The sequence below is a fragment of the Cryptomeria japonica genome, chromosome 2, assembly GCF_030272615.1.
Source record: "Cryptomeria japonica chromosome 2, Sugi_1.0, whole genome shotgun sequence".
Lineage (NCBI taxonomy): Eukaryota > Viridiplantae > Streptophyta > Pinopsida > Cupressales > Cupressaceae > Cryptomeria > Cryptomeria japonica.
Genome location: NC_081406.1, coordinates 316928109 through 317072287, shown reverse-complemented (window position 1 = coordinate 317072287; position 144179 = coordinate 316928109). Strand labels below are relative to the sequence as shown.

General features: G+C 38.1%; 2 protein-coding genes across 2 annotated transcripts; one reads left to right on the top strand and one right to left on the bottom strand.

Annotated features, from left to right (window-relative positions):
• The first annotated feature begins 44798 nt into the window (after positions 1-44798).
• On the top strand, positions 44799-112365 carry LOC131027221 (proteasome subunit alpha type-2-B). The gene is made up of 11 exons (XM_057957228.2): positions 44799-45389; positions 45517-45593; positions 49989-50053; positions 71797-71843; positions 89836-89911; positions 110055-110122; positions 110332-110401; positions 110866-110951; positions 111492-111554; positions 111673-111738; positions 111860-112365. Exons 1-11 carry the CDS (start codon positions 45349-45351, stop codon positions 111906-111908), a joined length of 708 nt encoding a protein of 235 aa, XP_057813211.1. The 5' UTR covers positions 44799-45348; the 3' UTR covers positions 111909-112365.
• Positions 112366-131518: 19153 nt separating this feature from the next.
• Positions 131519-138299, bottom strand: LOC131860139 (uncharacterized). Its single transcript, XM_059214512.1, has 3 exons — positions 138188-138299; positions 132339-132890; positions 131519-131799 (listed from the first exon to the last, which is right to left on the bottom strand). Exons 1-3 carry the CDS (start codon positions 138297-138299, stop codon positions 131519-131521), a joined length of 945 nt encoding a protein of 314 aa, XP_059070495.1.
• Positions 138300-144179: the final 5880 nt, after the last annotated feature.

Here is a 144179-nt window from a genome sequence, read left to right as displayed (position 1 = left end):
TACACATGGGTCTAATCAAGTCTTATAAATACCAAGAATTAGTGGTAAGTGAGCCAAAGGTACAAAAAAGAAATGGGGAATCTTTATAAAAAGTAAAAGAAGAAAAATAACAAGATAAACAAATAATTTGAATCCTCTCCCTCCTAAGGGGAATTGTCTAAGAAGGAGATGTCTAAATGTGCATATTGCAAGAAATCAAGGCATGATGAACACCAACGTTATTTAAAATAAACCGATGTGTTGAAGAATCTTCTTAAGAAGAATCAAATTAATGTGCCTTCAACAATGTTAGGAAGTTCATATTATTATTCATCGTCGTCTAAGATAGAAAAACATAAGGGGCAAGCACTTGTAGTTGCAAATTCTAATTTAGATAGGTAGATACTTAATTCAGGAGCCTTACGTCATATAACTTCATCAAAGAGTATATTCTCTTCATTTGAGTCTTGTTTATCATCACATATATGTGTGTCTATGGGAAGGGATCTATTGATATAGATGTTATAACATTCAATAATGTTCTCTGTATTCATTCATTATTGTGAGGGAACACTATGACCCTCTTGTTCATTATCTACATGATCATTCCTTACAATTTAACATGATCATGAATACTTATGAACAATATTTGGAGGAGGTCTCTTTATCTTCAGAGGAGGTATCCTCATCTTTGGGTAATGTTCTCCATCTATTTCTAGGAGATATTAGATTGTCATCTTCAACAATGTGGGCTAGAATGCTTGATTGGATGGTGATAACTTTCAACATCAACATTGAGACACTTGAGAAGACTTTAGAGACATCACATTTAATCTATCTGACCTCATATTCCTCTCAGGAATGGGAACACATCTTGCATACCGTCTTCATTTTTGCTTCTTCCTAAGGGGAGGAATGTTGTTCGACAACATTAGATCATTTACTGAATAACATTAGATCATCTTTAGCATTTAGTGTCAAGCATCTACCATCATTGTAGGAGACTACAATGAGGGGGGTTGCATGATATCTCTTCTTATACTGTCTTGTGGGAGGACTTTTTCATCACATGAGGTTATGTTCATCTCATTAATCATTAAGAGCATTATGTTTTCATCTCTCTTTTCGGGAGGAGTTTTGTTCCACTAGGTTTTATCCTTCCCTCCATTTGTGAGAGATTGCATTGCATTTGTATATGGGTACTTAACATGGCCTAGTATCAAGACTTATCTTGCATCTTTTATTTGTGTACTTTCTCCCTGCGTTGTACTTAAGGAGGGTTGTTGGTGTGAAAGGGGTATTGTATCTAGCAAGTTTAACACCTAGGTCTGATTCACACATGTTACTTAAATTTACTTAGGGAATACATGGGATACTTCCTAGTTTAACGGATAGTTGTGAATTTTACACCTTAAGTGGATGATAAGTTATCATTTTATGTCTCAAGTCATAAGATTGAGACACATTTCATAATCTTATGTCATCCTATGTTTATCTCAACCTATACAACCAAGGGGTCCCCTTTGTAATCTCCATTCATGACACACGTATCATTCCATTATGTTGTATTAGTTGCATCCTTGATAGAGTAGCATTATTCTTTCATGTTGATCTCTCTTGTGCTTTCATGGAGTGCCTAGATATTGGGTGGCTATAATCTTGAGCCCATCATTCATGGTATAGATAATTCTATACCAACTCTAACAAGATTCAACATTTTATTCATTTCATTAAATTAGAGTAGAATATCACCATTATGGAACATACAGATGACTCATTTTGAAGAATGAAATAGAATATAATATAAGGATTATAATATCCATAAGGCCAAATTTTGCCTATAGTATAACTGGTCTATAAATTTTAACTTTTTGTAATATGCATATTCCACTATTATAGCTCACCAATTAATTATTTTTCTTTCTTAAGTTTCTCCTTTTAAATTAATTTCCACTATGAATCTTCATATCTTATTTAAATTTCATTATACAAGAATTCAAAATTTCAACAAGGCTATCTTAGCCAACATTAGTTGAAATTTGACTCGGGAGCATTCATAATTTCAACTAATATTACTAGGATAGAGTTCACAAAAATATTGGTTGGAATTTGACTCAAGAGTATTCAAAATTTCAACAAGGATTTTTTAGCCAATGTTAGTTGGAATTTGACCGAAGAAGTCAAGGAGTGGAACTCAATCATGAAAACCCAGTGCCTCCAAGCTTGGGTGACAATCCATTTCTTAAGGTTTGACAACCTCCTTAGGGGATCCATTATCTAGAGCCATCTAATGAGCACTAGAGGGTGGCTCAAGAAAGGGATAAGCTGGAGAATTGGTTATGGAAATTAGATTAAAGTATGAGAGGATGTTTGGATAGACTCTAAACCTTTCTCTATCCATTAGCATTTTTATTATTTGATTCATCCTCTTTCAATTTATTTGGGGTTAACTTGGAAGGATACTTAATCTATGATGGACATAACATAAATGAAACAAATTTCGTGACTAAATCAAGGCTAGCAATGTCCTTGTCAAGGTTATGGAGGGATTTCAAATTTAACTCAATTATTTCACCCTTTATATCACCTTTAAAAGGTTGAGTTGCTTTAGACCAACTTATTTAGGAAACTATTCTTTTTTTTTTGTTATAATCTAATGTTCAACCTCTTAAGAGCTAACCCTAATTTGATATATATTTGGAACCACTAGTTAATACCTAAAATTAATTTCTTTTAGTGGACAATGAATCATAATAGGATTCTCATTGAAGATAATCTTCTAGAAAGAGGGTTTCAATTCCCTATTAAGTGCCCACTATGCAATTATCATGAAGAGTTTGTTGACCATCTATTCCTCCATTGTAATTTGTCAAGGGACATTTAGGTAATTTTATTAAGTTTAAAATCCAGTGGGCTATGTTAAAGAACCTTAGGAATTTTGTAGTTTGCTAGAATAATAATGCTCCTTTTAAGGATCCATTCATTCAGGATATCTAACAAAAAACTTCTCCCATGTGTCTTGGGCAGTTTGGAAAGAGAAAATAGAATTTTTAGAGACATAGAAAAGGTTTTTATGAATTTCTTCCATGTTATTTTCTCTTTGATCATGAAAAATGTGAATGCAACCATCACACAAAAGTCCATAAAGCCCCCTTCAATGAAAGAAATAAGAATAAGCTAGAACTGGGTAATAAACAATGACCCGTGTAATATCAATTTCAAAAAGGTCCTAATCAAGAAACACACCGAGTGAAAATCTACCAAGCTAGATTGGTCAAACTTTATTTTGTTGGTTTCTCAAAAGGAAATCCTAGTTTAGATGTAGTAAGAAAATATATTTAAAAATGCAAATAAAATAATAATTGAAATCTATGCTTCTTATATAAGAATAAAAATAGGCACTGAAATAGAGGCTATTACAGCTTGGCGAGGGTCAAAAAAGCCATTTCTAATGGCATTCAATATCTTCATATTGAAGGTGAATCTAATATTTCTATTGGTTTAATTAATAATTATGTTTACTCATCATGGAAGAACAAGGGATATATATGGGAAATTAAATCAATGATAAAATCTTCAAAAAAGTTAAAGTTAACCACATCTACCAAGAGGGTAACATGGTGGTAGATAGTCTTGCGAATGAGCATCTTAAATGTAGAACACAAGATGCCACTGAGAGGGGGGGTGAATCAGTGGTTTTCAATATTTTAACCTTTTAATCCTAAATGTGTGTACCGGTTAGTTGTTTAGACACTAAGTGAATGTACCGGTGAGATAGGGGAAGACCAAAATGCAAGCACACACAAAAGGCACATCACATAACATCAGATACGAGGAAACCCCAATATGGGAAAAACCTCGGTGAGAAATGTTGCTGGAGTCTACTACTCTAATCTAGCCTCACAATAAACACTTGTATTACAACATTTAGGGCACTGAGCACCAACTCAGTGATTACAATGTCTGTAAACAATACAAAAGTAATACCCCAGTTACAAATGATTTTTGTAACCTCTGCAATTAATTCTCTCTTCTGGTTCATCTCTTCTCTTCTGGTTCAATGCTGCTCTGTTCTCTATCGGTTTCCTGCTCACACTTTCTTTCTGATTCCCCTCCTGCTCTTCTTTTGCCTTGTCGATTATCCTCTTACTCACACTATCTCTTGACTAGTTTCACTCTTCTCAATCTTGTTGCTTCTATTCTTTGTCGGTTCTCTGATCACTCTAACCCACTACTTCTTGTCACCATCGGTACTCTATTCACCTTTTCTCACTGTTGTTGCCTTCTTACCGGTTCAACCACTACCAGTTCACTTGGCTATCAACTATGAGACAATTCATCGATTACTCTATTCCTTACCGGTTAAACCCCTCTTACCGGTTCTCCTTCCAACACTCAGTCACTATGATCTTCAATGAATTCTTTGACTGGTTAACTCTCTGATGCACTCTCACACTTTGATCTTCAATATCCGACACCACAGCATCTAGCAGCATCAATCAACTTAGGTCTTTGATCTGCATATTTATACACGACCTTTCCGACCAAAATAGAATTCAATCTTCACACATCTAGGGTTTCTTCATTGACCACGAGGCATACCAAATCCAATCAGATCTTGTTCCTGGGATTGACCACCTGCAACATATCACTCAATGCACCATTTGTCTTCCTTCCAGTACATGTTTTCTATACTTAGCAACCTGAAAACTAATCATCGACCCTACATCTGTCAATCACATTAAATGATCTCGCAATCCCTTTCTCCAGATCAAATCGCAACCCGATGTCCTGCTTCGATCATTGTATCACTTAGATCTTCAGTCTGCATTGAGGTGCAAACCCCTTGCAACTTACCCATGATTTTTGCCGACTGCATTAAACACTGACTTAGTTGGCAACTACCTCACCAACGCACCAATCACCACTGCACGTTAACCACCTGGAGACCATGTGTCATCTCTGTCGACATCTACCTCTGTTCACTATGTTGATTTAGGATGAGTCACTGACCAACAATACTCTACCGGTATACACCTTATACTACCGGTCTACTTGCCTTACCGGTTATACATTGACTAGTTAACCTTCGTGCCATTTCTCTTCTCTGTTATGTCGGTTAGGTCATCATGCCTTTTCTCTGCATATGACTTGATGCCTTGTTCCTTCTAGGCTCAGCTTGTCCCTTGCATGCATACCGGTGGACATCATCTTCACAAAATTCACATCAATCAAATATAATTGAGCTCTTTGATTCACCAAACTTGATACAGTTTTAATCAAAGACTCATGCCAATGCTATGAACATATATCCAGAACTGCAACATCTAAATCCTCTCCAATCATCTGTACCGGTTGCTTGATCACTGCTTTGTTCCTGTTTACCAGTTGACAACACATCTGCTTGCATACCGGTAACATCCTTGATGACTCCATGCCATTAATCTTCATCTGCATCCTGGTAACTTCGTGTCTGCAACTGCTAGGGCATTCCTTCTCCTTCATTAGCCCAGACATCATCTCAACCTGTTTGCCAAAGAGGCAAACTCGTCACTTCTTATTCTTCCTCTTCTGTCTTGGTAGCTCATCATTCCTTCTCTTGTTGATCCGGTGCATATCTCTCTTTTCACACACCTGAGGCATCTTTATGTTTCACTTAGGTCATTCGGTATGAGCCTTCAATCACCAGCCTTTAACTTTTTCAGTCTTATCCCAGAAGGTTATGATACATTCCATGCATGTTATGAGATAAGCTAAGTATTACTACTTACCGATGGAAGTATATCCTTGTCATCAGTTGGCCAATAACTGGTGGGAACCGGTTGTCACTATATTGTGCACTATGCTTTCGGTATTGCACCAATATGACTTCCCTGTTTGAGCAGACACAACTTCAACCAGACATATAACCCGATAGACTTCCCATATGTCTTCCTTGCTATCTTGAGTAAGCACACTTTCTGTCATTCTTGTCTTCATTCGATGACAACATCTTTATCCCATGGGAGTCCTATTGTATGATATAAAACAAACATCATACCGGTTGTCTACCCTTCTTCATTTTCTCAACCTTGCTTCCTTACCGGTCACAATGCTTTTTGGTTGGCAACAAAATGCTGCCAACACATCACTCATCGGTTGACATACCATACCGGTCTCCAATACTTGCTCATCGGTCAAAATTCCACTCTTACCGGTGACATGCTATACTGATTGACATCAATGACAACACAATCCGGTTGACATCAATGACAAGTTGACAATCTCCCCCTTTGGCATTGATGTCAACACATGTAGTATTTGGTATACTACTCTCTTATCTCTCCCTCTTTGACAACAATGGCAAAGGGTATTGACAGAACTTTCTACCGATTGCTTCTCCCCCTTTGACCATTATACTCTGCATCCTCTCATCCAGAAACACTTGAGATAGAGGGCTCAGATGCCAACATGATAACAATTGCATATACCAGTCTGATACTAATATGAAGATATGGCTGTGAACTCCCCCTGAAACACAGATCTCGAGTCTTCATTGTCTATCAGGTCCTTAATTGAGACTCCAATTTGCACCTTATACTGGTAGATCTGAGCATACATGATCTACAGATGATTTTTCAACTCCATGATATCCATCAAAACTTATGACATGATCTTATATGACCACAATGCCAAACCACATCATTATCATGTCAATTATCAAACCGGTTGGCCCATAATGATGCAAGCACATGAGATCAACTACCAAACCAATACATTATCACTCGGGTCTTCTCTAATATCACCTGAGACATAATTTCCTCAATCCATGCCACCAGAGTTATTGCAATGATCCCAAAACACATTGACTTACATAATATGCAATATCGGTTAATATCCATACCGATAACATGCTATACATACTGGTTTACTATATTGGACCAACATATCCACTGAGAGCACCTTCCTCTAACCTCTATCTTCTTGATTCAAGTGATTTCGATCCCAATTTGTAGTTTGAGCCATCCATTGACACATGTGGCAGTAATCCATCTCTCATATGTAGATGTGTAGCCAAGGCACTAACTACACACACTGCCATCTCACCGTTTCATTTATACGGATAGCAACTTGTCCTTTGATTTGTCCATTTCAACTATGTGGGTGAATGATGTGATCAATATGTAACTCCCCCTAAGGTCCTGCGTCTCCTTTAAGCCTTAGGAGATATCACTTGTGCATTGAATGCACAGTGCTTGCCCATGGTCATGTTCTCTTCCTTCTTCCTCCATACCTGCTTGATCTCCCTCTTTTTCTCATTTGCAGTCTTCGGAGCAGTGTTTGTTGGCATTGTGTTGTCATTGATGTCAACCGGTATAGGAAGGCTACGGGTATAAGAGATGTATGTGCAACATTGTCATTGTTGCATACTAGTTGTGATGTCTTTGATATCACCCAGTGTTGCAGATCACTGGCAAAGTAAGGGAGAGAATTTCATTCAATATAATGACCACTAGAGTCACTGGTACACAAGCTAGTGTTTGTCTTGTGTGGATGAAATGGATAGGTTACCGGTACAGTCTATCACCAGCAAGGAAAGGGTGTCAACTGGTAAGTGTTGTGTTGACAGTGAGTAGTTTCCAACTGGCAAGCTTATGACCGGTGTACAAGCAGGGTGAGAAAGATGCTTGGATGTTGATTATGATGAAGAGGTGAAATGTTACCTAAATCACATCAACACATGAGGAGAAGGATGTACAAGTCACCGATATGCTGTGTAGATGCAGAACAATAGGACTCCCACCAGAGAAAGATGCAGTCACCATGTGAAGAGATGACTAACAATGAGTGTGCCCCACACCAGATCACATGTGCTTGTTTGAAGATATGTTGCACAAACAGGGAAGCCACATGAGTGCATTGCAGGATGCAAATGACAAGGATCCACTCCCACTGGTAAGTGGAAATTATCTCCTATTATGCAAGGTGTGCATCATAGTTCTATGAGATAAGACATAATTATTAAAGGTAGGTGTTTGAAGGCTCACATCGGATCTACCGGTGAATCACAAAGATGCCTCAAGTGCATGAAATAAAGGATATGCACTAGACCAACAGAGAAGGCATGATGAGCTACTGAGATAGGTAAAGAAGTGATGGGTTTGTCACTTTGACAAACTAGTTGAGATATGGTTTGAGATGATGATGAAGGCGACAAGGCTGAGTAGTTGTAGATAGAGAGTGCAATTGATTTGACAATTGATTCACCCCCCTCCCCCTCTCAGTTGTCTCCGAGACCTAACAGAATCGATATACATACGTAAGATGAATAAAGGGAAAGGTTTGGAAACCACTGATTCACCCCCCTCTAAGTGGTACATTGTGTCTAATGGTGTTGACTTCCTTATGTTGATTGTCCCTTGCTTTACAATATTTTGCAGTATAACCAAGAACATTGTTGTAGTATCATACTTTGTTCATGCCAAACTGCTGATTTGAGGACCTTCTATCAAACCGGTTTGATCTTCTTCTCCTGATCATGTTGTTGTGACCAGCTACCAAAACTAGTAGATTTCTTGATCTTGCAGGAACATTTCTCCTTATATGTTTCATGCAGGTCTTTGTCTCCTATACATTTTGTCATCTATTCCAAGGTGACCATAGTTACTATATCTTGCAATTTTGTTGGAAGAGAAGGTGGAAGGGTTTCCATTGATAAACTTATAAGGCACTAAGAGGGGGGGGATGAATCAATGCAAGGAAAAACAACAACACAAATCTGATCACCACTTTTATCAATTTGAAACTTAACAAGCATGTAAGGAAAATAACCAAATAAGATAACACCCAATAAACACATGAAACTCATAACATAATGTTTTTCACATGGAAACCCAAATGGGAAAAACCATGGTGGGAATTAGTACCCACAAGATCAACTATCTGCAAAATAGGGATCTGACCGGTTAAGGTCTTACAATTGCTCTGTTAGGAGCACACCCGGTTAGGAGCTATTACAATGAGGCCTATTAGGACCAATCCTGTAAGGAGCTACCTAGCTATGGGATTTAAACAACACAAGTTAATGTGTGACCCTGTTAAGGGATTTAACCTTCAAACCTATGAGGATCCTACCACACCCGGTTAGGAGTGACCTTGTGAGAGGATTTTATCTTGTTGCAACTGTTAGGGAACAACAAGTTTAACTGATCTACATATAGAACCTATGTGCCTGATTAAATCCGCTTCAGTTCTGCTTCTAACATCGACTAAACATCATTACAGAGCTTCAGCTTTCACCGCACAATCAAATTCGCACTATGGATTTCATATATGATACATCATCAGACAATATACTCCTTTATTATAAACAACTCTGCTAAGTCGGCTAAGAACCCTTGGAACAATTTCCTAGGTTCAATGTATCTAGAAAATCTTGCACATTACGCTTTACTCATGTCGACCACAAACAACTTAACTCAAAAATAAAACATTAAGTCTATCGGTTTATTGATCTAAGTAATTATGCTCTATCGGTTAACTGTTCTTCATGATTGATTGCTCAGAACATCTTAACTCGCTCATTCCATCGAATCTATCAATGCAGTTGTGGTCATAGGCTCTTGTCAATGTCATGAACATACATACCAAAATGCAACACTTAACTCTTCACCGATCTTCCATACCGGTCGCTTGAACATAGCTCTGTCATTGTTTACCATTTCACTGTTTAACTGCTTCCTCTACCGGTTAGGCTTTACCGGTTGGACTAAATGACTTAGATGACTGCCAAAACATGGTTTCCATCAATGACAACACTATACGAGTCATTAATCAACCTATTACATCAATATCATCATCATCAAGCCGACAATATCCCCCTTTGGCATTGATGGCAACACTTAGGAAATTTTTTGTCTAACTGTCACATTACAAAAATTATGACCCATGACTCAAATACATAACATGACTCCCCCTTAGAAATTACATGCTATTACAAAAAAAATTATAATAATAACCTTTTACAAAATTTTGACCTATACTACTACTCCCCCTTTGACAACAATGGCAAAGGTAAGTAAATACATTAAAAGATAAATGCAATATATATCAAAATTTGCATTACCAAAATATATAGGAGTTCAAAATATTTTACAATGTCATCTTATAAAATACATCTACAAAACTAGACTTCAAAAGTGTCCAATCATTGTGCCAAGTCTCCAAAAGTGTACCTTTTATCTCAGTATGTGTCCGGATCTGAGATGCAAGCTCTTCCATGGCATCAAGTGTGCTCATCTCAGGTGTAGCCAAAATTGCCTCTGTTTCCTTGTAGCCTCTCTGCAAAATTTGTAACTTGGGAACTATATGTGTCTGTAACTCCTATAGAGTTGCAGTTCTCTTAACCTTTTCTACCTCATATGACTTCAACTTGTGTTGTACACTTACAATATAACGGCCAAAAATTGTAGCTGAATCATTTAGAGGATCAAATGATTCTCTCATAACCTTTATTGTTTGTTGTTATGCCTTGATCTTCTTCTCTATATCATCAAGAAATTAAAAAAAATACAAATTATAGACAGTATTTTACCTTCGGTCTTTAGTGCATCTTTAATCTATTCCATATTATCACTAAGACCTACCCTATCTCTGTCAATTTCCTCTTTAGTAAAACCTTGTTCAACTACAAATTGTTCCACTTCTTTTCTCACCTTCCTTGTAATGACCAGTTTTGCTAACTCAGAATGCACCTCAATAGATTTCTCCTTATATGTTCCAAACCTTGTTGCATTTGGATCTACCGATGTAGATGGAAGATGATCAGCATAAGCAATCAAAAGATCAGCTTCTACCTCATAACCCATGGGCATCACCCATGATGTCCTAGGTTCTACTGCCTCCATCTGACAAGTGCCAGTATCAACCATGAAACGGATAGAATCTTCATACCTTTTAACAACCTATTTTGGTATCCTTTCTCTTTCATGCATCCTCTTCTGAAAAATCTTTAAAATTTCCCCAAATTACCTTTGTAAACTCATTACCGATCATCTTGATGTTGTTCTTGATTTGTAACATTGTCGGTGTACCTTCTAGCCATTGTATATCACCGATACCGGGAAAGGAGTTCTGGAAATAGGAAAATAAACCTATGATCAACTGTCCAAATTTAATTTTTTGCCTTTTATCCTTCTTGATAGATTCTAGATTTAATATCAACTGGGTTCATAGGGCTTTAGCAAGATCATAGTCTGCATTTTCTTTAATCATCTGGTAGGCAGTATGAAACGCAGCTCCGAGAATACTGTTTGTTTTGCTTGAATGATAAACCCTATATCTGATGACCATAGATACAAATTTCACCTCAGGGTCTTCAATCTCATTTATAGTCATTGCTCGGCCATCACATTTAGACTTTGTTAATCAAACTACTTCATCCTTCGGGATTGATCTTAGCACAGGAACTTCACCGGTTTCCCACAATCCGATGACGACATGAATAGCTTTCTTTGTTATCTTATGCAGTCGATCAAGACACATAAACTAATCATGTATTCTTCTCAAGACATATCTGATATGATCTTCTTCGAATTCATCAAGAAAGTTCAACTCATGGTGAAAACCCTTTGTAGACACTTAAAAATAATTATTTTAATTATTTTAAGTTCCTGACATAATTAATTTATTAATTGTGTCAATTGTTAATTCCTCCTCAATATTAATTAATTATAATTAATATTGTCACTATAGTCTGTTGATTTGTTTATTTAATAAATCAATCCCCTTTTATTCCTCTAAAAATCCTTAATATTAAATCTCCTCAAATTCCTCCTCTTAACTAGTTAATTTCAATTAATTATTTAACCTAGGCGATTCCTACAAATCATCTTTTTCCTAATCCATCATTAACCTAATGAATTCTTCTGAAAACTCCCTAAACTCACTTAGCATTATTCTTTTGTTTTTAATTCCCTCCACTCATTCTCTCTCCTAGTCAAATCCTCCTACAAATCCTATCTACCCTAATCCCATCTAATATTTCTTCTAATCCCTCTCCTGATGAGTTGCTAGTGGCTAATCATCATGATTAGCCACAAAGTCAACTCCTTGTCCCTTCCATCCAACCACTCTCCTTAAATGCTCTTTTCCTAGGTGAATGTGAGATTTTCAAAATCTCACATTCCTCTAGGCATCCCATCCTCCAAGGAATTTTTAATTCCTCCTTATTCCTCCAATCCCCATGAACATCCTTTTTGGAGAATTTTTAATTCTTCATCTCTATCCCTCAAGGAATATCTTATCCTTTGTTCTTCCCTAGGCACATTGGGAAGTCTTCCCAGTGAACCTTGAGGAGTGTGGAGACAAGAAATGCCTTAAAGGCATATCTCTTGGTCTCCACATCTCCTCTTGGGCTTTGTGTGGGCTTACAAGGAATCTTGACCCTCCATCTTGGGTCAATCCTATCCCTCCATTTCTCATCTTCTCTTCCTATAAATTAAGGACTCCATCCCCTCATTTATCATCTCCAAGTTTAGTAAATCCATGTTGCCAGTTTGTGCCCAAGAAATCATCCATTACACCCTAATCATTCCAAAATTAGCACTCATCCATACTTAGCCATTCCATCCTTTAATCCTTAATCCATCACATCCATTTGTGCACAATATTGGAGAACCAACCACATCCAAATAACTTAAAGGAGCATATCAAATGGAGCATCATCAAGGGGCGCCTTCACTTCACCAAGCTCAATCCGAGGGAGAAGGTATAAGCTTGCAAGGTATAAATATTGTGTTTATGTTTTCATGTGGTTTGTTAATGTTCCATGTTTTTAATGTGTTTGAATGCTTTGTTTGCATACCAACCACTTAAAATTAGCACTCATCCATTATACCCTTATCATGCCAAAATTAGCACTCATCTATACTTAGCCATTCCATCCTTTAATCCTTAATCCATCACATCCATTTGTGCATAATATTGGAGAGTCAACCACATCCAAATCACTTAAAGGAGCATATCAAGGGGCACCTTCACTTCACCAAGCTCAATCCGAGGGAGAAGGTATAAGCTTGCAAGGTATAAATATTGTCTTTATGTTTTCATGTGGGTTGTTAATGTTCCATGTTTTTAATGTGTTTGCATACTAACCACCTAAATCCACCTTGTTGGTTTTTATCTCCTTCATTTTGGCACGCCCGGTGGGACCCATGTCCCTGAATCTAATGTTTTTGTGAGTTTTTGTGAGTGTGCAAGTCGCAGATATCGGAACAGCATGAGTGCCTGCAAATCAGCGTGAATGACTCGGGTTCAGTACAACCGAAAGAACTTTCAATGAGTGCGCAGGTGCATCATCACGAGCGCAAGCGCATCAGCGCGAGGGTTTCAAACTTAAATTAATTTATCGCTTCCATTTGAAATTTGTTAACCCTTTTGGTCTTTTCAGTGTAGGTGCTCGCGTTTCAGTGTGTACGCTCGCGTTCAGCGTAGGAGAAACTGTATCAGCGCGGCTGTTTTCAGAATCACGCCCTCTGCAAATTTTTTATTTTTTTTGAATTTTAAAATCTAACTGCATAATTTTTGTTGCAAGTTTATGTGTTTCAGCGCAAGCATTTCGACACGAGTGCAGGCGCTTCAGCACGACTGATACAAAACAACGCGACAGTCAGGTATAAATCAACAGTCTTGTTTATATTCAGTTTCTGTAATTTGTTTTGATTTCGACCCTCTTCAGCGCGTACGCAGGCGTTTTAGCGCCTGATTACATTTCAGCGCATGCGCTGTTTCTGTAGGCCGGTAGCTACTTTTTTTTTTTTTGATGAGTGTTGCAGCTTCTTCAACTGTCCAAGACTTAAGAAATACAAAAACTACTAATCCAATTGTTTTGCAGGTTGCCTAGGAGTTTCAATCAAACATTATGTCTTTTTTTTTTAACTAGGCACCTAGATCTAATTAGGGGGTAAATAAACCATTATTTTTTGTGTTTGTGAAAAGCGTAAAGGTATCTAGATGATCAGAAATCCATACCCTCCAAGCTTTTCATGTTTGTCGCATGTCTTACCCTTAGCGGACCTGCCCTCCCGAGTTTCTCTTAGAGCCGGTGAGAGAGGAACAACCCAAGTGAGTACACCCGGACCTGGGGTTCCCAACTCACTATAATAAATAGGCCATTGAGATCAAAAGAATCAATGGTTGGGGCTATTTGAGAGTTCACTCTCACATTGGGTGCTTAGTAGGATCCTAGAGATCTCAATCATGCTTGTGTGACTACTAAGTTCTTGGTGCTTCGTTGGGCTATAGGCCTCAATTGTTCTTGTGTAACTATGAAGGGTAGTTCCTAACGGGAAGCCATATTAAACACCTTGTGCATAGTGGCCAAAAACCTTATAGTCATTGGTGCAGGAGGTCAGACCTCTGAAGCCCCCCATATTTTTACGGCCCTTATTAGAGACACAAAGTTTGCCATGAGGTTTTCATGGGAATTGATGCTTGGCTGCCCCAGAGAAGTGAGTGTCGTGGAGGGGAGCCAATGGGGTCAAGCATCTAAGTGTCCACTCTGGGTAAGCGTAGCTGAGAAACCAATTGGGATCCATTGACTATTGTCTTTTCCCACCATAGGATATGTTGCGAAGGAGCATGAGTGTCTTTTGAGTCTAACTTCTTTTGACCATTGTGTTTTCTTTACTTGACATCTCTTGCCAAGTCCATCCCCCATAACCAATCAATCCTCCCTCTTTCCAAATTCCATCTTGTCAATCAAAATTTTAATCCATATCTATCTATCCAAGAAATTCTCCAATCCACAATCCGCTTTCATCCATTCAAACAATCATCCTCCCTCAAGCAATATTTTTGTCCAAATCATTCATCTGACTTTGGGTAGCCTCCCCCTTTATTCTTCATTTTATATATCCGTTCTTCCATAATCATTCTCCCTCTAATCCAATCAAATCTCCAAAATTTCAATCAATCAAATCCATCCATATTCCTAGTCCGGTTATCCAATCCTCCATCAAGCAATCATCCAATCCTTTAATCCAATCAATTCCAATCAAGTCCTAATCTAAGGGTGAATCCAATTAAATCAAATCAATTCAATTCTAATCCAATTCAATCCAATCCAATCAATCATCCAATCAAATCAAGTCCTAATCTAAGGACCAATCCAATCAAATCAAGTCCTAATCCAAGGACTCATCCAATTCCAATCCAAATCTAATCAAATCTAATCCATCATCATTCCAAGCCAAGTCCTAATCATCATCTTCATAATCTTTCCCCTCCAAAACATATTCATCCAATTCCAATCTAATCCTTCACTCTCAACATGACTACCCAGAATTTCAAAGCTTGGTATGAGAAGATGCTCATGGAAATTCATGAACCTGCCTACCAAGGTGATCCCATAATCTCCCACTTGCCTATCATACCTTCATCCATCCCATCTCAACACATTACACCCAATCCCAATCTATACCATATCTCTTATCCTTCCTCTACCTTCGACAAGGGAAATCCGTCTTATTCCCCATCCATATCTCCATCTTATTCCCCATCCATATCTCCATCTTATTCCCCATCCATACCTCCATATTATCCCTCATCCACATACTCCTCTAGTCCAATATGTATACCTCCATCTCCCCCCCCCCCTCCCCCCGTCTACATCCCAATCCCCATCCTTCTACAATGCATTCATTACCTCTACTCCCCATCCAAACCCTTTACTCCATATTCCTCCAATCATTAATACTAATTCCCCAATCCATTATCCTAATACTCCATCCAATCCCAATCCTCCATCTAATCCCAATTCTCCATCTAATCCTAATCCTCCAAAATCCATATTGTCCATGTCCTCCAAATCCATCATCCATAATCTTATCCAAGACATGCTAGAAAAGGAGACAAAATCCTCACCTCAAAGCAAAGTGGCCAAGTCTCCTCAAGTCCTCCATCCACCCCAATCACCTCCACCTCAAAACAAATCCCAATCCTATGCACTTCATGATACCCCCATTTCCCCACCTACTCACATCAAAGCTTCCATATCCTCCTCCATCACACAATCCACACAACTCCAAACATTCCAAAAGATTGTTCCAAAGCATGCTAGCATAGAATCCTCTCCATCTCATGATGCATCCCCCTCTACTCCATCTAACGATGGCATTCCCTCCACTTCCTCTCATGATCATATGATTCCTCTATCCAACCCTCTCCCTCCATCGCACGATCCTCTTCCATCTCATGATCCAATCACCCCTCCCACTCCATCTCACGATACCCCTCCTAGTCAAGATCAAAGTATCCCTTCATCTCCATGTCACGACCCCAATCCATCTAAAGATCCTAACATTCCTTCCACATCTCATTCCCCTCTGTAGACACCTAAAATTGTCCAGTCTAATTAAATAAATATTTTATTTATTTAATTATCTAAGCCTAATTCTTCTATTAATTAAATAAATCTTTATTTATTTAATTAATTCATTTATCCTCTTCTAGCCTTATTTCTCATTTAAATAAATACATTTATTTATTTAAATTATTCTTTTCCTAAATTAAATAAATATTTTTATTTATTTAATTATCCTACTTCTTCTATTTATTAAATAAATCCTTATTTATTTAATCAATTCATTAGCTTTTTCTACACATGACACATGTCATTCATCTCTTAACTCATACACTACCTACCCCTTTCATTATTTTGGTATTTCTTTTACCTACCCTCTAATCCTAGCCCACCTCTCTTTTTACACCTCTCAATCTTATCCCTCCATTTCATATTGTGTCTTCTATTTAAGGAGATGCTTTCTTCATTGTCAAACCCTAATGACTCATGCTAATGACTTGATCAATTGACTACATTGCGATCCTACTTGCAACCACATTCCGTTCTTTGTTGAGCTCTTGTGCATATAAAATCTGAGAGCAAATATATCAAGCAAGATCAATGGAGATAGGAAGAATGGAGATCAAAACCCTATTGGACATGTGATGGTATAATCTTTGTGATTTCATTTGATTTGCATTGTCTTAGGTAATCTTCATATGTTATGGTGGATCTTTGTTGATTGTTAGGCTAGGGTTTGGTGGTTGAATTCATTTAGCCTTTCAATATTGTTATTATTGTTATCCATTTTCACCATAAACATTTTGGCACATGTATTTACAGAGCTGAAAGTGCCGCATGTATGGCCACACGAGCGGATGCCCTTACTAGCACCATTTTGTTTTAGAGGCCCAAATCCTTCTAGTTGTTGGGGCAGGAGGTCGGACCTCTGGTAGCGGCCCACACACATACGGTTCTTAGTAGAGATACAAAGTTCGCCATGGGGAGTTTTCATGGGGACTGATGCTTGGCTGACCCGAGAAGTGAGTGCCGAGGGTGGAGCCAGTGAGGTCAAGCATCTAAGTATCCGCTCTGAATAGCATAGCCTCGGGGGTAAAACCCTATGTGGGATCAACAACTATTGTCTTGGCCAGCCATAAGAATTGTGCTTGACTTATGTTAAACATTCAAAACAATCAAGACCAAACAACAAAACATTGTGTCTTTTGTGTCTTCAAGTGTATGCAAAACAATTTTACATCAAACAACACACTTTTCTTGGAGTCATTTTAGAGTCTAAACACTAGCAAACATTGAGTCCTCATCAACATTGTGTCCTCTTGTCACGAAAAACAGTCAAACAGTCAGATTTGGTCACAACAAAAACAACTTCATAGATTGGAAAAATTGCACGAAGTTTACAGAAACGCGTATGTGTCTGTTTTAACCGCGTCTGGGTCATCTAAGCGCGTCTGTGAAGGGCAAAATAGCATCTGTGTTTTTAGCAGCGTCTGTGTCGAACAGAGACACGTCTGTGTCTGGGAATCGCGTCTGTGAAGTATACAGTCGCGTCTGTGTCCAGAATTGCAAAAACCTTTACAGTCCAACAAACATAAATAGGAAAATCTCAGAATCGCGTCTGTGTTAAACAGAGTAGCGTCTGTGTCAGGAAACCGCGTCTGTGCAGTATACAGTCGCGTCTGTGTTCAAAATTGCAAGAAAATTTCAGAGTCCAACAAACAAAAGAAATCAGTTTCCGAATACTTGAGCTTCCTAGGTTGTTTCTTCAGGTTTCATCTAGCATTCAACCTGTCTCTGGGTCTCATGCAGTCCATCCTTGCTTCACATCTCATTTTACATTCATACTTGTCTAAACTTGAGTCAAAAGGTCACTTGCTTGTCCTCATCATACTTTGTCAACACACTACATACAACAACACTTTGCTAAGTGGTCCCTCATCAAGGTTTCTTACCTTTGGGTCTCATTTGGTCTTACTTAGAGTCAAGGTCAACTTACCTCATCAAGAGAAATTATCCTCTCTTTGGAAGTCACACCTACTCTACTACTTACATACTTGGTCTTACACTTTGGACATTGCAAGTACGCTTCAGACTCATTTACATTTCATACAACTCTTGGTCTTCCATACTCTTTCCATTTTTCATCTAGTCTTACACATCTTGGTCAAACACCTAGTTCATGGTTGAAACCCGTCTTCAAAAATCTAGGAGAAAAGCTAAAGAAGCTCAAGAGTCCACCAACATGAGTTCTTATGAATATGACAATGATTTATTCTTCAATCCTAAGCACACTACATTGCCTGACATGGATGTTTATAGAAACATTCCAAATGTGGAAAACGCAGACACTACAAACAACAAGGCTACACACAATGACAATGTGGACAACTTTTCAATACAATCAGCAAATATAGAAGAATCCATAATGAATCCTCATTTCAATAGATTGGTTGAAGAGATAATGAAGAGGGATAGACAATACTTCTTACACATGATGGCACAAAGTGGAGCTAAAATACCTCATGACTTTGACATGTCTCAACTTATGGAAAACCGACCCTCGCAACAAACTCACTCCAACATGGATCAAAGGAGACCCAATAGTGGAGGAAATAGAGGACCGCATATGGTACCTGAATCACCATCAGCTTTGCTTCAAAAACCAGAAATCCCACATACACATGGTCAAACATATGATACTTACCTTCGAAGACCATTATGGAAGCCTTATGCAGATAGATATGCTCAATCACATGCTCAAGCTATGGATCAATCAAAACAAGTGGACACTCAAAGGCATGCTCAAAATTTGGACACAAGGAAACCTCATGTCAAATTTTGGGGCAACACAATAGAACATGACGTGCCTATAGAATATGGTATATATGCACAAAATAGATATGGGGTTCCTCAACATGAAGCTATACCAAGTGCTCCCTATATGCCGCATCAATATAGACCTCCTCCATATGAACATGTCTATGATCAATATCATCCATACATGCAACAAGCTCCTCCTCAAATTGGTGTCTCACTCATGGGGTATGCTACAAGAAATCGATCGCCACCTAAGAATAATTTGGAGCAACAAATTAGAGATTTACAAAAGAAAATGGAGGACATGAGTACACCAAAACCAACATACACTATGAGAGACATATGTCCTTATCCATTTGATAAGAGCATTCCAATGCCTCCATTTCCGGCACACTTTGTGACGCCAAAATTTGACAAGTATAGAGGAAAAGGAGACCCCAAGGCACACATACGACAATTTTTCACAGCTTGCATAGAGGTAGCGGCAGAAGAAACATATTTGATGAGGTTATTCCCACAAAGCTTAGGCGATCAAGCTATGGAATGGTTCTCTCAATTACCTCCTGGTATTAAGTCATGGGGTGACTTAGCTGAGGCATTTATTCAACATTTCTCCTACAACATAGAGACAGACATATCAATCACTACTTTGTGCAACACCAAGCAAAAAGAGGGAGAATCTTTTGCGTCATTTTTACAAAGATGGAGAAATCTAGCCAGCAGATGCTCTTGTGAAATTCCCCAAAAACAAATGGTAGAAATGTTCACTCAAAACGTTAACAAGGATATTGGCTATGATCTAAGGAAAGCTTGTTTGTCCACCTTCAAGGATGTTATTGAAAAGGGCTTAGCAACAGAAAAGGTCCTAATTGAACAAGGAGTCATCAAGCTATTCAAGGAAAACAAAGATGACTTTAAAGGAAAAGACAAGCCAAGATTTTGGAATAAAAACAAGAACACAGTCAACGATGGCGTTGTTGATGCCAATACAGTGAGACCCAAGTTCATCTTTTCAGGATCAAGTTCTACAAACAATCAAGTGAATACTCAAACAACTTCCAGATCACGAAGGAAGTACACTCCATTGGGAGAACCACTTGAATCAGTCTTCAAAAAGCTAGTGGCAAACAAAGTGATCACAGTTCCAGATTTTCCTCCATATGAACCAAAGGTCAAACCAAATTGGTGGAATGATGATGAGTATTGTGAGTTTCATAAGAGCAAGGGTCACAAGACAGGTAATTGCCATCGACTGAAGAACATTGTGCAAGATCTCATTGATAGAGGTGACATTGAGATTGAGGGACATTCATCTAATCAAGAACATGAGATGTTTAAGGAACCATTCCCAAAGCATGACAAAGGAAAAGCCCAAGTCACAGATGATCAGGCCAACTATACTAGAGCACCTTACAACTATGACTCAACTATCAATCACATCTCAATGGATAATCATATCTCTACTATTACCATCAAGAACAAAAATCCTGAGAATCCTCCTCAGAGACCCAAGATTATCCTAAGAGGTGTTGGATCTTCTTCCGAGCCTACCTCTGAATGTCATGTTACAACTCGTCGAGGTAAGATTACTTTGCCAGGTGCTTCCACTAAAAATGCCGCTTCTTCATCAACCAAACCTGAGTATGACCTTGTAGAACAGTTAGGGAAGACACCTGCGCTCATCTCCATCCTTGAGCTTTTACGCATATCCCCCGCTCATAAAGCTATTCTTGACAAAATCTTGAGAGATACTGCTGTTCCTACTGATCTGAACGTGGACCAGTTTCAAGCCATGGTGGGATACCTTTCCGTTCCACACTCCCTTACTTTCACAGAAGCCGATGACGCCTCCATAAGTCAGCCACATAATGCACCATTACATATTGAAGCCTTCATACACAAGCATCGAATAAAGTGAGTCCTGATAGATGGAGGAGCTGGTCTAAACATTTGTACATTGAGCACCATTAAACAATTGGGATATTCCGATAAAGCTGTGAATTCAAAAAATCAAATCACCATCAAGGCATACGATGATGAAGAACGCTCATCCAAGGGCACGGTCACCTTACCTCTAAGAATTGGGCCAGTTACAAAGGATGTGGTTTGTCAGGTCCTAGATCTGGATCTCACATACAACATATTGCTAGGACGTCCTTGGATTCATGAAATGAGGGCAGTCCCGTCGACATATCATCAATGCATTAAGTTTCCTCATAATGGAGTCGAGGTAACAGTTAACGGTGATCCTAATCCGTTCATATATTGCAATAACCTGAGATCGCATATGGAGACCATCATTCCCAGTAATCGTGAAGCTGTTCCTTCTTCGGCATACATTGACCCTGAGTCATTAAAACCTTTGACATCAAAACAAGGTGAACTTAAAGGCAAATTTCAAGACAAAGGCATGGGAGAATACACTTTAAATCAGACCATGTATTTACGACAAGTCATGAGCTCTCCAAAAGAATTTGGAAGGCCACATCCTAACAAGCAAACATTCATCATGACGCTCAAATGGGATCCTACTACCTTTCAAAGATGGGGCGAACTGGAAGAGGAAGATTTATACAAAATGCTCTATAAAGACATTGAAGATGACACACATGATCAGATCAATATACCTTGTGAGAAATATGGCAAAGGCTTCAAGATTCTACAAAAATTTGGGTATGATGGAAAAAGCCCTCTTGGGTTACGCAAAGAAGGCGTCATGGAACCCCTACAACCTGAATTGACTATAAGAAGAGAACGCTCAAAGGGACTTGGTTTTCTGACTTCCAAGATCCACACAAAAAGGATAGAAGAGGCATCACAAATCAAAGTTGCCAAAGTTCAACAAGAAGATTGCTATTCCACAGATTCCAACGAATGGGAATGGGGTTCAGACAAATCCTCCAGTGACTACGAGTTCACCGAGATATTCAGAGAGCCAGATGAACCCACAGAAGAAGAGGAATTTTATAACAAATTCAGAGTTGGTCAAGAAACAACCCATGAGGAGTCTACACAGTCCTTGTCTCAAGGTTCTAGGTTGAAATCACATAGGATGAGAACACCTGTTCCGGAATGCGCTACTAGTAATGATAATTTGGACTCGCTCGTGATCGAGACTGATGAGGAGAGTGCCATCGATGACCTTGACGATTGTCTCGATATACCCGAATATAACCACATCTTCACTCTTAGCCCTGCAAACTCTGAAAACATTAAAGGCCTTCCCCTTGTTCACCACCAACTCATTGACTGGGATTATGAAGGACCAGCACAATTTGACACATTTCAGAATGACGAAGCTATTATTGACTATCTTGGCATACGAGATGATCTTCCGCCTGGGGACCACAAAGCAGGATACACCATAGAACTCAACAACATGGCATATTTTGGTGAGGGTGTCGGACCTTCCAGTCGCAAAAATGTGAAAATAAGAACAAATCAAGGGTCTTATGGCGAAAACCACACTGTGGCGCTATCTAACCCCAAAAAAGTAAAAAGAAAGGACGTATCTGAAGGTGAAAACCTCTCTGAGGCGCCCGAAGATGGAAGGCTCGACATTCTCCCAGCATCATATGAGGAAAAATCATCCATGTTGGTAGAGGAGACTATCAAAACAAACATTGGTACAGAAGAGGTTCCACACAACATATTCCTGGCTCAATCATTAACAGAGTCTGAAAGATCAAAATTCATAAGCTTCTTCAAAGAACGACAAATCAACTTTGCATGGTCATACGCTGATATGCCTGGACTGGATCCGGATTTGGTAATGCATCATTTGACAGTCCAACCGGGGGCAAAGCCAGTAAAACAGAAATTAAGGAAAATGCATCCACAAGTGGCATTACTAGTCAAAGCAGAGCTGGAGAAATTATTGGATGTCGGATTCATACGCCCAATTGATTATCCCGAATGGATCTCCAATTTAGTACCTGTCAGTAAACCAGACCGCAGCATCATAATATGTACAGATTTCAGAGACATCAACAAAGCTTGTCCAAAGGATGACTTCCCATTACCAAACATTGACTTGATTGTTGATCTCACAGCAGGTCATGAAATGCTATCATTAATGGATGGATTCTCTGGCTATAATCAGATAAGAATTGCACCCGAGGATCAACATAAAACATCATTCACTTGTCCGTGGGGAACTTTTTGTTGGAATGTCATGCCCTTTGGGCTGAAAAATGCAGGTGCTACATATCAAAGAGCAATGACTACTATTTTTCATGATCTCATGCATGTAACTGTGGAAGATTATGTTGACGATCTCTTGGTCAAATCAAAAGACAGAAATACACATTTGGACATACTTTCAGTTGCCTTTGATCGGTTGGAAAAGTACAAAGTAAGATTAAACCCTAAGAAATGTGTCTTTGGAGTAACCTCCGGGAAGCTCCTAGGATTCATCGTGTCCAAAAGAGGAATTGAAGCGGATCCAGCAAAAGTCAAAGCTATCTTGGACATGCCGCCACCCAGAAATATCAGTCAACTTCGATCCTTACAAGGGAGACTCCAGTCTATATGAAGATTCATAGCACAACTGGCGGATAAGTGCAACCCTTTTCAACACTTGCTACATAAAAACATCAAATTCAAATGGGATGATAACTGTCAATAGGCTTTCCAGACGCTCAAAGATTATCTTCTAAATCCGCCAGTCCTGATGCCACCAGTTCCAGATCAACCACTGTTATTATACATTTCAGCTACTCCAACAGCACTGGGGGCACTCTTAGCGCAACAAATTACTGACGGCAAGGAAAAAGCAGTATACTATATTAGTCGCACATTGGTGGGATATGAGCTAAACTACACACCAATCGAGCGTGCATGTCTCGCTATGGTCTTTGCTTCACAGAAATTACGACATTATATGCTCACTCGCAAGACTAAGTTGATTGCAAGAATTGATCCATTAAAGTACCTTCTCAATAAAGCAACACTTACTGGGCGACTGGCCAAATGGGTAATGATATTGAGTGAATTCGACATCAAGTATGTGAACAAAAAAGCAATAAAAGGACAAGCCATCGTAGATCAATTAGCAGATGCTCCCATGATAGATGATGTTCCTCTAAATTCAGAATTTCCAGATGAATCCATTTTAACAGTGTCACGTACAAAGCCATGGCAACTGTACTTCGATGGCTCATACACATAGCATGGGGCAGGAGCTGGTATTCTCTTTATAACTCCTCAAGGCGATTCTATACCAAAATCATACCGCTTATCATTTCCTTGCACCAATAATATAGCGGAATATGAGGCATTAACAACAGGATTACGAATTGCAGTTCAATGGAAGATCCAGGAACTTCGTGTTTTTGGAGACTCCCAACTTGTTATCCGTCAAGAAACTGATGATTACCAAACAAAAGATGAAAAATTACTGCCTTATAAACAAATGGTGGATAATTTGAAACAACACTTTACAAAGATAGACTTTGAGCAGATACTAAGAGAGCAGAATCGTGCTGTAGATGCCATGGCTACAATTGCTTCACTAATTGATCTACCTCAAAATGAGACCTGCTATGAGTTCTTGGTAGACAACCTCTTGGTTCCGTCATATGAGATCACTCCTACTGAAATGATATGCGTTGTCGGTTCCGAATTCCAGTTATATGGTTCCATATTCACATACCTACGAGACAATACTTTACCTCCTGATCTATCAAACAACCAACGCCGCACTTTCATTCGCCAATCCTCTCGATATGTCATTTTAGCTGATATCCTATACCGACGAGGTCTAGATGGCACTCTTCTTAGATGTCTAGAAAGCGACGAAGCTCAGATTGCGTTACGTGAAGTGCATGAAGGGATATGTGGTCCACATGCTAGTGGTCCTACCTTGGCCAAGAAACTCATCAGAACTGGATATTATTGGCCCAATATGGAAAAAGACTCATATCAATTTGTCAAGAAATGTAAGCAATGTCAAATTCATGGAGACCTCATACATGCGCCGGCATAAGAACTACAACCACTTGCGTCTCCTTGGCCCTTTTGTCAGTGGGGACTCGATCTCATAGGCAAGATTCACCCTCCTTCTTCCAATGGTCATAAATTCATTATCACTGCCACAGAGTATTTCACAAAATGGATTGAAGCCGTGCCTCTCACACAAGTCACTGGAAAACAAATTGCTACTTTCATCCTTAACTATATCATTTGTCGATATGGTATTCCTAAGTCCATTATTACTGATAATGGGCGTCCCTTCAAAAATCAGGATGTTCGTGAACTCTGTGACCGCTTCCATATTTCCCATCGTTTCTCCACACCATATTACCCCCAAGGTAATGGCCAAGCTAAGGCGTCTAATAAAACAATTCTTAAAATCCTCAAAAAGACAGTCGACGACGCTGGCCGTAATTGGCATATCCAACTCAATCCTGCACTTTGGGCCTACCGCACAAGTGTCCGCACACCTACAGGAGCTACACCATATTCACTTGTCTACGGCACTGAAGCCATCTTGCCTATTGAGGTCGAGTTACCCTCTTTACGGGTCTCTTTGCAAAACATCATCACTGATGAAGACTACAGGGTCTCTCGCTTACAAGAACTAGAACTGTTGGATGAACAAAGACAAATTGCTTTTAATCATCTCAAGGCTTACCAACAACGAATGAGTCGCAGCTACAATCACAAAGTCAAGCCTCGCACATTTGAGGTAGGTGACTTGGTTCTCAGAGAAAACCCCAAAAATCAGCAAGATAGAGAGAAGAAGGGCAAGTTTGAACCAAATTGGCTGGGTCCTTACATCGTTACAGCAGTCTATGGATCTGGGGCATATCAGCTCTCTACTACCGAAGGTGAACCTTTGGAGGATCCTATCAACAGCATGCACCTTCGCAAGTTCTACACATAGCTCATCGGAATATCCTAATTTCAAAAATACAAAAAAAATTATAAAACAAAAAAAATAAAATCGTTACTTGGTGAAAACCTGGCAAACAGGCGCCTTGTGACACAAAAAACATTGAAAAATTGAAAAAAGTAAAGAGAAATAATTTCGTCCAACGGTGAAAACCACTTCGGTGGTGCCCTGGGCAAGTACCATGGTGAAAACTGGGTTCCCAGCGCCATGCGTAGAGACATTGCTCCTCCCTCCTTCAGGATTCTCTTTCATCATTTCACTTTGCACACACTCACAACCAATTCATCCACAATAAACTTACCCATTCCCATCATGGCTTGTTATTGATCTACCCAAGATTGGTTAGCCGTTCATAATAAACCTCCCTGTCCATTCATAATAAATCAGATCCTATCTGTGGCTAAGGCAAATCCTATGTCTAGTAATGGGTGTGGAACTGAGAACATCACATGTTTCGAGGAGTACAGTTTCTTCCAGCTTCCTTCAAGTCTATCCGCGCACAATCCGCAATAAAGCAACATTGGCATCACAGATCCACAATAAAGTTTCGTCTTCTCCACAATAAAGTATCAGTTTCATGGATTCAGTCAGTTTCAGACGAGACACAGCAGCAACAATGGGCTTCAACAAATCAAATCTTTCAATAGACTCAGACAACATTATGGTTCAGTGCTATCTATCCTTTCTGTGAAAGTAAACATTGTGACCACAATCGAATAAGACTTATACAAGTGACAAGAGACATTAAACTTGAGGACTACAGTGGATGTTGGTGTCGAGTCTTGGTTTTCTTTTGATTTTATCTTTTGGTGACATGTCTTTTAGCTTTTCCAGGATATCTCTGACTAGAGAATCTATCTCCAGGATGTCTTTGACTAGAAAGGCGAGGATGGGGTATCGTCACCTATTTGTATTTGCTGTCTGTGGATTGTCTTTTAGTAATGCTATGGCTTGTCCAAGGATATGAGGACACTGTGAGTCTAGTGTGAACTGGGGCATTCCTTGTTTGTGACTGTCTTATCTCCATGCAAATAGGTACAATGACTTTCTGGGTCGAACATATGCCTCGATTGTCATAACCTACTTGCCATAATAAAGCTCAATGATGATAACGCACAAGAAGCTCTTTCACGTTCATATCTTATGTCTTCCATCCCCCTTTCTTAATTGACTTCCACCGTCCTTCTCGAGTCCGCATAGCCTGCTATCACACGACTAAGTATAATGACACACCAAAAACATTTGCATTTCATATAGTTACACCGGCATTACCACATATAAGCATTTCATACATACATATAAATATCACAACTGCATCACATCCTGCACACAACACCTGTTAGCACAATTTACATTTGCATTATCATATTCATCTGCATGACATACATTCACATTTGCATCATGCATACGCATATAAAACATAAAAGAACAAAAATATTGCATTATGTCATATACATATTTGCATCCATATCATAAGCATACATTCTAAGAACATCTCATCACATAGGTACACATGCATATAGTTGCTGCAAAAATGAATCATCTCTCATATATATAATAAAAAATGTCATGATACAATGATGTCAAAAAATCATATGGCTACAATCACCCGCAGGTGTCTACAATACAAAAAAAAATGGTACAAATACTGATACAAGGGAGCCCTCTATGGCTATGATGAACTCCCTCCCTCGGAGCCGCCTGGCCTCGACGGAATCTGAGCTCTAGACGGACCCGCTCCAGGATCACCCTGCCTATCTGGTGGTGGAGGAGGACCCATGATCCCACCACTCGATGCCTGTCTCCTCCGGCTCCCTCCTGTAGCCGTCGCTGTCCGCGATGGTCTATGAAAGCTCCTCGCCCGCTGATCTGCTGGCACGACACCATAATACAGGTCCCTCCAGTAGGCAATCTCCTGTCCGGCTCGCAAGACATATGCGTAGCCTGCTCCTGTGTCCTCTACCGCCTGCCTCCCTGCCCTCAGCGCTGTCTCAGCCTCAGTGTAGCGCTGAATCGCCTGATCCCTCTCCCGCTAAGTCTCCCTGAGCCGGGTCCTGAGTCGGTCCCTCTCCCTCTCCAACTCCTGGATCTCGTCTGCCTGGCCCTGGCAGATCTCCCTGAGCTCAATCAGCTCATCCTCCTCTGGATCCCCACCCTCTGCCTCTGCTTGTGGCTCTCCCTCTGCGGGTGCCTGCTCCTGTACCTGTCCCTGTACCTGTCTCGATACATGTCTAGGTCCCTGTACCTGTCTCTGTGCATGCCTAGGCACTTGCACCTGTCCCTGTACCTGTCCCTGTCTCTGTCCCTGTGCCCTAGGACCCTGTGCTGCTGGTACTTGCAGGGGCACTCCACCGCGACCCCTCACCACCTGAGCCTGTCCCTCCTGTCCACCCTCCCTCCGAGGTGCCACCCTCCTCTCCCCAACTACTCCCCTCCGCCTCCGTCGGCCTCTACCCCCATCGCCTCCACCATCATCATCATCATCTCCTCCTACCTCTCCCTCCAGTAGCTCTCCTGGATCTGTCAACCGTGGGAATGGATGCTCTGCCCAGTATGCCGAGTACTCTGCATCCATACCTGCATCCTTAATCTCCGGCCACATATCCCAAGGTAGGGGCACCATCTCTGCCAGCTGTGTAACTGTCTGATCATATGACAACAGCGGTCCAAACTGCGCTTGATCCCTGACTGTACGGGCATACATACCCGAGCCTCGTGGCATCCACTGGATTCGGCCAAACTGTCGGCCAATCCTGTCTACCAGCTGCCTCTCCAGTATATAGGGCATCCACCCAATCAAATATCTGCTCCTGAAGGTGTGAGGCAGCTCCACTGCATCATCCTCCCACTCCTCGCACCCCAGATACGGCCTCCAGATGACTGTGTCAATGTCATCTATCACTCGCCTCCAGTGCTCTAGCCTGCCAATCTGAGGCTGCGAAGTGATCATATCATACAAGTGAACAAAGCTCCGCCCATGACCTCTGCCCCTGAAATGTATCGGCCGTGTGATAGGCAGATGCTCATATGCCCAAACCTGCAGAAGTGTCACTCCACAACCCAGTCCCACTGATCCATGGTAGACGAACTGGTGAAGCTCATAATACAGATGTGCCAAGACACATGGACCCCATGCATATCTGGTGTGATGTGTAACCAATGTCTCCAGTGCTCCTCCCCAGCCCACTGCCAACCCCCGTGTCGCCCTGTCCGGACACAGGAAACCACTGATGGCTCCTCCAATCACAGCTGGCAAAGCTAACCCTGTCGCAGTCATGGTATCCCATGCCACATGCCCTGCTCTCATCTCTAGCCCGGGATCCTGGAACACTCGTCTCAAAGCCTCTCTGTCTCCATCTCGGTCATAGGGGATCAGATCTCCATCGATCGGTATGTGTAGAATCCTATAAACATCCTCGAGGGTCACTGTCATCATCGGCAAATGAAACATACATGTCTCGGAGTGCCATCTCTCGGCCAGTGCAGTCAGCAAACCCATGTTTGCCCGAAACTCAGGCACATACAGCACGTGTCTTAATCCCATCTCCTCAATGGCAGCTCTATCCTGAAACGACAACTCTGGTCGCAACCTCTGTGTGGACGGGAATCTCTCCCGTGACTCCAACATAGGCAAATACTCCTCCAGTCAAGCAAATCAATCATGTCAGTTATCGTGGCATTCACTGTTCATCACAAAATGCTACTTGCTATCTAAATGCATATGGTTATCTATTCTAGTGACACTCACTGTTCATCACAAAGTGTTGCTATTTATCCTAGTAGTGCTCCCTGTTCATCACAAAGTACTACGTGTGTGACATTCCCTGTTCATCACAAAGTGTTACTCACATTTAGCACTCCCTGTTCATCACAAAGTGCTGCTCACACTTTGGGTACTCCCTGTTCATCACAAAGTACTCTATCTTGGCGCTCCCTGTTCATCACAAAGTGCCTTGATCTATCCTAGTTTTCCTAGAGGACCTGCTTGAGTGTATCCTCTCACCAGCTTATCCAATCGACAGCATATGTTCATCACAGAACTGCCGATTTGACCTAGAAAACTAAAAACTTGCATTTTCTGACATAAACGCGCTTTAAACTCACAAACGCGCCTCTTGACTGCACAAGCGCGCTTACACAACGCAGACGCGCCTGTTTGACATAAACGTGCCTAAATTACTCACAAACGCGACTTTGGAACATAAACGCCCCTACAGGACATAAACGCGCCCGCATCAAGCACAAACGCGGTTCCAAACGTAAACGCGCCTGGAACTGACACAGACGCGCCTGGCGGACACAGACGCGCCTGACACCGACACAGACGCGGTTGCACGTTTTTGCACTTTTTTGTGCCCTATTCCTAAGCGCATTTATTGCTAAACTACCATGCATTAATGACAAAATTGAAATGCGTCAAAGTACGAGGAGGTTTGGTGGTACTTACCGACTCTCCTGCCTCTGCTGGCCTCTGAAATCGGCGAACGCGGTCGAATCTGTGTATGAAAGCCATCGCTGCTGACTGCTGCTGCTCTTTTTCTTGCTCTGCACTTTGATCGCGTGAAGGTGTAGATGACAATGAGGATGTCTTTTGCCCATGGTCTATCTTATAGCCTACCCTAGCCCTTGCCTTCATTTCCCGAGTCAGTATTCTTCATCCTGTGACTCTGTCACTTTATCCGGTCTTTCTTATCGAGAGATTGTCTGCAATCTTTCCAGACTTTTTCATCCAATCTCTCGAGGGGGCATATCATTCCCATTCTAGGGCAACTCTGTATCAGTTCATCTTATCTTCTTTGAAACAACGCGACAAGCCGCATTGTCTCAAAGAGGGGCAAAATGTAGACACCTAAAATTGTCTAGTCTAATTAAATAAATATTTTATTTATTTAATTATCTAAGCCTAATTCTTCTATTAATTAAATAAATCTTTATTTATTTAATTAATTCATTTATCCTCTTCTAGCCTTATTTCTCATTTAAATAAATACATTTATTTATTTAAATTATTCTTTTCCTAAATTAAATAAATATTTTTATTTATTTAATTATCCTACTTCTTCTATTTATTAAATAAATCCTTATTTATTTAATCAATTCATTAGCTTTTTCTACACATGACACATGTCATTCATCTCTTAACTCATACACTACCTACCCCTTTCATTATTTTGGTATTTCTTTTACCTACCCTCTAATCCTAGCCCACCTCTCTTTTTACACCTCTTAATCTTATCCCTCCATTTCATATTGTGTCTTCTATTTAAGGAGATGCTTTCTTCGTTGTCAAACCCTAATGACTCATGCTAATGACTTGATCAATTGACTACATTGCGATCCTACTTGCAACCACATTCCGTTCTTTGTTGAGCTCTTGTGCATATAAAATCTGAGAGCAAATATATCAAGCAAGATCAATGGAGATAGGAAGAATGGAGATCAAAACCCTATTGGACATGTGATGGTATAATCTTTGTGATTTCATTTGATTTGCATTGTCTTAGGTAATCTTCATATGTTATGGTGGATCTTTGTTGATTGTTAGGCTAGGGTTTGGTGGTTGAATTCATTTAGCCTTTCAATATTGTTATTATTGTTATCCATTTTCACCATAAACACCCTCAAAATAGACTCGCATCTTGTTTCTGACATAATAAGGGTCCTCAAGCTAATGCTCAAGATGTTGGTACGTCCCCTATTCCTTCTAAATTCAAAAGTCCTTCATGCAAATCAAATTTCCGCCATCCCTCATCTTCCACATCCATTTTGAGACCATATATTCCAAAACTAAATCCTCCATTCCTTCCATCCATTTTGGGTCCTTACATCCCTCCATCCACTATTCCTAAGCAAGATCAACAAAGGCACACATCATTGAATGCCTCCCAACACACTCCTTCCATCATCCCACCATCCATAAAATCCTTAAACCATTCATCCTCATGCACCCATCCCATTGCTATTGGAAGCAATTTGGATGCCAATCTAAAAATCATAAAGCTCAAAATCCACAAAAATCAAAGGATCAACATGTCCCCTCAAAATGACATGCTCAAAAGAAAAATCAAGAAGGCCACAAAGGACCCAAAAGAAAAAATCAAAAACCATGTGGATTCCCAAAGAAGCAATGCATCCCAAAGCAAAATCAAATTTGGCATCCAAAATTGTTAATCCAAAATCTCCATCCATTCACAAGTCCTCCAATCCTCCATCTAACAGTCCTCCATATTCAAAATCCATTTTGGGTCCTTATTTCCCAAAATCCACCATCCCAACTTCATCATCCCCTTCTTCTATTTTGGGTCGTCATTTTCCAAAATCCACACTCTATCCCCCATTTAATTCAAAACACTCTCCTCCACTACTCCACCACCCTTCAAGGTGTGTGCCAATGTTGATCTTCCACAAATTCTTCAAAACCCCATCCATTATCCACCATCCACTTTTCACAATCCCATTCCATTAGTCCAATCCTTTCCAAATCCTTATCTTTCATCCCCTATCCATTTCATCTCCCCAATCATTGTTACCAACATCTATGAGCATACCTCCAGTTCAAATAAATACTAAGGGGTACCATCTACGGAACTAGATTATTGAGTCCTCCCTTCCTCCTTCAAGCATCCACTATCTTCCATATCCACTCATCCTCATCCTTATCCATCTGGATTATTCTAAAAATTCTAAATAAAAAAATTAAAAAAAATCAAGAAAAAAAAATTCAAACAAAAAAATCAGAAAAAAGTAAAGAAAAATCATTTCATCCAATGGTGAAAACCACTTCTTGTGGTGCCTTGGGTAATTAACATGATGAAAACTTGGCAAACAAGCATCATTTGTAATCCGCTCATCCTCTTGCACTCTAAACCTGGGGGCAAGCTTCATCCATGCAATCGGCCCATCCATCTGCATCATATATAAGTCCATTCTTCTTTCCTATCTTTGATCTTGACTATCCTATCCATATCCTCCATCTCATATCCCTCATCCTATCAAAATGAATCCTCCATTCCTATCTTTCGTCTTGATCATATAAGAGGCAAAATAATGTATATGCATGCATGCTTTGGAGAATTCAAGCCTTGATCCTCTGCCATCCATATCCATTACACATTATCCTTCAAACTCATACATATTTATCCACCATCCTTACATCCTTAATTCCACCACCTCTAGTGTGGGGCATTGCACTCCTTTGCAGCATAGTCCTTGGGTCTCCATCACCCTACCCTTCATCCTTCATTCCTCCATTTCCTATTCATCCACCTGTCTCCTATCCAAACAATAACTCCCTCCTTCCATTCATCCATCCTCTTACCAACCCATTGGTTCTCCCTTGTCATTAGTTCCATTCAATCAAATCCTATCCACCGATCCACCCCATCCAATCCAATTTCCAGTCTAATTTCTAATCCAATCCTATCTCATCTAATCATATTCTCCACCTCTTCCAATTTAATCAGTAATCACATCCCCAATCCAATCCTATTCAATCATACATCCCCCTTTTTTTCATCCTATCTAATCATTTATCCTATCCAATCCATCAAACTGAGCTTTCCCCATCTACTTGAGCTTGCACTGACTTGTGCCTAATCCAAGCACCCATCCATACTTTGCTAATCCAATCCAAGCAACAATCCTCTCATCTGCAGATCTTGCACATCCAACTTTTCTTTTGTCATCCATCACCCTGCCCATCGGGATGCCTCCTTCCCTAGTCCGACAGTTTATCCAAATCCATGTCCTGCTCTTGGCAAGAGATGTCAGTTGGTCATGTGCATATTTTTTTGCATGCTTGAACTTTTCGCTTTGTTTTCATCTTGTATCCCAGGACTATACTTGTTCTAGACTGCCTTGATCATCCTGTATCTTGGTATGTCTTGGCTGGTGTATAATGGGGCATAGTTTTCATGGCATGGTGTGTTTGAAGGTCTTCCTTGTACGAATCGACAACCCTGCATTAGTGTTTATCAACACTTGCATAATTGTGTGCAAGGCATTCCTATTTGATTGAGCGTCAGTCCACACCTCAGATCTTCATATCATCCTGGTTCTTATAATCAGTGGTGTAGACTATCCATGGCAATATCAAATCTAGGTTTGCTCTCTATACTTGCTCAACAATAAATCCCATCCATTTATCATTTCTTTGTCTCATTTCATTCACAACACTCCAACCCATCCTAGTTCCCTCTTTCATTATCTTTATCCTTTCATCACTTATTCTTCCAATTCCTTTCGAGAGCACACCCGTGTTCTCCGAACTCGTATGTCCTCTCGAGGGGGCATACCACTGCTTCCTCATCATCCTTCCTCCTCATCATTCTTCCTCATCTCATGACTGGGGCATCATGCTACTAGTCCTTATCCTTTTCGTCCACTATGTTTTATTCTTCTTTGATATAACATTATTTCACGACACTATATCAAAGAGGGGCAAAATGTAGACATCTAAAATTAATATTTAATTAATTTAAGCCTATCAACATAATTAATTGACTTAATTGTGTTATCCTCATTCCTCTCATAATCAATTAAATCTAATTTAATTAATATTGTTACTGTTGTCCAATAATTAATTTATCAAATTAATTATTCCCTTATTCTTCCAAAGTCCCCCCAATAATTATTTCCTCTAAATCCACTCAGTTAATTAATTTTAATTAATTAACCTACTCATGTGATTCCTACAAATCACTTTTCCTAATCCCATTAGCCTAATTAATGCTTCTAGAATCTCTCATAATCATGATTATCATTATCCCTCATTTTTTAATTCCCACTCATGTCACATCAACATTGAGTCTCTCAAAGAAATTCAAATTTCTTTGAATCCCTCAATGCATCCTTATTTTGGAATTTTTAATTTTGAATTCTAAATTCAAATTTCCTTTCCCCCATTTTCTCAAGGAATTTTATATTCCTGTTAATTTTCCCAAGACACCCTTGATCCATGTCTTCTATCTCAAATCAATCTCAACCCTTCATGATCAAATCAATCTTGGCCCTCCATTGGCCTCCTCCAATCTATAAATTGGAGCCTATTCTCCTCACAAATCATCCACTTCTCATGCATTGTCATGCTGCCTATTTCTTCTCTCATCCTCTTCTAATCCAAATCCTTATCTATCTATCACAATCCAATCCAAATATTGATCCAATCTATCTTGTTGAGCAAAAGGAGAGCAATCCACATTCACTCCATCTCTCTCCAACTCTCCATTAGTCAAACTATGGAGCTAGCAAAGTTCGTGGAGGCGAGGAGGACAAGGAAGAGTTACTTGCAATAATGGGAGCTTCGTGAGTATATTCCATTTATGATGTCTTGTGTTCATGATATTCTTGTTTAATCTATCTTGATATCTCATTTAAATGTTTTTTGGTTTTATTGAATATTAATCATGCAATAACCATTTTATTGTGAGACACCCTTGTCGGTAACCCTTCATAATTGATCTTTTATAACTCATTGCTTATCACACAAAGTCCGATACTGATTAAAGATAACAATAGTTCCCAAATCTTCTAGTTTGCAATGAATATAGGATCGGACTTCTTCCACATGTAATACACCATAGGGTACGCTAGATAGGGCTCAAGGTGGATCGATTTTCGTCGACTTATGTGGATGCCTCTTGAATTCTGGTCGTGGCCTCTTAGTAACATCTACAAAGTGTGGTGTATCCATTGCAAAATATCAAACACAACCTTAGATTCTCAAATAAATACCTTTTCAACTTCTTCGTTGCTAGGGTTTCTGCACTTTCTGGTCTGAATGCACTTCACCGATTCACTTCTCCACAAATCTCTTCAATCCGCAATCAACCTTGCCAATGCAGTAATCAAAAGCTCTTCTCTGCTTTAGTCGCTCTCCAAATGCAAAGGTAACAAATGAAACTTATAAAACACTTTTTATTTACCTTTCACAAACTTCATTAAATGCTATACCCGGTTTGAACAAACCCTAAACACCGTTCAACCCTAAAACATGCAACCGGTTCTTATAACACATCCAACTTACTGGTTTCAACTCAAAATCATTACTCATCATCAAATTATATTTGAATATGTAGATTTAACTTACTGCATAGTCCTTTAGGGGGTCCGAAAATGGATTTGACAATAAGCTCCCCCTAATATTTATAACTAGCTTAGATTACCGGTGAGGGGTTCTCCACACTAGATGAAGAATTAGAATATTCTAATGGTTTCTCCTCACTTTTCTTCTATTTTGAGGCAACAAAATTTTTGTCATTCTTATCTTCATTTAGTGACAACATCTTTATCCTATGGGAGTCCTGTTGTATGACATCAAACAAACAACATACCGGTTGTTTGTCCTTCTTAATTTTCTCAACCTTGCTTTCTTATCGGTCACAATGCTTACCAGTTGGCAACAACATACTGCCAACACATCACTCACCGGTTGACATACCATACTGGTCTCCAATACTTTCTCACCAGTCAACAATCCATACTTACTGTTGACATGCTATACCAGTTGACATCAATGACAACACAACCCGGTTGACATAAATGACAACAAAATGCCAACATTAAAATCATCTCTTGGGCTATATGGACAATTGTTACTAAGTTTTCAATATTAGTCATTTCTAATATCACCAAAGATGGTTTGGATAATCATGTATAACAACTCTTTTCATGAGGTCATGTTGGGGCTCAACATGCTTGACAATCAAGCCACAATCTCGAAGATGTAGCTTAATGATTAATATATAAAGTTTTTGATAAATTATTTGCATGAGAGTCTTAAAACCAAAGGCATGTAGCTCAATGATGAAATCGAATGTGATATTTTTATCGTGCTCGTGAAGGAGATGTTCACACGATTTTTTTCAATACTTCTCCTTAGAAATCACTTGAGGCATTATGTCGAGCCCTTAATGTGGTGATTTTTTTTAAGAAGCATGTTACTTTTAATGCTACGTTTCATCTCCTTTTCACTTTGGCCCCTACCATCATTTTCTCTCTTTGCACCTGGAGTTGGCTTACCCTTTGCCTGCTTTGTCATATGACCATTTGAGGTCAAAGAGTTGGTGTAAATCCTTCTTCATGTGGGAAACTACAAAAGAATGAAAAAAAATGGGAATTGTTCACTAAAGCGAGGATTACCTCATATTTCTTTGTGATGTAAGGGCGTGATATGATTCTCACTAACCAATTTATCAAGTCTTTTAACAAGAGGAAGGTGGTAATGGGGGGTTTAAGATTCATAAATTTTGAAGAGTTAATTAGTCAAGCCATGTAGGTTAGGTGCAAAGGATATAAAGTCCCATGAATAAGCATAAGTGGAGACTCCAAATTTATTGATGCTTTCCTTGAAGATGGTGGGAAGGTTAGCGAGCATCAAAAAAATACAACAATGTGACATTGAGCCCTCCCCCCATCCTAGAATGAGGTAAGCTATCACCTTATAAAGTACTTTAGGTTAAAATGAAGAATACTGATAATTCATGTGGTTATCACTCTACACTATTATACCATTGTTGTCACAAATTTTGAATTTAAAAAAATAAACCCCTTCAAATTTTTACTCAAAATTCATAGTTTTCTTCTCTAAGATACATTTTACGAGTTTTAAAACTCATATTTGTTAATGTCAAATCATCAATGGGTGTGTTTGTCATTGTTGTCCAAGTTTTGGTTGGTTTTTGCTTTCATTTTCATATCTTTTTGTGCAATTTCGGGTTTTGAGTTCCTCACTGCAAGCAGGAGCTTTTTGATGTCATTGCAAGTAGGAACTATTTAATGTCATTGCAAGTAGGAACTTTTTGCTATCACTGCAAGTAGGAACTTTTTGATGTCATTGCAAGCAGGAACTTTTTGATGTCATTGCAAGTAGGAACTTTTTGATGTCACTGCAAGTAGGAACTTTTTGATGTCACTGCAAGTAGGAACTTTTTTCTCAAACTACAAGTTAACTTTACTTGCAATAGGGTCTTAGAAACCTGATTACAAGTTACTTGCAGTAGGGTCTTAGAAACCCAATTACAAGTTACTTGCAGTAGGGTCTTAGAAACTCAATTACAAGTTGCTTGTAGTATGGTCTTAGAAACCCGATTACAAGTTACATGCATTAGGGTCTTAGAGACCCAATTGCAAGTCTTTCTATTGCCATTATATTGCAATCGAATCTTAGAAACCTGATTACAAGCATATAACTCGATCTCCTTTTTTGCAAGTTCCCTTTACTTGCAGTTGGGGTTCAAAAACTTGATTGCAAGCCAATATTGCATGAACATTTTATATGCTTGCACTTGCAATCGAATTTCAAAACCTCGATTGCAAGTTAATACTTACCTTGCAAATCTCTCACACTTGCAATTGGGTTTCAAAACCTTGATTGCAAATTGGTGCCTTTTTTGCAAGCATGCTTACTTGCATTCAGGTCTTCAAGACCCGATTGCAAGTGTAAGTGTCATTGTTTTTCCCGAACTTGCGTTCTTCCATTTTCGCATTCCAAGTTCATTCTCATTCTCATGTCTTTCCTTTGCAAGATCAATACTTGTATTTGGGTCCTAGAGACCCGATTACAAGGAATTTCAATGCATGTAAGGACAATGAGAAAAAGCCAGTGCTGTCATATGTTGATGACATTAAATGAAAAGAGTACAATGCCATGTGCACATAGATAACATATCTTGAAGAATTAGTATTACCCCAAGCAAGAAGATGAGGTTGGAGTTCATTAGAAAAGGACATAAGAACTATCAATGATGCAAGTTGATGTTCCTGGACAAATACCTTCACTGATCTCAAATGCTTCAATTTCCAACATCTTGTAGCAACATGAAGACCTCTTAGATAGAGGATGATGTGAATAGAGTCGTGTCTCAGACACTTAGATTAGTTTCAATTATGCATTTCTAATTTGGTTTTGACAAATTACATGTAATGTCAAAAATTGTAATTGAAGTAGTCACATTACTTGTTTTTTTGTAATTGTAATTACATGTAAACAAATAACAAGTTGAAAGATAGTAGGACTATAATTTGGAATAAGTCATAGTTAGTTGTGGAATAAGTCTTGGTTAGTTGGAATTCTCCCACTTTTTTCTCTTGGGACCTCTCCTATATATATTGGAGGGTGCTCTATGTAACGATCGTCTTTTTAGCAAGCAAGAAAACTCTGCAAAAATTTACAACAATAAAAACTTTGTGTTTTATACTTGTAAATTGAACTCTCAAGCAATACAATGAAGGCATTTGAGTTTAAAACTTTATGTTGAAGCCTTGTTCATATATCCATTGTGTTCTTATGTCACAGCGATATACTTGTTTGCATGTAGTTGAGATTATTGTGAAGTTGTTGAAGAGAACTTTAATCTAATTTCTTGTAGACTTTGTGCTACAAATATTGAGGATTAAATTATCGTAGCTAAGTGTTCATAAGAGAGAGAGAGAGAGAGAGAGAGAGAGAGAGAGAGAGAGAGAGAGAGAGAGAGAGAGAGAGAGAGAGAGAGAGAGAGAGAGAGAGAGAGAGAGAGAGAGAGAGAGATTATAAGAATTTGTGCTTTTAGTTTCTCCTAGTTATAGTAGTCTAGAGGTGCATGATATCAACATACTTTGAGCTATTGTAAGTTGTAAATTGTTATCATATTAATCATTCTGGAAGGTAGATAGGACAATAGACAGGCAAAGACTTTGAGGTTCGCTTCTATATATCCGTCTTGGGGAAGTGACAAAAGACTTTGTGCTTTCATAGTTCAACTTTGCTTCCTTTCATATAAAGCATCTTTATTGTTCTTGAAATTTCTATATTTGTTCCTTTAGTTGCAGTTTCTTTTTTGAAAAGAGAAGAATATCATCTTTTCTAAAAAAAGAAAAAAGGATGTTGTCCCACCCAAGTTAGATTAATGTTTAGTTTGTAATAGTAGGAAAGGGGGAGCCTTCCCTTAAAATTAGGAGAGTTTTTAACTCACACGCTGTGGCTGAAACCATAATTTTGCATGCCTTCCTAGGCATACAAAATTTTCAACCAAAACCATTCAATACATTAGAGGCTTGTGAGTTTTTCCTCCTTGCTTCTATCTTCTCTAGATCAACACAAATTAACAATGACACCAATCCCCTTGTGCATCAAGCTCTCATTCTTTGCTTATATTAAAGTATAATATTAACATCACTCGCATGCTTCTTCCTTCAAGGGTCATTGACGTAACCCAAAACTCTATAGTGGAGCCCAATATAGCTAAAAATAAAAATAAGGATAAATAAAAAAATAAGGGTCCTCAAACCCTTGATAATTTTGAGGAGGGAAACAAAGACTTGCCCCCAACCCTTTCTCCTAATAATTCAGAACCCACAATGCTTGAGAAGCCAAAAGTTAAGTTTATTTCAAAGAGAAATCAAACTCTTTCCCCTGAGCACACTCTCTTGTCTCTAAAAGGGGACAAGGTTGACCAATATAAGAAGTCCCTTTCTAAAGATAAACTTCCCCAAAATATATTAAAAAAATGTTCGCAAAAGGGTAATTGTTCTATTGAAGTTCCTTTGTCCATAATTTGAAAGAAATTAACCATCTTGAAAGGGATAACTATTTGAAGGTCATAGGGGGTAACAAAATATCTACGAGACTTGTAAACAATGGTGTAGTTGAGGATTATAATAGGAATAAGGTGGAAGAGGAGCCTTAGATTTAGTTGAGAGTTTGGATATAGGGGCTACTAAGACCCAAAACATGGTGGAACAAATTAGCACATACTTCGAGTCTTTCCCCTAATTTAACTCCAAGAACTCGGACAATGATTTGTAGAATAATGACTTTGTACAAGATTATCCTCTTGAAGTATCTATGTTTGAGGCTAATTTTTAGGCCTTTGAGGAGGAGGAGACCTTCTAGGACAATGGTAATGAGGACTATGATGATGTTTTCGCTATCCTTGACCCCTTGCTAAAATATAGGATTTTGAAGAAGATGTTGATGCTACCAAAGACCCTAGAATTATGCCCACCATATATCATGAATTGAAATGAATTCCAATATAATTAAATCGATATTTAGAGGAAGACTAATAGGATGGAGGATTATTTTTGCAATATGGTTGATATAATAGATGACATAATGATACAATTCTCTTACTAGGTGGTGGTCCTACAAGCTAGGCTAAACGAAAGAAAAATAATGCAAGACAATTCTATAAACAAGAATAAAAAGAAAAGATCAGAATGATATGAAAGAAGATCATGAGGTTACTAACCCTTGGGAGGATAAAATGAACTCCTTATACAAGAGCTAGAAGAACCTCATTGCTTAATAGGAGGTATAATGTTTGATGTACTAGTGTCATCCTCATGTAATCTTGGGACATCTTTGTTTCATTTTCCATATTTTTATTTCAGTTGGTTGAATTGTGACTTTGATAGTTTCAATAATTGTTATTTTTAATTTCTAAATGGTGACTTTGTTCTACATTATTTAGTTGATGTTTGTTTAGTTAGTTAGTTAGTGGTTTGTTTTTTGTTACTATTTTCTTCATTTTGTAATGTAATGGTGGAAAATTAGGGTTAGGGTTAATCCTATTTAACCAATTACATTAGGGAGGAGAGGAATATAATATATCTATCCTCACAAGACCAAGATTCTTATAAGATTTCAGGCTCCTTGGATAGGGCCTTCTCCTTCTTGAATTGAATTGAATTGGATTGCTGAAGATTAGGGCAAAATAGGTAACTATTGGAGCAATCTATCATAAACAATGAGCTAAAGATGTCGTACGAAGACATCAACCTAGATTTGGGCAAAATAAGATGTCACAAATTTGTTCCCAGAAGTTCAGCTTGATTTTTTGAGACCAAGTAGTATCAATTCACCATGGTCCTCCAAATTTCTCACCGTTGAAAGATAAACTTGTCCGTCTCTGTGAATTTTGTTGATCCTCCTGAATGCAACTCTATAATTGTTTCCTGCACACAGAAAGAAGGGGGAAATTGTTGGGAATAGCGGTTTGCCTAAGTCAAACCCCGGTTTAGGAATTAACCTTGAATGAAATAATGCGGATATTGTAATAAATGCTAAATAGATATACCTAAGATCTACAATTGTTGATGATGATGCTTTGGTCTTTGAACGTAATCATAAATGTTTTATGAAATGGCACGACAAACATGAAACCCTAATCACACACACATTCTTGCATAAGATTGATGCAATTTTGCTCCACAATGGTTGAATGAGGAATATGCAGCCTTGAAGATCTCTGAAAATGTTTGATTATGAATACTTCATGACATGACTATTAGGTTGCTTGTAGATGGAGACTTAGATCTAAAATGAATTGATATAATATCTTTATATAGAGGTTTCTAGGTAAATTATCGAAAGCCAACCTCCAACAATCATGCGAAGCCACGATGATCAAATCTTATCGATGAGATATAGCCCCTACCCCATTTCAAAATAGGCCTGGATTGAGCGGGACCATGATGTTTTAGGGTGCCATGGTCTTGGTTCCACCACAATTAGGACCAAAACAATGTGGGTATCCCATGATAAGACCCACAAAATGTTGTTCATGGCCTCAAAGTTGGAGAATAAGCACAAATAGACCTAAAAAGGGGATGAGGATAGGACATGCTAAAGTAGGGGCACAAACATAAGGTGTAAATTGGACCTGTGACAATTTACGATGCTACATGTAAGATACCCTATTTTTCCATGTTTATAATATAAAAAACAAGAGCTAAAGCACTAGAAAATGAAATAGGATCATATTTTTTTCTCCTTTTCCATATATTGGAGATACCCTAACCAATAAACAAGGTCCCAAACAAAAGTTTGTATTATTTAAAATGAAGTGAACTACCATGTAAACTAGATTCAATGAAAAATGAAAGATCACATTCTTCTAACTTTTCTCAAATATTAGGGATGCCTTGGCCAAGAAACAAAGTCCCAACCAAAAAATACATGTTTTTAAAATGAAGCCCCAATCAAATTCTTTAGTGAGCTTCAAAAATAGTCAAATTTTTTTGCATATAAAATATATTATAGTCTCGTGGAATCCTTATATAAATCAAATATGTTAATACTCTTGGAGTCTTTAACAATTTTATTCCGTAAGAAAAGATAACACAAATAACAAGATTACTTACAGTGGGGTCTTATGGAGGGGCTTAAGCTTCAATTTCGTAGAGCAAGAGGTCCCATGATTTTTAATTTTTTATGTTACAACATTATTTGGAATCATTTCCTAAAAGTTAGCCAATTGTCAAACATCTAAGTTTAAATTGCCACTAAAAAATACTTTTAGAGAGAAAATGAGTTTTTTAATTTGTTTTCATCATTGCATAGAACATAGAAAACAAAACTACTCAATTCATGAGACCACCACCTTTTTTTAATTTTGAACTTGAACTTTTAAGCTAAAGTGCACTATAAAATTCATGAGACTACTGACTTTAAAATATTTTTAGAAAGCCCCCTTCCATGAGACCCACCCTTACTTTTGCTTATTGTTTTTTTTTGTATTTTTTTGTATTGAAAGAATGCAAAAGATTACATAAGAGAGACAACCAATAGATTGTCAAAGAGAAGAACATAACAACAAACCTATAGTTGTATGAGAACATGTTTACAATCACAAGACTGAGAATTACAACTATAAATAGATATAGGAGAAGCAGTTACATAATTATAAACATTAACTCTATAATATAAACAATAGAAATAAGATTTGTTGGTCCACTAGGAATGACATAAGAAGTAGTAACAAAGACAATGCTATTCTGATCGTTGAAACACCAGCAGAGAAATGTGCAAGGCCAGGAAGAATGACAACCAACTGTGACAAAAATAAGACCAAGAGGACATCATATATCTGATATACCAGCAATAACATTAGCAAGATCTGAGAAACAACAATCAATCTTCAAAAGAGGATCTTTGTCCCTATGCCACAACCACCTTCCTTTTGTTGAGTAGAAGCTTAACCTGAAATTTGATTTGTTGGATTCGGAAGTCAATCTTCAAATTCTTCTTAGCCTTTGCCTGTAGTTGAGAAAAGAGTGAAGTCAAACAATAAGAAATATTTGAGTAAAGCCCTAGAAAAGCATCTTCCTGGTGAGTATTAAGGTTATTAAAAATGGCTTTACACCTATATCTCCACATATGGGACAAAATGACATGTTTGACCCCATCACCAATAGTATTAACATGTAACCCCATACCAAGAAGGGATTCTTTATAGGTTAATTTGTGTTCAAAGATGGCTGAGTAATCATTAAAAACCAAGTTCCACTGTTTTTTAACAAATTGGCATCCCCAGAAGATATGCCTTATATTTTCTTGCCTTTGACAGAAAGGGCAATTAATAGGTTGGACCATAATACATTTTAGCCTGTTTGCATTGGCTTTCGATTTCCAAACCTGGACAAATAGTTTTGACCAATATTTTTCATTAAACTTGCATTTCCATTGAAGTTCAATTGAGAGCTTAATGGAAATTTTGGAAGTAGCTGCAAATAAACCTTCTTTAAAGGAAATAATAGAAAATGATATGCTGATAACCATAACTAGTCTTTGTAAAAATTGCGGTGGATAGGGATTCCAACGGAACCAAAGACTGCACCAAAATGAAAAATACTTTGTATTTATGACTCAAATTGAATTGACTTTTAACAACATTGCATTATAGCTAACTCATAGTGCAAAAATCCCAAAGATCTCCAATTGTATTTTCTAACTTAGTCTCACTTTTATTTATTGTTGATGATTCATTTAGATGACTCTCAACCCTATTAACCACTTGAACCTATAAATACCATTTTAAACTCCAGGTTCATCTCACTTCAATGATTTTAAGCTCTACATTCATCTTTGGCCTCCCACATTACTTTAACCCAAATTGCTGACATCCTAGACTATAAAAAACCCTTTCCTTTCCTAATTGCGACTGTACAATTGAATAGTAATTAGCATTTCTTCTAAAACGTCCAGAAAACTCACTTATAGCTCGCTGGCCAGGGTGTCTTTTTCGGCAAATAACCCTATATCTGAAATACTACGTTGTCTGAATGCTGCAGCATTAAAACTTTCTGCTGAAACACAATTACTGAAAGCCCTGTCTTCAACCGTGACACAGACTTTGAAAACCCTATAATTATTCTTGAAATCTTATTCTTGTGACACGGAAACTCTTAAGATTAGTGGTCAACATCTTTCTCTGCAATATATGAGAGAATAAAGTAACGCTTTTTCTCTCTACATCCATCGTTTCGCTTACCCAACTTCTAATTTGTGTTTTCCTGATCTCCTCGTGTCTTTTTTTTTCCTCCGCACTCGTCAACAATGGGAGACAGTCAGTATTCATTTTCCCTCACCACTTTCAGGTATTTTCTTCTAACTTTTAAGCCTGTTTTTTTCTCAACTGTACCATTTCCTCACAGTATTATTATATTTAAATTTCTTTTTAATGTATTTTTGCGCAATATTGTTGCATTTGATGTTCACAAACAGCCCATCCGGAAAGCTTGTACAGATCGAGCATGCTCTAATGGCCGTTGGCTCTGGTCAAACATCGCTGGGAATTAAAGGTCTTTTTCAATTTTTAACGAGTATTTTAGTTTATAATTTGTAACTAAAGTATAAACTTTTGTGTTATTTTTCCTCTTTGGCAAATGCTAACTGCTGAGGCTCAGGTTTATGGCATGAACTTGAAATTCAAGACAGTATGAATAGAAGGAATAATATTGTTTAGATTTTCCCTCTTTTGCAAGCAATGCTCATGCGTAACTACATAAAACAGTTTGGTTTAAAGTCGTAGAATAAGCCTTAAGCCCTAGAAAGCCAACCTTACGAGATTTTTCAAATAGTGCTCGTTATCAACCATGTAAAATTCTTTTTGAAGGTTTTTGTTTACGCGTGTAAATTTTCGAACGTGTAACGAATAATCGGGTGAGAGAAACGTAAATGCGGCCCTGTTAAACCCTACCAGGTTTTGTATACAGTTTAAATACTCATTATACAATTCTAGACGTAGGTATTATGCTTTAAAGCTCTATGGTCTAGATGTGTTGACATGTTCAAACATTATCATTTTAATTATGGATGAAAACGAATACCTTCGTTTTATTGTGGACGAAAATGATCATATGCCAGTAAATAGGAAAACGGTTAAATATAAGAAATTGTAGTAACTCCAATAAAGATAAAGTGTTTCAAGTTGGGGAATGGAGTTTGGACGGTTCTACTAGTGCTAAAGAATACGGTAAGAGTTAAGTTACATTGCAAGTGTGGGGACTAGGCTTAGAATGAATATTGATGTAGGAAGCTACTTTGTGTTCCTGCTAGTGGTACAATTTGTGCTTGTTACAAAAAGTCTATGAACTTGAGAAGAAAGAAAGGGAGAATGACTTTTATCTATATACAGGTGACTTAAGCAGGTCGATAGGACTTAAGTAGAACAAGTTACAATAAATATTTGGGGGCGCTAAATTGTAAAAGGAACTCGATAATTGAATATAAAAACTTAAAACCAAAACTGAGAAGCAATTAAATTAAAAGAGAGAAGGAACGAATTCAAATAGGAAAAATCTAAAAAAGCCAGTACATACAAAAGGCATATTGTAACATCCCCCAATTATGAACCCTGATTTTGTATTGTCTAGTTTGATTGAGGTCTTTAACACTTCATAAGGGGGACAGCCATTTATTTCCCTACCAATCCCATGATAATTTTATAGTGTCAAAACTGCCTAGCCACTTTAACAATTCCATTAGGAAGGCTAGCAGATGTCTGAAAGTGGTTAACTGATGAACAATGTCCTGAGATTGAAGATCCTCATTCAGAAGATTCATACAAGGGATCAAATTGAACAATAATTTGATGGTTGGAAACATAGTTCTTTTCCCATTATAAGTTAGGGTAATCCCTAAGTGTTTGTTATTTCCATCTCAAGTATGGCTGTCATATGATTAATGATATTAATTGTCAGAATACTGCATGTTCTCAACTTACTGACATAACACAATTACAATGATGTTGTAGCTTGAGGTTCACTATGATATCAGGCATATATCACAATCATAAAGCCTAGGTTTATTTTGGGATACCAGGTTGATATTATTGTTCTTGTCATTCAACAAGAGTAATAACAAATATTAATAATAACCTCATACCACCATTCAATGATTATGCCATCATAGATAAGAAACCTCAGGGTAACAAGAACCCCACATATATGCTGTTTTGAATCTCATTCAGACATAGTGAGATATGGTACAGTAATGTATTGCTGCATTAATTCAAATAACTTGACAGTGAGTGTTTATCATCAAACAGAGGTATGTCCCTTGCAACACAGTTGCAGGGTTGAGTCCCTTTAATCCTATTCATGGCTGTTCACTGCTTTTTAATTCCAGCCAGCTCTACCCTCAGTCCATAGATGATTCCTAGGGTAGTTAATCAACAAACCCGCATGCCTTAGACATAAAACCATGCCACTTGTCAATCTTGGTTAGCCACACACACACAGTTATATATATATATATATTGGGCTCTTAATATCTGAGAGCCACACCATAAATTTTCAACAAAACCCAAGTATGGAAAACTAAAGATTACACATCAAGATGTCACCTTTTACCAAACTAGAATAATCTCACACAAATGCCATTTCTTACAAACCAAGCATTCGATGGATATAATCTCACATTCACTCAAATTGGTGTCATAAAATAACATGAGAAGGTAAGCAAGATTTCCAACTTGTTCTAAGAACAATAGATTTGGGTTGACCAACCGTTGGATGCTTGTGGACCTAGATGTGACCTAGTTCTTTGAGCCTCACCTGATGTGACCTGCCTATGCATCCCAGCTTCGGGCAATCAGAGGAATGGTGTAGTTCACCCCTACTTTGATAATTAAAACTCCGTCTTTGCATCTGGAATGGGATTACTGACCCTTGTTTATTGTCCTTGACGAAGAGCAATAACAACATGAATTGTTCTATGACAGATAAATATATCATAATCACTTCAGTTAGACTCATTAGTGTCTCGTAGTGATGACAAAATTTTACAATCAGGTATAAACATAATGTCACTATTCAGATTTCCTGTTTTTTACACTTGCAAACAATCTTAATCACTAAAAACTGATATTAGAAACATCCCCCCTCCGTCCTTGATCAATTTTTTTTGGCTCCGATGTCCTGAAATGTCTACAAAATGCAGGGGTTATGTGGGGGGGGATGACTAGCAGTTACATTCAATATAAAAAAATCCCCAAATTAATTAAATACATTTTATTGTTCTTTTGTGGGCTTCCACACCACTCTTGGCCCTGAATAAGAGATTTTGGTTGCAACACAATAGATTTTCAAGCTCCTTTATGGTGTATGACAGTTGCATGTTGCTCGGCTGACCTTGCAAGATTTGAAAGCAGTTTTCAACCATTTCAGTTGGCATAATAGCAGGGTTTCCAAGATAAAATCAGACAAAACAAAACATGATGGATTGTGGATAATTGATATCATCAATTAATATCTAGGATTTCAAGCTCCATTTGTATCTCTTAAGGTGGTGTTTCAGTCTCAAGATGATGGTTTTGACTGAAAACAACAGTTTTTAGTGGTTTTGGCAGCCACAAATTTGCATGTTTGCAACATATAACGCAGAGATTTCAGTCTTATTCAGGTAGCCTCCTTTTCAATCTCAATACGAAGTTAGGAACTTTTTGTTGCTTGTGTCAACCACTAGAATTCTGAGACAATGAAGATAGGCTCATTGATTGCACAAGTTCTTTGCAAGCTCAGGTTAGCAGCATATTTTCTATGTTTTGGTCAATTTGTAGTTGTAACTTGCAGCCTCTGGGCATTTATTTGTACATGTAATGTATTGAGGATCTATAATGTATATGATGAATGCTTTATCGATTTTATTGTATGGATATTTGAATTTCTCTACATTTTGAAAATTTCCCTATTTTTTTAATAGCTGTCCCCAAAAATGGCCTCCAAAAATTTGTCCCTGAAATGTGTTCCCTTGTCCCCAGCTGTCCCTGTCCTAGAAACTTGGTGGAACTTTATCAAAGAGAGAATGTTCTAGGGGGAATTAATTAGTTTTTCTCTGCTATATTGATATTGCACTTGGAAAATTCTCTATCCTTGATAGTATGTTTTTCTACCTAATTGAGTGTGTATAAAATTTACATGTTACGCAATAGTTATTTGGAAGCTTTAGAAACAAATAGCTAATCTCTTAAGTTGCTTGAGCGGGAACATACTTGTAGTATTGTTTGAGACATAAATGTTTTTATTGCAATGATACATCTGTGTACCTTACACAATAAGCCTTTCACAATTGCTTAGTTCCGTTATTTATTAATATGAGTGACAATAAATGTTTGTTTTTATAATTGATTCTAAATTATGTCTTATCTGTGAACTGTTCTTTTTAACTCTGGGATTGCTAAAATAAAACCAATCATGATAAAGTCACTTGCGAAAGTTAAGCAAACCAATCCTAACCATAGAACGAGACATATTACAGTGAGACAGACATTTGAGATCTACATTCTATATAGCTTCTGGTATCATGATAGCATATAGATTTATTGTTCAAGTAAAAATGTAATCTAGCAGTATTCTAGCTAGAAGCTGGTTCATCATGGTAATTTAGTTCCTCAAACATTGGTACTCAAACATGAAACTTCCAAATCTTTCAACTCATTTTTCAATCATCTTGTATATTGCTTTTCAAATTTATTACTTCAACATTTCCCTTTTTCTGAAATTTGGTAAAAATGTGTTAAGGAGCCTGTCAATACATAGATTTCTGTGGTTGTGAATTGATTTGCACACGTATTTGGTTGGTCAATGGATGGTGGATTAGACACCTCTGACATTTAAAGAAAATTCACGATACAACTTTTATGCAAAGAAAGGCTTGATTAAATGTTAATGACAATATGTTCCTTTTTTGTGCAGCTGCAAATGGAGTTGTTATTGCAACAGAGAAGAAATTGCCTTCAATACTTGTTGATGAGTCCTCGGTAACATTCTACTTCTGATGTGATAATATTCAAAAGAGTAGGAAAGCTGAAATATCATCTTCTGCATCATGTTTATCAGAGTACAGGTTCAGAAGTGTGATAGATGCTTTAATGTGTGATATAACACTCATGAGAAGGATTGAATATTATCTATCTTAGTGTCTTTACTGTGAGTGCAGGGATGCATCTCTGTGGAACATTGATTGTGGAAAACATTAATTAATTAATTGCACTGTTTTCTAGAAAATTCCCCTATTAAGAAAAGGTTGTGGGTTTTGTTTATCTCATAGGTACCAGACTTGGACTTGGACTTGGCACCCAGACTTAGGAAAGTGAAAAACCCATGAATATAGAGAATTTTTAAGGAATTAAAAGATTTTTCTATGCATCCTTTTAATCAACATTAAAGAGTATGTTTATCCAAGTAAAGGTTCAAAATTGTGATAGCATGCTTTCATGTGTCTTTCTGAATATAACACTGATGAGAAGGATCGAATATTATCTAACTTAATGTCTTTCTTGTGAGGGCAGTGGATGCACTCTGTGGAACGTTGATTGTGGGAGACATTAATTAATTGATCTGCATCTCTCTTTTCTAGAAAATTTCCATAGTAAGAAATGGTAGTGGGTTTATTTACCTCGTAGTTACCAGACTTGGACTTGTCACCTAGATTTAGGAAATTGAAGAAAACATGAATATAGGGTTGTTTAAAGGAATTAGAAGATTTTTCTATGCGCGCTTTTAATCAACATTAAAGAGATAATTTTTATATCAATTACAAGTTACTTTGATCACATACACAAGCATACATTGAACAAATGATTAGAAAAGCGTATTTGAGCTGAAGGAGACAACATTTTTTGAACATATAAATATTCTCAAGTTTTTGGGTGTATGGAATTCATGGATTACTATATCTATGGCATCAGAAACAAAAAACACAACATGGAGTCATGAATTATGGTAGAGAGGATTTTGTATCACTTGACCCAACATCTTTAGCTTTACAGGGGGGTCCTGTGCTTGTATCTTAGACAATTTTTTGATGTTGTTGCAGCCATTGTAGAAATACCTAGGATTGGATTGACTTGGCAAATCAAAACTATAGTTGTAATTCAATTTTTGAGATTCAATCAGGAAATAAAAAATGCTGATCAATTTATAAAAGTAGGGATAAATGCTGTTTTTGGTAGTTCAAGCCAATTAAAGGGGAAAAAATGCTGCTTCTTCCTTCAATGCAGCCCAAAAACAATTTTTATTTTTTGCTTTCTAAAACTAAAGTAGGGTGTTTGGGGGTGATAGCCCCTAGCAGTCTAGGGATCACACCCTTTACACACCCCCCAGTGCGATATAGGGTGGACTTGAGTGGTGGAACCCCTACCACCAGGTCCAAATTTTCATTGAGGCCACGACTTTAATGGCACATGTCAATTTCAATAATTTTATCATTTTCAACTAAGCTTCAAGAATCCAGAGTCGAAATCATTAAAAAAAATTGAGTGTTGAGGCCATAGAGTAGTAATTAAGCCTGAACTATGTGTTTTTGGGTTTTTTTAGTTTAGAAAATTATTTTAAAAAAATGGTTATTTTTTTCCAATTTTGAGGTTTTTTTTCATGCAACCAAGTCTGACCTGGCAAGTCTAGTAAGTCTCTTGACTTCCAGTCAAGTCTGTGAGTGTTGCATGCCCTAGCTTGGCCTAGGGATTTGGCTAGTTTGCCTAGTATCTGGAGAGACTTGTAACTATGGATACCTTTGAGTGTATAGCAGCGTGAGAAAAGCCATGATTAAAGACTTAAAAATACATTGTCATAGGGCGCTTCATTCATTGGGGTTATGGTTTTCTTGATCAATGTATGGTAGTTAGTGGCTTAAGATAGCAAAGGTGAAAACAGTCATTCATTGGTGCCCAATTTGATTACATACAATCAATGTATGGTAGTGATTGAGCCTAAGAGAGCAAGTGTCAAAACAGTCATTCATTGGTGCTCAATTTCACGACATACAAATATGACTGATTAAAATGAGCTATAAAATCTCAATGGGCTCGATTTTTCTCACTGAACCAATTGTTTTTCCATGGAGGAGTTGCACAGATGGGAGAAGGTGTTTTTTTTTGAAAAGTTGAAGTGATCAGTTTCTGTCTGGTTGGAGTAGATCGTTAGGGGCTTGCATTGACAAAACTATTTGCATAAAATTATTTTAGAAAGGCACTTTAGTGGTTTAGGGCAGGATTGGAATTTGCATTTACTTTTACCGGTTAATCAAAATGTATTGACGGCTATGGTGTTCTACTGTCATTTTATGTATAGAAAGTCAACTTTGGGTTAACAAATGGTTGTTACTCAGGCATGAACACGAGCTATTGAAGTTAGCATTATCACCAACCATTAGAATTTAAGGAGGATTCTATTCTGCCTGTGCTCTCCTATTCCTTATCATACAGCACCGGCTAATTTTTTTGGTTTACTTTACACAATTCTATTCAAATCTACAGTTTACTGCATTTATATCCTTTAAGTGTTTATGGGTCATCTGAAAGTTAGACTGTAGTATATGGCCATAACCTTGAAACATGGTCTAGAGACTGTCAATTTCCAGGCCTGGTGTTGTTAAAGAGGGCATGCTGATGAGATTAGCTCTTCATTGTAACAAAGTCAACAACAGAAAAAGATTGTTCTATATGATCTCCATAATTAGGGGAGGATTGGGAACAGATCAAACACTTAACTTTGACATGATCTGCCATATGGCTGCACTCTGCTTCCCCTCTTCTTAACTGATTCAATGGTTCTCATTTTCTAGTAGCAAATGTGGGAAATCAGATGTACAATGGCTAACGTGTCTTTATTGTTTGGAAGATTCTAGTTTTCTACGAATCTTGGGGCATTTCTTGGGTGGTCTTTTAGATAGCTGGAGGTTTTTGGATGCAGTTATTTTTATTATCCCACCTAGGTAATCTCAGTTAAAAATTCCACTTTGCTGACTGACAAGGGACGTCGCAAACAATGAAATGACGTTGGAAGAATTCAGTACTTTGAATCAGAAAGATAATTGCTAATATTCTGATGTATAGATAGAGAAAAAAAATTAGTAATTGAGAGCTGCTGCTCCACATGGACATTGCTAGGGGACAAGAGTCACAATTCTCTAAAGCAGAAGTTTAATAGCATATTCAAAATATTATGCTATTATTTGAAGTTGAAAGTAATCATATATTTGTATGCTAGCAGGAAACAGATCGTATGTATCAAACTAGATTTGGATCAGAATTCCTGCACAAATGGCTGTGAGAATAAGACAGATGTCTATGGATATGTGTTGATGTGTATTTTGTACATGACCAAAACACAGAATAAAATACCCAGAGGTATCTTATCCTCTCTTGACTCCGAATGCTGAAGATGTCGCGAAAGGATCAATCGGGATGACTTCAAGGTTCTTTTTGTAGGATCTCTACGTGTGGATAAGCACCAGTGGTCGTTGTGTATGCTGTTTCTTCAAGGGGCCTTACGTACTTTCAGAGAAAGCTTGTCCGTGTTACTTTCTTTCCAAATGCAGGAACAGGATTTTCCTAACACTAACAGATTTCAAAAAAAAGTCAAAAGATAAGGGTTTCACGGAGGGAATACTTGAACTAATCCTAAGAATGACTCAATGAAGACTAGACTTGATAAGATTCTACCAATTTCAGTTTCGCCAAGAAATTACAACTCTACTGGAATTGATGCGATCTTCTAAGGGGATTCAATAACTTTCAAATCATCAAGGATATAGATAGTATCATAGAGATACATATCAATACTTCCAAGAATGATTGAATTCTTAATCAATCTCAATGTTTCCAGTTGACCACACAAGGCGTCCTCACAATCAGTAAGAAGCTAGTGGTTTGGAATGTGAATCTTATCAAAGATCAAGCACAACACTTCGTCTTTCAAACTTAAAATTTAAATGCTATTTCAACTGAGAGTGATTCAAGAAGATAAACAATCATGAAGATAGCCACAAGTATTGCAATAAAACACCATAACTTCAATATTTTATTGATCTCATAGCCAAATGGACAACAATTGTTCAAAATTCTTTCTTCACTACTCAATCTTGCTACAACAACTACTTTCTAACTTTCTTCTCTCTAAGCTCTCTCTCTTTTCTCTAACCTTTCTAACTCTTTAAAATGAAATGAGTGAGGGTATATATAGCATCCTCAAATACAATGAATGGCCCGGATCAAAAGAAGATCAACGGCTGAGATTTTGACACCTAAACCCTAATTAGGGTTTGTTACAAAAAAGTCCCCATTTAGATAAACATCACTAATCCATAGCCAATAAAGAATTGGCACAAATACCGAGGAGACATAGACCAATAGGAATTAAGTTGCCACATCATCCTATAACAACTTTTCATCTAGAATTTTGTTCCCTTTCCTATGCTCTTTCTTAGCATATTCAATGAATCTGGACACAATTCCCTCAATCTCAGCAATGGGAATCTCAGGAAGATTCTTCATTCGTTCTTCCAAGTGAAGGACTTGATCAAAAGCAGTGAGAAGAGTTGTCTCCCATCCAGGTTCAAGTTCTTTGGTCTTCTCAATCAGGAACATAGTAGTGTACATTTGATCTCGTTGCTTATCTGTGATGATGTTCTCTTTCTTGCAAAAGATGACCTTGATTCTATCCTCCAACTCTTGGATGTCCACATCTATCTCAATCTCGATCCGCCTGTCAAGAATGGTACACAACACCTCAAACACCTTATCTTGAATTGGATGAATGATGCCTTCAACTCGGCTGCATCTGGTGTTGACGTCTTCAAAAAGGACCTCCTTCATCTGGAGCAGAGCTGACCACTGTAGGAGGTTATGGGTTCCTCCATCCATTATCTTTTCTTGTGCCAGAATCCGTCTTGGTGTTTCTCTTATCACTTGTAAGACTGGGATGATAACATCTCTATTGTGAGTGAATGCAACTACAGTTATCATTAGATTATGGATAATCTCAAGGACCTGGATAGCTCGATGAACTGTCTTCATCATTCTTGTTGCAAATTCAACGGCTACCTTGTGAGATTTATCAATCCAAGAACTCATAAGTTGAACCAAGCTCTTCACCCTTTCTGCCTCACCTACTGATTCAAGAGGGAGTGCTTGTAAAGGAGATACTGCTAGATCTTGATGTCTCAAGGGCTGATTAAGATGACTAAAATAGTTCCTCCAAGCACTGACCTCCCTCTTAAGCTTCTTATTCTTTTCCATTTCTTCTTTAAGTTTGTCTTTAAGTGCTTCAAATGAATCAGTTGCTTCTTCCATCGCTTGCTCAGAGGTAAGTGGACCAAGCTCAAATGTTTCTAAGTCATACTCTTTTGCAAGAATCTCATCCTCATATTTGTCTACCACTGGTGTAGCTACCTGCACTTTCCTGGATCCTGTCTCATCTCTAATTACCTTAGACATCTTTGTGGCCTTCTTCTTCTCCATTACCTCATGAGAATTTCCTATAAGGCTTTCCAAGTCAAACACATCTTCTTCTTCTTCAACCACAACTACCCTGGTTAGCCTCTCTTTCAGCCAATCAGGAATGGCAGATCTTGTTTCCCTCACTTGTATTTCTTTAGGTAGTGGTCTATCTTCCCGGAAAGGAGATGTTGCTTCATCATCATTCTTTTCTTCATGTTGCACATTAGCACCAACTTGGGGAGATTGACTTGATGAATGCTGAGGTGTTTGTCCTTTCTCCTGTTTATCATTCTATACCATGGATTCCATAGACTCATCAATTTCATATACTACCTGCCTCTGATCTTCCCCTTGACTTGCTTCCTTTTCATGCCTAGAAGATGTGCTTGGTGGGCGATCAGGATTCGTTTTCTAGCTTCTTCTTGGATGGTTCTTTCTTCTCAGGTCCTTCTTTCCTCTTTGAGCCTTTGGAATGAGAAGTATTCTCACTCACACTTACTTCTCCTTCTTTTGGTCTTGCTTCCAAAGTGAATGTCATAGATACATTCTGCTCCTTCAACTTTTGATGCTGTACATCCACCCATCTGCAAGTGCAGGATAAAACGGGAGCCATCAAAGCTCTCAAGTCTAAAACCTCGGGCTCATTCCAATCTATCTTTACTTCTTTGTCTTCTCTCTCATAGGATGACTGGAGGTATCTACCATTATCCTGGGCTTGATCGGCTACTCTATAAACTTTGCATTTCCTGATGAAATCTAAGGGTAGCCTGGAATGCATTTTTCTTTTGACTTCTAAATCGCCTGGGACATTCATCCAAAAATCCTCCACCTGAAACTCGTGCTTGTACTTCTTGCCGACTGTCTCCTCCATATAACCATGAGGGTCAAAAATCTCTCTCGAGGCAAAGGATGTGAATGAGTATAGAGATAATTCCTTTTCTGCATCTTCCACGGCTTGAGTGTTAGGACACACTTCGACTGAATTCCCTAGTATGATGGGCACGGGAATTCCATTTCCATGCTTGTGTCTGGATGCCTTCGCATAAGCTGCCAACTGTCTAGTCACCTCAAGTAGTACTATCCTGTCTGTTGGATATCTTGGCAACATGTAGGGAGGTGAAGGACACCCATGAACTCTGATGTATGTGAATTTTTGAAACTGAATGAACCATGCACCATGCTTCTTCACAAGCTCTTGTGCATCCAGAGACAGTCGATTGTGAATCCCACCTTGCAATATCCTGGTAATGTTCATCGTGAAGGTGTCATTGACTAACTTGTAGTCACTTCTAGGCGGATGATGCAATTGAACATAAGAATCACAAACTCTTATTTCTCTGGGTCCTCTTCCAATCACTCCTCTGTGAGGTAGCCCTGCATACTCGAAACTCCTGACCAAGGCATATATAACATATGAGCTCATGTGGAATGACTTTGTGGGTCTTAGCCTTCTCAACTGTACGTCCAGACAATTGCTAATGATTCTGGCCCAATGAAGCATTCCTTTTCCTTGGACTATCACTTGTATGAAGAAGAACATCCACTTGTCGAAGAAGAAGGCTTGAGAAGCACCTGTAACTCGATTGAGCAAAGTTATCAAGTCTCTGTATTCCTTCTGGAAGTCAATCCTATGTGGTGTATTGGGAATCTTGTTCAGGCGAGGCCGACTTTTGATCAACCAATTCTTATTGATGAAGTTCAAACAAGACTCAGGATCATCTTCATAGATCGACCTTGCTCCTTCCAAGCTCTTGTAGATCATGTCTTTATGGTCCGGAAGATGAAGAGCTTCGTCTATAGCTTCTTCTGAAAGGTAGGCTAAGATGTTCCCGTCCTTGGTTACGATCGTCCTTGATTGTGAGTCATAGTGGTGGGCACACTCGATCATCAACTCATGACACTTGACTGCGGGAGGGAAACCTGCAGCGTTGATGATGCCACTCTCAATTATCCTCCTCGCAACAGGTGATGGCTTGCCAATGTAGGGGATCTCTCGAAACTTCTTCACATTGAAGTTTCCTAAGTTGGTGTCTCCGATATTATTCCACTTGGACACGATCCTAGTCTCCAATTCGTTGCTCCTCTGATCTTCCTTGATGAGAGCCTGCCGACTAGTAGATCCTCCGGCTTTGGGGGTCGTCATTTGATGCCTACACAAAAATTTAAAATTAGTCTTTAAGCATCATACCTTAAAGCATAGAATTTAAGACCTTCCAAGGGAATAATTCAAAACATTAATTTGAAAATGACATGATAAAACAAGAATTATATATTCTCAAATTAATTATGAATGAAAATTAGATTTTCAAGACTTATACTTTTAAAAGATTGCTATGAAATCAAAATAAGTCTTGAATAAGAACTTCAAACAATTTGATTCTTCATACCTCTTCTTGAATGCTTAACTATGAACCTTGGAAAATGGAAGAAAGAAGATCAGATTTTGCTGGACAAAAAATGAATTTCTGGCCTTCTTTTGGATGAACTACACCTCAATTAGCCTTCAAAAGAACTTCACCTTCACTAGCCTCCAACACATAGCGAGGAATTCGCCTCCAATCTGCTAGAATTCGCTCCTCTAGTCTGCTCCTCAAATTCGCATAAGAAGGAATGAATGAATGATTTGAATTCACCACAAAGCATCTCCCTTAAATAGGGCGCTCACCCTAATCCTCATGAGGCCGACTTAGGTATTTAGCAATAAAATGAAATAAAATCCCTTTTAAAAGGGGGCCGACTTGCTTGTAAAAGCAAAGAAATGAACTTGAGCGCTCACCTTTTATTTTTTTAAATTTTAAAATTAATTTCAAGGCCTCCAAGGTGGATTTTTTTTCATTTGTTTTAAGGCTTAGAATTAATTGATTCAATTACAAATGCCTTAATTCATGTGAATTTGATCCAACTTCCCAAATGCCTTGAATTTGGCAAATTTGGTGAAAATTTAGGAATATGGAGGTTTGATTGAGGCTTAATGAAATTTCCTTTCTCCTTAGGCTTTGAAATATTCAAAGTGATGAAGGTTTAGATTCACTTCAAGACTTGTTTGAACCCCTTATCCATGCTTGTTCTCTTGATGAAATTGAAATTTTCTCAACCTACATTTGCAAATTTCCATGTCTTTGTCTTTACAATCTTGCAATTTGCCCTAAACTTAATCAATCAAGGTTGAATGATAGGTTTTTTGATGATTTCGCCCTGGACCCTTTGGAAGGGTCAGGAGTGATTTTTCCAATTAGGTCCTGAATATCTCATTTCTTGACTCCAAAATCTCCTGGAAGGTGAGCTCATGTTTGTTTTGACCTAATCAAAGTCTTGCATTTCAAATTTTTATCCTTTTTCATGAGGAAATTAGGTGAAAATGTGAATTTCGCCCTGGACCCTTTGGAAGGGTCAGGAGCGATTTTTACATTTTAGGCCAAAATTCACCTTAGTTTGATCATTAAACTCCTCCAAGGCAATCTCCAGGGTTCATTTATCTCCATCACTGGGTTAGCTCATCAAAACTTTGAAGGAAATATTGCATTTTTGGGAATTTCGCTCTGGACCCTCTGGATGGGTCAGGAGCGAAATTCTCTCCTGAGCTCAAAATTCTTATTTTTGAAGGTCAAAAACCTCTCCAATGCATTCCAAATGGGTTCTTTCACTGAAGTCCAGGCTTAGTTTTACTTGAATTTTGGACGAAAAGGTGACTTTAGTGTTTTTCGCCCTGGACCCTTTGGAAGGGTCAGGAGCGATTTTCCTTGCTTAGGCTTACTCCTTCATCATTTTGTCTTGAATCCTCCACTCAAGGTTAGGCAATGGTCTTCTTCATTCACTCCACCCAAGCTTGGTTTGTTGTTGCAAGGCAAAATAGGGAATTTTGAGATTTTTGCCCTGGACCCTCTAGAAGGGTCAGGAGCGATTTTCTTCTTCTGACCTAGAATCATCATTTTTTGGAACAAACATCTACTCAAAGGTGGTCTCAAAGGCCTTTTCTACCTTGGTCTAGTCTTGCCTTAGCACAAACTTGAAAGGAACATGTTGGTTTTAGGATTTTCGCCTTGGACCCTCTGGAAGGGTCAGGAGCGATTTTTAGGTTTTAGGGCAATTCCTTCATCCTTTCAACTTCAAATCATTTCCAAGGCATAGAACATCATGCCTTACTCCTCTTTGAGTCCTGAAAACCAAAATCTTATCTTGAACTGCAAGGAAAATAGGAGGATTTGGAAATTTCGCCCCGGATCCTCTAGAAGGGTCAGGAGCGAATTTCCCTCTTGGCATCAAAATTTGCATTCTTAGCAATCCAATTCCACTTCAAGGCAATTCAAATGCCTTCTCACACCCATGTCTAAGCGTAGCTTTGCCCAAACTTTGGAAGAAAGGATGGTTTTGAGGATTTTCGCTCTGGACCCTTTGGAAGGGTCAGGAGCGAAAATCATGTTCTAGGCTTAATTGCTTCCTCTTGACAATCTCAATCATCTTCAAAAGGCAAAACACACTTCCTCACACCCATTTAAGCCATAAAAACTAAAAAGTTGTCTTGACCTTGCAAGAAAATAGGTGTTTTTAGGAATTTCGCTCTGGACCCTTTGGAAGGGTTAGGAGCGAAATTCACCATTTGGCTCAATTCCTTCACTTTTTGATGATTTCTTGCAACCTCAATTCACTCCCAGGGGCAATTCTTTCTATGTTTCACCTTATCCCATACTTGACTTAGCAAAATTTGATAGCAAAAAGTGATTTTGAGAAAATTCGCTCTGGACCCTTTGGAAGGGTCAGGAGCGAAATTCTCAATCTTGACCAAAATCCTTCATTTTTTCTCCTTGAAACTTCTTTGCCAAGTGGGATTTCATCTTTCATTGTGCTAGGAATAGAATTTCATGTCCAAGAAAGGCTAAAAAATGTGTTTATAAGGAATTTCGCTTTGGACCCTTTGGAAGGGTTAGGAGCGAAATTGCCTTTCCTGGCCAGGATCCTTCATTTTCATCACTTCTAAATATGCCCAAGGGTTTCAACATGTTCATTCTTCCTTTCATCATGCCTTTGACACATCAATTTAACCAAACAAGACAAGAAATACCTCCTATAGAGATTTTCGCTCTGGACCCTTTGGAAGGGTCAGGAGCGAATTTCTTAATTCAGGCTCAATTCATCATCATTTCAAGTTGATTTCACCTCTCAAGGAAAAAAGACACTACTCTTCTCTCATCCAAGCCATAAAAACCAAAACTTGACTTGATTTTGCAAGAAAAATAGGTGGTTAGAGAAATTTTCGCCCTGGATCCTCTGGAAGGGTCAGGAGCGAAATTTAGTTTTTAGGCAAAATCCTTCATTTTTCCAAGTCAAAACATCTTCAGGAGGCAAAAGCAAGTTGTTCTTGTTTCATTTATGCCAAAAACTTGACCTTCTTCACTGCATAATGAGAGCTTTTGGGAATTTCGCTCTGGGCCCTTTGGAAGGGTCAGGAGCGAAATTTCCCTCTCTGTCCAAAATTCTTCATTTACTTATGCTTCCAAATCAACCAGGATGTCCAATCTTCCTCCCCAGATACCCTGCACATCACAATTTAGCCAAAGTTAGTGAGAAATAAGCTCAAATAAGATTTTCGCTTTGGACCCTCTGGAAGGGTCAGGAGCGAAATCTCCATTCCAGGTCAAATTGCTCAGTTTTCATGTTTCAAACCACCTCATCAGGCAAAGTTAGGTCATTTTCTAAGCTAGGAACAAGATTGCAAGTCTATCCAAGGCAAGAAATAGTGTTTAGAATGAAATTCGCTCTGGACCCTTCGGAAGGGTCAGGAGCGAAAATCCTCTTTCAGGCATCATCTTGCTCTTCAAAAAACAATCAAATCCCTCTCCAGGCAAGAACATATCAATTCACCTCCAAACATGCCCTAGAAAGCATCACTTAGTAAAAAATGAGGAGAAAAAGAGGTTTACAAGGATTTTCGCCCTGGACCCTCTGGAGGGGTCAGGAGCGAATTTGATATTTTCAAACTAGATGTTACCTTGATTCGCTTCATCATCCATCAAACTTGATCAAACCAACTCCTTTTCTTCACTGGCTCTGCTCAACTGACTTAGAGAGGGAAACAAACAGGACCCTGACAAGAAAACCCTCTTTCAATCTAGACCTGACCTGAGACCTATCCTCCTTGTCCCCTGATCTAACCAACTTGACTCTCCTGAAAGGCATGCTTCACTCTGGTAAACTTGAGGTTTCAGGCAGACGGCTAACAACTCCCCAAAATAAGGCTAGACTCAGCTTGAAAGAAACCCTAAAACGAGCTTATAAGGATTAGCCCTAATCTAGCCAACCTAGGCAGACCACTCACTCACTCAAAACCCTAAAAAGCAGAGAGAAAAACAAGCAAAGAGAAAGCAAAACCTAAAGCAAAAAAAGGGGGTCCCCATTCTAATGGGGCAATGTGTGAAATGGTCACAACAATATGGTTGGATCATATTTGTCAACTATTTTTTGGGTTTAAAATTCATAGCGTTTACATGCTTTGGGTTGGTTCAAGACATTTAATAAGGAGTAAAGATGAATGATTGTGGTGACTGCACTAAGAACACATATAAATGGCTCAGCTCTTCTTCCACATTCAAGGATTTGTACCTAAGAGTTTGATGCCTTCCTAGATTTCGAAAGCCTAAGAACAAAATTTATGTTTCTAAGGCATTTTGATATTCTTTACAATTTTTATGCTTAGCAGAATTGCAACAATCTGGAGGCTATAGATTTGATTAAATGTAGCTTCTAAATTTTATCATATAATGTGATGGTGTAAGGTTGTTTTCCATTATCCTGGCACCTCCATTATCACGGTATGTTAAAAGTTAACTTGGTTGGAATTTGAACTTAATTAAAGCATTGCTAGCATTTTCATTTTCTTGACTGATTGAATATACCTTTTGCATGGTTTGAGGTTTTATTGATCATTATTTGTTCAAAGCACAGGAACCTGAAAGTTTTAAAATGCTCATCTTGGGGTATGGTGAATTGTTTCATGTGCATGCACACCTTAGGGACAAGGTGACTTATAAGAGAAATCACAAAGATGTCGCCAAATTGCATCTCTGGAAATATTTTTCTTAACATCTTGTGGCACCTAAATAGACGTCTTCTGCTACGAAGTATAGAATAAAGAGAAAAAATGAAATACAAAAAGGACGGATAAAAAGACCATAATCCATTTTTCATTCAAAGAAAGAAATCCACTGAAAATGTGGAGAGATGGCATAACATGTCTATGGAGGACAGTTGAAAGGAATGGTCTCATTTTCATTAAGTTAAATATTTGCATTCCTTATTGCTATTTATTTACTTGTTAACTGAACTAGTTGCTATATAACAAACTCGACAAAATAATCTCTTTCCAGGCCTGTAATTCATTATTCATGCTTGTTCTAGGCATTGAAGTCCTAAATGATATCAACATGGCTATGAGGTTTGTTGATCAGGAAAACCTGCTAGAATCTGATGACAAGATCAAGCAACAAATGGCAAACAAAAATGAAGATGCAACATGTGACTGTTCCATTAGACTGAGGATACAACTACAAGTCTACAAGAGAAGTACAATGATATACAATGGATGAGATGAGATTCTTATATGAGAGAAAAAATGGGTATATATAGATACACTACCAAGAGATGTGAATGTACAACCAATGTGGAATAATAGAAGATGTGGTCACACGTGTAGTACATCTCTTCCAAACAAGGAAAGCGCAAGCTACATGATGCAAGGAAAATAGAATGCGTCAACAACCCTCAGTAAGCATGGCCGAGGGAGGTAAAAATATGAAATGGGTCCCAACAAATGTTGTAGAAGCCAAAATTAAATGCACATAGAAAGACAAACCCAGAAAGACTACCAATAGATATATTTTTTTCTTTAATATTATCTTTATGCAAACACATATACTTGAATGGAAATCACCTAGTCTATTACAATTCACTGGACATGCCCAACATATAGATATGATTTTTTTTGATAATTCTAGACACTTTGCAGTGTGCAAACTAATTGCCTTGATGATCTTGGACACTCTACATGATATTATTGTTGCTTTATACCACTGATTGCTTCTTGAGGGTTTGTCCCCAAGAAATCAAGTTGCCATGATTGAAGGTTTTCATCTCCAAGCACCAAAATTGCTGTAGGCAGCGTGACTTTCCTGGAAAAGAATTGAGTTATTTGGCTGTTAATTTTCACAAGCTACTCTTCCCTCCAGTGCTGTTTTTATTCCATGTTTCCTGCAATCCTAAACCAAAGTTAATCACACCTTTGTTTGTGACAGCTAATTGGACTTTTCATTCCCTCCATCAATGTTATTAACTGGAAGCAGCTGAAAGAACTGCTAAATCCTGAAAGACTCAGTTTGTGCTGAACTAAAAGACGGATGACTCAGCCACCTTATTCCAAAGAGTAACATTAACTGAAAGGAACCATAGCACTGCCTATCTAATTGCTATTCCTAGGTTGCCAGTTCACTCAATTAGCTAGCTGCTTTATTGCCTTATTCCACTTTCCTAACTAAAAGTGCTTGCAATTCTGTCTAATTGCTAAAAGCAACTATGTCGAAAGTAACTTAGTGCTATTGATTATAAATGGGACACCTTACAAATGTGCAGTCATGTTAAGTACCCATGTACAAAATGCTCTTTCAAATGAGTAAGAAGTATAAAACTCCATGTGAGGAAAAACTCCACTTGGAAGAGAGAAAAGATGAAGGACTATGCAGCCCTTCCCAAAAGTGTAGTCTTTTGCACTGATGGTAGTTGCCCAATACTGATTGTTGAAGATGATCCATGATCATCAAAAAACATTTTTCACTTGGGAAAAATATACTCAACAAGGTATGTAGAAGATATTCTTATCCGTTTTAGGAATGTGAGGGAAGAAGACAGAAGATGAGGGTCTTCAGAATCTGCTCAAGTGTCATTATGCTAGTGCCATAAGGTATCACAATTCAGTTAGGAATCTCGGGCTTAACCAAAAAAGTGGCCTCTCAAAACCATTTGTAGATTAGATGAAGAATAGGTACCAACAATGTGGTTGAGGCCCTGTGGAAATTGTTAATGAATGGTGATGAATGTTGGTGAGAGAAATTAGGTACCGTGTAAGGGCTTGATTTAGATACACTCTCAATCAATGTAAGAGATTTGAACTAATGAAAACTCAATACTTTTGCATAAGGTGTCAATGGTGACAAAGTCAAATTTACGGACTTATGAATTACAAAATGTGCCACAATAGAAGAATGTATATGTGGAGAAAGATTAAGAGGGCTTGAATGTAACCTTGTGACATTCGAAGAAGATGAGGAGGCAACAATAGCTTTGTGATTGTCAATGAAAAGGACTCTTAAGTCCTCAATGATGTCCTTCAAATCTGCAAATAGGGACTCACGATTTTTTTTTTGAAATATTTTTATAGTACTTATCCTAGTGAGTTGTCTCTGAAAGACAAGGCTGGTCTTACTGCAAAGAACCACTAGAAGCCCTTGAAGGAGTGATGTTGAATTCTATAGAAGCAATATGTGATAATGTTGGTATCTCAGCGCATGCCATTGGACTACACTTCTCATCCCACCGTGTATTGTCCACATTGGATGCTTAGTATGATAACAATGATGAAATCTGTAGTGCTGAAGTAGTTGAGTCCTTAGCTTTAGAATGCTATCTTGAAGATAAAAAAGATGAAACCTCCAGATATGCAATAGAGTCAAGGAAGTTGGAGAATTTATTGAAGTCTATGGAGGAGGAGAAGAAGCATCAAGAAAAGTCTCTATCTCATCACAATGTTCAAGCTTTTCCCATCGAGCAAGTTGCTTAGCTATATCACAAGCATATGTTGGAGAAACATCAAGGGGTAGAAGATGGTCTATAGCAAGATCTTCTAGGAATGGAAGCTTTATTTGGATCTCCATATATTTCCCCTATTTTGGTCCAAAGGGCAAGAGGACACTCAATGTGCGAGGTGGTCGTCATGGTGTTCTTATCAACATAAGTTATAACAACCAGTCAATCCTAGGACATATTCATTGTTGTCAATCCTAGGACATATTCATTCATGTCATCCCATGTGTCCTTTTGCCAAAAAGAACTTGGTTTAGGAATGAAAGATCCCTGATGGATCCCCTTGCTGATCTGCTGTAGTTTTTAAATTAATAAACTATATCTTCCTGTGATTCCTTTGATGGTTTTAGAGAATAGACAGAAGTTGCAGAAGGTTTGTTTCTTTTTGTGTTTTTTGATAATTTTCAAACAAGTAATGAATAATGAACAGTAAACATGAAAGGAGACTGAAAATAAATAAGAAAATACAGCCAAATTCAGAATTGCTACAAGCTGTACCAGACAGATTTCTGATTTGTAAAACCAAATAATAATTCCAATGCAGATCCAAGGAACTTACATCCAACAATTATGCCAAACTGAAAGGTGAATAGTGATCATGAATCAAGAATACCTCTAAGGCTGAATACATGCATTCCTTACATTCCACGTGGGATGTACTTGCTGAAAATGGCGGCCCTAAGGCTGCAAGGATCACGCCCAAGCTGAAGAATCAATCTGCCATGCTGAAACCCTTACTCTGCACCTGAATCCACAATGAAGAATGGTGTACTCAATCTCTGTCAACAATGCACTCTGCCTAAAGAATCCAATGCCAATAACTGCTGAGGGCTACGTCCCAGACAGTCCAGATCTTGGGGTTTGCGTCCCAGATGAAGAATCGCTCACTCAGAGCTAATTCACAAAAATAAGTTTGATTGTGATAAAGATAATGAACAATTTGGTCTTCATCTCTTTATATCTCCTTTCCTTTCCAAGCCAAACCCTATCAGTGACCAATGCCGGAAAAGCTGAGCTAACTGGCAGTCCCATCCCTAAAATCTAGGGATGCTCCTAGAAACTAGGAAACACACCCAAACTCCCTGAAACTGAAACCATGACATGGTCCTGTGGAACCTCCAATATGGGAACTGCCACAACCTCCTAAAAAATAGGGAATCTCCCTAAAATCAAGGAACTGCTCCCAATGGCCCTCAAACTGTCTGAAATGCCAACTCCGGATACTGAATACCTTGCATGAGTCTCTATCCACCACTGCCAGCCTACGAGACCCCATAATAGGCTAACTCACATGTCTCTACTAGACAAACTAAAGAGGGGACATGACAAGGAACAAGTCCATAGAGATGGGGCAAGAGATGAAGCCACTTGAAATGGTTTGGGTTTCCATCTCACAAAAACTTATAGTTTTTTCTAATTCAATATGATAACAAAATGACAGACTTATGAAATACCCATGATTATCCCCTCAAATTAGCCATTTAATAGACCAATCAAAAGGTCAAACCAACGAAGGCAAATGTTAACCACAAGAGCACCTCCCAAAATCATTCAATCAAGAGATTCCTCCTAACAAAATATGATTGTGACACTTTATAATTATTGTGCTCACAATTGCCACTTTCCAAATATGCAACAATGAACTTGATTTCAGTGAATATAGACGCCTCAAGAGGTCAAACTATTGAAACTACAATTCAGGTACATAGTGGGAGAAAATTAAGGATATTATTGTGAAGCATGCAAAAAATATGCACTTAAAAAATGGCACCTAAAAAGTAGCTTGTATGAGCCCAAATGGAGCTTTGGAAGTTCCCAAAATGAGAATGAGTGAGCAGCACCTCTTAGAAATTGCAATTTCTAGAAAATTCAGACGCCAAAGTCATAAATCATTTGCACCGTTGCAAAGCTCCTGAAAAATTACCTTAAATTAAAAAATACTTGAAATTTGGAGCCAAATTGATTGAGAACGGACCTTGCAAAGAGTGCAAAAGTCAAAATTGCATTGGAAATGGGGTATAAGTTGGAGGAGGATGTTTCTGTAGTGCTGACAAAAGCACACTAGAAATTAATTAGGTTATTGCAAACCCACATTTTGCTAGAAAACTATTGTTGGGAAACCATTTTTAACCAAAAATATTCTAGAATATTATCCCAAATTCTAGGTGTCCAAAATTGCCCGTTGCTTGTTAAGAAGCCATACCAAATGTAAAAAACAATTGTTTGAAGCTAAACATTGGCAGACAAATGGTGTGAAATAGGTAGTTGGTAGAAATGGTGGTAAGACATTTAATTTGGATTCAAGTTGTTTGAAGGCTATTAGTGGGGGAATCCCTTGTTGGAATATACACCAGACAAGTTTTTTTCAAACGTACCAATATGGGGGGTGCAGGTACCTCGCTTTCAGTGCTCTTTATAGGGGTCACGAGTACTGTGTACTTGCATACTCTCTAATAAACAAAAAGAAATGCAAAGGAAATTATTTATTTATTTTGTAATATGAAAAAAAGTTCTCCTACTTGACCATATGGATTGTACCATTGCTAGAATATTCTTGCCTACATCATTGTTAGAATATTCCTATAGAGGTAGGCATATTCTAATGATGTTATGGTCTATATGGATAGGTAGGAATTGTTATTTTTATAGATCAGACTGATAACAACATGCAGAAATGAAACAATAAACACGCATAACACAGCAGTACCCTAGGAAAACCTCCCTCTTGGAGGTGAAAAACCCAGCAACAAATCTCAGTTTGTATTATCCGATAATCAGAATGTGTCTTACAATTTTGCTTCAACACTTGAAGCAATATGAACAACAGAATATAAATCTGAACTAGGGCATGCACAGTAGTATGAACAGCAGCATGTAAAACTGAACTAGGGCAAACTTATCTGCAGTACCCTTGACTGAAGGTGATTCGCTAATCAGATAAGTCAATTCGCTGGTATGAAGGCCATTCGCTTGACAAGGAGACAAGTTACAGATTAAGAAGACAATCCGCTGGGCATGAAGATGATTCGCTGCCCCTAGAACAATTTCGCTGTCCCTGAAGATGAATTCGCTGCCCTTGAATGGATTCACTGCTCTTGGAGATGAGATTCGCTGCCTTAGAATATGTTCGCTGCTGTAGGTGATAGACTGCTTGATGCTTTCGGTGAATCATAATGTGTATCTTGAAGCATGAATGAACCTTGCTTATATATGTGACTTTAGCCACCCAATTCATCCTAGGTCGGCTCTCAAGGAGAATAATTAATATTAATAATATAATGCTCTTGAGGAGGCACCCATTATAGGGTCGGCCCTATAAGCATTTACAAGTTACAATGCCCATTATAGGGTCAGACTCATTTACAAGGTACATTAGGCATTATAGGGTCAGCCCTATTTATAATCACAAGTTACGTTAGCCATTATAGAGTCAGCCCTATTTATAATCACAAGGTATATTTTAACTTTGCATATTAATGCGACTAAGGCCAATAGGCCAATTAGTCACCCACATGTGCTAGGTCGGCCCTAGAAGAAATCCGATCTAGCTGCACATCAACAGGAATATTTTGATGACGATACTATCCGTATGGCTGCGTAGGAATATTTGAACGATGGTACAATCCATATGGTTGTATAGGAATATTGTAATGATGATTCATATGTTCTAGGGGGAGAATTGTTTTGAGGCCTTCAGGCAAAGTTGTCCGAATTTGATAGATTGACAAGTGATCCTAGGGTTTTTGGGCCTTCCAAACACAATGGCAGTCAAAGTGGTCAGCAGAAGAAGGTCCTAAATAGCAAGGGTCCTAAATGATGACATTTCAATGAATGTCTGTCATGCTGATTGTACCAATTCTCTACCAAAAGCAATCATTTTTGGCATTGAAGCCTATTGATCTGCAACACAGTTTCTCAAATACCTTTGCATAAATTTGTTTTCTACTACTATCTATCCATCTGTGTGAGTATAATAAATTTGACATGGGGTCTAGGTGGTATTAACATGTTTTTTTTGTTAAAGTTGATAAATTTTAGATCTAGATGATACACAATATTGTAATGAGTTGTGAGGCCTAATTAACGGAATCCATGGCCATTATTCATCATACTCAGTCACTATCAAGTATGCAATATTTTCCTCTCACATGCAATTAAATCCAAACCAGTTGATAAGATTATTTAGTGATAAAAAAAATGGTTGGAGTAGACAAAACTTCAAATAGTTTATATTTGATTTGTTTGCTAAATCTCATGAGAAAACAAATGACACTGTTTTATTCAGCATTTTGACTATGGCATTATTATATTTTTAATTTTCTAAAAATGAATATTTTAACTTTTTTTTGATGGGCAGCCTATGGGTCCTTCTGGTTCGCTTGGGTCCACCCTAGGCACCTTGGGTTCTTCACAGGGAATCTGGGTTGGACCCTAGGTGACCCCCAGGCCTTGTTGGCTTTGAACCAGGCCTAGAGCCAAATCCTTATGGGGACTCAAGGGGTTTTAGCAGAACCTGATAACATAGATAAAATGCAAGGAAAATAAAATGCACCTACTATGGCAACATAACTGAGAGTGCCTAGTGTCACAAAGGTTATCTCCCAATGTGTTTTTTTTTTCTATACACGGGGCACAGCACAGCTACAATTACTTTAAAGTGCTATGTGGATAAGTATGACTAATTTATCATTAGTAAAGCTTAATTGGAGAAAACTTTATAAACTTTTGTTATGTATAAATGATATTAGTTATGCATAAATGATATTGAGTGCAGAATAACTCGTAAAGAGGAAATGCAGAATTGTACTGCAATCATGTTTTAAATTTTTTTGTCGTCATCATAGTTGTTCTGGGAATCAAGCATGAATAAAGGGGTGTGCCACCACAAATGCATGGAGTAACACCTAGAGACCACCCCTCACCTGGTGCACACTTCTCTGATGGCAAATGCTGCAGAAAAATAGAGTTTTTAAGAGTGCACCTGGGAGGATGTATGGGGTTAATTGAAAGAACTGGAGCAGATTGAGGAAACTAAAAAGACCCAATCTCAATCAATATGGAGTTAATCATGACAATCATGATGAATCTCCAACAATGCAACCCATCCAATATCCATAGGCGATGATGATTAAGTTGTACTTATTCAGAATCAGTTTCTCTCCCAAGGTTGACCTTAAGATTTGATTTCTTTTCTATTGAAGAATTTGTGTTTCAGGTTGCAACTATGGCTCAAGAGATCTTGATGGAAGAAAACCAATCATCATATTTTAAGGACATCTGTCTCTGCCAGACTGTATTGGGATGACTCACATTACCAGGAATGTAGGCTAAGAGGTTAAGTAATTCTGTTTATATCCTTTCAGTACCACTACCAGCCAATGAGTTACTCCAATTGGGGGATTCTAAATCAAGAATTCTATTCAAGAGTTTGTTTCTCATCTTGTAATTTGGGCAGAAGGGTTCTTGATGGAAAAATACGAACCATCACATTCTAAGGATATTTGCTTGGGCTACCTCCCTCTACCAAGTGTTTAAGATAAAGAGGCTCAGGAATTCTTCGTCCAGAAAATAAGGTACTCCAAATGAAGAAAAATCTTTGCCTGAAGCTTTTTCAAAGGGTGCAGGAAAGATTGAATGTTGTGGAAAAGGTTTGTGGGAGAGCCCCTGTTGAGGAACATATCTTAATGAAACTCATGCAAACGATGCAGTAGGAATTAGAGCAACAAAAGAGCTCATGAGTAGAGGGGAGCTTTAGGCTGAAAATAATGGAAAATTGCAAGGAAACCATTTTTTGGGTATGGTTCTAGTATTTTACTCAGTTGTTTCTTCAGTTATAGAGATGACTTCATAATGATGGCTAAATATTTCTTGGACTCCCTTTCTGTGCCTTTTTTAATGAATAGATAATTTTGCCCAACTTATCTTTAGGTCGTTCGGATGTGTAGAGGGAAGATTCAGTTAGAAATTATTTCAAGAAATGGAACCTTATATTGGAGGCAGCTATTGTCCCTCAATTATTTTGACTTAGTTTGTTCTGCACTTATGATATTAATTCATAATGCTGGTCTTTGTCATTTTTGGACTCCCTTTCCATGCCACTGTAATGCATAGCTATTATCCTCAGGTTTATCTCAAGGCCATCAATTCTGAATCACAACCATCATGCCCAACTAGCACAATCTTGAAATAGAATATGGTGCAACTGATATTGGTTTGTTCCACATTTATAAGAGTGCACGTTATACACTTACACCTATTTTATAAGGGGGGCTAAAATTCACACTATGTTTCATAAACTAGCATTTAGTATAATTCTAGATTTTGCACTTACTATATTGAATTCATCTCTCAAAAATAGTAAATGGTTTAATTTTTTTTCTTTTTATTTTGTCAAATTTTTGTGGTCATGCATCTTACCAAAACTACTTTTTATGTAGGTTCAAAAGATACAACTTCTCACATCAAACATTGGAGTAACATACAGGTTTGCATTGATCTGTATTCCTTTATTTTTGTATTCATACTTTTCATTTCATTTCCTATTATTGTTCAGTATCAAAGCATGCTTTCTTACTTGTTTCACAATTATTTTTGTAACAAAATTTGATGCATTGTTATGCACCGTTATACCCCTAAAATATTTTGATGCAGTTTTCCAATTCCTATTGAAGATGCGAGTCCAGAATATTTGAATGAAAATGATCATCTTATATGAATCTTGATCATGGTGGCATTTTTGACATGGAATAGTAGGTTTAGGTTTGTGTAGTGGTGCAAAAGAGGGTTGAGAATTCTATGCCAAAATATTTAGAATATTTGTCACTTGTGGAGATATACTAATCAAAAGCATACCAAAACAAGAGATAATGATGTATGCAGCAAAAAGATCAAATTTCTCATATCCAAAGAAGTATAAGAATATTGGCAATATACCTGAGAAAGCATATTTAATATCTATAAATGGAAAAAAGGCCAAGGTGACAATATTATTATGAATTATAATTAAGGCAGTGTATAAGCCTCTATAGAGCTCATAAGTTCATAACCTAATCAGTTAACTACAACTTAAATCAAATGATGGCAAAGACAACAAACTATTTTAATATATGGAAAATTTGAGTCAAACGGAGATTTCTGATCTTGAACTGCCATAGAATCCCCTAGGATCTTTCAGAGAGGGCTATTGTAGATGTTGGGTCATCTCTTGGAATGGTACAAAGAAACTTGCAAGTTAAATCGTTATAGATTTTCTATTTATGGGCTAGATTCTAAAATAACTTTGTTACAAAATCACAAAAGTTATTTTATGATACATGGATGTGGTAGGTATGCTATTGTTGTTATGTTGTTTGTACTAGAGTATGCTATAAGGGAATCTCTGATACTTGTGTGGTTTGTGAGTCGGTATTCTTCTCGGTCAACATTTTAGCCCCTAATGTTGAGGAGAATTAATGGTTTTAGGATGGTTTCTTACTTGATGTATTTTGGACCCCATATTTGAGCTGCATAGGATGAGTTAGAGCAATAACAAAACCAAAAACTCAAATATGAAGTCACACTCGTGATAGAGCAACAAAGGAAGGAAAAGAACTAAAAATGCAAAGCAATGAAGAACACTTACCTCCATTATGATGTCATGGATGTACTTTGAGTAATTGTATGTGCATACACTTCGCTGATTGCTACTCAATTTTGACAGCATAAGGGTGCAAATAAGTGTTTTGATTGTAAAAAGGGTAGCGTATGGATAGCATGAAAGGGGATGATCAAATGAGGAAGCATCTCTTACAAACACTTTTCAAGAGAGAAATGGAGGGCTAGGATGAAAGGATAGAATCAATGGTTAGGATTTAGCTGTATGGGAGGGATTCAAAGCCTTTTGACAAGTATCAAAAGAGGTAAGGTCTTTAATCAATGGAGGAGATTTGATCAAATCGTAGGATTAAAGGAGAAGATAGCAAGTGGAAGATGAGTTTAAGACCAAGCATATGAGCATGGGGGTGGGATGTGTGGAGATCATGCTCACATGCGTGAGCAAGGTGAGGGATGAGGTGGAGGGCAAATATGCTTCTAATTTGGCATGCTCACACAAGTGGGAGCATGGAGTGTGATGAACTAGCATGCTTATGTGTGAGCATTAAGTGGATAAGGACAAATTTAAGAAGGTAAATTGTTAAGATTTTGATCCATGCAGATGAAATTGATGGTTAAGATTAGAAGACAAATTATTTTGTCGATATGTGGTAATGTAGAATTTGATATTATGGGAAATGTTTATGAGGGATTAATTAGCCTAATCAACTAATTGGCTAGTTGGAAGAGTTGGGAGCTAAGGTTAATTGATCATGTTGATTTAAGTAGTTAGCTTTAGGGAGGAATTAATTGCTTAAGAATGGTCAATTGTAAAATAATTAATTAATTAATGGTTTATTTTATACATTTGCAGGAAATTAGTATGAAGAAAATAGAAGTGAATTTGGCGTGTTTACATTTTGCCTCTCTTTTATATGGCATTGTGACTAAGGGAAGTGGCATTGTGTCAAAGAAGAAGGGAAAATAATGTGAATGGATGAGGCTTTAATGGTAGGTTGCCTTAATCGCTTAGAAGAATAGAGGTGATGCCCTCTCAAGAGAGCCATCAAGCTAAACAGGGTTGGGGGGTCTCTTGAAAAGACGAGGAGGATAGGATGGATGATGAAGGTGAGGTGCCATGTTGGATAAAAGATCACTTGAGGGGACTAGAATGATGTACATGCCATGGGAAATTGATATAGATAGGTGATGGATTTGGATTCGACATTTTGATTGATGTTAGTTGGATGATTTGATTGGATGATGCTAGATTGCATGGGCATACATGTTTGATAATGATCACTTATATTTATGATGACACTTGATTTGAGGATAGAAGATGGATGAGAGGAATGAGGATGAAAAGATGTGGAGAGAAAAGGGGAGTGATGGATAAAGGAATAGAAGATGATGGGGGTGATGATGGATGTTGTCAAAGTGACATCTTGTGGAAAGTGCAATCTAATTTTTCCTATAGTGCTAGTGTTATGCACCATGATATAATGGGTTATGATGATGATGCACGATGTGCATGTGGATTGACACAAAAACACACACGTTGCATATAGCGTAGTGATCCAATAGACACAGTGTTGAGGCACACCATAATATGAAGATTCTTAGCAACTTTGATGGTTTGATGTATGGAGCAATAGAACTATAGCCAACAAACAAACACATGTAGGCAATCAAACAAACATGCAGAAAACACATGAACTGGTAATCGATGTGATGTTGAAGTCAAGGTAATGGATGGGAGGAGATTGAGGTGGAATGTAAGGTAAGTGATGGAAGATGGATGATGGGGTAGTCAAGGATGAAATGTTGAAAGCCTGAGGGATAGGTGGGAGGCAAGTTTCGAACAAGGAGTGTTTGGTGAGGGGAAAATAATGCATGTTTGTCCCAAATGGTTGAAGGTAAAAGGGGATGAGGGTGAAAACGATAGGACAAAAGTCACGAGGGAAGCAAAAAGTCATGCTACAAGAAGGGCAGATTTGTGAACCATTCCAAATTATCATCAACTAGGGGATGCCTCCAATTGAGTGCAAAATCAAGGAAAGCTGGAAGGGGGATGGAAATGAGGGGAGTGGTGGATGAATGTGTTATGAATGGAATGGGTGTATGGAAGGAGAAAGATGCATGGAGGATCATTGGGCGAGCAATCCAATTAAGGAGGATGGAGTTGGGGGATAATGGGTGTGTGGTGGATAATGGAATAAGATGGCTGGGATATGGAGGGATGATGACAGATGAAAGTGAACTTGAGCAAACAACTTGGGGTGAGGGGGAGATTAGGGGATGAAGAGGGATTATGGAGGAGGCTACGAGATGGATGAAGGGGGAACAAATGCTCGTGGATAAAAGGAATCACTTGCTACACATGATGCCTATTTGTCAAGTTTTCATCATGATACTTGCTCAAGGTGCCATAGGAAGTGGTTTTAACCATTGGAGGATTATTTCTCTTTACTAATTTTTTGAATTTTTCTAGATTTTTGAAACACAATTGTTGCTTATGCATGAAAACACTTAAGATGCATGATGTTTATTGGGTTGTCTAGCTCATGGCCTTTTGTTGTTGCTAACTTATATGCTCTAGATCTAAACTTAGAATGATGACATAGGTACCAAACTAGTTCGGTTCAAATTTCCCTTTCTTCTCTTTGCCTTGGTTGGTATACTTTTGATTTTCCTTGAGGACAAGGTCTCCAACCTTTGTTTCTATTGTTGGGATGCATTTCTTGTATCTGTAACATAATTTAGTTTTGGTATGATTTGAGGTGATTGAGAGCATTGATGATGTTCATCAAGGAGTTCAAGCTTGATCAGTTTTGTCATTCAATATTCTTTATTTGTTTATGTTATGAGGTTGCATAGGGAGACACATAAAGAGGGTAGCTTGACCTTAATTGGCACTAGAGAGAGTATAGATGTTGGTTTGTTAGGTCCATACGGTAGGAGTAAGCTAAGTGTGCTAGTCACAACCAACATCATTGATGATCGTTATAATGATTTTGATGATGGTTTTATTTGACATGTTAGCTTGGGCATTACCTTGCTAATAGTATGGGGGGGACCACATGTGCTTGCTAGGAATTGTTCATAGAGGGCTGAAACATCATGGTTTTTGAAGGATTTTCCATTGTTAGTGATGATGATGGAGGTTTGCAATAAAGACAAATGGTGAGGTTAAGGGTGAATTTGGATTTCTAAGTGCTATTGATGTGAGTGGAACAACTTCAACTCACTTGGTGAAATATTCAATAGCAATGATAATGAACTTGTGGCCATTGGAGGATGTGGGATTAATCTTGCCAATGAGATTGAGGTCCCATGTGGAAAAGGGCCATGGCGTGGTGATGGGATATAGAGCTTGTGCTAGAGCATGAATTTAATCCTCATGCTTATGTCAAGCTACACGTTTCTTCACATGTTGACAAGAAATTGATTCCACGGTAGGACAAAAGTATCCTATGCGAAGTAGCTTTTTGGCAAGGATCATGTTGCTTGTATGAGCACTAAGATATCGATACAGACTTCTTGAAGCGCTAGGTTAGCCTCATTTTCATTGAGACATCTAAGCGAGATGCCATCATAGCCCCTATAGTAGAGTGTGCATCCAAGGAAGGTGAAATGGGAGGCATGTTGGATAAGGAATTTGCATTTGGAGGATAGGTTGAGTGGGATGATATTGTTTGGAAGATATGCGCAGATATCAACACCATGGGGTGTATTGAGAACAATAATTTCATAGACGTTTTTTGATTCATGGATTTCATAGGTAGGGCTGAAGAGTTGTTACGCAAGGAAGTGGTACTCATGAGCATTATCTAGCATATTCAAGACAAATCCTATTGTTGCCATGCCATTTGCAACCTTGTTAATGATGTAGGGGATTTGTTTAAAAGATGTCTGAGAAGTATTGTTTTAAGCTATCCACAATGCGTTTGTGTGGTACAAGCTTATCATCTTTTGTGAAGAACTATCATTAGCTTGTTTGGTAACTGATTGGGAATCACCAAAGACATGTAGTGTTGAATGTTCCACTAAATTGCCAATTTTAGATAAAAACAAGAGTTTCATACTTTGTGATGTTATTTGTGCAAGGGAATCCAATTTGGAATGCCTTAGGAATAAGATCACCTTGAGGCGTGATGACTAGGATGCCTGTGCTAGAACCGTATGAGGTAAAGGAGCCATTCAAGTATAATGTGCATGGTTTTTGCTCTTCAGTGTGGAAATGGATTTGTTAGGAAACCTTTTTGCCAATGTATAATTACTTGAAAGTGGAGCTTTTGCTAGTTGATTAGTGATGACTTGTCCTTTGATTGCTTTTTGAATTCACATACTTCATATCAAATTCACTAAGAAGCATGACCCACTTCGCCATTCTGCACAAATCGCATTTGGACGCCCTTGATCATTGCGTTCTGCTAGTAGGGTATCCAAGCATGCTATGTGATTATTTAGCAGTAAATGCTTATCTAGGGTAGGTGCCACTAGGATTGGTGAATTAGAAAGATGTTGCTTAATCTGATTTATTGCTGCTTGACGTGATTGCTCCCATTCACAATTGACATTCTTCTTGAGTAGATTTGCGAAAGGGTGACATTTATTTGTTAACTAGGAAATGAATCATCAAATGACTTGGAGTTTGTGATGTCCCCTTCTAGTTGACATCTGTCAGCTGAGTAGATTAGCCTATCACTGACCCTCATAGGTTGATGAGGTTGGGTAGAGGGTCCTCTAGAGTTTGATTCACCACCTTCAGAGCAAGCACTCCAGGTCTGGTCTTCGTTTGAGGTCTCCAGGACTCCGTTTGAGATGCTTTCTATTTTTAGTAGTCCTGCTATTTATAGCCAGTAGGTTGGGCAAGGACAGATTATGGTTTGGCAGTCTCCAGTTCAGACGACAGGCATTTCTGATGAATACTTAGAGAGATATTAATATTTAATTATTTTTAATTAAATATTAAATGGCGAACTTTAATGTTTTAATGTTTTAAAAAGTCACTTTAAGTTATAACTTAAGTGAGGGTCTATTTCTCATCAGATGGGGCCAGTTTTTATATTAAATGGAAGATGATTTATTTTTGACACTTCAATAGTCAAAAATAAATAATAAAAGTTAAAACATCATTAAAGGCCAAGTCGCACCTTTCTTGGGAATCACGCCAACCCTAAATGGAGAAGATTAAAGAAGATTTTAGGTCTTCTTTTTCATTATGCTAAGTTTTGATATTTTTGTTTGGAGCTCTGAGAGGAGTTTTGGCCTAGGGTTTCAGCAGAAGATTCTTCTGCAGTGATCAGAGGTATCAGTACAGGAAAACATGGGATTCTTGTGCAACAGCATCAGAGGTTGTGAAATATCAGCTGATCTTGCTCTTTCAGTTGGTTTTATCCAGAAACCAAGATTGGACAGATTGGAAAGGAGTTTATTAATTTTTATGCAAAAGATTGATTGCAGCCGCAGAGTCAGAACAGAGGCAGGAATAAGTGTGTGACAGATGGGGGTTTTGTGCATGTACAGCTTGCTGATCTGCCGTACCTTTCTTCCTTGAAAGGGTACGATTTTTGCTGAGGAGTCGTCCAAAAATTCCGAAACAAATGCTAGAAGGGACGCCTTGCTAATGTCTTTCCATCGGGCTAACATGCGAGTATTTCGGGTCAGTTTAAAATAAATTGCAACTTGCTGTCATAAAATCTGTGCATGACCAGCAATAGGAAAATAAGGGTTTTAACATAATATACTGGTATTTATCAGTTCTTCTCTAGCTTGTTGTTATTTTTATTTGAGTATTAAATAAATGATGAACGGATGTAATGAGGGTTTGATCAGTGTTGTTGCATATAAATTGATTTCCAGCAAATACCATTAGTTGCTTTTTGTGCTTAAGATTGTCAAAATTCTATTTGCTATCATAATTTGCAAAGAACACACTTGAAACACAACAGGTTCAGCAAAACGTTAGTTGGCTCAGTTGAGGGCCTTTTCAGGTTCTTACAGAGTTTGTCCCCAAAGATTGCAAAGTTGTGTAAGGTTCCAGGGGGGTGGCATTTCTCTTATAGCTTTTACTTTATTAGGATCCACTTCAATCCCATATTGAGAAACAATGGACCTTGGGAGATTTCTTGATGAAACTTTGTAGACATATTTCGTAGGATTTAGCCAAACTTTATATTCTTCAAGTCTTTGGAAGATGTAGCGTGGGGTAGTCGAGTGATCTACTTTGTTCTTGGATTTTTCTAGGATGTCAGCCACATAATCCTTGACAAGGTCGTGTAACAAATAATGGAAAATACTGTCATGGCTTGTTGATAAGTGGCACTAGCATTTTTAAGGCCAAAGGCATGACTTTGTAATAGAAAGCTCCTATGGGCTGATGGGGGTAGTCTTATGTTGATCCTCTAGCGCAATTTGGATTTGATTGTATTGGGAAGAGCCATCTATAAGAGATAAAATATCATGCTTGATTGTTAGGTCCACTATGATGTCAATGTTTGGCAAAGGAAAGTTATCTTTGGGGCATGCCTTGTTGATATCTCACAAATCGATGCATACCTAGATGCCTTTGGTCTTCTTGCTTATTGGGACTATGTTGTAGAGCCTCTTAGGATAATATTTTTCTCATCTTTTGGCACTCTAGTTTAGCATCTGGTTGTACCACAAGGTGATGAATGACCAATGATGGGTCCAAGCTTGGCATATTAGCATACGACCATGCAAAGATGTTAAGAAACTCTCAAAGTATGATGGAGATGTTTTTGTTCATTGTAGGATTCAAAGCGACTTGTGTAAAGTTGGTGTCTTCTTCTGTATCCATATTGATGTCCCTAGCTTCTTTGATAAGGAGAGGTGATATATCTTGGAGAGGTGTGGGCGCTTAAGGGAAGATGGAGCTCATCATCAACATGTATGTCTATGTTAGGTATTGGCTAAGATGGTTCTTGAAGATTGAAAGTCTCCTTTTTTCCCAAAATATATAGATGAGTTCAATATGATCCCAAAGTTCTTTAAGTGGTCTTTGGAGGGTACACGTTTGCAGGTTTTGCATGAGATCAAGAATAGCATCATTATTGTGTAAGGTGTCAAGGGTGAGCAATTCATGTTGGTCCAAGTTGATAAGTTTAGGATATTGCATGTCAACACGGATGGTGAGGATAGCGTGATCGTTGAACAGGTTTGTGGTGGCAAGCTTTTTGAAAGGACTAGGAGTGACATTTGCCTTATTGTGATTAAGGTCACAAGAGGTGCACGTATTAGTATTAGGAATGTTGACAAGGGCATTGCAGTACTCATCATAGGAACCATATCTGAACTCGGCAGTGTCATCATTTGTTGGTAGATAGACAAGATCAATAGGCACTTGTTGATGGAGACCAAGACCTTTTCCTTTGTAGTTCATGTAGTGGGCCTACATTACAACATCAGGAAAGGATCTTGGAATTTAGGTTGAGCTTGACCAAAGGGTCGAGGGGAGATGGCAATTTGTTTATATGGAGGGCTTCATGGAATATTCTTCACATCCTTTATTGAGGATTTTGAATGTGGATTTCAGGGATTTTTGCTTTGGAGTTGGATTTGAAGAGGTGGAAGGGAAATCGCTTGGATTGATGTAGGATTTGGATATGGTGTAGGCGGATTTAGGAATGGCCTTGGAAGTTAGACAATGATGAAATTTCTCCAATTGGCCTTCCAATATTTTTGCAATTTTGGAAGGGGTGAAGATCGTTGGGGATAGTAACTTCCACATGAACTTAAGGCATTGGTGATAAGTGGATGGGGCAACTTTCATGGTATGGATTCATGGTTGGCTTAGGAGTAGATTTAGGGAAGATCAAGGTCTAGGACATGACGGACTTTTTTGCAATATGGGTCCTATCTCAATTGGAAGGTGGAGAGTTCTAGTTGATTCTCTCTTTGCATTATCATATGCCTTGATGGTAATAGTTCGAGGGCCCAAAGATTTCGCAAAATAACCCAATTGTTGCACCGACGAGTGTACAAATATTTAGGCTAGGCCCATTATTGATAAGCATTTGTTTGATTTTATGCTTGAATATGATAGCTTTGATATGAAGAGCGTAGTTATGTGAAGGGTCAATGGGGTGGATATCATGAGGCGTGAAGGTAAGGTGATGGTCAGTGGAGAGATGGCTTATGAGGGCTTGGAAAAATGAGTGATCAAGGTTGGTAGGCAGATGATATTTTTGAAGGATTTGATTTAGGATATGCCTATGAGCAGGGGATGTATGAAGAAGTTCAAGCATGGAAATTTGGGTTGGTGTTTGCTCATGATGGTTGATGAGGTCATATTACCTTTTAGGATTTAGCTAGGGGGGGGGGCTTTGACGATGACTTTGCCATGTCAAGTAGTGATGACACAGTTGGATGATTTGATTTTGATGGTTTGAACTCATTGATCAGATTGCTCTATGTGGCAAATGACAAAATCGTAGATATAAGGGTTTTGTGGTAGTGGGTGTTGTGGGTATGGGAATCCTAACTGCGGTTTTGCTTGTTGGAGGTGCATTGTTGAGTATGCTTGTCTTGATTGGGTGATCAATTCAGTTGTCCTTAAATTTCAATTTTACCTCTATCAATAAGGTCTTGTATATAATGTTTTTGTTTCATACATTTGTCTATTGTATGACCTTGATTATATGGAACTCACAACATCCGTCCTCTTTATACTGGGAAGGCTTGGGCTAATTGTCATCAAAAGGTCGTGTGAGGTTGTAAGTGACCATGTTAGCCTTGGCAAGTTTATGAAAGATACTTCAATAGGCTCCCCTAATGGTGCAAGTTGTCTCCCCTTTTTCTTGGGTTTAGGTGGCGTAAAAGGATTGGTGACAGACGGAGGGTGTTGGAGGTTTTGCACTAGCTTGGTGTCAGTGACCTCATTGTTGATTACATTCTTGTTTTTGGTAAAGAACATAGGCTTATCATTGGAAATTTTATATTTATCATTTTAAGTTTGATCCTTGGAATAAAGTTTGATTAGTCCTTTAGCAATAAAGGCTTTCTTAATGTGGATGCTCTTTTTAATTATCTCTTCAAAATTGGTTTTACATTGTACTTGTAAGTGGAACCCCAATTCCAAATTGAGATGATGACAAAGATGTATATGAGTTGATTTTTTGGTTCTGGCCATTGCATTCTACTAGACAAGCTCTCCGTCTTTAAAGGAATGATGAAAAGCTCTCCCTTTGATTTTTGTTTGACATTGCAAAGGTCCATCATGGTCAATTCATGCTGCATGTTATATGAGAAATGTTTAACAAATTTTTCGATGAGGTCTCCAAAGGAGGTGATGCAATCATAGATGAAAAAATCGGTTGAATCGTGATTTATCGCGAGCTATTCAGCCAAACGTTTAATCGTCCAATAAATCGTGACCGATTTTAAAAAAAAATTGGGATCTGTTTAGGTGAAAAAATCGTGATCAAAATGTCAAAAAAGCGGGTTTTTAAAAGCACCTTTTTTTTCACTTCATAACCCTAAAAAGCGACTATGTTTTATGATTTGTAGAGTTTTTCTCCATCAATGGATGACTAGTTCCCAATTGTCGCTGAGAGGTTTGAGGGCCACTGATGGGTTGCAGAGTGACGCGATGCTTTATCGCGGGTAGGGTTTGGAGATGCATCGGCAAAAGTTGCAGCTCGAATATAAACATTAATATAAATGTTAAAAAGACAATCACTTATATTAATGCTATCAACAGGGCCTTTTCATAAATTCTTATAATATTTTAATATTAACATTATTTAAAATTCAGGGTCGTGAATTTATATTAACATTATTATGATCACTATTGACACTTAGATTGAGATTAAAAGTTGTCAGATTTAATATTTAATATATTAAAAATTAAATATTTTAGAATATTATTTTTAATTATTAATAAATAAAATTTGACAAATTTAAATAAAAATATTTAAATTAAATTAAACAAATTTAATATTGTTTATTTTCATATTATTTTAATATATTATTTATATTTTCTAAAAAATCAAATTTATATAAAACGAATTTAATGATGAATTTTTTTTTCCGATTTTGTTTTCTCATGTCGAATTTCATCCGAATTTTAATGTTAGCGCATTCGAACTCAAACTCAAACGTGGTGACTTAGTTTTTATTTTTAACATACAGGGGTGTGATTTCGTTTTTACTGAGCATGTGAGTCTTCACGCGACGGCCCACGGGACGACACAGGTTATTTGACGGCATGGCAAGTGTTTTTTATAGATTATTTTAAGAAATTATATATTTTCGAATGTTCGATAAATTTGCCAATTTTTAAAAATTTTTTGGCCAAAAGATTTATTGCCGATTAAGAGGTTTTCATCTTTGGATGCAATAACCATTGTGGTGCTTGCTAACCTAAGTTATTGGGGAAAAGGCGAATTAAATACATATTTTCATGTGCCACTTTACCTAGCCATGAAGAATTGTTTGACATGTTCCCTAAGGTCAGTCTTCCCTTATATTCATCATATTTTGGGATTTTGAAGGAGGGAGGGAATGGGATTTTAAAGATGGAGCTATCATAAGGATATGGAACACTATTCTTATAAGGTTGTATGATTTGTGGTGTGTTCCATCTTTTTGTAATGTGCCCTTTGTGTAAAAACCCCAGTTCTTGCCCTAAATCACCATTTCTATGTAAAACTGCAAATGGAACAAGATGCATACTTGATCGAGATCTTGCAATAGGTTAGGAAACCATTGAAATGTATATAAACCATAATATAAATCCTCTAAAAAAGGACAATTAAACGTAAATTCTCCATACCTAGGGTCAGGAACATTAACTTAACCATAGTTATGTCTAATTCCTAATCAGAACTCAACCATAAGAGAGTGGGAGTAAGGAGGAACAATAAGGTGTCCAAGAGATTCTCTACCGTAGGCCCAAGAGTGGAGTGAAAGCCAGAGCTCCCTTGGCCTCATGGGATCATTAGTCAACTATCATGAGGTGGTCTACCTAGTGAGGTATCCTATCAGCGTTCTCCTTCATCACTTCCATCCTTATACTTCTTCTTGTGATCGGAATTCCCCTTTAAGTCTATTTCTCCTAAATTAACCATGTCTTGTGGGGTTAGACAGAGAATGTAACCGGGCTCCTTGACTCCTCTATGTAAGGGTCCTCAAAGTCCCATACGCCACTTTGGTTGTTCTAGAATGGCTTACTTACGAGCCCCTCGTCACCCCTTCATTACATCCTTTCCTTACAAGAATGTATTTTTAAAGATAATTATTCTTTTGAGTTGTATCAATGAGTAAAGCATACCATGATTATATTACGTACATTTATGTCTAGTTGACATAGTTATAAGTTTCTAAGATAACTGAGTTATTAACTGACATTGTTAATTCTAGTTGTTGTTATTCTTAACTCCTACGGATCTAATGATTAATTTCAGAATACTCATGCTTAAAGCATAGCGTAGATCTTACAAGTAATTCAGATCTCTTTCCTTTCTCATGATTGGAACTGTTGCTGTCCTAACCACTGCTGTTGCTGACTGAATTTAATCTCCTGCTGCTTTCAATGGATAATGGAATCTGCTTGTCTCTTTATTGTTTCTAATTTTCTCCCTTATCTGAATTAATTATCCATCTGTCCTTAATTCCTGTCTTTGCTTAATTACATTCATCGCTGCCTTAGTTGATAATAAGATCACTTCTCAATAACAATTATATATGCTTTAATTTCTATCTTTCTGAAGTTGCGATTTTCAATTAATTGTTGATCCCCTGGTCCTCCTCTCTATCACCCCCATCCTCCTTTCTTATATGTTCCCCCATCGCTGAAGGGATGTATCATTTGGGGGTGAACCTTCCCTTTGAAGGGTGGCGTCTCCTCTTGACTCTTAATCACCGCTCTTAACTATTTGTTGCCTTAACAAATCGTTTGCTGTCTAATCCATTATCCTAAGGGATCGCACTTGCTGCTTCCTTCCTTAACACGTCGTGATTACTCTTGCTCTCTCCTTAGTACGGTAATGATACCTATCGAATTGCTGAACCAAATGTATGTAATGTCTTTTGTTCCTTTCGTTAATTTCATTTAGGTTATTGCAGATATGTATTCGCTGCAAGGGGCATGACAATCTTGTAGTCCTTTGACTGTATCCTTCATGACTTTCCACTCAAGGTCAAAAGATGAACTAGGTGGTGGTGGAGGGGGGTAGTTGTATTCATGATGTTTTTTATGGTTAGGGGAAGTGAATTGTTGGTTTGATTTATGTTTCCGAAGGAGTTGAGGTTATAATCTTAGAGGGTTGGCCAAAGTTGGGGACAATCATGTTGGAGGTTGATGTGTGAGAGGTTTGTTGGTTGGAGATTAAAACGGTGAATACTCTATTGGGGAACTATATTATCTTGTTCTAGATTGAGTGTCTATGGTAGATGTCGCTTGACTAGTGAATGAAGTATATTGGGAGTCATTTGGGTGGATGTTTGTGCTCCATGTGGGTTTGATTCTTCATGGAGGGTATTACCCCCAATGGTGAGGGGTTATTTTGTTTAGGATGTAGTGTTGTGGTCTAAATGAAGTTTGGCATGGTCATGGGTAAGGTTCTATGGTTAGTGGTTGGATTTTCCCCATGGGCACAAACATGTTCGAGTTGGTTAGGGTGTATTGTGTGATTAAGGTTGGAAGGGTCATAAAAAGGTGCATGTATGGTGTTGTGCTAGATACAATGAAGACTCTTTTGGGGTACACTTCCGATCTCCCCCCTTTTTATATCCCATTGGAACATATTGTTGAGGTTGTTCCTAGGGTGATGAAATGTCTAGGCATGCCTCCTAAAAAGAAAAGAAGATAACTCTTGTTTTTGATCCTCAAGCTCACCCTAGGCATGAGATGAGAGCATATGCAAGCGTTATCTTAGGATCTAAAGATGCGTGTATTGTCCTAATAAGAAAAGAAGAGAAACCTTTTTTTTGATCTTGAAGATCACCCAAGGCACGAGAGGAGAGCATACACAAGTGGTATCTTAGGATTTAAAGACTTTTGTAACTTTATATAATCGAAATCCAAATGTGTGGTAAATTTTAGCCTAAAATTCAAATGTCATCAAACAAGCACAATAGATAAAGCAGACAAAAAGGAAAAAGGTTTGAATGAAATGATCTTTAGGAGTATTTCTTGGACTAGTGATGTTAAATTTCAGCATGCTGCGAAAGTTGTTAGCTTAGAAATTGAGATAAAAATGATGGGATGCAGATGATAGGGCACGTGCAGCAAAATAAAATAGAGGTGATGAACCTTGCGGGTGACTATTTGAAATAGAGGTGAAGGATCAAAACAGTTTAATGTTTCACTTGATTTCGCTGCTTTGCTGGTTTTTGGAATTTGCAAAATCAGAGTTAGCCAAAAACAATTTGAAAAGAAATAAAACATGCAAAATCAAAGATAACAATTGCTGAAAAACGATACTAGGATGTTAGTAAGCCAAGAAATGGCTGAAAAGAAAGTGACAAAATGATGGAAACAGTTGAGTAGGGTTTATATAAGTGCAGGTGCCAATTTAGGTCACAGAGGCACCAAATTGGAACTGTGCAAAAACAACAGCAAATGTTAGTGAAAGTTTTGTAAAACAGATAAAACAGACAGACTTGCAAACTTGAGAATGAAAATGATAAATTAGAGGGTTAGTTGACAAACATAAATAAAAAAACAAATTTTAGAACATGAAAAGTGAAAGAAAGGTGGGAGGAAATTTGGGCAATGAATCAAAGGTTGCCAATGACTCAACAATGGGCGCTAGTGCGAAAACGAAAAATGGTTGAAAACAAACAAGAAAGATGCCAGCACAACAGTCAATCTGTAAACCAAGACATTAGAAGAGAACACAAATGACCTCAAATCATAGTCACCGATAGATGGGGGTACTTGGAGACACCAGAGATTGGTATTGGTACCAATACGACTAATTTTCAAAATAGGAGAAGAGGGTACTTGGAGATGCCATTTTTTAAAATATAATTATAATTTCCAGAAAATATCATGACATAGAACTTTGAAAACAAGAACAGTAAATCAGTCATACAAGAACAGTAAACAGTAAAGGCAATTTCTCTTTAGATCATTACAATGACAGGAAATCCATCATACAACTGTTTATGTCCTCAAAAAGTTTATATTGTTAGTAGATCCAATCACTATAACTTTGCATGGATTTTTGTATCATCCACATTATTAGCATGAAACATTATGCAGGCTTATTTTATTTATTTGCCTTTTAATGCGTTTTACTTAAGTGTTTTGGCAGGATACGTCAATTTTTGGTCAGAAGACTCTAGAGATGGTTGGAGATGGCGACCAAAAGAACCCTGTGCATCGGTACTTTTCCGGGGACGTCTCCATCTCTGAGATGTGTCTCAAGAAGTGGGAGACGCGTCTCCTGGTTACCATGCCTCAAATGCTCAAAAGCTTGCAAAACTAACAAGAAGTGTTAGAGAAAAGCCAAAACTTAAGGAAATAGAAGCAGGTTAGCAAGTCAAAATGCTATTCAGTTGTGGAGAAGAGGTGACTGTGAGTGTGACACTGATGACAAACCGCAATGGCATTGAACCGCTCTAGTGACTTGAGATGAAAGCACACAAGGTGGAGCTGACACCTAGTACCTACGACCTGCAACTCACAAAAAAGTGAAAAACTCAAAAAATGGCTGTTAGATCTTTGAGACATGGGTCCCACGGGCATGCCAAAGATGTGACCCTCTATTTGAGTTGCATATGATGTTTTAGAGCAATAACAATCCCAAAAATTCAAATATAAAGTCAAACTTGTGATAGAGCAAGAATGGAAGCAAACAAGAAAAAATGCAAAGCAGTGAAGAACATGTGCATCAAATCCCCATTGTAATGGTGTGGATGTGTTCCGAGGGATTGTATATGTATAGTATTTGCTGATTGCCACTCTATTTTGACAGCATAAGGGTTCAAATGAGTAATTTGATTGTGAAAAGGGCAGCATATGTATAGCATGAATGTGGATGATCAAATGAGGGTGGCAAGCCTCTCTTAAATAGATTTTTGAAGAGAGAAATGAAGGGCTAGGATAGAAGGATAGAATCAATGGTTAGGATCTAGTTGCGCGGGAGGGATTTGTAGCCTTTTGACATGTGTGAGCAAGATGAGGGGTGACGTGGAGGTCAAAGATGCTTCCAAGTTGGCATGCTCACACTTGTGGAAGCATGGAGTGGGATGAGCTAGCATGCTTACATGTGTGAGCATGATGTGGATAAGGACACATGTAAGAAGGTGAATGGTTAAGGTTTTGATCCATGTCCACGAAATGGGTGGTTAAGAGTAAAGGACAAATTATTTTTTTCCATATGTGGTGAAGTGGAATTCAATATTAGAGGAAATGTTAATGTGGGATTAATTAACCTAATCAAGTTTGGTATTAATTGATTGATCAGCTGGAGGAATCAGGAGCTAAGGCTAACTGATTAAGTTGATTTAATCAACTAACTTAAGGGAGGAAGTAATTGATGAAGAAAGGTTAATGACGGAGATAATTAATTAAATAATGGTTAATTTAATTAATTTTTGGGAATTGAGTATGAAGAAAATAGAAGTGAATTTGGGGTGTCTACATGTATAAATAATAAATATATACCATCTGTCAAGGGGATCCATGTGTATCGTCGTTAGCTATTGAAATTCTGCAGTTGCCCTCTCAAATGGGTTAAGAGATTGGCCCATTTATGAATTACTGTGCTCTCATTTGGTGATTTATATTCAGGTGTTATAATTAAATCTTGGCACCTGGGGCATCACTATACATTGAGCTACACTGTAAGAATATTCCCAAGAGTGTCCCTTTCAGAGGGCACAGCTTGGAGATGTCCCCACCGCATCCCTTAATCCCCATCTCATCTGCATGGAAACACATTTGGTAGGGAACTGGGGTGGGGTTGCATCCCTATGAATCACAGATCATCATAACTACCCTGTGCTGCTTGAACATGAGCGTTTGATGACATGCCCATTCTGTCCACTTCAAAGGGCATAGCTTGGGGACATTCCCACTACATTCCTGCATCATTGCCCCTGGGGGCGACTGGGGGATTGGGATTCATCTCCATGAAACAAAGGTCACAACCAAATCCATATTAGAAACAGGCCTCCCTCCACCTTCACATTGTTGTAAGGTTTCTTTTTTCATTTAGGTTACAAAATTGAGCCAGTTCTTGGCTTTGACCTCCTTTTAGCGTACTGTTTATATTTTCTCATTTCCTGTCTAAAATGACACGGTAACATGCTAACTAGCTGTTATATGCTACCCAGGTGATTATCATTGACACGGAGGAATGGAATACATGGTATGATAGACATGATTGACAGCAAGGCTGTGCATGGTTAGAAATTGTTATGTCTTGCAACTTCAGGAAGCATCTTTGAATATTGGAGAAAAATTTGAAGGGATAATCAATAACACATCTATATATTGACACAAACATTACTATAAAAACATCCTGAAACCATGGTAGGAGGCTGGGCTTGTTTAGTTGAATGACATAGCACGAATTTTATCTAGTTGGAGGATGTCTTTCACGTAGAAAGGCCAAATTATGTATGAAAGTAAGCTTGTAAGGATGATAATGAATTTAATATAAGACCATTATCAAGGGCTACATGTTGTATGTTCTAACAAAAATACATCCCTTAGTATAATGTTTTTAGTGCTTGGATGAAGGATCAATTTTTGCTGTTAAGTAAATTTGTTTCTATGTTGACTGATTATTTTCTTGTGGCAAATAGGAGGATGGAACTTAATCTTTGACTTTAGTAACATGTATGAATTTTTCCTTTACAAAGATGTAATTATTTTGGTGTGGTGGCTTCTTATTTTTTGTTTCTCTTTCATTGTTTGCCTCTAGTGGAATGGGCCCCGACTCTCGAGTACTAGTGCGGAAAAGCAGGAAACAAGCACAACAGTACCATAAATTATACAAAGTAAGATTAAATATGCATTATCCTTGATATGGTAAACATGTAGGCTGTCAAAACTATTGTCTGTGGTTCAGAATTCTTTACTTGATATTATGGATTCATGTGTTATTTTGCTGCAATTTCACAGCCTTAGTACTGAGTCAAAGTTCCAATTTGTTTAAAAAAATTCCTCGTGCTTAAAAATGAAGTTGAATGGTTGGAATTTGTAAAAACATGTACTTAAAGAATATATGTAATCCTAATATTCAGGGCAGCTTTTATTGATCTGTAATGCAGCCAATGGCATCAGTGTTTTCCTGTTAAAAAGCTTAATGCAGATGGAAGTTTTTTGGAATGAACTTGAATAAATCTACTAAATCTGTGGCCTTGGGAGTTTAATGTAATATGGGCACAATGTCTACTAATTTTTGTGGTCTTTGAAGTTAATATAAGATGTGCAAAATGTCAAACAACATGGAATATACATGTGCCACGTGCAGGAATTCAAGGACTTAAAAAGATACAGAGAGCTTACAAGGGTAGAACTCATAACTTCAAACTTGTGGAGATGGGTCCCGTTGATGGTGTTTTTACGTGCAATGCAACACATAATAAAATACTAAGTATTCTATCCTCTCTTGAACAAAGACTTCCAAATGCTAAGCTGCGTCATCAAGTGGGACAACTCCAAGGTTCTCCAATATCAGGTCTTGACATGCTCTTGGACAGACTCAATTGTTTGATGTGATATTGCTGGATTCACAAGGTGGATTTACGTTGAATGCTTGAATAATATTGCTGGAATGTGGAATTTTCATTTGATTTGAAAAAAAGGAAAAAGGGATAGGGTTTGAGAAAGCTATTCTATTCCTATGAATGTAAGAGCAATGGACAATCTTTGGTGGAATTCAACTAAGTCTTGCTTTGACATGTAGCGAACATCTCCACAAGACTAGTGCAATCTCCTAAGGATAGCTGTCATGTCCCCTCCTTGATTGTTATATATAACCTAAATGAAACAATTATTATTTATTAATTAATATAATATTATCAACGAATGATTATTTGAAATTATTAAATATTTATTAATTTTTAATTAATATTTATTTATCAATAATAATATTCTTTTTAAAATAATATTATATTACATAAATTATAAACAAATATTACAAATCTGTCATGCCCCTGTATCAATTGATATGGTGATGTTTTGATAGTTGATTATTTATTTAATATATTTGATATAGTAGTTGATTAATTATTTATTTAATTTAATATATCTAAAAATAATAATAATCACTGATTGGTTAAGTCAATCAGTAATCTCCCTAAACATTGCCAAAACAGAACCATATGGGGGATGGGCTCACCGAACACTATTGCCTTTAGCGTAGTGGCTGCATAATTCAAGTCTACATCAAATCCAAACAACAAACATCGATTATCTTCATTCTAACATTTCAAACAGCGATTAATGGTGATTCATGGAGAGAATAGCAATAAGTGCATGGGGCATTGCTTTGGTTGGAGAATAGCTAATAAGTTTAAATGCAAACATGTGCGATTTAATTAAGGAGACATTACATACGATAAACATTAACCTATGGTTAATACGTTTATGTCAGGAATAAGGTTCTTATTCAATATGCAAAGCAAATTTATGAATTGCGAGTCATTTGAAGTGGTATGAGATTTAAGTGATTAAACAAAGAAGCGTAATTTTGATTAGAGACTACTCTTCAAATAGTGCGTGTCATTAAGATAGAGTTTTATCAGCTTGCAAGGAGACGCAATTAATGACAAGGCACCAATCGACTTCATGTGTTGATAATCAACGATTCATTATTAAGCATTATATCCAGCAAGTTTACTGTTCCAAAGCAGCTGTTTCCAAGAAGTATTTGGGTTAATGTTTATTACATCTAAGTGGTGATTTGTCTAAACAAGAACACACTTAGCAATGTCAGTCCGAGCTAATCAAGAGGTGCATTCATTTTGTATGAAGAGTTATGAGCTTTAATGTAAAAGACATGTCTCTAAAGTGAATCAACTTACTTTAGAGATATAAAGAAAAGGAATCAAAGCATCCAGTGACACCACCACGAATCAGATCAGATCAGAACTGTTATTAAGTTACAGGCAGTAACATCCTTGTTCTTGGTGGTATGCATAGGAATGTGCTTAATATGAATGCTTAATATAAGAAACACGATGTAGAACTTAATAATAATAAAATAATGATTATAATTACTATAATATTTTATAAGAACTACTCTGCAGTAAAGTAGATAGTATATATATATATATATATATATATAGTAATTCAAATGAACAAGTAAATCTGAGATTATAAATCAGATTGAATTATCAATTCAATATCAGGAAGAAGATTATGTTATCACTGATTGGATTCATATTAAGATGGTTCTGTCTCCTAATCAATGTAGTTTAAGACATAAGTATGTTGAGATGGATTAATTATGGTTAAAACAGGCCTAAACTTAGTAGGGGACATTACAACAGCTTTATGATTTTCAAATCATCACCAAAAGCATAGACACCATCAAGTTGATGCATATCAATGAAGAAGCGATAATTGAAGTTAAGCTTGGCTAAGATGGATCTAGTTGACTACGCAAGCCACTTTACCATTGGCAAGGTGTTAGTAGTATGGATGTACAAATTTCACCATTGATCATACACAAAGTTCTTCCATTCATTTAAATAACATGAAATCAAATTGAGAAGTAGAGACCTAAGTCACAGGGTTTGGCGAATTTGATGGATCAAATTCGAAATCCGCCGACTTTTTAAAAACCCAGAAAAATTTGTTTAAGTTCGTCATATGGGATAGAACTTTTTCAATAAAAATTGTATTGGTAAAACCATGAGCTCCATTTCTACGGATCTGGGAAAAAAAACAACAAGACTATTCAAAGTCGAGTCCGGGTTTTCTTTTCACCGACAGGTTTTTTAGTTTCTGCAATCATAGATTTTTTCTATTGCTTTGCATACACTTCACCTACTCAGTCCTTCGATGGCAACAAATTCTCCCTGACGCACCTCACGCGCTCGACTATTCGACTGCAAAGAACATTAATCATATTTTTTAATCTAATCTGTTTTTTATTTATTGTATGATGTAATTAATTAGTTTTTCAAATTGAAATACTATCTATTAATATTTCTAAAATAATTTTATGAATACGTAGTATCTTACTCAAGTTATTAAAATATAATTTATTCAAATAAATTAACTTTTAAATATATAATAGTGATAATGAAAAGTTAACTATACAATGCTTTAAGTTTTATTATTGTATTAATTATTTACTATTATTTAACTTTTTAAAATTTGTGCTAAGATGATTAGTTATTACTATTAAATTAAATATATTTAGTATTTATTATATTGAATTAAAAAAAATTAAATATATTTATATTTTAATATTTTTTAAATTTATATTAAGCGAATTTAATGTCGAATGTTTTTCTGAACTTCTTACCCTTGTCGAACTTCATCCGAATTTTGTTGTTGTCGAACACAAACTCGAACTTGAACCTTGTGACTTAGGTAGAGACCATGCAAATTGTAGAATCAACATATAGAATTCACCATATCTTCAATGAAGTTTACATGTCTTTTGCAACAATATCTTGGCAACAATCTTTACCTTCTCTTCCTATTCTACTCTAATTGCTTACTAGCTAATGTCTATTTGCTATTTATTTATTTTTACAAATGAAGAAATGGAGCCTTATATAGTGCTTTCATTACAATTCAGTGGCTCAGATCGATTCACAATTAATGGCCAAGATCAAAAGATAGAAACCCTAATTAGGGTTTGTTACACCCATTGCAAAGCATCTAATGCTTGACCAATGATAAAATTATATTTGATGGGACATATTGTTGCCGGGAATAATTGATGTTGCCGGGAATAATCATTATGTTATGTTGTCATATTATGTTTATGTTGTCGTCGGTAATAATGAGTTACAGCGGTCAGTTAGTTAGTCGTCCCGAAGGGCAGTTGGACACGACGGTTGGTCGCACCCCTTCGGGTATTATATGTTGCATACCATTCCTTCTTAGTATCATCAGAATAGTCGGGTCAGATGTAATGTTATAAGCACTTGATGTACATGGACTGTTGAATTAATACAGAGACTGGTTATTTAATATATTTCCATTATGTTCTGTGTATTTACTTTCTGCATTTAATCGTTTGCCCGTATGGGGCAAACATTTGGCGCCGTTGCCTAGACGTACTCGGGAACGGAAGACGCAGATGGCGCAGGGACACGATGGGCCTATCGGTTGGTGAGATAAACCCAGAGGCTGACGACGCGCAAACCGAGCTCTACAACGGAGAAGACACTGCGACGAGGGAATTTTCAATTCTGCTCCAGGTAGCCATCAAGACATACGTCCGACGAGAGGCCACGGAGGCGGAAATCCCACCAAGTGCTGTGTGGACAGCGCTGGAGGTTAGCCCAGCAGTAAATCAGTTGATGAACCATTTTCCCCGGTTGCTTGCACAGGATCGCTGGCACAACAAGTTCGCCTGGAGGAGATTGCCCAGGAAGAGCGACGCCAACGGATCCTTCAACAGTACGAAGATAGCAGCCGACGGGAAGCAGAACGGGATGGCGCCAGGCCAGGAAGGAATTGAACCTTGAATCTTCTATATTCAAATAAAAGTGTCATTGACACGAGTTGTATCTGACGAAATGAATTAATAAAGACGTGTTTTGGTTTATGTATTGTGAATTATGGAAATGTACGACAATTAATGCCCAACCTATTAAATAAAGATAGAAATAAGAAAGCAGAAACGGACGAGTGGGAGGCCGCACAGAGGGCCTTGATTCTGGAGCAGCAAGTAGAACGTAGACGGAGGCTGAGGCAACTTGCCGAAGGACGACCTACCGAAGGGTGGCCCGAGGGGAACCAAGGAGGTGTCACGGAGGGTGCAGAAGTCGAGGGAAATTTCTATGCGTCGTCGGAATACCGCAGGGTGAGAAGCCACGAAGAGTTTCTGGAGGAAACAAGGTTACGAAGGAATCTAGTCGAAGAGACCCGGGACCAGTTTAGAAACTTATCCCTTACGCCACGAAGTGAGGATCACCAAAGGAAGCCAGGAGTGGGTGCGGGTGAGACCGGAGGGGAGGACAACCATACGGTTATTGGTGCCCCACACAACAGGCAAAACACCGTACCTCCAGTCACCTACGCAGGACACACCACCGGCGCCAGAGGGAGCGGCGCACAGACGCAGCCACAACCACCTCCAGGAAGACGACCCCCCTCGATGGCGGGCAAACAAAAGTTGCCTAAATTCAATGGAGATGGCAACGATGACCCCGTACGGCATTGTCGTACATGTGAGACAATATGGTCAGCCAACAGGGTAGTTGACAAAGTGGATTGGGTGGTGTAGTTCTCTGCCACCCGGAGAGGAGTAGCCATTGATTGGTACTCTGATGTGGACAAAACAAAGGTGGGAACATGGGATGACCTACAGAAAGCTTTTGAGAAGGAGTTTCGACTCCTTCGAGATGATAATGAGATCGTGGCGGAGATACTAAACACAAAGCAGGGAAAGCACGAAACAATGCGAACATACAATCGACGATTAAAGGAATTATTGGGGAAGATGGAAAACCAGCTTGCTATGGACTAAAGAAGAGATGGTTCGTGGAAGGGTTGCGGTCATCTCTGCGGAAGAAGATGAAGATTGTACCGCCCACTTCATACGATGACGCATACAACTGCGTGATGGATTTGGAAAGTGAAGACAAAACATCACGGAAGAAAAAGGACAAGTCCTCTGGAGAAGAGGAGTGCTCGGGAGAAAGCAGTAGTGACGAATCATCAAGTAAGAAGGTGCAAGCTCTTCAAAAGGATATGCGCCGTATGTTGAAGGAATTTAAGAACATGAAAGGAAGCACGAGCAAAAACGAAGACATGTGGTGCACTGATTGTAAGGAAGAAGGCCACACAAAAGGCACTTGCCCGAAGAAGGCCTTTTGTGAGATTCGCCAAGTGATGGGACACTCCATCAAGGAATGCCCATACAACATGAAAACCCGAAGTACGCAAATGAGCCAAGTGTTGTTCACTGAGCAAGCCACAAAATCCGCACCAGCGGGTACGACCCAACAAACTAACACAACGACATCATCTGGAGGTTACCGGGACAACAGACGCGGTGGCGGAAGGAATAACAACAATAACAATAACGAAAGCCGTATCCAGTATGACGCCGATGGTCGGCCAATGATCCAATGTAGGGCCTGTAATCAGTGGGGGCACTTCGCTCGTGATTGCACGAAGGAAGCCACCCCTCAGCACCTCTGCCGATGGTGTGGGCCAGGAGACCATGAGGACGCAAATTGCCCAAGGCAGGGGTTAATCTCCTCAACATTGAGAAGTTTGAGAAGACGGGCGAGAAAGAAGTACTGGTGGTCACCCGCGCTCAGACGAAAAAGGCCACTTATCCCGACCCCCGTACGGAGAAGGAGAGATTACGGGAGGCAAAGGCCAATATTGAACGTGAGATGACGACCGAACGACAGAACGAGGTGGTGAGTACATCATCCCGTACGGAAGCTGAAAATAACATCATTGGGCAAGTATTGCAGATGGAAGTACCTATAAAGGTAAAGGACCTTCTAGAAACAATGCCACAGTTAAGAACCACCATTTTTAGTTCCATACAAACCACTGTACAGGCACCTTTGCGTGCCACACGGGTGGAAGTTCCGGTCAGCCCCTCGGTTGACCCAATGTTGTTGGCCTTAAATAGTGGTCAGCATCCTGCTGTAGTAGAGATGGGAATTCTCGGGGCTATCCTCAAAGACACCATCGTGGACGAAGGTTCGGGGGTGAATGTACTGCCAGAGGATACGTGGAAGAAGCTGGGGAAGCCAACACTATGGCCACCCACGTTCAACTTGGTAGGTGCAGACCAGCACGACAACAAGCCACTCGGCACCCTGATGGCCCAGCCGGTCACCATCGGCACGCAATCCTTCATACTAGATTTTGTGGTAATCCCACTCAAGAAGAAGGGGTACGACGCCATCTTAGGCAGAGGGTGGCTGGTTACAGTAAAGGTGAACCACGACTGGAAAAAGAACACCCTTTCTATGGAGAAAGGGGGGTGGAAGTACACCATTGATCTGAGGACCCAGGTTGTCGGCGAGGAACTGGCATCATCTTGGAATCGGAGGGTGAAGGAAAAGACGACTTGAGCGACGAAGGACAGGGCTGCAGGGAGCCCAACGACGAAGGGATTCTCAAACTAGGAGAGTGCTCCGAGGATGAGACAGGGTCATTGAACGGGCTCTTCCACTGGCAGATGGAGGATTACAAAATGTTCTAGAGCTACAGGCTCAAAGTAGAGGAACCAGAGCAAGTAACAAAGGAGGTATACCTGCCAGAATACAGAGAATATTGGAAGGGAGACGCCCCAAACCTCGGTGACGTAGATAATCCCAAGATCATTTGTGTTGGCAACAATTGGAACCCTGTGTGGAAGGCCGCAACCTTCAAAATCTTTATTCTTCTTCTTCTTCTTATGTACGGGAAGGAGACCGTGGTCTCTGTAGAATTTGTGGTTCCAGGTCTTTGGATGGCCTTTGAAAATAGACTCGACACCAACGGATCCAAATTGAAACCCTACCACGCGAAGTGCGTAGGGGACCCGAGAGGATGGAAGGGGACTCGAGAGGCCGGGCAGGCGACTTGAGAGGCATGGGACCAACGCGGGAGACTCTTGGGCGAGGGAAACCGAGAAGGATGAAGGGCGATCCCAGAGACAGGGGACCCGAGCCGAAGACTCTCTAGACAACTAAATTAGGAAATTGAAAAAAAATAAAAATAAAAAATTATAGCCGTACGGGTCTGTACGACAGTTGACCCTACGACTGAAAAAAAAAGAAAAAAAAAGAAGAAGAAAGCCACGGTGGAACCACCGTGCGGTGGCAACACTGACAGTGGAACCACTGTACGGTAGCACCACCGTGTGGTGGCAATACTGATGGTGGGACCACCAGCGGTGGAACCACCGTGCGGTGGCAACACCGGCGGTAGGACCATCGTACGGTAGAACCACCGTGCGGTGGCAACACCGACGGTGAGACCATCGTGCGGTGGAAACCACTGCTACCGCAAGGAATAAAGGTGCGGAGCGCGGAGACATAAAACGCAAACATAAACGCAACACCGCACAAACAAACACAACCGTACCGTGGAGGGGTGTTGACCGCACGGGAAGGTGGCCGTACGATTGGAGGTGCCAGTGCTGTTGTTGACCATACGGGGAGGTTGTATGGCCGGGGTGCCATCGGGGACATTACAGGAAAAAAAAAAACAAAAAAAACGACGACTAGATTTAAAATCATTCGATGGAGTCTGGAGCCAGGACACTGCAAATTTAGAGTGGAGAAGAAGGGTTTTTGCATCTCAAAATATCACAGAAATGATGTGCGCCATGGACTTTTGTGTGGTTCTGAGGGTTGTAAATTGGTGTTGGCAGCAGGGGCGCTGCCTCTTGACCCCCGGAGCGTGTGAGGGGTGCTGCCCTCGGACCCCGTGAGGGGCGCTGCCCCTCGACCCCGCTGGGGTGCTGCCCCAGACCCCGCGAGGGGCGTTGCCCCTCGACCCCGCGGGGGTGCTGCCCCTCGACCCCACTAGGGGCATTGCCCCCAGACCCCCAGTTTATTTTTGAGCTACAATACACTTGTTGGAGTTGGGCGAAGGGCATTAGAGATGTCACGGTAAGTGTTGCGGTTGTCTGTACTGTGAGAAGGAAGCCTGAAGCTAAGCATTGGTGAGGGAAGGCATTTGCAGGTCCGCGCAGTTGTATGACACCAGGGAGTTATTCAGTTCAGTTTTTAGCCTTTGGGGAGTGTGATGGAGGATTTGAGGTGTCTCCTAGCCTTTGTGCCAGAGGGTTGTGGCCACCTCCAGGTAGGAATGGTACGCTTGAGGAACTTGGAGTATGTCTCGGCTGGACGTGAGGTTGCCTTGGTGGATGCACAGAGGGCTCGAGAGGAGCTGACCACCAGGTTGGAGGCAGTAGTAGCGTGAGACTTAGCTCAGCGTACCCAGGAGTTGGATGCTGCGAGGGCAGCGCCGGTGGCTATCGCGGACAAATGGGCTAGGGAGAGTATCATTTGAGTAGCAGTTGGTGGAGGCTGAGACTGAAAAGCGTGTTTTGCAGACAAGTTTGGTTTAGGCACAGGAGGACTGTGATGTCAAAGGAAGCACTAATGGTGAAATCCGCACTTGAGCATTAGATGGTAGCAGACAAGGGTTTTCAGGCGAGGACGCAACAGGTGTATGAGTTCCACGCTCGACTAGCGTTCGGAGTTCCTGCAGTTCTCTACCTTGGTTTTGTTTAATGTCATCTCTATTTTGTATTAAGTCGTTTGGCGTCGACTTCTTTTCTTGGGGGGGGATGATGTTGCCGGGAATAATCATTATGTTATGTTGTCATATTATGTTTATGTTGTCGTCGGTAATAATGAGTTACGGCGGTCAGTTAGTTAGTCATCCCGAAGGGTAGTTGGACACGACGGTTGGTCGCACCCCTTCGGGTATTATATATTGCATACCATTCCTTCTTAGTATCATCAGAATAGTCGGGTCAGATGTAATGTTATAAGCACTTGATGTACATAGTCTGTTGAATTAATACAGAGACTGGTTATTTAATATATTTCCATCATGTTCTGTGTATTTACTTTCTGCATTTAATCGTTTACCCATATGGGGCAAACACACATGTCCTTTGAAAATTCAACCAATAGAGGGCAGCGGTAGGTGCATCGAACTTTGTGCCCATGTGGTAGTTATCTTCTTTGTAGGTTGAGTCAGGTTCATTGAATCTGGACACCTTATCTTAGAATGTTTGGATAAGTGATAACTGGGCACTACCTTAGCTTACTCGATCTTTGTAACTCATCACAAGTTGTAGATGAATGAGGCATATCTCTTGATACTCAACATTTCCAAGTTCTTGATGTGATGATGACTTTGCTCATGCTGATCTTCTAACTTTGATTAACTCTTCTGAAACAATCTCCTATCTTGATCACTTCTGTCCTTCTTGAGCTTTCATCTGGCTATAGTGGCAATGATTCTTGGATTTCTGGAGGAAATTCAAGATTGTGAAAATTTCTTTTTTAAGTGCTTGATGAGGGTCAACCGTGCTCAGCTATGCTCTTCCTGTGAGAGTTGTCTAAGTTAGTTTTGTAAAATGACATTTGATTTGCAAATAAAACTTAATAATTTAAGATACGATTCATAACCCTAGGGTGACAATCCTAACCCTTAACATGCAATATGATCATCTATGCTAACAATAAGTCCTTGTAAATGCTCAAAAGATGATCAAAGTTCATTAAAAGAGCCTCCTATGATCGAAATTGACAAATGATAAGATATACCAGCTTTAGGTAAGGTCTGATTTTCTTAAAATTATAACTAAATGAACTTGTCTCAGACCTGCAAACTGATTAAGAATGAGCTAGTAATCGATCCTTGGGCTAAATTGCCCTCTTTCAAGGTCTTGGTAATATCGACTTGGGATTGTGTCAAGTTGCAGATGCAGGACTGCCGATTGCTTCCAAATTCGCTGCTGATCAATGATAGCTTTGCTGGGACTTAATTCGCTGCCGTCTAACCGTCTCAATATCGCTGCCTTCACTAACAAATTTGTGGATAAATCTAAGTCAATTCGTTGTAAACAAGTTCAACACCTTGGACATATTCATCTTACTCCTAGTCAAAATTGCATTTTTGGATGGGTTCGTTGTGGCTGTGTATGCTTGGTGCAGCCTGGATCAAGATCGCACCCCAAGGTGGATGCGCTGGACCTATGTGTAATCCGAACTTGGATTGGTATCACTGCTGGTGTGATTCGCTCAATCTGAAAGTCGCCATCTGCAGTGACAAATTCGCTGGCTCTAATCAAAATCACTGTTGATTGTGGTTCAATGACAATCCGATTTGATCAAAATAGAAATCGCTGGGACTCAATTCGCTGATGCAAATTGAATCGCTGCAAAGGCAATGAGAATATCGACCTAATGTTGATCAAATGAAATGATCAACACAAGTTATAGTAATGATAACTTGATAACTCATCACAGGCGCCTACTAACTTTCATTTAATATGTGGTAATTAAGGCAAGAGATCGATCTGATTGCATTCATTTAATGTTTATCATTTTCAAATTTTAAATGTAAGTATCCATTTCAAAATCATGGGGCCCGAAAAAAAATTGGTTTGATATAAATCACCCTTCTATATTAAATGTCTTGTTATCAATTCATAAAGGCAAACATCATTCATTTAATAAGGCTCAATCAATCATAACAAAGCAACTTCAAATTTTGCATCACAATCTTTAACTGCAAATGCCTAGCCCGAATTGTGAAAAGAACTTTGAATTAAATGTGGTACAACCTTATGCTGATCAAATTGAATGCTATGCCCCAATACAACGACTTTCATTAAATGCTTCACAATTTCCCCCTGAAGTTAATCTTGATCCTTGCAACTCACATTTTAAATGCGTGTGCCCAGCTTGCCTTGTGATGGTTTAGTCTTGAATTAGTCTTGAAGTGGCGCTGTCTATTCATGCATCCATCAAAACAAATTAATCCAAATGAATGCTTCCCCTTGCACGTGTGCTAAAGTTAGCTACATCTCTTGCTGGTTGCATCTATTAAATGAATTGCATCATTTTAAAATTCAAGGCGACATCTTTCTTCATCCTAAGGTGAACTTGCCTTGCTAGGAGAGATCGTTCCAATCATAGAGCATCATAGTCAAAGGACGGGACGTTCCTAGCTTAGGACGGGTAGCTTTGGTCAAAGGACAAGATGGTTCTAGCTTGGGACAGGTGGCTTTGGTCTAAGGACGAGATGGTTCTAGCCTGGGATGAAGCATTCCTAGCCTCGAAAGGCTTGATTTTTATGGCTTAGCCAAATTTTGAAATTAAAAGGTGAATCGCTCTAGCTTAACCATTGCAAATATAAGCTCACTTCATGCTGATTTATTCTAAAGGAAGACGCTCAACAATCTATTCTAGAACTAAAATGAAAGCAAAGAGGGGTCCCCAATTGCAATGTGGCGATGTGTGAAAACGTGACAACAGGTCTCTTACCAAAAGGCTGGACTAGTGTCTGCTACAGAACATAACGGTTTAAGATACCGTATGAAAATTGCATAGAGATAACTATGGATCCCATGAAAAAGTAAAGTAGTGTTTTAGATTCCTTATGGAATCCAACTCAAATGACTTTGTGCAATTGCGTTATCTTGTGTTTAATTGATTCTAGTTAAAATCCATTAGGGCTATTTGCATTATTGAATATTGAAATGATAATTCATTATTCGGTATTTTACAAAGGAGATGAAGACTCTTTATATAGAGATTACAAGAGGATCTTTCCATAATAGAAACGATCAAGAATAGAGACACAAAAGAAAACATTCTAAATAAGAACTAACTATTAAAAGGAAAGATCCTAAACTAATTAATTGAATGACCATTATAGAAACATTACAAAATTACTTGAATACCCTCCCTTAATGGTCATTCTACTAACTACCCTATAGAAAACTTGACATAATTTGCAAGTCATTTGGCAATGAATGCAAAAAGATTGCCCCTTTCTCTTCAGAACGCTTTGCGACATGAGCCTGCTATTGAGAGCCTTCCTGGTTTTGTAGAACTTCTGGATATGACCAAGTTTACCACAATCCTTCCAGCATGATGTTGGGTAACAAGGCTATCAACTTCTCAAAAACTTCAATTTTTGTTGATAAAAAAATCGACAAAAAATTGAAACCACGATTTTGTGGAAAAATTGTCAAACCATTGATGCAATGTTGAAACACACACGATTTTGTAAAAAAACTGGCAAAAACTTTTGGTTTGTGAAAAAACAAAAAAACCCCATAATCACGATTTTTAGGGAAAAATCATGCAAAACCCTCCTTGATTTTTTTTGGAAAAAATCATACAAAACTCTTCCATGATTTTTGTGGAAAAAATTAGAAAACCCATGAAAAAATTTGTGCGGCAAAACACCGGACATCACGCTGCAATAGGAACACTGATGATTTTTGTATGTTTGTGGAAAAAATCAGAAAACCCATGAAAAAATTTGTGCGGCAAAACACCGGACATCACGTGGCAATAGGAACACCGATGATTTTTGTATGAAAAAATCATGCAAAAAACGAACAGAAAAACCACCATGATTTTTTTTTTGATAAAAAATCAGAAAACCCCCAAAAAAGCAGCAGCACCCTTGATGATTTTTGTGGAAAAAATCATGCAAAACCCTCCAAAAGCATGAAGCCTTTGGATGTTGAAACCCTAGCCATAGAAAACAGAAAACCAACGATTTTTCTCAAAAAATTGTTCAAAAACTTTGCTGGTAAAAACTCTTGGTCTCCAGTAGAAAAAGCCATGAATTTTATTTAATAAAAAATCCGCCAAAAAATACTTCTTCACAAACCCTCATGACCAAGAACAGACCCAATTTACTTACAGAGATTTTTTCATAAAAAAATTGATAGAAATTTTTTTTGGAAAATATTTCCAGGTAGAGGACCACGAATTGTTGAAAATTGGTCAAATCAAAAATCTCCTTGACCCGCTCTGATATCATGAAATGATAATTCATTATTTGGTATTTTACAAAGGAGACGGAGACTCCTTAAATAGAGATTACAAGAGGATCTTTCCATAATGGAAACGATCGAGAATAGAAACATGAAAGAAAACATTCTAAATAAGAACTAACTACGAAAATGAAAGATCATAAACTAATTAACTGAATGACCATTATAGAAACATTACAAAATTACTTTAATAAATAAAACATTGGAATTTGCATTTCTGATGCATTTTATTGCTGTTAATGTTTTTACTATATTCCCAATATTGTCAAGATTAATAAGGGTAGCAAAAGTGCTCAAGCGAATGCATGTTAAAAGATTAGCTCCTATAAATGTATTTGAAAAATCCAAGTGTTAGGTCCAACATGACTTGTCTTAGGAGTGAACAAAACCTTGATCATAATGGAGATGTTGTATGCCATTTAGGACCAAAGCTAGGTTATGGCCACCATTTCTTTTTTACTACATGGTTGTTTTCCTCTGAACTAAATGTCTTAGAATGATGTTAAATACATATCAATAAACAGAAATGAGACCTTTGTAATATAAGTTTTGTAAATGGGAGTTGCTATGACCCAGAAAGTTGGTTTATCATCTACGGAAATGAAGGAAATAACAAGGATATTGAGATGAAATGTTAAGAGAATCTTCAATGGAAAATAGCACAGATTCGTTTACACAAAGTAGTAACTTAAGGTCATAATTTTTTATTTCTCAAATGCAAATATGGTAGATAAAAAGGTGAAAGTAAAGGTAGTCCTTTAGTTTGCTGCTAGGCAAGATTCTGGTTTAATGCGGGAGACCTCTTAGGCAAGCATTACAAAATAGGGTTGTTTTTACATTTAATATTGTTTTAAGGGATACAACCTAACCCCTCTCTGGATTTAAATGTGTGACCTCCATTTGCTTTCATCCTTATATTTCAAAATGAATTAGTTTTTAACTTTTTGGAAACAATGTACGTTAATACAATGGAAATTGAATTGTAGTAATTACCCTCGTAATTATGTGAAATGTAAGAATTAAGAAGTCAGTGCAAGCTGCTAAATCCTCTCTGACAAGGAGGCACCCAGCTATATGGCTGCTCCCAGGTGCATCAAGATCATCATTGTCATCCTTTAGTTGCTAATATACCTCCTAGATTATCAGGTCAACAATATTAAACATTTTCATTCCAACTGATTTATTTTGCATTTGTTCACATCTACATTAACATATTGCAATTCTCTATGAATAAATCAGTGTTTTCATCTCTAAGCTAGCAATCTAATGTGTATGTCAGTTAAATTCGGGTGTCTTCTCAACTAGTTTATTTTTCTTCCTCAAATGAATAATAAGTATGCATTTCATTTCCAGTTACAAATAAAGAGGAGTTAGTCACTATGGAATCATGGATAACTCTGATAAATTTTGAGAGCCCTATTGCTGAGTGTCGTTTCATATTGAGTCATGTCTAAATATGCTATTGTTAATTTTTTCCAACAAATGACTCACATCTGTGAAATATTAGGAGCCCCTATTGATATTTTTATTTATTAATTTTGAGTCTCAGTGTTACTATGCTTTTGTCAAATTTTTCTGACTAAATTGTGTATCTGCAATATAATTTACTTGTTGCTGACTCAATTACAATTTGTTTGCATTAGTTATTTTCAAATTCTGAATTTATCATAAATATCAGGAATGAATTGAAGTTGGACATATTGTTTACAATTGAGCAAAGCAGGTTAATGGGACTCGAGTATATAGTGAGGAACAAAAGCTAGATTAATGATACATTGTATGACCAATCAACAGGTCTAGAGGAGTAAATAAAATAGCTCCATCGTTGAGAACAACTTATCATCCTCATCACTTGACATTTACATAAACTGCTTGTTGAAAAATTCTTTTGCAGAATGACCTAAATTAAAAAATCCATGGAATGTAGTCTGCACCAGCATCAAATTATTTCCTAGGTAACTTAGAAGAAAAGCACCTATAGTGCCCAAGGACAAGAGGTCCCTGAGCTATTTAAAGAATACTGTCATTTGTCTATATCCTGTTTCACTAAAACGAGATTGCCAGAGACTGGGACTGACCCTCTGCTACATTCTATACCTTACTGTTTGGGCTGCTGAATAATTTGAGTTGATAGGCAGTATCAGGTGCATGGTTTTCTGTCATGTTGTGAATCATCCAAAACTACAGGTTACTTGGAATTTGGCACAGCTCATGCTCTGGAGAGGATGAAATGAAACAAAATTTATGTCCTCAAGTTACCAAAGTAGATCAGTGATACTAGAATGTCAGAAGAAAATAGAGTCTCTTAATAAGCAATAGATTCTCCTGTAGTTCTCATGTAAACTGAACATCTTCAATTGGAGTTTTGCCAGTTTCTGCTTACCAAAGCATGCAAGGTGTGCAAATTGTGTTTTCTTAAGGGGTATTGTTGTGACGTTTTCACACATCGCCCCATTGCAAATGGGGACCCCCTTCTTTTTAGGCCCTCCCGGTTTTTTGGCTTGTGTTTTGTGGTCTTTTCGCAGCAGTCTTGTCAATCTCTCTGCTTTGCAAGTGTTTGGGGGTCATATTGATTAAATCTGCTTTTTGTTTGAGCGAATTCGGCTATAAGTCTAGGACTCGTTTTGTGAATTTTAGGGTTTTTGCCTTCTTATCTAGATTAGGGGTTTCTGTTAGGGTTTTGGAAAAACTGAACATACGAATGGAATTAGGACCCTTCAAGGAACCTCCCAGTAAAATTTGAGCCAAAACGGAGCAACTTTCTATTTTTAGAAAGTTCCTATTTTTTAGGGATTTTACTATGTCTCGGATTGGTCTAATTTTGCCAAAAATTAAACTTACTATTTTTAGTAAGTTTCTATTTTTAGTAAGTGCTTTTCTGACCTATTTTGCCCAAACCTTGACATTTTGAAACACTTACTATTTGGAAAAATCTATTTTTGGCATGTTCTTCACAGGAAAACACTGAAACTGAATATCTTTGAAGATTGAATGTTCTTGAAGACCATATCTAAATCCGAAAGAGTCAGAAGGCAGACAATTTGGGTCAAAAAATGGTTAAGTTTGGAACTCCTATTCCAGAAGAGGAAAGCATGCAAAATCATCCAAGTCCAGAAATTCACATCAATCCACTAATGTCATCCTGATCCGAAAATGGCCTGAAATTTGACTAAGTTTGGAAATTTGGAAGATCTTCCAAAATCCAGAATTTGCATTATGATTCCTATGGACCTGAAACCACTCTCAAACATCCTGACAATATATATGTCATTTATACTTAAATGTTATATTTCATATATATATATATATCCTGACGAAGAGCCTGAAATGATGGAAAATTCTATGTGTCCATGGACATGGCCAAAATGCGCCCAGGTCAGGGCTGGGGCGCCAAAATGAGAAATGCATTCACAAGTGGAAAATTCCACCTCTCCATGGACATCTCCAAAATGCGCCCAGGTCAGGGCTGGGGCGCCAAAATGAGAAATGCATTCACAAGTGGAAAATTACACCTCTCCATGGACATCTCCAAAATGCGCCCAGGTCAGGGCTGGGGCGCCAAAATGAGAAATGCATTCACAAGTGGAAAATTCCACCTCTCCATGGACATCTCCAAAATGTGCCTAGGTCTGGGTTGGGGCGCTAAATTCAAGAAGGCATTCACAGGAGGGAAATCCATGAATCCTTGGCATGGTGAAAATTTCACCCAAGCTAAAAATTGAAATTTTGCTTAAGGCACAGAATCCAAGGAGTCAAGGAGGAATAAAAAGCAAAATTCCCCTCGGGCGAATTTTCGATTATCTTATTTTTAGACACCAAATCTCGACCAAATGTGGAAAATTTTATAGATTCAGAATCAGGGTGAAATTCTTCATCCAATGAACCTGGCTCCTAAATTTTAGGAGGATCCCTAAAAAATAGGGATGTTGAAAAGGAGACATGGACAATTCACAAAGTAATGGAAATTCCTTCCTTCAGGTCATAATTCCAAGAAAGGTGAAAAATTGACTAAGTGTTGGAAATTCCTTTCTTCATGACAGAGTTCTGAAAAAGGTGAAAATTTGGCTAAATGTTGGAAATTCTTTTCTTCATGACAAAATTCTTGGAAATGTGAAAATTTGGCTAAGTGTTGGAAATTCTTTCCTTCAGGGACAAAATTCCAGGAAAGATGAAAATTTGGCTTAGTATTGGAAATTCCTTCCTTCGAGACAAAATTCCAAGCAAGGAAGAAATACACCCAAGGATGAATTGAATATAAAATTTCTAAGGCAAGGAAGGAATCAGGGATGAACTAAACAAGAAATTTCCCCTCCAGGGAAAAAATTTGAAAAATCCATTCTCGGGCATCAAATCACATCCAAATTTCAAAAGTTTTACAGATTTGGATTCGTAGGAGAATTTTCTCTCTCCTGGACCATGGAACCCTAATTTGGAAATTTTCCTAAAAAATAGGAAATGTGCAGAATTGATAAAAAACCTTCTTCAAGCAAGGAAAGTTGAGGAGACTTCAAGAAAATTCTTCTTGAATCGATTTTTCCGTCCAACAATTCCAGATGTGTAGGAGCGGATATACGACGGCGGGGTCCACTTGCATGGCGAGGATCTATTGAACACGTGGCAGTAGAGTGGCACATTCATTACTGGAATATTTGACCAAATGGCGACCCGGTCATTGCATGTTGAATTTACGGTAGATTCCTTTTGTATGCAGCCACCGCATGTGGAAATGGTGGATCATTTATGACATAATGGGGTGATTTTTGCATGGATGAATGTTCAACGCATGTTGGGCGAATTTGAAGGAGGTGGTGCATTTAATGCGCAATGGATGCTATTTTGGGTACTTTTGAATTAATTGTATATGGGCATGATGGGTTATTAATTGGAGATTCCCACCTTATTGCATCATGTGTGGAGAATCTTTTAGGGAAAACCCTAATTAGGGTTTGCATGTAATCATGGCCCGAGGCCTATATAAAGGGGTGACCCCCTCATTTGTAAAGGGGAGGGAGCTTTGTATGAAATTGTTGCGATAAGTTTTTGAGAAAATAATAGTGAAACATTGTTCTCTGATGGTGTCCACTTGAGTTATTTTTTCAAAACTTGCATGGTTTCACCTTCCGCACTTAGATTAGAAATAGTGAAGTGCTTTGATTTCAATGGAGAATGTAATGGTGTCTGATGAATTTCCATGGTTCATACTTTTTGCATCTTGCTGATTGTAAGTTGCAGTGTAAAGTTAGTCCGAGCCCCTAAATTTGTGTTGAGTTCGATTGTGGATAGTCGTTTGGATTGCGCCGTTTTTGGGTATTCAAATGTACTTTCTCGATTTGAAAATCCTCTACCATCCCCAAAAGATTGCACCGGTTCTTGCGGAGCTGTAGTTGATCTTGGCGAAGCAGAGCTTGGTTTATTTGGAACTTGTCCACCAAAGCACTATTCATTGTTAGCACTGCCCTTAGGAGTAGATTTAGATCCTCCTAAACCCTTTCCCCTTTACTTTCAGTTCATTTTAGTCCGTTCGAAGCAGCAGCAGCATCGCAGAATTGTCATATCCGATGATGGAGTTCCAGCCACAACAAAGAAGTGAAAGAATGATGAAAACGTAAGGCCCCTTGGATTACCAGCAATCACATCAGCCAACTGAGTCACGTCCATAGCATAAAGGAACCTTGGAGTCGATTGTTTGAACTTCTTGCAATCTTAGCATGCAATCGTACTTTGATCAAGAGAGAATGAATGACCGTTTGGCAACTTTATTCTGTGTTAGACGCTGTCATAAAAAACACGTCAACAGGTATGAGGGCCAAACTCAATATGAAGTTGGCATTGCTTTCACAATTATCTGGATGAGGGAGTCTAATGTGATCTAACCATAGTGTTTCTGTAGATAATATGGAGCTGGGAGCTCCCCAAGAAATATGTAATAAATATTTTGTGAGAAAGGCCACTTTAGGAATAAGAGTCTGAGGGGAGAGCCAAGTCACCTGGATTAGCTGTGTTTGAGCATTTTTGGCATGCAAATTGATTAAAAACTGCTAAAAAATTAATTTTAATGTTAATGATATAGATTTGGTTTTTTGAAGATTTTTCTAGATTGAATTGTGAACTTAATATCAAGTTTTTTAATTTAATCTAGTCACCATCTATATATAATCCTTTTGGAAGTTCGGTAAATTGAATCACTTTTTTCTTTTCCAATTGTGTTTATGCCCGTTTCAAATCAATAAAAGTATTACCTAAATTGTTGGCTTCATATCAAGTTTTTCCTTGTTTGTTCAAATTGCACATAATTCTAATACATATTTTCATTTAATTCCCTCGAAATCAGAATATTGAAATTTCCTTCTTTGTGACTCTAATTATATTTGATTCTCTTCCAAATAGATAATGTTACTACCTGCATTTATCTTTCAAAGTACTTTATGAACATTGTTTTATAATATCTCCAGGAGCCAATCCCAGTGACACAGCTTGTGAGAGAGACGGCAACTGTAATGCAAGAGTTTACACAGTCAGGGTACGCTTACATGTGATGATGTTTTTCTTGTTGCATAGGAAATTGATCCATTCAAAATGTGGCACACATTGTAACATCATATTATCATTAAATTATAAGATTATTTTATTAAACCACAGGTACAAATTAACTTCTTGGTAATTACTTTTAGTGTCCTATAATTGTGCTACTAAATTATGACTAACGACAGCACTTGCATCTCTTTGCAGTGGAGTAAGACCTTTTGGAGTTTCTCTTTTAGTTGCTGGTTATGATGACAATGGTCCCCAGTTGTATCAGGTATTTCTGCGTAGCTTGTGTAGAATTTTTCTTCTTAACGATTTCATTCTCTTTTTGTAATATAATCTAAATAGCTACATTTATAATGTATATCATGTTACTAATTTATTATGAAATTATTCATTCTATTTTGAATTCTTTTGAAAATTGAAAGAGATCCATATTAACTGCAGCGCTGGAAAATATGTGCAACTAATTATTTATACCTTTATAGCATAAATTCTGTAGTATTGAAAAAATATTTAGATCCTTCTCTTTCACTTGTGCGGTGCACTGTTGAGTTATCAACTTATCAGCCATTAATGCTACTTTGTTCCAAAATCTTATATTACTCTTCTAACTTTATTTGTTTTCTGCATTATAATATAACTTGGTAGAATATGCTTTACATGAGTTAGCAATTAAGGATCATTTTTCTTGAACTCCATCAGCGGTATGAGATGTATTAATGGTGAATGAAACAGGTGGATCCTTCAGGTTCTTACTTTTCATGGAAGGCTTCAGCAATGGGAAAAAATGTGACGAATGCAAAAAATTTTCTTGAAAAGAGGTAATTTTGCTCTGGATATCTCCTGTATAGTAAATTTATATTTTTTATTATTAATTCGTTTTTCAAGCGTTCCTTCTATATCTGTGAATTGTGATGAGAGTGGATAATTTCCATTTAAAGATGGCACCATAATTGGCCTTGCTAATCACACATGAATAGTGACTTATATTTTGATGCTACATATAAGGCTGTCGGTGGTGAGGATGATAAATATCCTATGACCTAGTTTGATGCTTTATGACAATTCTTACAAAGGCCAAGAAAAACTCCCAAGAAGAGTTTTAGTGTTGGAGATAAATGATTAATCCAAGATGCTTTAGAGCGCAGATGCCTGTTACTAAAAGTTGTATGGTTAACTTTGAGACTACTATTCATATTGCAATTGGTGTTTTATACTGGGCCATTGATAGAACTTGATTTTCAAGTCTCCAAAGCAAGTTTCAGCTACTCCTGAAAGAAATTCTATGAGGATATACATCTTATTTCAACTTTTTACAGTTGAAATGAATTGTAGTTCACATGCTTAATGAATTGATGCAGATATACGGAAGACATGGAACTTGATGATGCAGTGCACACTGCCATATTAACACTGAAAGAAGGGTACGCTAATAGAGATACAAACTTTTTAAATGACATATGGAAAACATCTGACATGACTGTTTGCTCAATAATGTTTGCTAGCAGATTTAGTTTACAGTTTTTTCTCTCTGTTATGTAGTTTTGAAGGGCAAATTTCAGGAAAAAACATTGAGATAGGAGTCGTTGGCACTGATAGAAAATTCAGGTATGCATTTGGCTAGTTACATTGGTTTTGTTTAATCTTATAATAATCATTTTTATATATATTCTAGATTAAAACAATATTTACAACTTATTGCAAATGTTTTTGCTGATGTCTGGCACAGAGTATTGACTCCTGCTGAAATTGATGACTTTTTGGCTGAGGTTGAGTAATTCAATTTACCAGCATACAAATTTAATATGCAAGACATTGTATATCCGATGGATATGCCTGTTTTGTATCAATGAGGATACAAGTTAAGCTGATAATTGTATTGAATTTTTTACAACAGGGGTGCAAAAAATGAAATTCTCGGGGGTTTATTTTACAAAGTTAATGATTTCTCAGTGTGCACCAAATTCTTGATGTTGGCAGCATGCTAAGTTTTTATTTTAAGAATTAGCTGTGAGATCTTTGCTTCACGACCGCTGTTTACAGTGGATATTGATCTGATTCATTTTATTTGAAGTCCTGGACTATTAAGCAGGACTTCAAAGGTGTTTGACAGGTCATAGAGATCGGAGTCCATGCTTTTTTCTTCTAAGATGTTAGTTTGCATCATTTAGCATTTTAGATGGGTCATAATATAGACCCCTTAATAATGGGAATATTAAGATTTGTTATGGATTAGGTGAGTTGTACGAATTTCATTTATGTTTTAGATGGTGAGGTTTTTTTCAACATTTGAAATAGTTTTTATATATGTTCAATGCTCATATGTTCAATGCTCCTGATCTATTGGCAAAGTGAATGGTTTTGAACGAGTGTACTAGGGTTCAAGTCTTGCTGAGCGCAAAGGTCCTAATATCATTAAGGATGAGGCCGAGATTGTCTATGCAAATTTGGCAGAATGACCAACCCATAGTCATTGGCTCTCAATCAAAAGAGGTTTCGAGTAGCTAAAGGTTCTTGTGGATGATACAAAATCCTCCATAAAAAAATAGCTTTATATTTATTTAGAAATTAAATTAGAAATATTGAGAGTAATTTTTAGTCTTGCTTTGGGGAGGAGTCTAGCTTCTACCTTAGGCAATCAGGCTGGATTATTTTGGCTACTAAAGGATATATCTTATTGTGTTTTACATTATATACTTATTTGTATTTTTTTTTGAATTAAAGATAGTTAATCAAAATCGTACAAATCAGAGTTCTAAGTAAAATAGATAATAGACCATGTAGGGCCTCAACAAAAAAGCAAATTGTGACCACACATGGTCAAGCTTCAAAACCATATTTGGCTTTATGGACAACAAAGTTTCTGGATATTGAGAATGTGTGTCTTTGTATATATGTATATGTATATGTACACGCATTTTCACACTTGTACTTACGCACCCGCACAAAAAAAATCTATAAGCCTGAACATGATATTAATTATTTAATAATCTAAACCAAACCTAATAGAGGGTGAATTGTGAAGTCATCTCCATCATTGATGTTGAAGCTAGCTCCATTATGAAAGCCAAAATCTTTCTTCAAAGTCTTTTCTAAATTTTTTATAAATATTGTGTCGTAACTTCTCTAAAACTCCAAGTAGCTCATGAATGGAAGGAGCCAAATAAGGAAGATTTTGAAGTATAAGAAGCCATATGAAACAAGACTTTTTTAGGCTCTAAGACATTATCCCAAAGAACAAAAAATATATTAGTCCATTGCTTTTGACTACAAATAATATCCCATATGTTATTAATATAAGCAAATGAACAATCATATTTATTTAACATTCTATACATTTTTTTTTGTTTTCACAGTTTAAAGCTTAGATCCACCTTCCCATTTAAGGAGGTCAACATGCTCCATCTCAGGAACACAAGAAAAAGGGAAGGACATGACCATGCAAGCCTCCCTAAGCATGGAATATGTACTCCATCGGTATTGAGGCTGCTTAAAGTTAGTACTAAGAGAGGTCCAAGAACTTAGGTGATCCTCTCGAAAACGCACATGATCCCTTTCTTGGACCAAGATTTGGTAGGGCAGCTCCGAATAAAAGCAAGAGGTTTACCTTTATGCGTAAGATTCCACCATATGGATTAGGAGGGGAATCTTTTTTTGTTATCACAATTAGCAATGTTACACCTAAGTAATTCCCAAGCTTTCCATAAACTTTTGAAGACATTGGATTGTGCAAGGGTAATAGAGAATTTGTTGTTCAAGAGATCCTAGAAGGGAAGACGCATCCAAGCCTTTGCTTGCTTAGCGACATTAGGATCTATATTCTTTTTAATGAGCATCTGCTAGGGCTCATTACTTTGTAGAGTATTTATTATCCATTTAACAACAAGAGCAATACCATCTTTCCTAAGATCTTTCAATGTAAGTCCACCTTGAGGATTCTCAAAACAACACCAGTCCCATTTAATAAAGTGTTTCTTCTTTTTAACTTTGCCATCAGTCCACAAAAATTGTCAGATCTTCTAAATCTCGTTGGTTTGATAGTTGTTGCTAGTAAACATTGTAGGAAGAAAGAACATGTCCTTAATCCAAAAAAAATCGCAATGCCTGCCGCTACGAAGCCTTCCGCCCTAAGGCCGTCTGCTGCGGCTGTTGCGAAGCCTGCTGCCCTATGGCCTTCTGTTGCAGCCGCCTAGCTTCGAACGACTGCGGATGTCGTCCTGCCTCCTCTCCCGAATGCTGCACCCCCTGGCGTGGCTGTTGCGATTGGGGCCTCGGCGAAGGTTTCTGTCCGTGCCTTGGCGGGGGGTCCAGGAGCTTCTACGCCTCTTGCCTCGATTGCTGTTGATAATATGGTGGATGGCAATCTGGTGCATCCGACGCCCTCAGATACTGATCAGGTTGCCCGTGGCTTGGGGCTTGTGGCTGTTACCGTGTGCAAACCTTTGGTTTTTAGGATGTTTGCTGATACTGAGAAGGAGGTTATCCACAACTCCTCTGTGTTTGAATCTCATGGTTTGATTTATAGGTTTCGGGGCTTTTGGCCTAGCCTCCCTCAGCTGCACACTTGGATTTCCCAAAACTGGGAACCACTCTTAAAAGGTTCAGTTAACATTTTTCCTTCAGCCAAGGGTTTTTTCATTGCTAAATTTGAATATGCTGAGGATAGATCGAAAGTTTTAAGTACTAATCCTTTTAGTTGGGAGGACAAATTTGTTTTGATGGTTAAACCCTGGTTCTCAAGTTTTAACCCATCTACTGATTCATTTAATGAGATTCCTATTTGGGTTAGGCTCCCTAACCTTCCCCTTCATCTATGGACGGATTCTCTACTAGAGGAAGTGGGGGAGGCTTTAGGTGAATTCCTAATGATTGATAAGGATTCTTTCCAAATTATCATTCTACTTATGCTCGAATATTGGTTAACATGGATGTTTCTAAAGAGCTTCCAACTGAGATAGAGATTGAATCTTCCTTGGCATCTTGGGTCCAACTGCTTGACTTTGAGGGTATCCCCTTTAGATTTCAAAAGTGCTTCCAGATTGGACATGTTGCTGCACGGTGTGAAACTGATAAAAAGAAAAAAAAATCTGCTTCTTGGTGGAAGGGTGCCTCCTCTGAACACTATTGTGTTAAAAAGATAAGCTTTTCCTAGGTGGTTGCGCAAGTTCCTCAAGCTGATGGTATTGTGCCTCTGGTTGCTGCCTCTGTTTCTGGTGTAGCTTTGCCTCAGGAGTGTGGATGCTTGCGGGGGCATCCCGACTGATCGTTTGAAAAATGCTGGATCTTCTTCTTTGGTGGATGGACTTCCTGCTTCCCAGACTGTTGCTGGACCTTTGTCTGATTCTCCAACTTCTGTTGTCCCTGCCTCTCTAGATGTTGGCTCTGTTCCTCCTGGTGATGGGAGGTCCTCCATTATGGACCCATCCTCTTGGCAAAAGGCTGCTGCTAGGGTTGGGGAGGGATGGATTATTGTTAAAAGCAAAAAATCTAAATTGTCCCAGTCCTCTTTTGATATGACTCTTCGATCCCACAAGGGCAGATCAAATTCTTGATCCGTCCTGATTGGGTTGGGGCTGCTGTCTTTTGCAGCCCGCTGGGTTTTGTTGGGGTCCCTTTGTGCTGTTCCCCCTTTTGTGTTTGGTTGTGCCATGTCTCTTTTGTGTTTTGTTTCTTTGAGTGGACTTTCAAGTTTATCTTTCGGTTCGGGTTGCAGGTCCTTCTAAAACCTGTCTTGTATAGGGTTTCTGGTCCCTTAAAAACTTGTTTTCCTTAATCAAAAACAATGTAGGAAGAAAGAATCTTCTAACAAACATCAATTCAAGCTTGTTAAGGAAAGAAGTTTATTCAATCTATTTAACTTATCAATTTTTTCTTTATTCCATGCCCACATATTCTTTAAGCACGGGTTAACTGCAAATGGATTCTCAAGTATCTAACGTACTTCTTGTTATCCTCCTACTGAAAATCAAATTTGTAAAACCACTTTGAGGAGTCATCTTTTCAGCCAAGCACAAAACAAGTTTAGCATTTGTATTAAGTTGTCTACGTTGTTTTCTTCAAGCTCAATAATAATGTGGTATCATCAACAAATTGGATGTTTAATAGTTGATCACTGTTAGGAAGGCAAACACCTCTAATTTTAGGGTTTAAAACAGTATGAAAAAAGATAATATAAGGTATTTGAAGCAAGAACAAATAATGTAGGGGCAAGGGGGCATCTTTGCCTTATTGATCTTTGTAAAGAGAGGTGTTTAGTAAGTGAGCCATCTTTCAAAAGAGCATAAACTAGCTTACAAAATCTTTTTGGGAAACCAAATGCTTCCAAGGTCAATTTGACCAAGGACCATTCTACCTTGTCTTAGGCTTTCTCAAAGTCGAGGAGGATTGCAACAACCTTGTTGGTATACCTTACCCATTCCATAGTCTCCCAACTTGTTAGGAGGTTTTCTAATATGTATCTACCTTCGATAAAACTAGTTTGAGTTTTACTAATAAAGGAACGCAATATCGTTACTAATCTTTGAGCCAAAATCTTAGTAAGGATCTTGTAAGAAACATTAAGGTTATTGGCCTCCAATTCTTTATTAATGGTTTGTCACCTTCTTTTGGCAACAATTTGATGATACGTTTATTAATGTTACTGCCTAGAGAGTCTCTATATGGCTTCTCTATAGATTAGGTGGTCTTCACTAATCTATTTAATCTTCTTATAAAACTCAACCGACAGGTTGTCTGCACCTGGAGATTCATCATTGGACAACAACTTGATACACTTAATAATTTCTTCTTTGGTAATATCCATGTCCAAACATGTGACATCCTCCCTAGATATTGCCTTTTGAATGAGATTCTTGCATATTTCTTTCACTTTGAGGTTTTCTTTGTTTTCTCCATCTTAAGGTAAAAAAGTCCTTATATAATTTGAGGAATTGAACTTTCATTTCTTTTGGGTCACTTATAATTTTATTCGTTGCCAAGATATCACTCACCTTCTCTATGAAACTTTTCTCTTTAATGAATTTAAAGATTTTTTTTGATCCTCTATCACCATTACTTATCTAGTTTAATTTTGCTCTTTCCAATTGATCTTGTGTAGCTTTATCTAAATCAAAAGCGAATTGTAGCCCTTAATCCTTGTGCTTTAGTAGCTTGAAGCCTCCTCAACGAGTCTTTGAGAAGGATTAAATTTTCACTTACCTCTAGGCTCTTTGGGTTATTTTGGAGATTAGATTCCAAGGTCAAGAGCTACTCATGTAAAAAGGATTTAGTCTCCCTTCTATCCATTGCTTGCCTATAGTTTGGAAAATTGCTTTCTGATTGTTGATATTGGTTTCCCAAATCCGAGTGGCAAATTTACCCCCAAGTAACCACTTGCTAATATCCCCAAGGGTAGAAATAACATCATTACAATCTTCATCATCAAGTAGGCAAGTATTTAAAATTAATTTTTCTTCTTTATTGTATTTTGGAAAGTCTCCTTAGCCATCATAATATTGACATTGATGGTGCAGTGATCAAAAAAGGTGGAAGGATCCATTCTAACTCTGTGATGCAGAGGTATTAGGTTCTTTCTCAAATATCAATTGGTCTTACACTTTGGTCTTCAAGCCCCAAGGGTTCACTAGGTTTCCTTCCACACAAAGTCCCTTCAAAGCACCAAAACTTGATCCCAACTTCCACAAATTGAAACACCACTTCCTAGGGTCTTCTCACACTCTAAACAATCTGACTCAACAGGTTATACACACCCAATCAATTGATTCACTTACTAACCCTTACTCGGGTAACTAGGTAGGCCAATTCCTAGTAGCCATGTTCAGGGGGTAATCTGGCCTTTACTAAAACTTCCTCCAAAACACTTGACAAACAATTTACATTTCCTATTACCATTTTGGAAGTTTTTTTAACATATGTAAAAATCAGATATTGTTCTTTTGGACCAACTGCACATACCAATACCCTGCTACTGCACATTTAGGCCTAATTAGGCCACTTTTACAAAGCAAGTACAAACATATCAACTCCCCTCTATTCCAAACCTTAAAAGAGTCTTAGGTTAGCTCTCAAATCAAAGCATTTTCATGTTTGTTTGGGCAGCTACTCTAATTTGATACGTCAAACCCCAAATCCTCCTATTTAGGCCTTCAAAACTAGGGCCTCCTCAAATCCACTTTTCCAATCACATCTAGAACTTCTCTTTCATGATTCACCATGTATTTGGCATGTACTAACATATTCCATACTAATATAGTGCCCTCATTAAGGCCAAACTCCTACTGCTACACCTATGCCACCATTCCAATCCACCTTTCTCACACAAACTTGCACTCAAAAGGTGATCACCCTTCATGCCAACTCCATCCCTGCACTTTTACCTGCATGTTAGTCTATAATACATCATTAGGGACTCATTCCTCAAGAAACAACAAATACATAAAGAGAAATGAGCCCTAAAACTTCATTTTGACTCCCAAATCAACACAAACAAGCACCTACAACACTAGTTTTGGGACAATCAACTATATATGCACCAAATGAATTGATTAAACCTTCCAAATGACTTCAAATCATTCTTAGAACATATACCAAACAACTTTAAAAGAGTGCAGATCAAAATGAAGAGATAAAACAATAATATGTTTCAGATTTCACTCATTAATGTAAGGAAAAATGTTGAATTTATTGCAGCAGTTTTGGTATTACAAAGATCAATCTTCAAAATATACTCTAGCAACCTCTCCACATGTGGGAAGGAATTTTTTAAATGCATTTTGACCCCCCAAACCGAAAACAACTCCTATAACTACCCAAAAACCAACTAGCCTTTGGAAACCCCCCATTTTGAAATTGCAAAAATTGATAATTTTTGACATAACTAGAAAAAGTTTCCCAACTCAACTTTATGACATCAAAACTTAACCTAATGCCTTAAACATATTTAAAATACTTGATGTACCCCAAATTGACACCTAATATGCCTTCCTGGCAATTATTACATAAATTCGCTCATTTGACAACATTGACACAATTTTGACAATTTTGACACAACAACTAATTTAATGGCTTCATGAGCCTTATTACATCACATTTAGGTCTTAAATGACCCTTATCACTTCAAACACATCTGATAAACCTTTTAGGCCCATTAGGACCTCTTGGTGCTCGTGCACCATACTCCCCCCTCTGAATAATCTCGTCCCAAGAGAGTAGGGGTCTTTCCCTCATGCCATACATCCTTCTAGATGGTCTTCTGCAATCTATCTCCTCATGGGGAATCTTTTGCAATAACAACTCATGAAATGAATCAGCCTTCCACCTAGTTCCTGCACCAAACTCATTCAAATGATTAGATTTCAAAAACAAATCATCACTTCCCTGTTTTGGACAATCATATATTGAGTGTTGTTGCACCATATTCACTGACTTCTGGAGGCCCAAATCACCCCCAAATTCATGCACCTTTGAAGGGCTATCACTGTCCTTACTCCACACACCTATAGGACACTCAGTGGTCCCCACCATCACATTGTTTTGCATCACATTATACTCCAGACTTGTCCATAAATTACTGTCATTTTCCATTTGTTGTTGTACCATAGTTTGCTCATCATTCCTGTGATCTTCATTATGTGTTCCCTTTGTCCTAGGGACTTGCAAACTCAAATACTCTTTCCTACCAAAGCAAATAACTCTAGGTTCAAATTACTGGTTGCTTTGCAAAGGTGTTAGTGTAAACCTCTTACCATCCTTGTGAACAACATATTTGTTGTTGTATCCATCGCGCAAAGTCCTTCTTTGATATTACCAAGGTCTTTCCAAGAGTACATGACAACATGTCATAGGAACAATGTCACACAATACCCTATCATGATATTCACCAATAGTAAACTCTACATATGTTTGCTCTTGGACTACTAGATTTTGTTCATCTGTTACCCAAGTGGCTTTGTAAGGTCTACAATGTGGTATTCTTACTAAATTCAACTTGTCAACCATCTCTTGAGAAACCAAGTTATCAAAAGAACCTGAATCAACAATTACTTTACATATTTTACTTTGGCTTAGACATTGAGTTCTGAAGATGGATACTTGTGGTTCTGAAGATGGATACTTGTGGTTGAAGTTTTTGCTGCCCTTGACCCCTTCTAAACATCAGGAAGTCACCTTCAAGTACTGGATCAACCTTACCAAACCTCTCTTCTTTTGGTTGTTCTTCCCCTTGTGCTAATTGAACCTTTTCTCAACCTTCTTGCTACATTGCTCATTCAGTGGACACTTAAAAGAAGGGTGCCCAACTTCATTGCATGTAAAACACCTACATGTAAACACTCCTAATCCTCTACCTGATCCAAATCTGCCTCCACCTCTGTAGCCTCCCTTCTGGTCAAAAAATGACTCCTTTCCCTTGTCATTGCTGCCTTGTCCTTGTCCTTCATTGTGAGGCCTGCTGCCCCTTCCTCTATTTGCACCACCTCTACCACTTCCCCCTTGTCTCTCTTGCTTCCTCTTTACCTTTTCTTCAGCCCTTATAGCCAACTGAAAAACACTCCCCAAGTGTCTTTGGTATACTCAAACCAATCTCATCTTGCAAGTTGTATCTAAGCCTATTAAGATATCTTGCAATCTTCTCATCCTCATCTTCCAATCCACCTCTTATACTCAACTTGTGAAATTTCTCAGTGTAGGTCATCACATCCATGTCTTTTTGCTTTAGATTTTGTCTCAACTTCTTTGTCTGAATTGCATAATCAGATGGAAGAAATTGATCCTTCATCATGGCCTTCATCCTACTCCATGTTGAGATCTTAGTCATTCCTCTTTCCACTCTCTCTGTCTGCACACCACTCCACCATGTTAGAGTAGTTCCTCTTAACTTGATCTTAGCAAACTTTACCTTCTTGTCCTCATTCATGTCTTCATACTCAAAGTAGTTTTCTAGGGCATCAATCCACCCCAATACCTCTTCACTATCCATCTTGCCATGATAGATAGGTAAATCAATGGTTGTCTTACTTCAACCTCCTTGTACTACCTTCAATAACCTCACCATGCTTCTCTCTTCAGGGTCTAGTTCCCCTTCTCCACTCCCTTCATTCTGATTCTCATCTGCTCCATCATTTGCTTCAACATCTTCTTCCCCATTCTCTCTTTGTGGCCCTCTTCTAGATCCTCTCTCCAAGGCTTCCAACCTTGCTTGCAATGATGCATTCTCCCTTCTCGTTTGTCTCATCTCTCTATCCTTTTGTGCTTCTTGTTCTCTCCTTTCTCTCCTCTCCATTTCCAAGGTCTCTTTCAACTCTTGGTTCTCCCTTGTTATTTGTTGTTTTGGAGGCATCTTGTCTATACCCCAACTCACTACACAACTTCTCTCTCTTCCTTACTTCCCACAAAAACCTACTAGTGGCTCTGATACCACTATGATTCAGAGGTATTAGGTCCTTTCTCAAATATCAATTGGTCTTACACTTTGGTCTTCAAACCCCAAGTGTTCACTAGGTTTCCTTCTACACAAAGTCCCTTCAAAGCACCAAAACTTGATCCCAACTTCCACAAATTGAAAAACAATTTCCCAGGGTCTTCTCACACTCTAAACAATCTGACTCAACAGGTTATACACACCCAATCAATTGGTTCACTTACTAACCCTTACCTAGGTAACTAGGTAGGCCAATTCCTAGTAGCCATGTTCAGTGGGTAATCTGCCCTTTAATAAAACTTATTATAAAACACTTGACAAAAAAATTACATTTCCTGATACCCTTTTGGAAGTTATTTAACATATGTAAAAATCAGATATTGTTTTTTTTGGACCAACTACACGGACCAATACCCTACTACTGCACATTTAGGTCTAATTAGGTCACTTTTACAAAGCAAGTACAAACATATCAACTCCCCTCTATTCCAAACCTTAAAAAAGTCTTAAGTTAGGTCTCAAATCAAAGTATTTTCATGTTATTTTGGGCAGCCACTCTCATTTGATACGTCAAACCCCAAACCCTTCTATTTAGGCCTTCTAAACTAGGGCCTCCTCAAATCCACTCTTCCAATCACATCTAGAACTTCTCCTTCGTGATTCACCATGTATTTGGCATGTAATAACATATTTCATACTAATATAGTGCTGTCATTAAGGCCAAACTCCTATTGCTAGACCTATGCCACCATTCCCATGCACCTTTCTCACACAAACTTGCACTCAAAAGGTGATCACCCTTCATGCCAACTCCATCCCTGCACTTTTACCTGCAATTTAGTCTATAATACATAATTAGGGACTCATTCCTCAAGAAACAACAAATACATAAAAAGGAATGAGCCCTAAAACTTCATTTTGACTCCCAAATCAACACAAACAAGCACCTACAACACTAGTTTTGGGACAATCAACTATATATGCACCAAATGAATTGATTAAACTTTCCAAATGACTTAAAATAATTCTTAGAACATATACCAAATACCTTTCAAAGAGTGTAGATCAAGATGAAGAGATAAAACAATAATATGTTTCAGATTTCACTCATGAATGCAAGGAAAAATGTTGAATTTATTGCAACAGTTTTGGTATTACAAAGATCAATCTTCAAAATAAAACCCAAAAAACTCTCCACACGTGGGAAGGAGGTTTTTAAATGCATTTTGACCCCCCAAACCGAAAACAACTCCTATAACTACCCAAGAACCAACTAGCCTTTGGAAACCCACCATTTTGAAATTGCAAAAATTGACAATTTTTGACATAACTAGAAAAACTTTCTCAACTCGACTTTATGAAATCAAAACTTAACCTAGTGCCTTAAAAATATTTAAAATACTTGATGGACCCCAAATTGACACCTAATATGCCTTCCTGGCAATTATTACATAAATTCACTCATTTGACAACATTGACAAAATTTTGACAATTTTGACACAACAACTAATTTAATGGCTTTATGAGCCTTATTACATCACTTTTAATTCTTAAATGACCCTTATCACTTCAAACACTTTTGATAAACCTTTTAGGCCCATTAGGACCTCTTGGTGCTCCTGCACCACTCTACAAGTATCATCAGTTTGGCCAAAATTTAATAAATGATTGTTAGCATAGAATCTATCTTATTTTCAATAGGTTCTTCTATTTTCTTTTTGGGAATTATACGAGATAAACCATATGTTCTTATTCTCTCTTTCCACCCCTTTTGAAGGGATCAAACAGGTTAAGTTTATTTTTCATCTTGCACCAAAAGTATTTTTCATTACCTTTCCACTCCATATCAACTCCCCCATATTAGTCTTCATTATTCTCAATCATATTGAAGTCTCCCCTAACTATCCAAGGGAGATCTCGGAGATTGCATATAGGTTTTTTTTGTCCCTATACTCATTAAGGGCATAAATAGAAGAAATTGCAAAGTTCTTATTATTCTTTTCAATGCTGATCCAAACAACCCTATTACATAGGGAGACGCCATGACTAGTAACATATTTGGTCGACCTATTGGAGATGGGAATGACAACTCCTCCCTTACCTTTAACATGATTAGTGCAAAAGTGAGAATAATCATTCTAGATAAACTAAAGATGAGTTTCAAGAGTAAAATTTGTAGCCTTCACCTCTTGCAACATGTCATCTTTATGCTTTTCAAGATTAAATATCTTCTTACTATATATTTTCTATCTGGGAACTCAAGTCCCCTAATTTTCCAAGAACAATAATCAAGCATCATTAGATTTTATCAGGAGAATGTGTCTATATTATTCCTATATCTTTCAAAGATTTTAGGAATTCTATCTTCTAGTTCCCTTCTCTTGGAGCAAAACTCTTTCATTTCCTTACTCCTTTTGCTCTTGATTTTAGTGATTTTTATCCACCCATTCCTTCTAGGGATGGCTTAGGTTTCAACTGACATATCATCACCCATAGACAAAGGGGTGCAGATGTATCCATAGTCAAATTTCCAATTGGGATCTCCTTACTTTTCAAAGACTTTACACCACTTGCACTGTCCTCTATTTTGGCAATATTTTTGTTATCAAATTCTTTACAAGAGTCAACTAGGGTCATATCATTGTTATTTAGTTAAAGTTTAGTAGAGAAAACTAGGAATTAGGTTTATTTTCCTTTAAACTTTGGATTTGGTTTTCTTTATTACACCAAGGATCTCTATTCTTATTCGAAGATTCTATTTGCAAGCTCTTGTTTGTGACCAGCCCATGATCAACTTAATGATCATGCTCAGATATAGTCAATGAGTGCAAAGAAGAGTTGGCATCATTATTACCATAGGCAACCCCGTTCCTCTCAAAAGCTTTTATTTGCACATCATTGTCTATGACCAACCCATGATCATTCTTGGATATATGCAAGGATTGCAAAGAGGTGCTATCATTTTTAGAATGATCTATCATGCTCTTATTTTGGTCAGTGATCACATTGCAAGCTTGATTTTTCATAATCTTATTTTTATTAGTAGTCTTAAAGCAAGCTTGAGTTTTCACTATAGTAGTATCTTTGGCCACCAATTCTTTATAATATTTATAATTTTGGGGGATAAAGATTTGGAAGGTAGGTGGGATTTAATATCACCACTCCTTCCAACATTAGACAACACAACTTCTCCATCTTTTTTAGGAGAATATTTAGTTATGACATATGTGTCCCTTGTTTTAGGGGTAAGACTTCTTTTTTCAAGGCAATTGTGGACATGGGATCCACTCCCATATATATAAATCAAAATCAAATTGACAGTTTAATTGCATCAACAATAATTAGGTGTATACCAAAATCATATTTACTCTCTCTTTCCTGATCGTAAGATCAATGATGATTGGATTTATGAACATGGCCTTCTTTCTCTTTACTTCTGTCCAATCATCTTTGCTCTACAAAGAGGCATCAAGGTATTGACAAATTGATTGTTTGAAATAACCTTCATTGTTTTCAAGAACCTTCATTGGTGTCTCTGATGAGTTTGAAACACTGTTAAAATTTGTTGGCTCAGTGGCAAATAATTCTGATTTCATTTGGGTGTCTACTATGGTATTACTAACTTAGGAAGCCTTATGTGAAACCACCCTCACCAAGAGAGGATTGTTGGAGCACCAAAGAACTCAACCTACAAACAAAAGTACTTCATAACAACCAAGAGAAGCAATACGACATAGAAACTATTTCACCAAATGAGATAACTGTATTGAGATGATACAAAATGTACAAACAACCTGAATATGTGATGGCTTGATGAGCTATGAAAAATCACCAACTAACTACCTCAACCAAAAATTAAATGCACTAAACATTATTAAATGATATCTACTTAATATCCAATAACGTAAATGTTGGTTGCCTAAGTGGAACTTAAGTAAACGCAATTGGCATGAAACCATGTTCACATCAACACCTCTCTCAAGTGAGACTTTGGGAGATTATTATGCAATATGAGATGCAAGGTGGGTCCCAACATTAAAGCCATGTTAGGTTTCCATGTACAACTATAATGCAATGCAATCTCTCACCAATGGAGAAAAGGAGAAAAACCCTAGGGAGAAAAAAATTCTCAAAAAGGGAGAACATGAAGGACTAAGAAGCCTCCCAAACAATGAAGAACATCACTGAAGCACAAAGAAGATGTAGACGATTGTCAAAATATGATTGATATGGTGTTGTAACTGAAGAACCTCCTCTAAAAATATATGATGATCAAGATCAAGATCAAGATCAAGATCAAGATCAAGAAGACAACAATTTGCATGAGTGCCCCAAATGACAACTCGAACAATGATTAGATGATAACAATTACAAATTATCTATTAATCCATTCAAAAATATAAATGACATATAAATCTGCACGAGTGACTCCAACAACACTACTCAATCAATGAAGTTACATGAGTGATCTCATCACCACTACTCAACCAATGTAAGTTGAAAATAAAGGCGGAATAGTTTGAAGAATCATGATCAATTGAGGATAGAAGGTTTCCTTCACAAAATAGGAATGCAAGAGTTCTGAACTCATTCTAAGCGAAACCAAGGAGGCATTAACACAAACAATATAATACCCCCCATAATGCTGACTAGGGAGAGACATGACAAGTCGATTGAAATTGTGTGTCACTAAGAAATCCATGAAGGTGATGATACAATATCAAAAGTGGCCAAGAGAGTACTTGCAACTTAAAAAGGATGTGCACCATGATTACACACACAAATGAGGCAAGAATCCCAGAGATCCTCTTAAAATGTGGAGGGACACTCACTTGATAAAGATGTGATTTGTAAATAACAAAGGCAATACACAAACCCCCATGACACTTTATAGTACAATGCTAGTACAATAATGTGACACAACATTTGTGAAAATTCACCCAAAATACATGTACAAGATGTGGCACTTTATCTCAATGTGTATAAAAAAATGAAGTTCTTACAAAAGATGCTCGAATGATCCATAAGGACAAAAATGTTGCATATACATATGAAGCAGCCCAAAAGAAGCCAAACTATGCAACCAAAAGTTTCCAAGTGCCAAAAAAAACCATGCAATTGACTAGAGTGTCCAAACACAAAATCATGAATTAATCATGCCTGGGGCAAAATTTGGAAAATATGCATGGATAGATTGAAATTGCGTTGAAAGATGTTTCTAACTCCACAAGAATATCGAGAAATGGACAAACTGGTGAAAAGTTATGAGCTTAGGAGCCCAAAATGTAATGTTGACTTCGATAGGCTACAAAATGCACCAATAGAAAAAAAATTGCAAAATATATCTGCACCATTGGATAGTACACAAAACCAACTTTTTGATGAAATCTCATTTGTCAAAAAATGATGCTGTGTCCAAACTTTATGGCCTGCTAAATTTTTTTTTGCCTATACTGAGCTTAAAAAGTGGTTGAAAATGGGCCCACCCCTCTAAGCACATGGAGGCTAGGGTTTGATCACCCATGTCACCTCACAACTAGCATTAAAAATTAAAGGTCACCCACCTTGGAGAAATACTAGCAATGAAAGGATGGTGGGGTTCGATGACAACTTTGTGTGCCGCCTGCCCATGCACATCACTGCAAACCAAGAAAACTAGCACAAACCAAAAACATCAATGCCGAAAACTACCAATGCAACCATGTGCCATAGTAGAAACCAGAACAATAAAATGAATAATCTGCACAAATTGAAGGGCCTATAAAGCACAAGGCATCAACCTCTAATGACAAGCTACCATTGATTTTAAACTGCCCTGTAAATTGAGTTTCAAACTACTAGCCATGAAACACATTGGTGAATGGGGAGAAGGATAAATATATTAAATAGATAATATCGTTTCACAAACAAAATCAATGGCTAATTTTGTCCCACGAACATGTTGACAATGTAAACCGCATGTCGTGTGCTAACAACTAGTGCCAATCTACATAAACTGTGCCTACTATGAACAATCAATCACAAATTGACTGTGACGGGACCAAAAGCATCATACTTACCGGACGCCCATGGTAACCAACAAGAATGAACACACGTGTTCTCACAAAAAACTTTTATGACACATAATTATTCAAAGAGCAGAATAGAGTAGCACATGTACAATGTGGGATTAATCCCCAATGAATGTTGCCCAAACTTATGAGCTTTGATCCTAGCTTTGAATGCTCCACCTAAACTTAGAACCCTAAATGAAAAAGTCCTTAGAAAATAATAAAATATTTTGCTAAAACTTTGGAATTATATGGGGTCCACTCTAAACAATTTTGCATAAGATAAAAGGAGTGAGTTTTGCGGGTTGGAAGGACACTAGAGAAAACAAAAAATGGATCTACAAATGTTTTAAGCACCCTGCGAAAACATCAAATACAAATGAATCGTTTCAACCATGAAACCTTGAAGAGCCTGTGGATTTAGGCACTAATGTGGGCCAAGGTAAGAGAAGGAGAGAATGGGTTTGTTTACTCCCTTTGGTGAATGCTTTAACTTACAAAGTATATAGAAATATAACAATGATCATATTCAATACAATAATTCAGAAATAACACATCAATATGGCTGAAAAATATAACTTTATTATCAATATATGTGTACAATAATAGAGAGTCCCAGTTCTCGATACAAGCCAAAAATATATAGTACTCAGTAGTTGGTTAAGGGTGCCAACCATCGACAACTAACAACTACCCAAGAACTATGACCCATTAGATTACCATTTATTAAACAAAATATTATTTATTCTTATTGGCAAAATTATCACCAACATCAACCCCCCCCCCACCCCACACAAAAATAAAAAGATCCTTTTCCAAACGATGGAACAAAAATGGAGTTGATGAACTATAACATCTAAGATTGGGAAGTAGGGTGAGAGGATGTCCCTGGAGTGGCTGAGGACATTGGCCTAAGTGCACGATGAAGGAGCAGTAGATCTTGCTCTGCTACCTTCTGCCTCTCCCATGCTACTCGTACCATCTATTCAACCTCTATCAAGTCCTTCTTGGCACTCCCGATATCTCTCGTCACTGTTGCCAAACGTTCATCCATCTCTGCGAGTTGGAATTCCTTCCCTTCTTTGAATGCCCTCTCCTACTCCAATTGCTCGTCCAAGGCTGCTCTCCATTCCCTCTCGATAGTGGTTAGTCTCTATTGCTTCACCAACTCTTCCTGAGCGGTTGTCACCTGCTCTATTGCAGCCACTCTCATTGTGTCGACCTCATCGATGGAGTGGGTTGCCTTCTATATCTAGAAAAATGTGTCTTGAAACACATTATCTATACCATGGAGGATGTCTATCATACCACTTTTCCTCTCCTACCAGTTTGGCTTGCACCATGGTCATACCATCTTAGGCATCTCTGACCACCCATGGCCTGTAAACTGTTGGGTGAACTCCGACTCACATCTATCCCTCATGAAGGCGAGGAGTCTCTCTGTTTCTGCTGAGGCAAATCCTATATCTATCTATCTAGTGAGGTCCTCCACCCCTCATGCAACTGCGACCATGCCCTCCAACTCTACCAAGTATCTTTGTATAGATCCAAGAGCATTCTACAACACAGGTTTGGAGACCCGAATGTGGTTGTCATGTACCTCTCTCTTGCTTGACACTTTAATTAGCATTGTTTGAGAGGCATCTCCCCAACGTATGCTCTCTTCTTCACCATCAACGTCAATCACCTCTTTAGCTACAACTGGTAACTCATCCATCCTGGTATGCCCTGCCTCCTACTCCCCTGCTGGTATAAGCTCATGCAGTGTGTTTGCTGTTGGAATCAATGAACATTGAGAGGGGGGGTGAATTAGTGTTTTGTAATTAACAAACTTATTAAGATGCTTCTTAAACCACCAGACATAAAGAAATCAACCACACAAACATAACACCAAGATTTTTACATGTAAACTCGGAATGGGAAAAAACCACGATGGGATTTGAACCCACAATATTATTATACTATGGCTAGAAGTATGATAATATTACATAAGGGGAATGCACTTGCATTCAGGTATACTGCCTAGAGTTCACTGCTCAAATACAAAACATGCTACAACCTGGAGGAAGGCTCACTACCTTACAGACGATTAAAATTGATTACCATGATGTATGAACTGAAGTATAACATCTACATATGTCAAAAAGTAGTTCCGATTAGACTCAGATTAGCTTCTACAACAGTTCTGACTCTTTGCTTTGTTTTCCTGCCTTGTCATACACTGGAGCATCTAAATCTTCAATCACATCCACCAACCTTTGCAAATTCTCTCACACAGACTTCTCACACTCTTCTCATCCCTTAAAATGATCAAATGAATTGGTCTTATATATCTGCATCAAACAAATGAATCATTTACCATGTCGGCTTCCAAAAACTGCATAACACACACCATGAAATGTGTAACCTTAAGTCGGTTCAATCTGTCCATAAATCCATATGCGAACCCAAACAGAATGATAAAAATCTTCACACAAGTCGACCCAATCACTTCGCACACAAAACCAATCACCGAAATCAACCCAATAATTCTGCATCACACGTTACACAAAAATAGATCTGTTCTAACTGAATTATTCGATACCGAACCTTCAATCTTGCTCATGAATCAGCACCGGATATCAGGATCACAAGATAATCTTCCTCGATCCTCGAATCATCTGCCTTAATCACCACAACCAAAGAAACACCATCAAGATCAAGATATGCACATTGCACTCATATTCCACCGATTACTGTGTTCCACCTTCCAAACTTATGTTTAATGAACAATATGACTTCTGGTAAATCAAATATGTGTACATCGGATGTGAATACTGAACTGGGTTGCCATGAATGATAAATCCTAAGCATTAATCATGCATCAATCCTCATCGGAAAATTGTCTCTTGCCAACAATCTCCCCCTTTGGCATTGATGGCAACACTGTGAAAAATGAACTGTACACACAAGACTGCAAAACTTCAAAGTTCCAAACTCTCCAAGAATTTATACTCTCTCTGAGATTTTGCATCATTTTTCACTCTTCTCTCTCCCTCTTTGACACAATGGAAAAGATGGGAGTCCGCCAAAACTTATATACATGGATATGTTCAGTTGCTCACAAAAAATTGAAAATATCAGAAAAAAATTATCCTTAAACTCAACAAGTGGTTATCCCATGCCTTCTTCAAACTCTCCAAAATGTTGATAATTCCATTGAACACATAGGCATGCATCTCAACTCCTCTTCTATTTTTCAGAACACTCTTATTCAGAGCATCCATAGCATCTTGCATACTGCTCATCAAAGAATCTATTCGGGGAGTGATAAGACTCCTCACTTCTCCCACGCTACTCAAAATTCTGTCTTTCTCTTGGTTTAGACTCTTAATCTTATCCAATATACTCAAAACTTGTGGTTCAAAATTGCTAGGCGGGATTGATTGGGGTGCATATGATTGAGATTTGTTAGCTAGCTGGCCTTCACATTATTTTATCTTCTTGTCAATGTCTATAGTAAACTTAGGTAAAATTAGACATGACTTGTATATTTGACCACCTTCATCTAATGCATCTTGTATACACTTCATAGTAGTTACCAAGCACACCCTATCATCCTCAATCATCTTCAAAAATGTTTTCAATCTCATAGCATTAAACTAATTTAAAAGCCTTCTCCAAAGATTCAAAATGAGATTCTACATCATTCAACATACTCTTAAGCTTATCGGAGGGCTTATCGGTTGTGTCCGGTATGAATGATGGCAAAATTTTCTCCCATACATCACTTGCCAATGTTATCTCTTTATCTACAGTATGGGACTTAAGAAAGTTCTCATTGGATTTAACTTGTGCGAGAGTTTCTAACTTTAATGCTTGAATCAGAGATAAGGAACAATAGGCCTTGAGAAAAATCATCTGAATCAGTAACAACCCGCTTTCATTTATCAACAACAATGTCTCTTGCCACTGTCACCAGACATTGATCTTCCTTCTTCTCTCCTTTTTCCTTTTCTGGCACCTCAACACTCTCACCTTTACCATCATCTTCACCCTTTTCTGCATCATCTATCTCCTCAGCTACCTTTTTTGAAATAACTTCTATCACCAGAGGATCCAACACAACTTCACCGGAGGTATCAATGTTAGCATTATTAGGATCATCAACTATTGTATGCACACTGGTATGCTCTTCCGGAACACCATTCTCAGAAGATTGATCTTTTTTCTCATCAAGAACGACCACATACACTTTTAGAACAGATTTGTCCTATGATTGCTCTTCTGGTTGAGTGTCCTCATGTACCAGATTCACATCATATCTGTGATCTATCAAAAATTGTCTCAAAATTGTTTTAGTTACTTTGGTCACTTCATCTATTTTGTCGAGCATAAGTTTATTGACCCTATTATTTCTTCTGAATCTCTCCTTTGCAAGCTTTAACAATCTAACAACCTCAATTTTAGAAATGACAGAGGACAAATTCACTAATACATATTCCTTTATTCTTTCATCCTCTAAACTTGTTGTATGCCTCCTTGAATCCAAAATGTCATATAGGCTCTTGGGTATCATGGATGATAATTCTATTAATGCTTTACTGTAAACATCCATATACAAAACAACTGCTTATTCTATAGCTCTTTGATCTTTATCATCAAAATTTTCATGGTACACAGGAACATTTTTCGAGTTCCCATCCTTACGCACTTCATCAATTATTTATTTCAAAGTCATTGGGGGCACAACTTCATATGACCTTCAACTTTGTTGGATTTCATAGCTTCATCCAATTTAGATTTATGCTTCTTTCTCACTCTAGCTCGAGCGGATGACTGGGCTCCACCAGATTGTGGCTTTTTCACTCCTCTTGCATAAGTGGCTGTCTTCTTCACCTCTTTCACTGCCTCATCAGATTCTGTTTCATCCCCAACAGTGGCTACAACATACTCCCTTTGATAATTCTCATTCTTCCTTTTCTCAGCTCCACCGGTTGACTTGGATTGTGGCTTGGGTGGAGGAGTAGGCTTCTGAGCACAGGAGGTAGGTGCAGTTTGGGACTGTCCTGGCTTTGATTGCTTGGGAGGAGTGGAGACTGGTTTTTTCTTTTTGGGCTTCACCATATCCTCCTCCTTCAATATGTTCTGCTCCCTAGCCCTTTGCACAACTTCTTTAGATATTCCCATTTTCTCTGTAAGTTCCTCAACTTCCTTTCTGACTTTTCTTTTCCTTGTCGACTCAGTAAATTTCTTATGCAGATCAAGATCTTTCTCCTTGTATGTACCAAACCTTTCATCTTTCTCATCCAAGCCTGACTCAACATGTGTTGAGCATATTCATTAAGTGTATTTGCATCCACCTCATACCCCATGGGCATGATCCAAACGGTTCTAGGCTCAACTGCCTCCATGTGACATTCATCCTTGTCAACCATAAAGCAGATTGTCTTCTCATATTTTTCAACAATATCTTTAGGGACCCTTTCTCTGCTTTGCATCATTTTCTAGAATGATTTAAAGTAACCCCATAAAGAAGATTTTTGTGCTACTGTATCTCCCAATCCCTGCAAACCTTCTTTGATTTGGACTGCCACCAGTTTATCATAAGCCCATTGAACCTTTCCAATATCGAGGATTTCATTCAAGAAGTACAGTGCTAAACAGACAATCAAAGAACCAAATTTGAATACATGTTTCTTATCTTGCTTTAGGTTGCTCAATAGTTCACTGAGAAGTACTCCACATAGATCATACCTTTTGTCTTCCTTAAGCATCTCATAGGCTACAAATATAGTTGTGCCAGATACTGAATTTTGTCTGCTGGAATGATAATCTTTATATCATGTCACCATTAAGGCAAATCTCACATCATGCTCTATGATGTCACTGATTGTCATTGACTGGTTGTCATATTGGGATCCGGTAATAGCTATCATTGTTGTATTATGAACTTTCCTCAGATCAGGGATCTCACCGGTTGCATTCAAATAGGTTACTTCTTGAATGGCTTGCTTCGTGATCTTGTGAGGTCAGTCCGGCCATACAAATTCATTGTGGATCCAACTCAAGATGTATTTGACCCATTCAAGTTCATCGAACACCATAAAATGAACAAACTAGATAAAACCCTTGTCTTGCAATGACTTGAACTAGGGATTCAAATTTCCCATTCCATCCATCATTTGCTTGGTGTATAGAGATAGCCTCTTTGTATTTCCAAGCTCCTCAATGTTACAGTGAATGTATGCCATAATATCTTCATTATGCAATACGCCATACAGGACAGAGGAAAACACACCTTTTGGATCATCCTCAATGGATTTGAATGGATGTCTCTTGAATACGGGCCTTGCTCTCTCAGTAATCTCAACCACCAAGGGAGTCGCAACACTAGATGCAGATGCCATTTCAATATTAGGGTATGAAAAACAGTTCAATCATGACCAAATAGCTTCTGAAATTCAACCAGATGCTAGGAATCGTTGGTTGATTGCTTCAAACTTGGTTATCACTGCTCAATCTTGTTCGCATTGCTCTTTCTCTTCACTCGCAATGTGAAGAATGAATGATTGAAATGCCTTTTTATCCACCAAAAACCTAACTTTAAGTTGTAATAAATGCACAACCCTCAAAGCTTTATGGATACCCTGCTTCTCAAGAATTCATCACCAGATACTCAGATAGGCACAAAATCTTCTGGATATCAACTGCACAGCTAATCTCCATCTTTTGCAACCATCCTCAATTAGTTACAAATCTCTGAAAGGGGGTTTTAAGAATCTGCCTGAAAAGCTTCCCCCTAATGTCAAATGCCTTAGTTACTAGATGAGGTTCCAACACCAGAATCAGGTGTGGAGTCATTTTGATAATTTGAAACTTCCTTCTTCACCCACATCTTCTTATGCTGCTCTCTAACTTCTTCAACCGTTTCTTTGCCTTTTTCATCTGATATGTTCTTGTCTACTGGAGCATTCTTGCTTACATTCTTGCTTCTGCAATATTTTGCAATGGGACTATATTTGTTGCATGCATAGAAAACAACATTTATTTGTATAGGCCTGAAGTTCATCTGATTTGGTCTCATCCTGCATTGGTTAGAAATGTGTCCAAACATTCCACAAGCATAACATCTCTTATTCTGAAAATTATTCATCACTATTCTGCACATGTTTGACTTATTACCAAAGTTGTTGCATATGAAACATTGACCGGTAAAGGTAGGACCATTATTCGTCACATTATTCATCATCCCATTATTCATCTTATTTCTGCATTGGTTTGTGTAGACGTATAAATCTGACCACTTTCCTAAGTGAATATTTAATATTCATTTTAACCTCATTCCTCTATTTAATTAAATTCTATTTAATTAATTCATATTCATCTATTTGATCAAATAAATTACTCAATTTATTCAATTAAATTCACCTAAGCCTTTTCTAACCTTTTGATTAAATAAATCACTTTATTTAATTAATTCCCCTTTCTCCCTTTTAATTAAATTTACATTTAATTAAATTGATCCTTGGAAATAAATAAATGTAATTTATTTATTTAAATCCCGCACTTGTATTTATGCAAGTTGCATCTATTTGATTGAAATCAAGTAATTTTATTTTAATTAAAATCCTTTTTCCTCCACTTGCAATTTACTACATCTCCCACTTGCCTCCTAAACCCCTTCTAGATTCTTCTAATCGCTTCCAATTTAGCCTAATCCATCTCATAAATATTGTCAAAGTCCTAAGCAAAGAGAAGTCACTTCTCAAAGCCTCCAAAGTCTTTGAAAACCATTAAAGGCTTTATGTCCTCAACAAGTTAACCCTCAAAGTCTTCCAAACCATTTAAGGCTCTTACATAACTATTAATGGTTTACTCAACCTTCTTGCATGATTAGAGACTTTATCTCTAACTCAACCCTCATCTAACCCAAGGGTCTCATCAAGCATTCATGGCTTTAACCATAGTTATTTCTTTAACCCTTGCACAAGAGTTCACCCCTTGGGTAAAAGCTTTATCCAATGGATAACCCTAGCCTAACCTTAATCCTTACCTCCTAAGGTAACCTTCATGTCTTCTCAAGCATTTAATGCTTCTTTCATCTCCTCTCAAGCAACCTCTTGTTGACAATTGTCACCATTTCCTTGGTGATAATTGTAAACATGGATTGATTAACTTTCAATCCTTGCCCTTGTTAAGATTATCCAATCTTGACCATCTATCGCCCTATTTTTCCTATAAATAAAGCTCTAATTCACTCATTTTGATATAGAAGTTTGATGCATCAAACTTATAGTCATTTTACTAAGCATTTTAGCCTTTCTTTGATAAATCATCTTAATAAGAATTTAGAAGCATTCTAATATCATAGAATATCCATGTTAGACTAGTATATCATTGCTAGGATAATTAGCTAAACTTATCATCTTTATGCTATCTTAATCATCATAGATTCAATAGCATACATATCTAGGAATGCGTTCATTCTTATAATCAAACATCACTCATTCTTGGAGTTGTCATTCCTAAGTCACTTTGCTCAGTGATGTGAGAGCAAAGGCATTGACTTTAGGGATCATGTGAGATAGAGAACAATGGGACACCCCTTGGGAAGTTGAGCTATTTCGATATAGTTCCTATAACTTGCACCAAGAGTCTCATTGGTGTGTGGACCCTTTGAAACTGACTTTCACATTTTTGTCGCGCTCATTTCCTGCACATAGTTTGCAATTTGACCAAATTTTCCACAAACAAAACATTTACCATTAAATTTATAGGCATTAGGCTGTCTTACCAGAGGTTTCTTGTTTTTCTGATGATTGCTTTTTCCAGAATCAGAGGATTCTCCTTTCTCATATCCAAGTCCTCGCATGTCTTTCCCATGTCTAACTTTCCAGTATCTCATCTAACCGGGCTGAGCTAGCTTTGAATTTTTCTTTGTAATCATTAGCAGTAGAAAGCTCATCTCTTCGAATTATGATCTACCTTTCAAGTTTTTGTCCATCATTATTGCATTTCATCAATTAAGCTGCTTCTTAAACCACTAGATGCATAAGAATGAAAGAAAAGTGCAGAAATGTAAAGCAATCAACCACACAATCATAACACGAAGATTTTTTCGTGGAAGTCCGGAAAGGGAAAAACCACAGTGGAATTTGAACCCACAATATTATTATACTATGGCCAGAAGTATGATAATATTACGTAAGGGGAATGCACTTGCATTCAGGCACATTGCCTAGAGCTCACTGCTCTAATACAAAAAGGGGTACAACCCAGAGGAAGGCTCACTGCCTTACAGGTGATTACAATTAATTATAATGATGAATGAACTGAATTATAACATCTACATATGCTAAAAAGCAGTTCCGGTTAGGCTCAGATTAGCCTTTGCAACTGTTCTAACTCTCTGCTTTGTTTTCCTTCTCTATCATACACCAGAACTTCTAAATTTTTCAATCAGATTCACCAACCTTCACAAATTCGCTCATACAGACTTGTCACACTCTTCTCATCCCTTAAAATGCTCAAATGAATCGGTCTTATATATCCGCATCAAGAAAATGAGTCATTTACCATGTCGACTTCCAAAAACTGCATGAAACGCAACATGAAACTTGTAACCTTAAGTCGGCTCAATCCGTCCACAAATCCATTAGGACCCAAACAGAATGATAAAAAACTTCACACAAGTCAGCCCAATCACTTCAAACACGAAACCAATCACCCAAAATCAATCCAAGAATTCCGCATAGCACGTTACACAAAAATAGCTTTGTTCTAACTGAATTACTGGATACCGGACCTTCAATATTGCTCATGAATTAACACTGAATATCAAGATCACAAGATAAGATGCCTTGGTCCTCGAATAATTTTTATTAATTGCTGCAACCAAATTTATACCATCAAGATCAAGACATGCACACTGCACTCATATTCCACCGGTTACCGTGTTCCACCTTCCATACTTATGCCTTATGAACAATATGACTTTCGGTAAATCAAATCTGTGTACATTGGATGTGATTACTGAACTGGGTTACCATCAATGACAACTCCTAAGCATTAATCATGCATCAATCCTCACTGGAATAATGTCTCTTGCCAACATTTGCTTCTTGCTAAAAGTGGGTGCCCAATGGTAAGATGGGTGAAGGTGGTGGGGTCTTAGCAATACCCATCTTAAAATTGGCCAAGAAATTGTCAAGTCTCTTATCTGCATCCTCTTTTGCATCATCTATCACCGCCAACCCTCTAATACTCTTAGGCAGAGGTGAAACCCTTGTAGGTGAAAAACCCCCTATGGTAGGTGTGATACCCTTGACCGTGAGTGTGGTACCCTCAACCATAGGTGTACTGACTACTAACACAACGATTGAGATCACCTCCTAAACTCCTTGTGATGTGGCGATGCATAGTGTGCTAGGTTCCCACACACACACTAAAGGGGGAAACTCCCATACATTGTGTGATGTCACTAGGTGTGCCATAGGGGACAACTGTAGTGGTGCAAACACAAATCTCCTTGCTCCCCACTCAACCACTTCAACCTGTGATAATGGTATGGTCCCCTTGGCTACCGAAACTTCCCTAGCTAACTCCTCACCTTCACCTTCGGCACCTCGTGTCTCCACTTCTTCCCTGCCACCTTGCTCTCCATAGTGTTCCTTCTTAAATTTACCCCTGTTTTCACCCTTAGAGGATAACACCTCCACCATTTCCTCTTCCTCGGGGTTGTTTTCTTCCTCTTTGCTTAGCCCTATACCATCCTACCTTCTTTTCTTTTGAAATAGTTGGTTGTGCTCCACTTTAGTCGTAAGTGTGTCCAAATGGGTCCAGTAGAACATGACCAGTTTGTTGGGATCCACTTGGCTCGCTAGTGTAAACCTCCCCCACTGGTCGGCTAGTAGCTAGGTTATCAATGCCTCAAGAAAAAGTGCTACGACATGGTGGCACATGTAAAAAGTCTTATGTTTGAGAGTTAGAAACTATCCAATGTGTTTTGATAACAACTCAGCCTAGTTATAGACTTTTCCTGTCATGATGTCATTCATGAGTTTCAATATCTATACAACTATATCTAAAGCCCTGTTGGCTCCTGTGAGTTGACTCTTGACTAGGTCAAGAATGCACCTCCATTATGTGTTTGCGATGAAATATTTTTTCACTCCTCGGCTGTTGCTGCTACTCCATAGACTATCACACTAATTTGATGAGAGGTCACTTCAACATACCATTTTGAGTAATTTGTCTTTCTTCTCCATGGGCATGTTGGCCAAGGGATTTAAAACCACTTGATGGGATATCAAAAACCCTTGTGAACTCCTTTGGCTCAAATGATATCATAACTAAATTTTCCTGGAATTGCATGATGAACTTGTGTGAGCCCGAATCATATCCTGCCACCATAGTCCAAAGCACTAATTCAAACTCCTTTATGTTAAACACAAGCATCAAAATGTCTTTTTCTACCTATGCCTTCCTGAGTGAGGTTTTCATTGGGTGGTCATTTGTAGTGCTATCCCACCATGTGTGACAATTGCTACCGATGATACTCTTAAATGTCAAGGTATCCATTGTCACCTTGTTGTCCTTCTACACCCTCGATCTTATTTTTGTCTTTCGACTGCTGCTTTCCATGGCTATGTGATGTGACATATTTCCTTTGGCTTCTTCAATTTTATCCTTTATGAAATTACTGCTTCTACTAGGATTCCCATTACTAACTTTGACCATTTCCTTCCATGGACCTCTTCATTCTTCCTTATGGCTGTCACCTTCAACCATACCAATTTCAATTTCAGCCATATGGTCCACTTCTATCTCCCCCACAATTTTCATACAATGTGCAATTCCTTATTTTGTATGGCAACATACGGTCTCAAAATTCACCTTGCCTGGTTTTTGCAATATACTCTGTGTTTATATGACGTATGATTTCATCAGCTCCCCAAAATGCTTCCTTGTAGTGTACAATCTTCCATACGGGGTCCCTTTTGTGATGATTCTCTATCGCTACATGTGTTGTCTTCTTCAAGAGATTTTCCTGCATGGCGCTTTGTTGTCGATTCCGATTCTTCTTTCTTGTGTTTTGGGATTGAATGGCTACTTTGTGAAGTTTTATAACCCTTTGTTTCAGGGTTAGGGTTAGCAATAGATATCTAACTAAATTTTTATAAAATAGTCTCTTTTTTATTTTATCTATTGTTTCTTTTTTATTCTTTTATCTTTTCTCTCTCCTTTATTTTTTCTTTCGATTCCATCATTTCCATTTTTTTCCACCATTTTAAAAAATTCTCTCAAACATATTTTCCATGCCCTTTTCCTTTTTAACTTTTTTAACTTCAATATTTTACAAAAATTCGTACCTTTTAATTTTTTCACTTTTAGGAGACTTGAGCTTACCTTCTTCCCTTCTTGGTTTTTTGTCCTTTTCCTCTTAAATTGTTGTCTGTTCACAACTCGATAGTAGTTTTTTTTTTTTTTAATTTTATTAATCTTTCCAACTTTGTGATCCTTCGTGTTGCCTTTTTTTATTTTTCCATGCTTCTTCATTTTCGTTGTCATCCTTGCATTTATTCCCCCTTGGATTGACAATATGTCAGACTCTCACTTCCGACGCATGGTGCCATCAACAGATTCTTAGTAATGTCTTATAACATTCATCGTTGTAGCACATTGCAACGTATTCAAGATTGAATATCTTGTTGAGTAAGGGTGGTGGCTCCACCCCTTTGTAACTACCATCTATGTACCTCTCGCCATATTGTTGGTGCCATGTTGCTTTGTCCCTATCAATCATTAGTAGTCCTACTAGGTTTGGAATTACTTTACACAATGAATTAGAAGTAGGTAAGGTTGGGGGATCTCTCCCTTCATCCACACATATTTGGATGATATGATCATTATCTTCATCTCTCTCTGCTACAAACAATTCATTTTCTTTAAAAACCATTCTGAGGCAAGGCCCGAGAGTAGCTCCATACTCCTCCACGTCTATCTCCTCTTCCAACTCCTCTTCTTGAACTTCTCCCTTCTCAACTTGATCTTCTTTGTGTTTCCTCTTGGATTCATAAATTTCATATGCCACATATGCTTGGTGCCTCCCCTGATATGGCACCTTCCACTTCCAGTAGTTGTTCATCCACACCCATAGTGCGGGTGTACCAAACAGTGCATTGGTAAGGTCTTTGCAAATCTAGGGACTGCGATGCCATCCATATCCTTCCTTTCCATCCTTTTCTCTAGCGCTATCATTAACTTAGCCCAAACCAAGTTTATCCTGTATGGCTCTTCCGTTATTATAGATTCTTCTTCGAGTTCATCACTTCGTCCAATTGTCCAGTCTCCACAGGTCACATACCCCAACACATTATCGCCACCATCAGTATCTCCCTCTCTCTATAGTTTTTCAACTTCAATCCTTTTACAAGATCTCAGACGGGGTTTTTCTATAGATTTAATAATTTAATTGCCCCATTCAAGCTGACTTCCTTGACTTTATATGGCCCCAATCAACAAAGCTTCCTCGGTTGGAGTTCGTTATGAGTGTTATATTTGTAGGATTTTGCCAAGATCAAGGGCACAATGAAAAGCATAAAAGGAGAGACAATAGAATGACAAGAACAAAACTGTAGTCTCATCAATATGCAAATGATCAACTGGATTAACCAATACAATAAATATAGGCTTGCTTATATAGGCAAGGCCATATGGATGTACGAGCACACAATTATGACATGTGGCTCAATGAGAAACAAGGGTAGGTAAGAAATACTAGGGGTAGGTAGGAGAAATAGTATAATATTCCACAAGAGGTGGATGACTCATCAAATGTGGAGTGTAACAGCAAAATAAGACCACAAAAGGTGGAATTTCTCCTACAAGCTCTATCCCTATGTGCACACTTCTCTAAGTGTCTCAAATCGAAACTACGAAGAGATGCATTATCCTAAGTTAACTTAAGTAAAGTGTAATAATATCCAAAATGAATATTTATTTACACCAACAACAATGAATGCATGTGGTAGATCCTGATGCTGTGATCGAGTTCTCCGGGTATCTAAAGGATCCCCAACAAGAGAACCCACGGACTCAAGTGTCTGTCGAGCCCAACGAGGTCTAGGTGGAGGTGGAGAACGAGGCTCCTCAACTGCAAGTGGACCCTGCGGAGGTGTAACCCTTTGAGTTGGAGTTGAAGGAGTCTCATCATCTGAATCACTAGCATCACTATCCACAATGGAGGAAGGTGGAGGAGGTAGAGAGGCTAAGCTAGGAGAGCTTTCCTCAAAGTGAACACTCCTCTCAATGAACACCTCATGTGTCTCAGGATCCATCAATCGATATGCCTTAACATCCTCAGGATATCCAACAAATATGCAAGGCCGACTCTGAGGTTCCAATGCCTTGCATTTCTACGGAGGTATGCGAGCCCATGCTGGACATTCAAAGACTCTAAAATGTCTCACAATCGGTTTCCTACCAGCCCAAGCCTCAAAAGGAGTAATACCTTGCAAAGCTTTGTGAGGAACCTGATTCTGGATGTGTGTGGCACAACTGATAGCCTCTGCCCAAAAAGCGGGATCAAGAGAACGTGCATGTATCATACAACTAGCCATTTCTTTGAGAGTTCTATTCTTGTGTTCTGCAACCCCGTTCTGCTGTGGAGTGTATGGGACAGAATGCTGAAGATCAATCCTCTCAAATGTACAAAAATCCTCAAGTCTTTTGTTCACATATTCCCTTCCATTATCTATGTGAAGAATCTTGACCACTTTCCCTGATTGCTTCTCCACACGAGTCTTGAAGTCCTGAAATTTGTCAAATACTTCACTCTTATGAATGAGAAAGTAGAGCCAAGTGAAGCGGGAGTAGTCATCAATGAAGGTGAGGACATAGCGAGCCTTACTAAATGAAGGTGCTGGAAATGGACCTGCTACATCGCGGTGAACAAGTTGAAGAACTTCCAAAGCTCTCCAAGCTTTCCCCTTATCAAACTTCTCCTCGGGATGCTTGCCCATGGAACAACCTGAACATACACCCTCTGAAAAACTGATTCGAGGTAGACCTGTGACCATGTCTTTAGTGCTGAGCTGTTGAAGATAGCGGTAGTTGAGGTGACCAAACCGCTTATGCCATAGCTTACTTTCTGAATTTGAATGAGTAAGCAAGGCCCTAGAAGGTGAACTTGGCACAAAGTGGGAGAATGAATAAAGCCTTGAGTTGTCATTGACTTGTCCCACTGCTACGAAGGCATCATCATCAAGTTCCTTTACCACAACTGAATCTGGTGTAAACTCAACCTTTTTCCCATTCCCATAGTGAGTGATTTGGTAGATAGAGAGAAGGTTGGTAGACAAGTTAGGAACATAGAGAACATTCTCAAATGTTCCATTATCCATGTCAACTGAACCTTTCCCTTCAACCTCTACTTGAGTATCATCACGTATGTAAATGTGAGGTACCTTAGATGGCTCCAATGAAGAAAACTGCTCCTTTGTAGAACCCATGTGATATGAGGGACCCGAGTCAAGTATCCATTGCTGTGAAGAACCTGTTGTAGCCACAAATGCTTGCCCTTTTACCTTAGAATGTGAGGAAGAGGAAGGAGATGAATCCTTCTTTGTGTAGGCGGATGGCAAGTTGATGTTGTTTTTCTTAAGAAGATTAGTTAACTCATCAACTTGCTTTGCATGGCATCGATGCTCATCATGACCATACTTCTTGCAATATGCACAAGTTGGTTTATCCTTCTTAGGTGGTGTCCCCTTCTTGGAAGAGGATGAAAAATCACCTTGTGATGGAGAGAATGATTGTCCTTTTTCTTGTTGTGGCTTAGACTTGGATTTCTTCTTCTTCTTGTTGGAATCTTTGCCTTGACTTCCGTGATTCCCTTGATTTGCCACCAAAGCCTTGGACTTTGAAGACTTGAGAAGTCCCATGTTCAACAGCTTAGATTGTTCCAATATTAACATTTCTGTGAAAGCATCAAATGAAGGCATAACATAGGAACTCCCCACTGTCAAACGATGAGTTTGGAAGCTAGACACAAATGCTACATATTCTGGTGCAAGCTTGTCCAACAAGTTGAATATCAACTGAGCATCCTTTTTGTCAATTCCACAATCCTTAAGCTTTGCTCTTAGTTCATTTGCTTTGCTGACATAATCTTGGATTGTATCAAAACTCTTGGGATCCAAGTTGGTGAGCTCATTGTCAATTTTGTAACCTCTGATTTCATCAACTTGACCATACAAATTCTGAAACATATCCCAAGCCTCCTTGATTGTTGTACACTTCTCAATGTGAAAAATGAGGTCATCTGATACATACTTGCGCAAAGTTCCAAGAGCCATACAATTCTTTGTGAGCCATTCTAACTGAGCATTAGGATCAGCCTTAGGTTTAGGTGGTGCTGCTATTGTTCCATCTATGTAATGCGTGAGACCCTTTTCCATTAATTTACTCCATACTTTAATTTTCCATGATGCATAATTATGTGGAGTTAAAGTTGGAAATTTATGAGGACTCATGGCAACAAAAAATGAAAGAGCACAAAGAGAGGGACAATCACACAAGACACCCCCCCAAATTCACTC

Excerpts from the sequence above, each read along its gene's own strand:
- LOC131860139 (XM_059214512.1), bottom strand. The coding sequence starts at position 138,299 with ATGGTGGAGGTGTTATCCTCTAAGGGTGAAAACAGGGGTAAATTTAAG. Across the intron at positions 132,891-138,187 it reads ACGAGGTGCCGAAGGTGAAG|GCTTGGATGAGAAAGATGAA; the intron begins GTGAGGAGTTAG and ends ATGTTGAGTCAG. Across the intron at positions 131,800-132,338 it reads GAAATCCAACAAAGTTGAAG|ATCAATCTTCTGAGAATGGT; the intron begins GTCATATGAAGT and ends ATGAGAAAAAAG.
- LOC131027221 (XM_057957228.2), top strand. The coding sequence starts at position 45,349 with ATGGGAGACAGTCAGTATTCATTTTCCCTCACCACTTTCAG. Across the intron at positions 71,844-89,835 it reads AACATTGGAGTAACATACAG|TGGAATGGGCCCCGACTCTC; the intron begins GTTTGCATTGAT and ends GTTTGCCTCTAG. Across the intron at positions 111,555-111,672 it reads ATATTAACACTGAAAGAAGG|TTTTGAAGGGCAAATTTCAG; the intron begins GTACGCTAATAG and ends TCTGTTATGTAG.